Here is a 144,179-nt window from a genome sequence, read left to right on the forward strand (position 1 = left end):
CTCGAAGCATCACATTACACGGTGTAAGAACCTGAAGTTGACGGCAGAACTAGAATTGGAGCTGTTGTCAAAGCAGTCTTGAGCTTCTGGAAACTCTCCTCACACTCATCCGACCACCTGAATGGAGCACCCTTTTGGGTTAATTTGGTCAAGGGCGATGCAATAGATGAAAATCCCTCCACAAAGCGACGGTAATAGCCTGCCAAACCAAGGAAACTCCTAATCTCCGTGGCTGAGGACGGCCTGGGCCAAATCTGCACCACCTCTATCTTCTTCGAATCCACCTAAATACCCTCGCTGGACACCACGTGCCCCAAGAACGCCACTGAACCGAGCCAAAACTCACACTTGGAGAACTTTGCATAAAGCTTCTCCTCCCTCAATCTCTGTAACACAATTCTCAGGTGCTGGGCATGCTCCTCCTGGCTACGAGAGTACACCAGGATGTCATCAATTAATACAATAACGAATGAGTCCAAATAGGGCTGGAATACACTGTTCATCAAATGCATGAACGCTGCTGGGGCATTGGTCAGCCCAAAAGACATCACTAAGAACTCATAATGGCCATATCGGGTCCTGAAAGTTGTCTTAAGAATATCCGAATCCTGAATCTTCAGCTGGTGATACCCAGACCTCAAATCAATCTTGGAGAACACCCTCGCCCCCTGAAGCTGGTAAAATAGATCATCAATACGTGGAAAAGGATACTTGTTCTTGACCGTGACCTTGTTCAACTGCCTGTAGTCAATACACATCCTCATAGAACTATCTTTCTTCTTTACAAATAGAACAGGTGCACCCCAAGGTGACACGCTAGGCCGAATAAACCCCTTATCAAGGTGTTCCTTAAGTTGTCCCTTCAACTCCTTCAAATCCGTCGGTGCCATACAATATAGTGGAATAGAAATGGGTTGAGTGCCCGGCACCAAATCAATACCGAAGTCAATATCCCTGTCAGGAAGCATGCCCGGCATGTCTGCAGGAAACACATCCAGAAAATCATGCACCACATGAACAAAATCAATAGCAGGGACCTTTGCACTAACATCCCTCACAAAAGCCAAATAAGATAGACAACCATTCTCAACCATCCGTTGAGCCTTCAAGTATGAAATCACTCTACTGGGAACACAGTCTACAGAACCGCTCTACTCAACCCTCGACAACCCCGGCATTGCCAATATCACGGTCTTAGCATGACAATATAAAACAACGTGACATGGAGAAAACCAATCCATACCCAACATCACATCAAAAGCGACCATACTGAACAGAAAAAGATCCACTCTGGTCTCCAGACCCCCAATGGTCACCACACATGACCGATATATGCAGTCCACAGTAATAGTATCACCCACAGGAGTAGATATATGAACAGATAAAACTAAAGACCTATGGGGCATATCTAGAAAATGAGCGAAATATGAGGAAACATATGAATAAGTGGACCCAGGGTCAAATAATACCGAGGAATCTTAGTGGCAAACCGATACAATACCTGTAATCACAGCATCTGAAGCAATGGTATCTGGTCTGGCTGGGAGGGCATAGAAACGGGCTTGACTGCACCCTGATCGACCTCGCCCTCTCGGACGGCCCTTAGCTAACTGAGCTCCACCCCTAGCTGGCTGGGCGGGTGGTGGAGGAACTGGTGCTGAAGTCGAAGGCTGACTCCTCTGCTGAGATGAAACTCCCGTTAGGCAAGGACAAAACCTCTTGATATGACCCAAATCCCCACACTCAAAGAAACCTCTACTGGCCACTGGGGACTGAAGGGAACCCCTATGATAACAACTCGATAGGGGTCCAAGAATTACTAAAGAAAATCAAGAAACGTGCGGAAGCTAAAAGAAAATAAAGAAACAAAAAAAACAACAGAAAATTAAAGATAGATTGAATTCAAGAAAGAGTTTCTTGAATTCAAGAAGTCTATTCTTGAAGTTGAATCCTAACAACAACAATTAGCTAACAAAGAACTAATCGCCTTTGGTAGAGAATTAAAAACAAGAGATAGATTGTGAAACCCGACCCTTTAGAATAACAAGAACAACAATAAGCCTAAACTTATCACCTTTCTTGAATACGTAGAAGTAATCTAAGATTTCAAAAGAGTTTAATCTTACCACCTTAAGTTGAGTCTTGAAGGTTGAAGAATAAATCTAAGAGTAGCCACAAACAAGAGTGCAAGAAAAATCTCACATTTTTTATTGATATTGTCTATAATAATCTAAAATCTAAAAACAAAGAATACACCCCTTTATATAGAGAGGGGGTCACGAAATTCCTACCTAAAAACAAGAAAATAAAGTCCTAAACTACTTTGGACAACAAGTCCAAATACCTTAAGAAAAGAAAAAACACTAGGAAACAAAAACCAAGTCAATATTGGAAAGTAACTCCAACAATCTTAGGAAAAGGAAAACATAACCTTACCTACCTAGAAAAGCAATAAATCTAGTAACAAAATATATGGAAATAAGTTAAAACCAATCTTGGATAGAATCTTGAAAGTCGCAAACCAATCATGGATAGGATCTTGGAAATCTTGAAGGTAACTTGCAAGCAACTTGGAACCAACTTGTACCTAACTTCTATCACGCCTATTGAACCTTTCTTGGGCAGCAAGTAAGTCCTTTTTATGTTATAAAAATGTGGCTTCATGTAGGACTTATTGGGTTGCAAGTTTGGACACATTTTTAGGTGCCAAATAGGTCCAATAGTGGCCTTCGTTGGACCTTCTTCAGAGGATGTCTCTTGGGATCTAATCCACCTTTTTTTGGACATGAATTTGGACCATAAAATAATTATAATACCTAGACAACTCATATCCTTTATCCTTGAGCTCTCCATCCCAATTAACAACTTCTTTATTTGCACTTGAAGTTTATTTCAACTCTGTCATTACAGGTATTATTCTAGTCTGTCATAGAGATGTGTCGGTATTATTTGACCCAGGCTCTACCTATTCATATGTGTCCTCTTATTTTGCCCCACATTTGGGTGTATCTATAACGACCCGACTTGTCGTTTTAAGAATTAATGCCTCGTTCAGTGACTTAAGGTCTCGAGCAGCTACGCAATATGTATTATGACCCGCGGGTGTGGTCGAGTTTGAATTACTGAAGATTCAGAATTAAATTAAAAGAAAAATCCTTATTTAGAAGCTTAAATGTAAAGAGTGGACCGGAGATTTGACTTTTGAGCAAACGGCTCCGGAATGGAATTTTGATGATGTCAATAGCTTCGTATGATGTTATGGGACGTATTGGTATGTTTGGTTGAGGTCCCGAGGGCCTCGGGTGTGTTTCGAATCATTTTGGGCTACTTTGGATGTTGATTTTCTGATATCTGGTATTGTTCTTCGCGTTCGCTAGCAGCCTCTCGCGTTCGCGAAGAAGGATTTGGCTTCTGGAATTTTGTTCTTAGCATTCGCGAAGAAGGAAATCTCAGTTGTAATGGTCTGACTTTGGAGGCTCATCTCTCACAATCTATAAGGAATTTGGAGATGATACAAAAATAAAAGTTGTAGACCTTTGTGTTTAGTTTTCAGAAAGATAAACCATTTGTCATTTGGAGTTGTGTACCAAAAGTTATGGTAGATAAACTACAGGCTATTCGGAAAGAGTTTGGAAATCTCTGTTGCACAGGGCTGACTGTGGAAACTTATATCTCGTAATCTATAAGGAATGAGGAGATGAGCAACAAATGAAAGTTATAGCTCTTTGAGTCTAGTTTCCAGAAAGTTAAACTATTTATCATTTCAAATTTTGTATAAAGAGTTATCACCATTATACTAGAGGCTGTCTGAGAAGAGTTTGAAAATGGTTGTTGGAGAATTTGTTCATCGCGAACGCAAGGGAAGGGTCGCGAACGCGAAAAACAAATCCCTGGGCAGTAGAATAAAGTCCAAATTTGTTTCATTCTTCCATTTTTGGACCAAGAAAGTTCGGGTGAGGCGATTTTTTGAGAGTTTTTCAAGGAAAACATTGGGATAAGAATTCCTAACTTGATTTTGGTTAAATTACATGAATCTATTGTTGTTTTTATCACTAAATTAGTGAATTGGATTGAAAATGGTAGAAATCCTCTAGACTTTAATTTAAGATTTGAAAGGCGATCCGTTATCGGAATTTGATAATTTTGGTATGGTTGAACTCGTATCGGAAAATTTTGTCGGGTTACGAGGGGCGGGCCCCGCGCTGACTTTTTAGAATAAAATTTTAAGTTGGTGTTTTATTATCCGGAATTATTTTTGATAAATTTTAATGAAGTGGTACAATTAATTTGGATAGATTTGAGCTGTCCGGAGGTCAATTCAAGCAAGAAGGCGATTTTGGAATATCGGCATAACTTCAATAAGGTAAGTGTCTTGCTTAACCTCGAGTGGGGAAATTACCACTTATGCATCGAGTCTTATGTGCCATTTGTGAAATATGAAAAGCCGTGTACGCGAGGTGATGAGTACGTACTCGGGCTTATATGTGCAAATTTTATTGGTTTAAAGTTTTAGGCATTCTTAAATATTAATTAGATAATTGTTAGCATTAGTAAATCCTTGAATTATCACGCCTTGTTCCTTAATTGTCAAGTTTGTATTTTATATAATAATTTGGTGTTATTGTCACTTGGATTTTATGTGAATTCCGTGCGTTTGTTGACTTGATATTTTTCTTGTAATTAAATTCATGATGGAATCCTTATCTGCAAACATTTATTAAATAAGTTTAAATTGAGGAGTTAATATAATTATGAAGAATTTGGATTAATGAAGGCGTTGCCTTATAATGAGTATTTTTCACCTCTGTTGATTGTTTTGAGGTTTATTATATGTTGTGTGGTGCCTTGGGCTATTTGTTGAGAAATTTATTGATTCTGCTACATATTTGGAATTTGGTTGTGGTTAGTGGAAAATTGTGATATGAATTGTTGTATCGTGTTGTTGTTTAAAATACGCTCCTTGATATTATTTATGCTTCCTACCTTGCTTGTTAATGATATACATGTGCTTGGTAAGGAAGAGTGTAAAGCACGAAGGGTGATGTCGTGCCATTTGAGAGTGTAAAGCACGAAGGGTGATGCCGTGCCATTTGAGAGTGTAAAGCACGAAGGGTGATGCGTGCCATTGAGAGTGTAAAGTACGAAGGGTGATGTCGTGCTATTTCATTTATATTATCAGGTGAGGACGAGAGTAAAAGCACGAAAGGTGATGCCGTGTAATTATTTTTATATTATCATATATTTATGGCACGAAGGGTGTTTCCGTGCAGGCGAGGACGAGAAACATACATTACATTGTGATATCATTTTGTTTTGTATACATTCATGCCTTTATCTTGAGATGTTATCGTGTACCCATGTTTTCTATGTGACTTGTACTCGTTGTTGCTTCCTGTGTGCCTCCACTTTATTTCTTTTATTGTTATTGATATTTCTCCTACCTAGTTAGTACTGTTATATGTATGCACGGTGAGAAATATATAAATGCACGAAGGGTGATGCCGTGCGATTGATTTGATCTACATATATATATATATTGGGTGAGAATGAGACAAGTGCACGAAGGTATTGCCGTGCCATTTGATATGATATGTTGAATATATTTCTCACGCTAGGAAAGTTAAATGAGGTGTCACATGGTGACTTTTACTTGAAAGAATTATATATATTAGAAAGATATTTATTTGAAAGAATTATATTAGAAGAATATTTACTTGAAAGAATTATATATATTAGAAAGATATTTATTTGAAAGAATTATATTAGAAGAATATTTACTTAAAAGAATTATATATATTAGAAAGATATTTATTTGAAAGAATTATATTAGAAGAATATTTACTTGAAAGAATTATATATATTAGAAAGATATTTATTTGAAAGAATTATATTAGAAAGATATTTACTTGAAAGAATTATACTCGAAAGATATTTATGTGAAATAATTTTAATGGAAGGATATTTATTTGAAGAAAGTATATTCGAATTATATTCATTGAAAAGGATTATATTCTAGAGACTTTTATTGAAAAACTTATAGGTAAAAGATATATATTGAAGGGACTTGATTAATTGGTTGTACCTGTATTTATTATTCGTTTGAGTAATATTTATGGTGTTCCTATTGCTTTGCTATTTAAATCACTAGTTGATTGGTGTTGCTATTACTGCTATTTGTTTTTTATTATTTTGTATCTCATATTGCACAGGTTATTAGACTAGTAAGAGTCTTGACTGTACCTCATCACTACTCCACTGAGGTTAGTCTTGATACTTACTGGATACCGACCGTGGTGTACTCATACTATACTTCTACATATTTTTGTGCAGAGCCAGGTATTGGAGATATCAAACTTGGGCAGAGTAAAGCGGGATCGTAAGGATTCAAGGTAGAGCTACTTGGTCGTCGCAGTCCCTTGGAATTTTTTCATTTTATTGTACTGTTGATTTCTTATTCGATCAGTACTGTATATTCGATCCTCGAGATAATTCCATGTATTCAGTTAGAGTTCGTGACTCAGTACTACTAGTCTTGGGAGGTAGTTATATTCATATTTGTTCCGCTGTTAGTTTCTATTTTTTTAAAAATGGCTTTTATTGTAATTAAAATCGACTTACTTAGTCTTAGAGACTAAGTGCCATCACGACGCCTGAGGTGAGATTTTTGGTCGTGACAGTATCTCGGGATTCTTTGAGTTCCCCTATTTATGTGTCTACTCCTGTGGGAGTTTCTCTTGCTGTGGACCGCGTGTATCGGTCGTGTTTGATTGCTCTTAGTGGTTTTGAGACCAGAGCCGATTTATTATTACTCAGCATGGTAGATTTTGATGTTATCTTAGGCATGGACTAGTTGTCGCCCCATTATGCTATTCTTGATTGTCACGCTAAGACCGTGACGCTGGCTATGCCAGGTTTACCGCAATTAGAGTGGAGATGTACCTTAGAGTATACTCCCAGCCGAGTTATTTCATTTCTTAAAGCTCAACGAATGGTTGAGAAGGGGTGTGACGCGTATCTAGCTTATGTGAGAGATGTCAGTATTGATACCCCTACAGTTGAGTCAGTTCCAGTAGTGAGGGACTATCCAGATGTGTTCCAAGCTGATCTTACGGGTAGGCCGCCCGACAGAGATATTGATTTTGGCATTGATTTATTGTCGGGCACTCAGCCCATCTCTATTCCTCCATATCATATGGCTCCTCCTGAATTGAAGGAGTTGAAGGAGCACTTACAGGTGTTTCTTGATAAGGGTTTCATTCGGCTCAGTGTGTCACTTTGGGGTGCTCCTGTCTTGTTTATAAAGAAAAAGGATGGTTCTATGCGTATGTGTATTGATTATCGCCAGTTGAACAAAGTCACAGTGAAGAACATGTATCCCTTACCTCGTATTAATGACCTATTTGATCAGCTACAGGGTGCCCAAGTATTTTCCAAGATTGACTTGCGTTCAAGTTATCATCAGTTGAAGATTCGGGAGCCAGATATCTCGAAGACTGCTTTCATGACTCGGTATGGCCATTACAAGTTCCTTGTAATGTCATTTGGGCTGACCAATGCCCCAGCAGCCTTTATGCACTTGATGCACAATGTGTTCCGGCCCTATATTGATTCTTTCGTTATCGTATTCATTGATGACATTCTAGTATATTCCCGGACTTGGGAGGATCATGAGCAATACCTGAGGACAGTGCTTCAGACTTTGAGAGAAAAGAAGTTATATGCAAAATTCTCAAAATGTGTGTTCTAGTTAGATTCTGTGGCATTCTTGGGTCATATTGTGTCGAGTGAGGGGATCAAGGTGGATCCAAAGAAGGTGGAAGCAGTGCAGAGTTGGCCCAGACCGTCCTCAGCGACAGAGATCTGGAGTTTCCTTGGTTTGGCGGGGTATTACCGTCGATTTGTTGAGGGATTTTCTTCTATTGCAGCATCTATGACCAGGCTGACCCAGAAGGGTGCTCCGTTCGGGTGGATAGAGGAGTGTGAGGAGAGCTTTCAGAAGCTCAAGACAGCTTTGACTACAGCTCCAGTATTGGTATTGCCTTCAGGTTCGGGGTCTTATATATTTTATTGTGATGCGTCGCTAGTTGGCCTCATCGCGGTGTTGATGCAGGACTGTAGGGTGATTGCCTACGCCTCCAGACAGCTGAAGGTGCATGAAAAGAACTATCTTGTCCACGACCTTGAGCTAGCAGCTATTGTTCATGCCTTGAAGATTTGGAGGCACTATTTGTAAGGCGTTCCTTGTGAGATCTACACTGATCACCGGAGTTCGCAGCATCTGTTCAAGCAGAAGGATCTTAATTTGCGTCAGAGGAGGTGGTTAGAGCTGCTTACGGATTATGACATTACCATTTTGTACCATCCCGAGAAGGCCAATGTGGTGGCCGATGCTTTGAGTCATCGGGCAGAGAGTTTGGGGAGTTTAGCATATCTACCAGCAGCAAAGAGGCCTATGGCAATGTATGTTCAGGCCTTAGCCAGCCAGTTTGTGAGATTGGATATTTCTGAGCTGAGTCGAGTATTAGCTTGTGTGGTCTCTCCGTCTTCTCTTTATGATCGTATCAGGGAGCGTCAGTATGATGACCCCCATCTGCTTGTCCTTAAGGACACGGTCCAGTACGGTGATGCTAAGGAGGTCACTATTGGGGAAGATGGTGCATTGAGGATGCAGGGCAGGTTATGTGTGCCCAATGTAGATGGGTTGCGTAAGTTGATTCTCTAGGAGGCTCACAGATCGCGGTACTCCATTCATCCGGGTGCCGCGAAGATGTATCAGGACCTGAGGAAACATTATTGGTGGAGGAAGATGAAGAAGGACATAGTAGAGTATGTGGCTAGATGTCTAAATTGTCAGCAGGTGAAGTATGAGCATCAGCGACCAGGTGGGTTGCTTCAGAAGATAGAGATTCCGGAGTGGAAATAGGAGCGGATCACTATAGACTTCATTGTTGGACTCCCACGGACTCAGCGGAAGTTAGATGCAGTTTGGGTGATTGTGGACAGGCTGACCAAGTCAGCTCATTTCATTCATATGATGAATACCTATTCTTCCGAGCAGCTGGCTCGAATTTACATTCGTGAGATTGTCAGACTTCATGGCGCACCGGTATCTATCATCTCTGACTGGGGCACGCAGTTTACATCGCGGTTCTGGAGAGCTGTACAGTAGGAGTTGGATACTGGTGGAGTTAAGCATAGCTTTTCACCCTCAGACGGACGGGCAGTCCGAGCGCACTATTCAGATTCTTAAGGATATGCTTCGTGCGTGTGTGATGGAGTTTGGAGGTTCTTGGGATCAGTTCTTGCCACTTGCACAGTTTGCCTACAACAACAATTATCAGTCCAACATTCAGATGGCACCATATGAGGCTCTGTATGGTAGGCGGTGTCGGTCCCCAGTGGGTTGGTTCGAGCCAGGCGAGGCCAGATTATTGGGTACGGAATTGGTTTAGAATGCCTTGAAGAAGGTGAAGGTGATTCAGGACAGACTTCACACAGCCCAGTCCAGACAGAAGAGCTATGCTGATCGGAAGGTTCGTGATGTTGCATTCATGGTTGGAGAGCGGGTCCTGCTTCGGGTTTCACCTATGAAGGGCATTATGAGGTTCGGAAAGAGGGGCAAGTTGAGCCCAAGGTTTATTGGCCCCTTTGAGGTGTTGCGGCGAGTTGGGGAGATTGCTTATGAGCTTGCCTTACCTCCCAGCCTAGCAGGAGTTCATCTGGTATTTCATGTTTCGATGCTCTAGAGGTATCACGGCGATCTGTCTCATGTGTTGGATTTCAGCTCAGTCCAATTGGACAAGGATCTACCCTATGTTGAGGAGCCAGTGGCTATTTTGGACAGGCAGGTTCGGAAGCTGAGGTCAAAGAACATTGCATCAGTAAAGGTTCAGTGGCGGGGTCAGTTGGTCGAGGAGGCGACTTGGGAGACCGAGCAGGATATGTGCATTCGTTATCCTCATCTTTTCACCACTTCAGGTATGTCTCTATAATCGTTCGAGGATTAACAGTTGTTTTAAGAGGGGTAGGATGTAACGACCCGGCCGATCGTTTTAAGAGTTAGAGCCCTGATCCCCTATTAACTACTTCCCCCGTATCTTTCTCTGCTATTTTGACTTGCCGGGAGGTTTCATTTTGGCTTTTGGTAGTGTTTGGGACACTTAGTCCCTAAACGGAGGTTTAAGCCATAGGATTGGCACCGTAGTCGGAACTGTGTGAAAACGACTCCGGAATGAAATTCAGTCGATTTCTATTAGCTTTGTGGAGAGATTTTGGGCTTAGGGGTATGTCCGGATTGTGTTTTGGAGGTCCGTAGCTCATTTAGGCTTGAAATGGCGAAAGTCGAATTTTTTGAGTTTTGGGTTGGTAGTGGAATTTTTTATATCGGGGTCAGATTCTGATTCCGGAAGTTGGAATAGGTCCGTAATGTTGAATATGACTTGTGTGCAAAATTTGGGGTCAATCAGACATGGTTTGGTTGGTTTCGGCATTGATCGAATTTGGAAGTTTCAAGTTCTTTAGGTTTGAATTGGAGGATGATTTGTGATTTTAGCGTTGTTTGATGTGGTTTGAGGGCTCGACTGAGTTCGTATGGTGTTTTAGGATTGGTTGGTATGTTTGGTCGAGGTCCCGGGGGCCTCGGGTTAGTTTCGGATGCTTAACGGGTGAAAGCTTGGACTTAGAAGAATTTCTAACATGCTGGTTTCTAGTGTTTTTGCATCTGCGGTAGGGAGTACGTAGGTGCGGACCCGCAGAAGCGAGGCTGGGATCGCAGGTGCGCCTTTAGGCCTGAGAGTCAGTGGTCGCAGATGTGAAGAGTGAGCCGCAGGAGTGGAGCTGCATCTGCAGAAGGGCAGTCGCAGATGCGGAGATGAGAATGACCCAAGGTTCCGCAAAAGCGGACGAGTAGACGCAGAAGCGCATCCGCAAATGTGGACTTAGGCGTGCAGGTGCGGACTCTGGAGTTTTAATGAAAACTCGCAGGTGCGAAGTCTTAGTCGCAGAAGCGGCATCGCAGGTGCGATGAATAGGTCGCAGGAGCGAATTTACTGAGCAGTAAAGGAAAAACATTTGAGGGTTTGATTCATTTCTCCATTTTTGGACTTGGGAGCTCGGAAATTGGCGATTCTTCGACGGATATTCAGAGAGAGCTTTAGGGTAATGATTCCTAACTCCTTTTTGGTTATATTCCTCTAATCTATGGTTGATTTCTTCACCTAACTAAGAAATTTGGTTGAGAAATTTGGGAAAAAATGGTAGAAGTTCTTCAAGTAAGATTTTGCTCTTTGATTGGGATTTTGATATCGGATTTGGATGATTTTTTGTACGAGTGAACTCGTGAGTGAATGGGTATTCATATTTTTGTGGCTTTTGCCCGTTTCCGAGACGTGGGCCCGGGAAAGCTTTTTAGGGCGATTTTCCAATTTCTTGCTTTAGCTTTGATTTTGTTAATTAGATTAATTCTTATAGTTGTATTTATGGTATGTAATTGATTTTGGCTAGATTTGGGCCATTCGGAGCCAGATATTCGTGAAAAGAGCATTGTTACTGATTGATTGAGCTTGGTTTGAGGTAAGTGAATTGTCTAACCTTGTGTGGGCGAAATCCCCTAAGGAGTTGGTACTGATTTTTACTATGTGAGCGTCGTGTACGCGAGGTGACGAGTGCGTACACGGGCTATTTGTTGAAAAACCAGATTTTTACTGAGAACTTTCTTGTTTCCGCCTTATTTGAATATACTAGCATGCGTAGTTACCCTGTTAGCTTATAATAACATGTCTACGTGCCTTATTTGCTTAATTTAACTCTTTGCAGCATGCCTATTGAATTCATGCTTCTTTTCTGACTTGTACTTAGTCTAGACTGTAGATTTCTCTTATTGTACTTATCATTTGTAATTGATCGCGCTGTGTATTTACTTTGGGACTACGGGACGGTATCTCGGGAGATCCTCCTGCATATTTACTTTTGGGACTACGGGAAGGTATCCCGGTAGATCCCCCTGCATATTTACTTTTGGGACTACGGGATGGTATCCCGGGAGATCCCCCTGCACATTTACTTTGAGACTACGAGATTGCACCTCGGGAGTTCTCCCTGCATATTTACTTTTGGGACTACGAGATGGTATCTCGGGAGATCCCCTGTCGCTTAATTCCGTGCACTGTTATGTTATTTCACTGTGCTTTCCTTTGTTGAACTTTAGTCTCTTATTATACTGCTTATTCTACTGATTTTATTATTATATACCAGTGGGCATGACGTGACCTCGTCACTACTCGACCGAGGTTAGGCTCGGCACTTACTGGGTACCGTTGTGGTGTACTCATGCCCTTTCCTACACATTTTTTTTTCGTGTGTAGATCCAGGTTCATCGTACCAGCCTCATCACTAGTTGCAGTCGCTGCTGCTTATTGGAGACTTCAAGGTACATCTGCCCGCGCCCGCAAATCCTCAGAGTCCCCCTCTATCCCCCTATGTTCATTTTTTCCTCTTTCTGTAAAAATGATGTATAGAACATTTCAGACTTCTTAGTAGCTTGTGACTTGCGGGTTTCCGGGTTTTGGGAATTGTTTGGTACATTTCAAAGGTGATAATTGTATATGTCGAGTGGCATTGAGTTGTTTATTAGATATTTGTTACTGTTAGTAGTTTATGTTCAAGTTTTTATCTCATTTCTGCAAAGTGTTAGGCTTACCTAGTCGTAGAGACTAGGTGCCGTTACGACAACTCACGGAGAGATAAATTGGGTCGTGACAATTTAACTGGGTAATGTCAAATATCAAAATGGAGTCATACTACGGAAAAGAAATTCACTAGCTAAATAATTTTTTTAAAATTTTAGATAGTCGACTAAAATGAGTTTTGAATTAAGGATAAAAATTTCACTTACATTATTATAAAAATGATTATTATTGAAAAATAAAGTTTTAGAAACTGAAATTTTAAAATAGAAATATTTTTTGAAAGATATCAACACACTAAATAAGAGTTCAAGTAATAGTGAAAGAGATAAGTCGTATCCAAAGAGTTCTTCATAGTCTCAACCTTTGATTATTTTGCCATATTGTAATGACTCGAGTATCCCCACATGATGTATTATGTGATGAACCGATAGGTCATCTTATGTTTTAGAGCCTAATTCTATGTTTTGAAGCCTCAAATACCTCATCTTAGCCTTCTCGATTTGCATGCACAGTCCGGGTATTTTTTTTTCGGAAAGCTTTTATGTTAAAAAAACTGAAAAATATGAAGTCTTTGCCTTAAAACCCATTTTAGTTGAGTTTGGTCAATATTTTGAGCAAACAGACTTAGATCCGTATTTTGATGGTTCCGATGGGTTTGTATCGTGATTTGGGACTTGGGCGTATGCCCGGAATCGAATTCGAAAGACCCTAGCTCGAGTTATTGCATTTTGTTGAAATTTGAAAGTTTAAAGGCTTAATGAATCTAAAGGTTTGATCGATGTTTGAAATTGTTGATACCAGGTTCATATTTTGGTTCCGGAACCCGGTATAGGTTCATTTCTACATTTAAGACTTGTCTGTCAAATTTGGTGAGAAACGGAGTTGGTTTGACGTGATTCGGACGTCCGGTTGTTGAAATAGGAGTTTTGAAGTTTTCTTAAAAATTTCTTTTGATTTGGTGCTCAATTCGTAGTTTTAGGTGTTATCTTGGCAATTTGGTCACGCGAGCAAGTTCGTATAATATTTTTAGACTTGTGTGCATATTTGGTTTAGAGCCACGAGGGCTCGGGTGAGTTTCAGAATGATTTTTGAGTGCTGGTACTGGTGTCATCGCATTTGCGATGTTTTTATCGCAAATGCGACAGTCGCAATTGCGAAGCAGCCATCGCATTTGCGAAATTTGGGCTGATGGGGGAGATTCGCATTTGCGAAGAAACCCTTTGCATTTGCGATGTGGGGTTGTTTGCTCTTGCGATGGACCCTGCCGCTTTTGCGAGATATTGATCTTCGCATTTGCGAAGTTTTGGGTCGCAAATGCGACCTTGACAGGAAAACTTTTGGTACGCATTTGCAATGTTTTGTTCGCATTTGCGGAGGTCGCATTTGCAAACCCCCTGTAGCAAATGCGACATCTGCAGCCTGCTAAATGCTAAGAATTCTGAGACTTAGCTTCATTTTGTTTTATTTTGAACCCTAGCTTCGATTGGAGGCGATTTTGTGAAGGGATTTTCATACCAAATCATTGGGTAAGTACCTCTAATAAATTCTCAACTATATTTGAAGCTCGACCTCACACTGGCTGAGGTCGGCTCGAAACTTGCTAATGGCCTACACAGAAGGGAAAAAACACAAGTCAGGTTTAGAAAAGAACGAAGAAACCAAGCGCAGTAAAATCATTACCCGAGAAATGAAATGTCGGGCCTCTTCTAGGAGAAGAGAGGCGTCACTAATATCGGAGGCATCATCGACTCCAGTAAAACAATCCCGAAAAGGATCCCTTACACTAGAGCCTCCGCCCATATCGGGGGTCTTCAATTCTCGAGCTTCCTTTAACGCCTCCTCAGAAAAGGTCGGAGGAGAAGGCAAATGACCCACTATCATGGTCCTGAGCGAATCGCTCGGGACGCTCTGATCGAGACTCGAGGTATCGGAACCAGCCCCGACCGGTGTAGCCGTCATCGGCTCAAAAGGTCTGCCGACCTCGATAGCTTTCGCAGATCGGATCACCAAAGCCAAATCATCATCTTCTTCTTCTTCTTCTCTCAGTCGTTGGACCGAGTCCATCGAAAGAGCGATTGCCTTCCTCCTCACCCTTCGAGTTTTGGGCTTGAGATCCTCTGACCGAGAGACAGCTTTTCGCTTTTTATCTTTCCCCGGTTTCGGGACCGGGGACTTGGTTCCTTCCTCACCACTCGAAGGCCTCAAAACGGCATCCTTGGTTACGCCTGCATGAAAGGAAGTCAGTAACGAATGGAGCATAAAAAACATTTCGAAAAACATGAGAAGTGACCCTTATCGTGATTCTTGGCCTCCCACCTAACTTTCGTCAAATCACGCCAAGCGTGTTCGGCATAAGAGGAAGTCGAGGCTAACTTCCGAACCCAATCCTCGAGGTCGGGTACCGCTTGTGGCATCCAAGGGGCAACTGTATATCAGATAGAATCAGATAAAGATACGAAAAGCAACGCCTTATGAAAATCACTTACGGTCGAAATTCCATACCTCGGGGAACGACATCTTCTCTTCCGGGATAAGGTCACGGGTCCTCACCAGAATATAACGGCCCATCCAACCCCGATCCTTGTCTTCGTCGATGCTCGACATTAAAGCTTTCGATGCCCGACGCTGGAGCCTGATTAGTCCTCGAAAGATTTGAGGCCGATACAATCTTTTGAGGTTATTTAGGGTGAAATCCAGCCCCCCGACCTTGTTGGAGAAGAAGCGAAGTAAGATTAATATGCGCCATAGAGAAGGATGAATTTGACCGAGGATGACCTGATATCTTTTGCAAAAATCAATGATCACTGGGTCGACGGGACCCAACGTGAAGGCGTAAGTATAAACACTTAAAAACCCCTCTACATGAGTGATGATGCTCTCTTCGGAAGAGGGAATTTGCAACACAACCTCGGGACCCCAGTTGCAGTCTTTCCTCACAGCCTCGAGATGGCCCTTTGTTATCGAGCACATGTACATCGACACATGCTCACATCAACCCGGAACAGACGAAGGATTTTCAACCTTAAAATCGATCTTTAGAGTACACGGGCCAGGAACATACTCGTGGGGAGGCGGCTCCACCGGCGCCTTGTCGCCAGACGGCCATGAAGAGGAAGCTTTCTCCTTCTGAGGTACGGTTTTTGAAGTTTTTGCCATTGATATAAGAAAAAGAAAAGCAAAGGAAGATGAAAGGTTGATGGTGCCAAAAGCTGGTGAAAGTGGCTCTACAACCGGCGAAATAGAGGCAGAAAGAGTAAGACAATTTGGAAGATTGAAGATGTAAAAGTGGTAAATGATAAATGGAAGGGTTATTTATAGGTTTATACTGTGGCGGTTCAGTATCAGCGGTGGCCGACCACCGTCAGACATGCATTAAATACCTTGAAAGACTAAATCGACGGGACAGCTATCACGTACGTCATGATCGAGCCCAGTGAAAACGTCAGCTTATAACCCGATCGAGCCGTTGAAAATCATATCGCTTCTCACCACATTCTTCCTGAGAAACGAAGGGACTATCTGTATACGGTCGAAATAGATTTCGGCCTTCGTACATTTGATCGAGTTCGAATGGTAAACGACCGAAGTGAGACTTTGAGATGAGTTCCGAAGATAGTACAAACAAGCTTCGAGCTCCAAGACCGATCGAGAAATCGCCTCGGTATCATTATCGAGCCCATGACCAAATCGAACCGCAAGGCAACGTGAAGGTTGTCGGAGACGCACAGACCGATTGACACTCACCCCGAATGTCGAACTCGAACCAAGGCCGAGGGCTCGACCCAATACCGAGCTCGAGCCAGTATCGAGCTCGCAGACAAGAGCCGTTACAACCGCACTAGGTGAGAGAATCTTGGCGGGAATCGAGGAAGAGACAATTCATCATGGATTCTCCATTATATATTTTTTATAATAAATAAAGTAAGATCCCTCTACTATAAAAGGGGGAATCCTTGTAAGCACAGGGCAGGTTCACACATTGTAAGAAAAGACTACTTCTCTTATTGAAGAATAAATCTCTTGAGCTTGTTTTACTCAGCATACCCACTCTTCTTGTTCAATAATTTATCTCCCGTTTTTATAGCCAAGAATCTAAACATTTTTACTTCTACGTACGATTTATGTCAAGTTATATCACATATCGTTAGAACTACTTATAAATTCAACTATATCCGATTTTCCGGGTAAACAAGTACATAATCAAATAAAGTTGGGTTTGGCTCATTTTTATATTGTTATTATGTTATCTTCATTGGTAAAAACTTATCCGCACCCAGTGCTTACGCTAAAATATCCTGATATACCATGGTTAAATTATAAATTAAGGTGTCTATATATGATTTAGTGATAAGAGTATATTCGGATTATTGGTTTGGTATAAACACCGAATGTGGGTAAGTTTTTACCATTTTCATTTTTTTCTTGAGTTTTTTGGAAGTATTTAATAGCTTTGCTAACTTGGTGAAAATAGACTGGTTTTTCTGAATTTGCCTCTTTTTTTTTTATATTTCATTATGATGTTTTCTTTGCCATTTTGTTTTTAAATTTCTGTTTATGATTAATGCTAATCATAAATGCACTTCTGTCCATAGGAAAAGTACCTTGTTAAACCACTTATTCTATACCAATTTCAGGGAGATGGATGCTTTCAGAGGAAGGTATTTAGGCACCCTCCCTCTCTTTTGGCTTTGTACACAAAAGAACTAGAACAGCAATTGACATTTTCCAAACGAGGAAGTATAGTAAATTCAACTTTCAGTTTCTAAAATTAATGTAGTTCAAAATTCATTTCAGGAGTCAGACAACCAAGGGAATTTGGATAGCAAAGGCTGTTGGTATTGAGCCGTTGACCATTGTCATGGATTTGGAGGGTACTGATGGAAGAGAGAGGGGTGAGGTATTAAGAATTTTGTAATCGTTTCTTTTAGCATGTCAAACCAACCCGATGCTTTATTTTAGATCATAAAATGCCGCTAGCCACATTGTATCGACACCATACCATTAGATCACTTTGTACAATCCTGTGTGCATTCTTGTAACGAAAGGAATGGCACGTCCTGAACATGTCAAACTGAAATAAGTTACCTTATGTTAAGTTGCTCGGACACGGGTGCGGATCTAGAGGTCGGATCCTTCATGATATTTTAAGTTTCGGGGTATGGATAGGGGTGCGGGGTGCGAGAATTCTGCTAAAAATAATTCAAATATCTAAAAATAGAGTTATTAAAATGTCTAACTTATAAAACATTATGTGAAAAACTTACAAGGTATTCCGAAGAGAAAAATATTGATCAAGAGAAAAATCCAAGAAGGAAATAAAAGGAAAAGGACTGGACATAGAAATTTATATATACAAGGTATTTCATTTTATTCAATTCCACCCTAGCTTTTATTTTGATTTCAAAAATATTGTAATTGCCCAAAATTTCTCCGGTGATTTTGGTAAAGTACCCAAAACCGATTGACCAGATACGATACGGATCCACACCCACACCCTCACCCACGTCGTGTCGACACGGGTACGACAGCGAAAGTGAAGAGTCCGAGCAACTCAGACCTTATGTTGTTGAAGAAAGTAAAATAGAAAAAATATTATCGGACAACCGATATATACTTGCAATGAGTTATTTGGTCATTCAGCGTGTTGTTAGCTGGATAGGTCGCTAGAAGTAATTCTTATAACCTTATAAGCTTTGGCAAGATGTGCCTTAAGTCATTCAATCTGATCATCAGGACAAATCTTCTCTTTATCACTCTATACACCTATCAACAACCGATAATGTATTTTCCTGGAAATAGACGAACGAATTCCCAAGTATCAATCACAACTTGTCTCCAGTCGAAATGAGAAAAAGCTTCGCCTTTAGACTTAGGTAGAAATATAAGATAAAGATGACAAAAAAGCAGTAAGGGTGTGGTCCAGTGGTCAATGAAATGGGTTGAGAACCATGAGGTCTCAGTAAGCAAGTGTGATGGAGCGGTAGAAGGAGGTGTTTTTGAGGTAATGATAGGATCTCCAAAAGATAGTGTAGGTGAGACCACAGATATATGGAGATGGTCGAAGGAAGAAGGTGTAAATAAGGTTGACTTTCAAAGAAGGTATGTTGACATACATAATGTATCGATGAATTTTAAGTGATTAGCAATGACATCCCTTCTGAACTGACAATATGCAAAAAACGCTCACTCAAATGCATGAGAGACTAATTTATCTCTTTCAAGGGTTATGCTATGAATAAAAAATGTACTCCTAAAGATACGTGGAGAAAGCAAATATAGAGGTAAATGTAAAAAATAAAATAGAACGTGAAACCTGATTTTAGATAGTAACGTATGCGATTAATAAGATAACAAGATGTGAGAACGGTATCCTTGAAAAGACAAAGGAACATGAGATTGTACGAGTAGAGTGTGAGCAGTTCCAGTGAGATGACTGTTCTTCCTCTTAGCTACCCGATATTTTTGGGAGGTGTAAAAGAACATGCCCTTTAATGCATGGTCCCATGAGAGTTCATCAAATGCTGAAATGGAGAAGATAAATATCCTCGTGCATCATCACCATGAAAGTGCGGATACAAACCCCAAGTTTGATTTTGGATTTCAGTAGGGAATGTTTGAGAAATGGACAAGTGACAACAACGTGGATCTATTTTTCATCACTAATATCCAAGTGCACCTTGAATAATTATCAATGAAACCCGCAAAGCAGCGGAATCCCAAGGATTGCAGTCCATAAATGATGATAATATTTGTGGTGTTTGTCATTCAAATTTACCTTTCTTTTGGATATAGTTAGTATATGTCTGTGTGATCCATACCAACTCATGCACTCAGATTATCAATGAAGCGCCTTTCTGTAGAGGATGTAATTATTGCATTTATGAATGGATATAAATGTTTTATTAAGCTTGGCTTACAAATGCACATGCATCACATTTTGAAACATATGTGCTTGCAGATGATTGTTTTTCCCATCAGAATTAACTTACTGTGCCCTACATTATCTTACTTTGGTGGAAATTCTTGGTTGCAGGACGATACAACATTCAAGAAACAAAGTGCCTTGTTTGCTTTGGCTGTTGCAGATGTTGTACTAATAAACATGTGAGTTTGTTTGTAGCCTGATGTTTGATGACTGAGAACAGTGAAGTTAACTAGCTCATCTAAATCTTATTGTGGGGCGCTGGATTATTCAGTGTCTTTAGTTTGAATAGACATCCTTGACTGTCTTTTTTGGGCTCCTTGACATAACTTCTAGATTTTCTTAGAATAACATATGATTGACACCTTGATAGAACTGTAACTGGCTTTAGTCTTTCTGCCTCTCGAGAAATTGATGGCGCACTTACTGTAACGACCCGGCCAGTCGTTCCGAGAGTTATAGTCATGTTTCCCCATTTCTGCTTCTTTATGTGTTGTTCAGCTGTGTTGAGTTACATCGAGTTGGTAGGTTTGGGTCCGGAGTAGTTTTGGAGTGAAATGAACACTCCCTTAGTTAGAAAGCTAAGTTAGAAAAGTCAACCGGAAGTTGATTTATGAATAAACGAACTCATTGGGTGATTTTAGACTTAGGAGTGTGTCCGGAATGTAATTTGGAGGTTCGTGGTAGAATTAGGCTTGAATTGGCGAAAGTTGGAAGTTTAGAAAATCTTAGGCTTGAATCCGAGGTTGATTTGGTGTTTTGGTGTTGTTTTGGGTGTTCCGAAGGTTCGACTAAGTTCGAGTAGTGATATATGACTTGTTGGAATTATTGGTTGAGGTCTCGAGGGCCTCGGGTGAGTTTTGGATAGGTTTGGGTTGTGTTGCGCTCGTTTTTCTTATGTTTTGACACCGTTTCTTCAAGCATAAATGATATCATATTGAGCAAATGAGCTCCGATTTCTTTTTTGATTAAAGCATTAGATCCGTATCGTAATTACGGACCCGTAGCAAAAAGAATCGTCGAATTTGGACATCGTATGAGGATTTTATGGTCATTTTACTAAGAATTAGGTTGTCAGATTTTTCAGATTAATTACGAAATTGCCACTGACGGTGTATTTAAAAATCTGTACTATTTGCAAATATTGAAACAAACATATCTCCTTCATTATAAGGTCAAATTGAGTGATTCAAAAGCCTAACTTGACTAGAATTTCACAAGGAATCCATTGGAGTCATAAAAAGCAAGTTTCTGGATCGTTTGGCATGAGAAACGAGGTAGAATAGCTGGCAGAAAAATATATAAAACAAGGGTTTGTTCATTCGGTCATATTTTGAGTTGGGGAGCTCGGATTGGGGCGATTTTGGAGGCGATTTTCACCATAAGGATTGGGGTAAGTGTTCTCTACTCGGTTTTGGTTATTTTTCATGAATCCATCTTCGTTTTTGGGATTTGATTGATAATTTTACAGTGAAATTGAGGGAGTTAGAGTTTGAGTTTTGGAGAGTTTAAGTGAGGATTTGAGGGATCAAACAGAGTCCGATTTTGATGAATTTTATATAGTTATACTCGGGAGAGGACGATGTTTATTATTCTGCCATTTTTGACTTATTTCAAGACATGGGCCCGGGGGCCGGATTTTGGCCGGTTTCGGATTTTTGGCATATTTTGTAGTTTTTATTGTGGAATTTGATTCGTTAGCCTATGTTGATGGTATTAATCTGATTATGGTTAGATTTGGAGCTTTTGGAGACCGATTCCAGAGATGAGGGCATCCCGGAGTAGGATTTTACGCTGTTAAGGTAAGTAACATTTTTAACTCTAGCTTTGAGGGTATAAACCCGGAGATTTGATATCACGTGATTGTTTGGAGGTGATACCCACGCTAGGGGACGGGCGTGTGGGTTTGTACCGCGAGGGATTGAGACTTGGTCCGTCCCGTGAGGCCTCATGGCCATCATCTGTGTTTATGTAGTTACTTGTTATTGAACTTGTCTGCCTTCATGTTAGAGATCATGCTTATGCTTTATTCATGCTCACATTATTTGTACTCAGTAATAGAAATTATTGTACATGTTTACCTCAATCTCTATTATTTGCTAATATGTTGTGATACTTGGTGTGGGTTGTGTTCCCTTATTTGTTGATGATGGTGAGGCTAATGAGGTACATGATTGAGTGAGGTCGAGGGTCTGGTTGTTAGGATATTAATATCATAGCGCGTGAGCTGTCCGCGTAGCACATGAGATGACCGTGCGGGTCCAGGTATTGATACCATAGCGCGTGAGTTGTCCGCGTAGCACGTGAGCTGACCGTGCAGATCCAGGTATTGATATTATGGCACGTGAGCTGTCCGTGCTTAGCGCTTGGGCTTTGGGAGCCCCTCCGGAGTCTGTACACACCCCCAGTGAGCGCATAGTGTTGAGTGTTTTGAGTATTGAGTGCTGAGTGCGAGTGATGAGTGATGGAGTGACACTGCTGTGAGGTTGTATTTATTTGTGCTGTTGTTGCATTTATCTGTTAAACTTCTTTGTGGCATTTACTGAGTTATGGAAATTACCTGTTTATTTCTGTTTATTTTTAAATTGTGAAAATAAATAATTGGACTGTTTTACTTAGCTCGTCACTACTGCTCAGTTCCTTAGTTATTTCTGTTATTTGCTGAGGTGGTTGTACTTATACTACACCCTGCACTTTATGTGCAGATCCAAGTGAGTTAGAGCGCGACGATCGTTGAGTTCAGGCCGGCTATCTGTAGAGATTGCAAGGTAGCTGCTAGCGTCCGCATGACCTTGTTACTCCTTTTGTCATTTCTTCTTTTGGACAGTTAGACAGTTTATATATCTTAGTTTATAGTTTTAGACGCTCATGACTTAGTGACACCCCGATGTTTGGGGCTCGTTTCCGTATTTTCTATATTATATTTAGAGTTGATTTAGTTTATGAGAAATTTAAATGTTGGTATTATTTTATTAAATTCTTAGGGCGATTTTCCAATTTCTTGCTTTAGCTTTGATTTTGTTAATTAGATTAATTCTTATAGTTGTATTTATGGTATGTAATTGATTTTGGCTAGATTTGGGCCATTCGGAGCCAGATATTCGTGAAAAGAGCATTGTTACTGATTGATTGAGCTTGGTTTGAGGTAAGTGAATTGTCTAACCTTGTGTGGGCGAAATCCCCTAAGGAGTTGGTACTGATTTTTACTATGTGAGCGTCGTGTACGCGAGGTGACGAGTGCGTACACGGGCTATTTGTTGAAAAACCAGATTTTTACTGAGAACTTTCTTGTTTCCGCCTTATTTGAATATACTAGCATGCGTAGTTACCCTGTTAGCTTAGAATAACATGTCTACGTGCCTTATTTGCTTAATTTAACTCTTTGCAGCATGCCTATTGAATTCATGCTTCTTTTCTGACTTGTACTTAGTCTAGACTGTAGATTTCTCTTATTGTACTTATCATTTGTAATTGATCGCGCTGTGTATTTACTTTGGGACTACGGGACGGTATCTCGGGAGATCCTCCTGCATATTTACTTTTGGGACTACGGGAAGGTATCCCGGTAGATCCCCCTGCATATTTACTTTTGGGACTACGGGATGGTATCCCGGGAGATCCCCCTGCACATTTACTTTGAGACTACGAGATTGCACCTCGGGAGTTCTCCCTGCATATTTACTTTTGGGACTACGAGATGGTATCTCGGGAGATCCCCTGTCGCTTAATTCCGTGCACTGTTATGTTATTTCACTGTGCTTTCCTTTGTTGAACTTTAGTCTCTTATTATACTGCTTATTCTACTGATTTTATTATTATATACCAGTGGGCATGACGTGACCTCGTCACTACTCGACCGAGGTTAGGCTCGGCACTTACTGGGTACCGTTGTGGTGTACTCATGCCCTTTCCTACACATTTTTTTTTCGTGTGTAGATCCAGGTTCATCGTACCAGCCTCATCACTAGTTGCAGTCGCTGCTGCTTATTGGAGACTTCAAGGTACATCTGCCCGCGCCCGCAAATCCTCAGAGTCCCCCTCTATCCCCCTATGTTCATTTTTTCCTCTTTCTGTAAAAATGATGTATAGAACATTTCAGACTTCTTAGTAGCTTGTGACTTGCGGGTTTCCGGGTTTTGGGAATTGTTTGGTACATTTCAAAGGTGATAATTGTATATGTCGAGTGGCATTGAGTTGTTTATTAGATATTTGTTACTGTTAGTGGTTTATGTTCAAGTTTTTATCTCATTTCTGCAAAGTGTTAGGCTTACCTAGTCGTAGAGACTAGGTGCCGTTACGACAACTCACGGAGAGATAAATTGGGTCGTGACAATTTAACTGGGTAATGTCAAATATCAAAATGGAGTCATACTACGGAAAAGAAATTCACTAGCTAAATAATTTTTTTAAAATTTTAGATAGTCGACTAAAATGAGTTTTGAATTAAGGATAAAAATTTCACTTACATTATTATAAAAATGATTATTATTGAAAAATAAAGTTTTAGAAACTGAAATTTTAAAATAGAAATATTTTTTGAAAGATATCAACACACTAAATAAGAGTTCAAGTAATAGTGAAAGAGATAAGTCGTATCCAAAGAGTTCTTCATAGTCTCAACCTTTGATTATTTTGCCATATTGTAATGACTCGAGTATCCCCACATGATGTATTATGTGATGAACCGATAGGTCATCTTATGTTTTAGAGCCTAATTCTATGTTTTGAAGCCTCAAATACCTCATCTTAGCCTTCTCGATTTGCATGCACAGTCCGGGTATTTTTTTTTCGGAAAGCTTTTATGTTAAAAAAACTGAAAAATATGAAGTCTTTGCCTTAAAACCCATTTTAGTTGAGTTTGGTCAATATTTTGAGCAAACAGACTTAGATCCGTATTTTGATGGTTCCGATGGGTTTGTATCGTGATTTGGGACTTGGGCGTATGCCCGGAATCGAATTCGAAAGACCCTAGCTCGAGTTATTGCATTTTGTTGAAATTTGAAAGTTTAAAGGCTTAATGAATCTAAAGGTTTGATCGATGTTTGAAATTGATGATACCAGGTTCATATTTTGGTTCCGGAACCCGGTATAGGTTCATTTCTACATTTAAGACTTGTCTGTCAAATTTGGTGAGAAACGGAGTTGGTTTGACGTGATTCGGACGTCCGGTTGTTGAAATAGGAGTTTTGAAGTTTTCTTAAAAATTTCTTTTGATTTGGTGCTCAATTCGTAGTTTTAGGTGTTATCTTGGCAATTTGGTCACGCGAGCAAGTTCGTATAATATTTTTAGACTTGTGTGCATATTTGGTTTAGAGCCACGAGGGCTCGGGTGAGTTTCAGAATGATTTTTGAGTGCTGGTACTGGTGTCATCGCATTTGCGATGTTTTTATCGCAAATGCGACAGTCGCAATTGCGAAGCAGCCATCGCATTTGCGAAATTTGGGCTGATGGGGGAGATTCGCATTTGCGAAGAAACCCTTTGCATTTGCGATGTGGGGTTGTTTGCTCTTGCGATGGACCCTGCCGCTTTTGCGAGATATTGATCTTCGCATTTGCGAAGTTTTGGGTCGCAAATGCGACCTTGACAGGAAAACTTTTGGTACGCATTTGCAATGTTTTGTTCGCATTTGCGGAGGTCGCATTTGCAAACCCCCTGTAGCAAATGCGACATCTGCAGCCTGCTAAATGCTAAGAATTCTGAGACTTAGCTTCATTTTGTTTTATTTTGAACCCTAGCTTCGATTGGAGGCGATTTTGTGAAGGGATTTTCATACCAAATCATTGGGTAAGTACCTCTAATAAATTCTCAACTATATTTGAAGCTCGACCTCACACTGGCTGAGGTCGGCTCGAAACTTGCTAATGGCCTACACAGAAGGGAAAAAACACAAGTCAGGTTTAGAAAAGAACGAAGAAACCAAGCGCAGTAAAATCATTACCCGAGAAATGAAATGTCGGGCCTCTTCTAGGAGAAGAGAGGCGTCACTAATATCGGAGGCATCATCGACTCCAGTAAAACAATCCCGAAAAGGATCCCTTACACTAGAGCCTCCGCCCATATCGGGGGTCTTCAATTCTCGAGCTTCCTTTAACGCCTCCTCAGAAAAGGTCGGAGGAGAAGGCAAATGACCCACTATCATGGTCCTGAGCGAATCGCTCGGGACGCTCTGATCGAGACTCGAGGTATCGGAACCAGCCCCGACCGGTGTAGCCGTCATCGGCTCAAAAGGTCTGCCGACCTCGATAGCTTTCGCAGATCGGATCACCAAAGCCAAATCATCATCTTCTTCTTCTTCTTCTCTCAGTCGTTGGACCGAGTCCATCGAAAGAGCGATTGCCTTCCTCCTCACCCTTCGAGTTTTGGGCTTGAGATCCTCTGACCGAGAGACAGCTTTTCGCTTTTTATCTTTCCCCGGTTTCGGGACCGGGGACTTGGTTCCTTCCTCACCACTCGAAGGCCTCAAAACGGCATCCTTGGTTACGCCTGCATGAAAGGAAGTCAGTAACGAATGGAGCATAAAAAACATTTCGAAAAACATGAGAAGTGACCCTTATCGTGATTCTTGGCCTCCCACCTAACTTTCGTCAAATCACGCCAAGCGTGTTCGGCATAAGAGGAAGTCGAGGCTAACTTCCGAACCCAATCCTCGAGGTCGGGTACCGCTTGTGGCATCCAAGGGGCAACTGTATATCAGATAGAATCAGATAAAGATACGAAAAGCAACGCCTTATGAAAATCACTTACGGTCGAAATTCCATACCTCGGGGAACGACATCTTCTCTTCCGGGATAAGGTCACGGGTCCTCACCAGAATATAACGGCCCATCCAACCCCGATCCTTGTCTTCGTCGATGCTCGACATTAAAGCTTTCGATGCCCGACGCTGGAGCCTGATTAGTCCTCGAAAGATTTGAGGCCGATACAATCTTTTGAGGTTATTTAGGGTGAAATCCAGCCCCCCGACCTTGTTGGAGAAGAAGCGAAGTAAGATTAATATGCGCCATAGAGAAGGATGAATTTGACCGAGGATGACCTGATATCTTTTGCAAAAATCAATGATCACTGGGTCGACGGGACCCAACGTGAAGGCGTAAGTATAAACACTTAAAAACCCCTCTACATGAGTGATGATGCTCTCTTCGGAAGAGGGAATTTGCAACACAACCTCGGGACCCCAGTTGCAGTCTTTCCTCACAGCCTCGAGATGGCCCTTTGTTATCGAGCACATGTACATCGACACATGCTCACATCAACCCGGAACAGACGAAGGATTTTCAACCTTAAAATCGATCTTTAGAGTACACGGGCCAGGAACATACTCGTGGGGAGGCGGCTCCACCGGCGCCTTGTCGCCAGACGGCCATGAAGAGGAAGCTTTCTCCTTCTGAGGTACGGTTTTTGAAGTTTTTGCCATTGATATAAGAAAAAGAAAAGCAAAGGAAGATGAAAGGTTGATGGTGCCAAAAGCTGGTGAAAGTGGCTCTACAACCGGCGAAATAGAGGCAGAAAGAGTAAGACAATTTGGAAGATTGAAGATGTAAAAGTGGTAAATGATAAATGGAAGGGTTATTTATAGGTTTATACTGTGGCGGTTCAGTATCAGCGGTGGCCGACCACCGTCAGACATGCATTAAATACCTTGAAAGACTAAATCGACGGGACAGCTATCACGTACGTCATGATCGAGCCCAGTGAAAACGTCAGCTTATAACCCGATCGAGCCGTTGAAAATCATATCGCTTCTCACCACATTCTTCCTGAGAAACGAAGGGACTATCTGTATACGGTCGAAATAGATTTCGGCCTTCGTACATTTGATCGAGTTCGAATGGTAAACGACCGAAGTGAGACTTTGAGATGAGTTCCGAAGATAGTACAAACAAGCTTCGAGCTCCAAGACCGATCGAGAAATCGCCTCGGTATCATTATCGAGCCCATGACCAAATCGAACCGCAAGGCAACGTGAAGGTTGTCGGAGACGCACAGACCGATTGACACTCACCCCGAATGTCGAACTCGAACCAAGGCCGAGGGCTCGACCCAATACCGAGCTCGAGCCAGTATCGAGCTCGCAGACAAGAGCCGTTACAACCGCACTAGGTGAGAGAATCTTGGCGGGAATCGAGGAAGAGACAATTCATCATGGATTCTCCATTATATATTTTTTATAATAAATAAAGTAAGATCCCTCTACTATAAAAGGGGGAATCCTTGTAAGCACAGGGCAGGTTCACACATTGTAAGAAAAGACTACTTCTCTTATTGAAGAATAAATCTCTTGAGCTTGTTTTACTCAGCATACCCACTCTTCTTGTTCAATAATTTATCTCCCGTTTTTATAGCCAAGAATCTAAACATTTTCACTTCTACGTACGATTTATGTCAAGTTATATCACATATCGTTAGAACTACTTATAAATTCAACTATATCCGATTTTCCGGGTAAACAAGTACATAATCAAATAAAGTTGGGTTTGGCTCATTTTTATATTGTTATTATGTTATCTTCATTGGTAAAAACTTATCCGCACCCAGTGCTTACGCTAAAATATCCTGATATACCATGGTTAAATTATAAATTAAGGTGTCTATATATGATTTAGTGATAAGAGTATATTCGGATTATTGGTTTGGTATAAACACCGAATGTGGGTAAGTTTTTACCATTTTCATTTTTTTCTTGAGTTTTTTGGAAGTATTTAATAGCTTTGCTAACTTGGTGAAAATAGACTGGTTTTTCTGAATTTGCCTCTTTTTTTTTTATATTTCATTATGATGTTTTCTTTGCCATTTTGTTTTTAAATTTCTGTTTATGATTAATGCTAATCATAAATGCACTTCTGTCCATAGGAAAAGTACCTTGTTAAACCACTTATTCTATACCAATTTCAGGGAGATGGATGCTTTCAGAGGAAGGTATTTAGGCACCCTCCCTCTCTTTTGGCTTTGTACACAAAAGAACTAGAACAGCAATTGACATTTTCCAAACGAGGAAGTATAGTAAATTCAACTTTCAGTTTCTAAAATTAATGTAGTTCAAAATTCATTTCAGGAGTCAGACAACCAAGGGAATTTGGATAGCAAAGGCTGTTGGTATTGAGCCGTTGACCATTGTCATGGATTTGGAGGGTACTGATGGAAGAGAGAGGGGTGAGGTATTAAGAATTTTGTAATCGTTTCTTTTAGCATGTCAAACCAATCCGATGCTTTATTTTAGATCATAAAATGCCGCTAGCCACATTGTATCGACACCATACCATTAGATCACTTTGTACAATCCTGTGTGCATTCTTGTAACGAAAGGAATGGCACGTCCTGAACATGTCAAACTGAAATAAGTTACCTTATGTTAAGTTGCTCGGACACGGGTGCGGATCTAGAGGTCGGATCCTTCATGATATTTTAAGTTTCGGGGTATGGATAGGGGTGCGGGGTGCGAGAATTCTGCTAAAAATAATTCAAATATCTAAAAATAGAGTTATTAAAATGTCTAACTTATAAAACATTATGTGAAAAACTTACAAGGTATTCCGAAGAGAAAAATATTGATCAAGAGAAAAATCCAAGAAGGAAATAAAAGGAAAAGGACTGGACATAGAAATTTATATATACAAGGTATTTCATTTTATTCAATTCCACCCTAGCTTTTATTTTGATTTCAAAAATATTGTAATTGCCCAAAATTTCTCCGGTGATTTTGGTAAAGTACCCAAAACCGATTGACCAGATACGATACGGATCCACACCCACACCCTCACCCACGTCGTGTCGACACGGGTACGACAGCGAAAGTGAAGAGTCCGAGCAACTCAGACCTTATGTTGTTGAAGAAAGTAAAATAGAAAAAATATTATCGGACAACCGATATATACTTGCAATGAGTTATTTGGTCATTCAGCGTGTTGTTAGCTGGATAGGTCGCTAGAAGTAATTCTTATAACCTTATAAGCTTTGGCAAGATGTGCCTTAAGTCATTCAATCTGATCATCAGGACAAATCTTCTCTTTATCACTCTATACACCTATCAACAACCGATAATGTATTTTCCTGGAAATAGACGAACGAATTCCCAAGTATCAATCACAACTTGTCTCCAGTCGAAATGAGAAAAAGCTTCGCCTTTAGACTTAGGTAGAAATATAAGATAAAGATGACAAAAAAGCAGTAAGGGTGTGGTCCAGTGGTCAATGAAATGGGTTGAGAACCATGAGGTCTCAGTAAGCAAGTGTGATGGAGCGGTAGAAGGAGGTGTTTTTGAGGTAATGATAGGATCTCCAAAAGATAGTGTAGGTGAGACCACAGATATATGGAGATGGTCGAAGGAAGAAGGTGTAAATAAGGTTGACTTTCAAAGAAGGTATGTTGACATACATAATGTATCGATGAATTTTAAGTGATTAGCAATGACATCCCTTCTGAACTGACAATATGCAAAAAACGCTCACTCAAATGCATGAGAGACTAATTTATCTCTTTCAAGGGTTATGCTATGAATAAAAAATGTACTCCTAAAGATACGTGGAGAAAGCAAATATAGAGGTAAATGTAAAAAATAAAATAGAACGTGAAACCTGATTTTAGATAGTAACGTATGCGATTAATAAGATAACAAGATGTGAGAACGGTATCCTTGAAAAGACAAAGGAACATGAGATTGTACGAGTAGAGTGTGAGCAGTTCCAGTGAGATGACTGTTCTTCCTCTTAGCTACCCGATATTTTTGGGAGGTGTAAAAGAACATGCCCTTTAATGCATGGTCCCATGAGAGTTCATCAAATGCTGAAATGGAGAAGATAAATATCCTCGTGCATCATCACCATGAAAGTGCGGATACAAACCCCAAGTTTGATTTTGGATTTCAGTAGGGAATGTTTGAGAAATGGACAAGTGACAACAACGTGGATCTATTTTTCATCACTAATATCCAAGTGCACCTTGAATAATTATCAATGAAACCCGCAAAGCAGCGGAATCCCAAGGATTGCAGTCCATAAATGATGATAATATTTGTGGTGTTTGTCATTCAAATTTACCTTTCTTTTGGATATAGTTAGTATATGTCTGTGTGATCCATACCAACTCATGCACTCAGATTATCAATGAAGCGCCTTTCTGTAGAGGATGTAATTATTGCATTTATGAATGGATATAAATGTTTTATTAAGCTTGGCTTACAAATGCACATGCATCACATTTTGAAACATATGTGCTTGCAGATGATTGTTTTTCCCATCAGAATTAACTTACTGTGCCCTACATTATCTTACTTTGGTGGAAATTCTTGGTTGCAGGACGATACAACATTCAAGAAACAAAGTGCCTTGTTTGCTTTGGCTGTTGCAGATGTTGTACTAATAAACATGTGAGTTTGTTTGTAGCCTGATGTTTGATGACTGAGAACAGTGAAGTTAACTAGCTCATCTAAATCTTATTGTGGGGCGCTGGATTATTCAGTGTCTTTAGTTTGAATAGACATCCTTGACTGTCTTTTTTGGGCTCCTTGACATAACTTCTAGATTTTCTTAGAATAACATATGATTGACACCTTGATAGAACTGTAACTGGCTTTAGTCTTTCTGCCTCTCGAGAAATTGATGGCGCACTTACTGTAACGACCCGGCCAGTCGTTCCGAGAGTTATAGTCATGTTTCCCCATTTTTGCTTCTTTATGTGTTGTTCAGCTGTGTTGAGTTACATCGAGTTGGTAGGTTTGGGTCCGGAGTAGTTTTGGAGTGAAATGAACACTCCCTTAGTTAGAAAGCTAAGTTAGAAAAGTCAACCGGAAGTTGATTTATGAATAAACGAACTCATTGGGTGATTTTAGACTTAGGAGTGTGTCCGGAATGTAATTTGGAGGTTCGTGGTAGAATTAGGCTTGAATTGGCGAAAGTTGGAAGTTTAGAAAATCTTAGGCTTGAATCCGAGGTTGATTTGGTGTTTTGGTGTTGTTTTGGGTGTTCCGAAGGTTCGACTAAGTTCGAGTAGTGATATATGACTTGTTGGAATTATTGGTTGAGGTCTCGAGGGCCTCGGGTGAGTTTTGGATAGGTTTGGGTTGTGTTGCGCTCGTTTTTCTTATGTTTTGACACCGTTTCTTCAAGCATAAATGATATCATATTGAGCAAATGAGCTCCGATTTCTTTTTTGATTAAAGCATTAGATCCGTATCGTAATTACGGACCCGTAGCAAAAAGAATCGTCGAATTTGGACATCGTATGAGGATTTTATGGTCATTTTACTAAGAATTAGGTTGTCAGATTTTTCAGATTAATTACGAAATTGCCACTGACGGTGTATTTAAAAATCTGTACTATTTGCAAATATTGAAACAAACATATCTCCTTCATTATAAGGTCAAATTGAGTGATTCAAAAGCCTAACTTGACTAGAATTTCACAAGGAATCCATTGGAGTCATAAAAAGCAAGTTTCCGGATCGTTTGGCATGAGAAACGAGGTAGAATAGCTGGCAGAAAAATATATAAAACAAGGGTTTGTTCATTCGGTCATATTTTGAGTTGGGGAGCTCGGATTGGGGCGATTTTGGAGGCGATTTTCACCATAAGGATTGGGGTAAGTGTTCTCTACTCGGTTTTGGTTATTTTTCATGAATCCATCTTCGTTTTTGGGATTTGATTGATAATTTCACAGTGAAATCGAGGGAGTTAGAGTTTGAGTTTTGGAGAGTTTAAGTGAGGATTTGAGGGATCAAACAGAGTCCGATTTTGATGAATTTTATATAGTTATACTCGGGAGAGGACGATGTTTATTATTCTGCCATTTTTGACTTATTTCAAGACATGGGCCCGGGGGCCGGATTTTGGCCGGTTTCGGATTTTTGGCATATTTTGTAGTTTTTATTGTGGAATTTGATTCGTTAGCCTATGTTGATGGTATTAATCTGATTATGGTTAGATTTGGAGCTTTTGGAGACCGATTCCAGAGATGAGGGCATCCCGGAGTAGGATTTTACGCTGTTAAGGTAAGTAACATTTTTAACTCTAGCTTTGAGGGTATAAACCCGGAGATTTGATATCACGTGATTGTTTGGAGGTGATACCCACGCTAGGGGACGGGCGTGTGGGTTTGTACCGCGAGGGATTGAGACTTGGTCCGTCCCGTGAGGCCTCATGGCCATCATCTGTGTTTATGTAGTTACTTGTTATTGAACTTGTCTGCCTTCATGTTAGAGATCATGCTTATGCTTTATTCATGCTCACATTATTTGTACTCAGTAATAGAAATTATTGTACATGTTTACCTCAATCTCTATTATTTGCTAATATGTTGTGATACTTGGTGTGGGTTGTGTTCCCTTATTTGTTGATGATGGTGAGGCTAATGAGGTACATGATTGAGTGAGGTCGAGGGTCTGGTTGTTAGGATATTAATATCATAGCGCGTGAGCTGTCCGCGTAGCACATGAGATGACCGTGCGGGTCCAGGTATTGATACCATAGCGCGTGAGTTGTCCGCGTAGCACGTGAGCTGACCGTGCAGATCCAGGTATTGATATTATGGCACGTGAGCTGTCCGTGCTTAGCGCTTGGGCTTTGGGAGCCCCTCCGGAGTCTGTACACACCCCCAGTGAGCGCATAGTGTTGAGTGTTTTGAGTATTGAGTGCTGAGTGCGAGTGATGAGTGATGGAGTGACACTGCTGTGAGGTTGTATTTATTTGTGCTGTTGTTGCATTTATCTGTTAAACTTCTTTGTGGCATTTACTGAGTTATGGAAATTACCTGTTTATTTCTGTTTATTTTTAAATTGTGAAAATAAATAATTGGACTGTTTTACTTAGCTCGTCACTACTGCTCAGTTCCTTAGTTATTTCTGTTATTTGCTGAGGTGGTTGTACTTATACTACACCCTGCACTTTATGTGCAGATCCAAGTGAGTTAGAGCGCGACGATCGTTGAGTTCAGGCCGGCTATCTGTAGAGATTGCAAGGTAGCTGCTAGCGTCCGCATGACCTTGTTACTCCTTTTGTCATTTCTTCTTTTGGACAGTTAGACAGTTTATATATCTTAGTTTATAGTTTTAGACGCTCATGACTTAGTGACACCCCGATGTTTGGGGCTCGTTTCCGTATTTTCTATATTATATTTAGAGTTGATTTAGTTTATGAGAAATTTAAATGTTGGTATTATTTTATTAAATTCTTAGGGCGATTTTCCAATTTCTTGCTTTAGCTTTGATTTTGTTAATTAGATTAATTCTTATAGTTGTATTTATGGTATGTAATTGATTTTGGCTAGATTTGGGCCATTCGGAGCCAGATATTCGTGAAAAGAGCATTGTTACTGATTGATTGAGCTTGGTTTGAGGTAAGTGAATTGTCTAACCTTGTGTGGGCGAAATCCCCTAAGGAGTTGGTACTGATTTTTACTATGTGAGCGTCGTGTACGCGAGGTGACGAGTGCGTACACGGGCTATTTGTTGAAAAACCAGATTTTTACTGAGAACTTTCTTGTTTCCGCCTTATTTGAATATACTAGCATGCGTAGTTACCCTGTTAGCTTAGAATAACATGTCTACGTGCCTTATTTGCTTAATTTAACTCTTTGCAGCATGCCTATTGAATTCATGCTTCTTTTCTGACTTGTACTTAGTCTAGACTGTAGATTTCTCTTATTGTACTTATCATTTGTAATTGATCGCGCTGTGTATTTACTTTGGGACTACGGGACGGTATCTCGGGAGATCCTCCTGCATATTTACTTTTGGGACTACGGGAAGGTATCCCGGTAGATCCCCCTGCATATTTACTTTTGGGACTACGGGATGGTATCCCGGGAGATCCCCCTGCACATTTACTTTGAGACTACGAGATTGCACCTCGGGAGTTCTCCCTGCATATTTACTTTTGGGACTACGAGATGGTATCTCGGGAGATCCCCTGTCGCTTAATTCCGTGCACTGTTATGTTATTTCACTGTGCTTTCCTTTGTTGAACTTTAGTCTCTTATTATACTGCTTATTCTACTGATTTTATTATTATATACCAGTGGGCATGACGTGACCTCGTCACTACTCGACCGAGGTTAGGCTCGGCACTTACTGGGTACCGTTGTGGTGTACTCATGCCCTTTCCTACACATTTTTTTTTCGTGTGTAGATCCAGGTTCATCGTACCAGCCTCATCACTAGTTGCAGTCGCTGCTGCTTATTGGAGACTTCAAGGTACATCTGCCCGCGCCCGCAAATCCTCAGAGTCCCCCTCTATCCCCCTATGTTCATTTTTTCCTCTTTCTGTAAAAATGATGTATAGAACATTTCAGACTTCTTAGTAGCTTGTGACTTGCGGGTTTCCGGGTTTTGGGAATTGTTTGGTACATTTCAAAGGTGATAATTGTATATGTCGAGTGGCATTGAGTTGTTTATTAGATATTTGTTACTGTTAGTGGTTTATGTTCAAGTTTTTATCTCATTTCTGCAAAGTGTTAGGCTTACCTAGTCGTAGAGACTAGGTGCCGTTACGACAACTCACGGAGAGATAAATTGGGTCGTGACAATTTAACTGGGTAATGTCAAATATCAAAATGGAGTCATACTACGGAAAAGAAATTCACTAGCTAAATAATTTTTTTAAAATTTTAGATAGTCGACTAAAATGAGTTTTGAATTAAGGATAAAAATTTCACTTACATTATTATAAAAATGATTATTATTGAAAAATAAAGTTTTAGAAACTGAAATTTTAAAATAGAAATATTTTTTGAAAGATATCAACACACTAAATAAGAGTTCAAGTAATAGTGAAAGAGATAAGTCGTATCCAAAGAGTTCTTCATAGTCTCAACCTTTGATTATTTTGCCATATTGTAATGACTCGAGTATCCCCACATGATGTATTATGTGATGAACCGATAGGTCATCTTATGTTTTAGAGCCTAATTCTATGTTTTGAAGCCTCAAATACCTCATCTTAGCCTTCTCGATTTGCATGCACAGTCCGGGTATTTTTTTTTCGGAAAGCTTTTATGTTAAAAAAACTGAAAAATATGAAGTCTTTGCCTTAAAACCCATTTTAGTTGAGTTTGGTCAATATTTTGAGCAAACAGACTTAGATCCGTATTTTGATGGTTCCGATGGGTTTGTATCGTGATTTGGGACTTGGGCGTATGCCCGGAATCGAATTCGAAAGACCCTAGCTCGAGTTATTGCATTTTGTTGAAATTTGAAAGTTTAAAGGCTTAATGAATCTAAAGGTTTGATCGATGTTTGAAATTGATGATACCAGGTTCATATTTTGGTTCCGGAACCCGGTATAGGTTCATTTCTACATTTAAGACTTGTCTGTCAAATTTGGTGAGAAACGGAGTTGGTTTGACGTGATTCGGACGTCCGGTTGTTGAAATAGGAGTTTTGAAGTTTTCTTAAAAATTTCTTTTGATTTGGTGCTCAATTCGTAGTTTTAGGTGTTATCTTGGCAATTTGGTCACGCGAGCAAGTTCGTATAATATTTTTAGACTTGTGTGCATATTTGGTTTAGAGCCACGAGGGCTCGGGTGAGTTTCAGAATGATTTTTGAGTGCTGGTACTGGTGTCATCGCATTTGCGATGTTTTTATCGCAAATGCGACAGTCGCAATTGCGAAGCAGCCATCGCATTTGCAAAATTTGGGCTGATGGGGGAGATTCGCATTTGCGAAGAAACCCTTTGCATTTGCGATGTGGGGTTGTTTGCTCTTGCGATGGACCCTGCCGCTTTTGCGAGATATTGATCTTCGCATTTGCGAAGTTTTGGGTCGCAAATGCGACCTTGACAGGAAAACTTTTGGTACGCATTTGCAATGTTTTGTTCGCATTTGCGGAGGTCGCATTTGCAAACCCCCTGTAGCAAATGCGACATCTGCAGCCTGCTAAATGCTAAGAATTCTGAGACTTAGCTTCATTTTGTTTTATTTTGAACCCTAGCTTCGATTGGAGGCGATTTTGTGAAGGGATTTTCATACCAAATCATTGGGTAAGTACCTCTAATAAATTCTCAACTACATTTCATGATTTTTCATAAGATTTAACATCAAATTCATGAGAATCTAGGAAAACATTTGGAGATTTTGTCAAAACTTTTGAAAAAATTGAAAATTTAGGATTTGAGAGTTGAATATCACTCGGATTTGGAAACAAAATACGTATTTGGACTCGTGAGGCTATGGGTAGACAAGACCTACACTTGGACCCGGGTTTTGACTGGGCGGGCCTGGGGGTTGATTTTTGTTGACTTTTTAGAAATTATATAAAAATCACAGTTTTATTAATTGAAATTGTTTTCCCTTGCATTGTGTGATGTATTTAAGTCGTCTTTGGCTAGATTAAGCCGAGCGGATGTGAATTTGTAAAGGAAAAGCTAAATTGAGTATTGAGTTAGCCGAATTGAGGTAAGTGTTTTGCCTAACTTTGTTGAGGAAATTTTTCCTACTATTTGACATTGTTTGCTACATGCGGGGGTGATACATATATGAGGTGACGAGCATATATGCATGTGCCAGGGTTAACCATGCTCGGGGGTAAATTATGTTATAAATTGTGTCTTGTAGAATCACGTGACCTTCTTGCCTCATGCCTTACTTGACTCCTAGATACTAAGAACATAGTATTAAATGTTAGAAACTAAGACTTAGCTTATTATAACTTGATCAAATTTGATGGAATTCTGAGAATACATTGGTGTGTTTAATTCGGTCATCAATATGCATAATCATTAATACATTGCTACGGCCGATATCCTTGAGATACTAGATTCTATACTTGTGTTGTAGATCATTTGTGAGATTTGTTAGAATACTTGAGTAATAAGGTTCTTGCAGGTTTATTGAACTATTGTTGGCTTGGAAAGTTGTGACTGGATTCATTTGGAATATTCGTTTAAACACTCTCCTTGACGTTATTTATGCTTCCTGCCTTATTTGTCATTGATATACATATGCTTGGTAAGAAAGAGTATAAAGCACGAAGGGTGATGCCGTGCCTTTGTTTATACATTATTATGTGAGGGAGATTGTAAAGCACGAAGGGTGATGTCGTGCCATATTATTGAGAGTAAAAGTACGAAGGGTGATGCCGTGCCATATTATTGAGAGTAAAATCACGAAGGGTGATGCCATTCCATATCATTTATGAGTAAAAGCACGAAGGGTGATGCCGTGCCATGTTATGTGAGTGTAAAGCACGAAGGGTGATGCCGTTCCATTTCATTTATATTATCATGTTTTAAATTATCATGAGTTCATGGCACGATGGGTGTTTCCGTGCAGGTGAGGACGAGGGACATGCATTATGTTGTGATATCTTTCCTTTGTGTATACGTTCATGCCGTTACATTGAGCTGTTAATGTTGTATTTATGGTTCTTACGTGACTTGTCGTTAATGCCCCGTTCTTGTTCTTTATCTTATTTGTTATTGTGTCACTCATGCCTTCTACTTGCTAAACTTGAAAATACCATGCCTACTTCCTGCTGTCATAATTATATCTTTGTCGTATCTATTTTGGTTGCACTTAGTACATGCCTTCTACCGTGTTAGGTATTCATGCTTCTACTTGTTAACACATAAAGATCATGTGTTCCCCTCTTATTTGTTATATTTGTATTTATGCCTCCACCATGCTAATTAGTTAAAGTTACATTCCTTTTCCTGTTTGTTGTCATCACCTCTATGCTTTCTGCCTAGTCTGTTACTGATGCCCTTATGTACATTCTCGTTCATTATTGCTAATTGCGTATTTTCTACTTTGTCATTACTATTATCGGCATTTCTGCCAACCGGTTGGTACTGTTGTATGCATTTTTGGTGAGGATAAGATAAATGCACGAAGGGTATTGCCGTGCAATTGACTTGATATCAGAGTATATTCCTCACGTTATGAAAGTTATGGGGTGACTATTGTGGTTTATTGGTTTCGCTCTAAGGAAAAGATTGGTTGAGATATTGGAAACTGTTGAATTGTGATCTCTTCTAGTACTCTGTTATTTTTTTGTACATTTGTTTCGTGTACTCTATCCTGTTATACTGTAGTATAGTTCTATTGCTAGATTTCGGTACAGATTTTTATTAGTGAGCATCTTTTTACTAAAAAGCCTCGTTGCTACTTCGACGAGGTTAGACAAAATACTTATTGGGTACATGGGGTCGGTTGTACTCATACTACACTTCTGCACCTTGCATACAGACTTTTGGAGCGGAGTTGCTGGTAATGTCGGGAGCTGACCCTAAAGATGTTCGTGCATTCCGGATATGACTGCCACTTGTCCTTAGTGGCTTTAGATTTTGTTAATCTGTTATGTAGCTTTCAAACAGATCGTGTAATTATTTGTATCAGCTTTGTAAATTCTAAGTCTTAGAAGCTCATAATTTGTACTATCAGTTCTTGAGTTAATTTGTAAATGTCCAGATAATTCTTCACTATTTTCCTATAATTTCATTTGGATTGTATTGTCTGTTAGTTGGCTTACCTAACGGGTCGAGTTAGGTACTATCACGACTAGTGATTTTTGGGTCGTGACACATATATATGAGTTAATATTTTGCTTCGTGACTATTTTTAGGATCCAATGACACCGGCGAGAATGGTACCAAAAAAATAGAATTGTAACTAGGAGATTTGAGAAATAGTCAATCTTTTTCATGTAGTGTTTCTTAATTAATATCCAATGATTATCTATATTTATCGAGAAGTTTAAATTTTAAGATTATTTACATATAATCCAAATAACTCAAATATTTGATGTGGTTAATGTCCGCGCATTCGCGCAGGTGCTAGTACTAGTGAAGATGAAAAAGATCTTTATATAAATAGCTAACTCGATTCACTATTAATTATTTTAAGCAGTATACATAAATAATATTTCTATTATATAGAAAAGGGAAGATAGGGCGACCAAGGGCAAAATTGACATCTTACTCATTCATAAAAAAGCTTTTGTGACGTGGCTTCATCTTTTATCTCTTTTGTTCCAACTTCCAATGATGGAGAAACATCGCCACTCTTCCCAACTCTTTCGACTACTCTAAAGTATTTTTTGTGAGTTCTCTTTAAATTTCAAGTCAACTTTATTCCCAATCTTTCCTCCCCTAATTTCTTTCAGTTCTCTTCAGACTTCTGAATATCACGCCTGAAAATTATGGCTGATGTCGTTACTAATTTGTCTAATTCTCTCTTTAATTTCACGGTTGATGTGAAGGTTTTTCAATTGTCATTCTCGCATAACTGCAATCTTTCTTTTATAGTTTTAGATTTATTCTTCAAAAAGAAAATAAATTTGTGCCCTTCTCTCGGTTAGCTTCGCCCTTGTAGCCGTTCAATTTACCAGTGATTTTTCCTCTTTGTTCATTTCATTGTTCTGGTTATAATTTTTTTGCGTGAATATTAGTTACTATTATTTCGGATGGGTCATTTATGTGAAACAAGATTGTTTTGTGGCAGTTCAAAGTGTTGGAAAAGATTTGTTCTTGACAAAAATTCTTTCGTCTGTGTGTAATCTTTTTTTTTTTTTTTTTTTAATTTTAATGAGCATTTGCTCTTGTAATTCTATGTGGCTCCACTTATGTTAAACAAAATTGTTTTGGCAGTTCAAAAATTGAGGAAATTCAGCTCTTGAAGAGTGAAAATTCCTTTTCTATTTTATTTTTAATTTCAAAATTTGAAAGTTTATATGGGTTGATTTACGTGAAAGAAGAGTATTCTAGCAGCTTGGGTGGTGAGAAGATTCAGTTCTTCAAGAATAAAATATTTATTTGGCTTTTGCTCTTAGTTTTCGCGTGCATATTAGTTGCTGTGTTCGACATTATACAACTTTACTATATCTTTAGTTGTGTGTGAGTACATGTAGTAAAGTCAAGGAGTTTCTTTTCTATAGTATTGGATGTTGTCAAATTCTAACTTCATATCCAGATGAAAGAGAAATGGAATTGTTGTTTCTGGTTTGACATTCAGAGCAGAACATCCAATAAGCAAATAAAGTCGTGAATGATTTATGCTTGGTTGTACACTGAATGATTGTTATCTTGGATAATATAAGTGTATTAATCGTTGTACACTGAATGATTGTTATCTTGGATAATATAAGTATATTAATCGTAGTGTATCCATAATTTTTAAGTCTGTCATTGAAAAAATTGATGCGCTTTCTCCCGTTGTTGTTTTGTTAAGACCTAAAGAAGTATCAACTTCTAAAGTTTAATGTTAAGATAGAGATAGATATCTTGAGAATTCCTTTGTCGTGGAGGAGTTTTCGAATTTATAACTTGTGAGTTTCATCTCGAGGCCTTTGAAATCTTGATCAGTTACATCTTCTTTAGTAAACTCTTTTGTTACGTAAAATTAACTTCGAAGTGCACCTCTATATTTATCCAACTGGATTTTCTTGAATTATTTGCAATAATCAGTGCTAGAGAAGTTTTAAACATAAGAGGCATCCTAGCTTCAACACACATAATGTCATTATTCGTTATTTACATAAAGATAGTTACAACCTCCAATTATGATAAAAGTAACTCTTCTTGATTTTCTTGTGTCATAATTTTGGTTGATGGTATATTTGAAAAAATATAAGGATTTGTTTGATAACAAGAGGTGTAATTATGTTTCATCAAAAGTAGTTAGAAATGGTATATTATTATTCTTCATCTTCTTTGTTTCTGTTAGAGTTGAAAATTTTGAAAATTATGGAAGGTTGATAACTTTTATATTATGAAATTGAAACTACAATGGGCTAAGTAGGACAGATGATGTCAAGCTGATTTTAAAAATTTGCTTGAGAAGAACAATGGGATAAGGATAATATCAAGACAACCTAATATCTTGACAACTTTTTCTTCACTTAGATTCTATGGAGATATTATTTGAACCAAATCCTAATTTATTAAATTTTTCTTTTCAATAAATTAGTTCCCTTTGTTCATAGCAGAGTTACAACTATACATGGTAAGAAGGACAATGCCTTGAAAAAAGGTATGCAAATTACCAATAAAATTTACAATGATCTATCATAGTTACGTTAAATTCTTAAATTATTCAATCTCTTTCACAACCTTGAGTCTTCCAACAACCGTGAAAGCCAAATAGGAGCTTCTACAAATAACTCCACGAAAGCTATGAAAAATTTAACAATACCTACAGACACATTATTTTTGTGATTAATGCCTGATTTCTCAAGTAGTTAGATATCATTTCTAGATTGAACAACATGCTTTAAAAAGATAGGTTGGCAGTAATATTGTCATATTAATTAGTACATTATGTTATACAGGTTCTGAAACTTGATCTTTTTTTCATAATTCTTCAGATGTCAATATTTTTATCCAGATTGCAAAAACGAACAATCACAGAATGAAGGATGAATCACCGTTTGTAATGACTACGTAGAATTTTTCATCCTTTGTTAATATGTAAATAGTACTCTCATGGATATAAAGATTGTGTAGAGTGTGTTACCTTTGTCAATATATAAAAAATAGAGTATGCAAATAGTATTCTTATGTATGTAAAAACTGTGCAACTTTTTAATGATGTCTCAAAATCTCTTTTTCGCAATTTTATATCATAACAAAGTTAATTGTAAATGATAATTCCAAGTTTTACCATCTAGTATTAATCATACACGTATTGTCTATCTAAATTACTTGTTTTACAAAAATAAATAAAAATAAATCAAATCACTACTTTCGAGAAAATGAAAATAAAAAAAGACATTGCGTAAACCAAGGCTACGTAACACTCTCTCGAACAAGCCAGAAAAGGAAGGGAAAAAAAAGAAGCTTGAATATGTGCTTACCTTCTCTATTGCAATTCCTCTTCTCACAAACAATCTTCAGACAATTAAATATAGCAACTCCGTAATTCCTCTTCTCTTTTAAACTTCTACAGTAACACAATAACTTGAAAAATAATAAAGCTAAGCAAAAGCTTCAATGGCTGTTAAAAGCGAGGAGGGCTCTTGCTCAACGCAACTGATAGATGGAAACGGTGAATTCAACGCAAAGGGTCTCGACAATTTCACTAGCACTGTCAAACTTACTCGGTGCGGTCTCTCTTATGTTGTTGTTACTATTATGGGACCGCAGAGTAGCGGTATGCTTTGATTTTTCTCAATTCTTTATAGATTTTGCTTGCCAGTTTTGATAAACTAGAAAAAAAAGGGTTGCTTTCATCAATTTATTTTCCTGTCATGGCTTCTTTCACTGCCAAAAATGAAACCCCATATAATATTCCATTTCCAATATGGTTTTACCTTAATTAGTACTGTATACGGTTGAAATAGATTTCGGCCTTCGTACATTTGATCGAGTTCGAATGGTAAGCGACCGAAGTGAGACTTCGAGATTAGTTCCGAAGATAGTACAAACAAGCTTCGAGCTCCAAGACCGATTGAGCAATCGCCTCAGTATCATTATCGAGCTCATGACCAAGTCGAACCGCAAGGCAACATGAAGGTTGTCGGAGACGCACAGACCGATTGACACTCACCCCGAATGTCGAACTCGAACCAAGGCCGAGGGCTCGACCCAATACCGAGCTCGAGCCAGTATCAAGCTCGCAGACAAGAGCCGTTGCAACCGCACTAGGGGAGAGACTCTTGGTGGAAATCAAGGAAGAGACAATTCATCATGGATTCTCCACTATATATTTTTTATTATAAATAAAGTAAGATCCCTCTACTATATAAAAGGGAAAATCCTTGTAAGCACAGGGCAGGTTCACACATTGTAAGAAAAGACTACTTCTCTTATTGAAGAATAAATTTCTTGAGCTTGTTTTACTCAGCATACTCACTCTTCTTGTTCAATAATTTATCTCCCGTTTTTATAGCCAAGAATTTAAACATTTCCACTTCTACGTACGATTTATGTCAAGTTATATCACATATCCTTAGAACTACTTATAAATTCAACTATATTCGATTTTCCGGGTAAACAGTTTGGCGCCCACCATGGGGCTAAGGGTAACAGTGGTTGTTTGATACAAATCTGCAATACACACCAGTTTACAACTTCGAATCAGCAATGGCAAACCCTCGATTGATGGCTTTACCTATCGACCACGAAGCCGGCCTTCAAGATGAAACAAACAACTTGATACCCAGGGCCGGAAGGCCACTTAACGATGTCACTGAAGCTCGAGTCGAAGTACCTAAAATCCGAGTCAAAGTACCGCTAGATGTCAATTCACAAGTGGCTCTTGAGGCAAACCAACGTTCCGAACCGGAAAAAAGCATTCAAGGCGGTACTCGATCCGTAGTTCGAGACACCCATAACATGGAGGAGATCAGAGTCAGCTTACGGATGATCTTCGAGATGTTACAAGCCCAGCAAATAGCGATAGCTCAGTTGCAGAGCCAAACTCAGGTACAAAGCAGGCCGGAGCCCAATCCGCTTCGAGAAATCACCCACAGAACGGAGCCAGCCATAGTGAAGTCAAACGAGCAAGAATCAGGGACTACTCCCAAAATTACTAAATTGCTCGAGGAACTCACAAAACGAGTCGAAGTCAACGATAAAAAAGTAGAAACATATAATTCCAGGGTCGATCAGATCTCGGGAGCTCCACCAATGATAAAAGGGCTGTATTCGAAAAAATTCGTACAAAAGCCTTTTCCCTCGAGTGCAGCCCCAAAACCAATCCCCAAAAAATTCTGTATGCCCGAAATTCCCAAATATAACGGTGCGACTGATCCCAACGAACACGTCACCTCTTACATGTGTGCCATCAAGGATAACGATTTGGAAGACGATGAGATCGAATCCGTGTTATTGAAAAAATTTGGAGACACCCTCTCGAAGGGAGCGATGATTTGGTATCATAATCTGCCACCAAATTCCATCGATTCTTTTGCCATGTTAGCGGATTCGTTTGTAAAGGCACATGTTGGTGCCATAAAGGTTGCAACAAGGAAATCAGACACCTTCAAAGTAAAACAAAGGGGTAATGAAATGCTAATGGAGTTCGTGTCCCGATTTCAAATGGAACGCATGGAATTGCCACCGTTCACAGACGACTGGGCCGTTCAAGCTTTCACCCAAGGGTTGAACGAGCAAAGTTCAATAGCATCACGTCGGCTGAAGCAAAATTTGATTGAGTATCCAGCAATAACTTGGGCAGATGTACACAAACGATATCAGTCAAAAATTAGGGTCGAAGACGACCAGTTGGGAGCTCCTTCCGGATCCATGCATCAGAACAGGACAACTATTAAAAACCAGAGGGACATCGACAGAGAGCAAAGGTCGAACAGAGACCGATATCAACCGTACGTCGCAGATCGAATGAACAACGGTTCAACGCGCAATGCCGCTCGGAACAATCGAAGGAGTGATCGAGGACAAAATTCTCGGGGGCTTATGAGCAAGAGTGGCTTTGATAAATATGCCGATCCTATAGAGGCACATCGGCTATCGGAGTACAATTTCAGCATCGATGCATCGGGCATTGTATCGGCGATCGGAAGAATCAAAGATACTAGGTGGCCCAGACCCATGCAAACCGACCCTTCCCAAAGGAACCCGAATTCGATGTGCAAGTATCATGGTACGCATGGCCACAGGACCGAGGATTGCAGACAATTAAGAGAAGAGGTAGCCCGTCTATTCAATGAGGGCCACCTTCGGGAGTTCCTCAGTGACCGAGCCAAGAATCACTTCAGAGAAAGGGACGCCAGCAAAAAAGATAAACAAGAGGAACCTCTGCATATCATTCATATGATCATCGGTGGGGTCGATACTCCACAGGGACCCGTGCTCAAATACGGCAAGATACCGGCCATAGGGGAAAAACGAACTCGAGGTTATGTACTCGAGGGCACTTTATCATTCGGAATTGAAGAAGCCGAGGGCATCTCTCAACCTCACAACGACGCTCTGGTAATTTCTATCCTATTAAATAAAGTTCAAGTTAAGAGTGTCTTAGTGGATCCAGGTAGCTCTGTGAATATCATCCGATCTTGGGTAGTGGAGAAGCTCGGTTTACAGAATCAAGTCATGCCCGAAGCTCGGGTCTTAAACGGCTTCAATTTGGCCAGTGAAACAACTAAAGGGGAAATTATTCTGCCCGTAAATGTGGCTGGAACCATCCAAAACACCAAGTTCCACGTAATCGAAGGCGATATGAGGTACAATGCCTACTCGGAATACCATGGATCCACAATATGAGGGCAGTGCCTTCGACTCTACACCAAGTGATGAAATTCCCTACGTCGGACGGCGTGAAGACAGTATACGGGGAGCAACATGCTGCGAAGAAAATGTTTGCGGTCGATGAGATAACACCGATACCAATGTTATCGGCCTCAGAAAGGTCGAGCACAAAAGATAGGCGAGAAATCAAATAGCAATCACAGCAACCAGTCTCGACCGAATCGGTGAAACAGGAAATAGAAGATGGCAAGGAAGAGTTTCCGACACCTCGAGCTCTCATCGTCCCTGACGACTCCGACGCCACCAAGTCGACGATCGAAGAACTGGAGCAAGTTATATTAATCGAACGTCTGCCCGAGAGAAAGGTATACCTGGGAACGGGGTTGACCCCCGAACTCAGGAAAAAACTTATTCAATTTCTTATTGATAACATAGATTGTTTTGCTTCGTCCCATTTAGACGTGACAGGGATCCCACCATCGATAACAACGCACCACCTGAGTTTGGACCCTAGGTTCAAACCGGTGAAGCAAAAAGAAGACCTCAATCCGAGGTAAAACACGCATTTGTAAGAGATGAGGTAACTAAACTTCTCAAAATAGGGTCAATTCGGGAAAAATATCCCGAATGGTTAGTCAATGTGGTTGTAGTCCCCAAAAAAGGGAACAAACTTAGAATGTGTGTAGATTATAAAGATCTAAACAAAGCATGCCCCAAAGATTCTTTTCCGCTGCCTAGCATCGATCGCTTGATCGATGCCACAGTCGGCTACGAGATCCTCACTTTTCTCGATGCCTATTCCGGGTACAATCAAATTAGCATGAACCCGGAGGACCAAGAAAAAACTTCATTTGTCACTAAGTATGGAACCTATTGCTATAATGTAATGCCATTCGGGCTAAAAAACGCAGGGGCTACGTACCAACGCCTAGTGAATACAATGTTCGAAGAACAAATAGGTAAATCGATGGAAGTTTACATTGATGACATGCTAGTTAAGTCCCTGCACGCAGAGGACCATTTGACTCATTTGCAGGAAACGTTCAAAATTTTAAGGAAATACAACATGAAGCTCAACCCCGAGAAATGTGCTTTCGGGGTTGGATCGGGCAAGTTCCTCGGGTTCATGGTGTCGGATCGGGGGATCGAGATCAACCCCGACAAAATCAAAGCCATCGAAGACATTACCGTCGTGGATAGTGTGAAAGCAGTGCAAAGGCTAACCGGACGGATAACTGCCTTAGGCCGATTCATTTCAAGGTCGTCAGATCGAAGCCACAAATTCTTCTCTCTACTCAAAAAGAAGAGCGATTTCACCTGGACCCCAGAATGCCAACATGCACTAGAATAACTGAAGCGGTACCTATCGAGCCCACCATTACTTCACACTCCGAAAACAAATGAGAAGCTTTACTTATACTTTGCGGTATCGGAAATCGTGGTAAGTGGTGTCCTAGTTCGAGAAGAGTAAGGTACACAGTTTCCTGTTTATTATGTAAGTCGGACCTTAGGAGAGGCAGAGACTAGATACCCACACTTAGAGAAATTGGCGCTTGCATTGATAAGCGCCTCTAGAAAGTTAAGACCATACTTTCAATGTCACCCCGTATGCGTTTTAACAACTTGCCCACTTCGAAACATTTTGCACAAGCCCGAACTATCGGGCCGACTGGCCAAATGGGCCGTCGAACTCAGTGGGTACGATATTGAATATCAACCTCGAACGACCATCAAGTCCCAAATTTTAGCAGACTTCGTGGCCGATTTCACACCAACCCTCGTACCCGAAGTTGAAAAGGAACTCTTGTTAAAATCAGGTACATCGTCGGGGGTTTGGACCCTCTACACAGATGGTGCTTCAAATGTGAAGGGATCCGGGCTTGGCATCGTATTAAAACCTCCCACAGGTGGCATTATTAGGCAATCCATCAAAACTACTAGATTAACTAACAATGAGGCCGCGTACGAGGCCATGATTGCAGGTCTCGAGCTAGCTAAGAGCTTGGGAGCAGAAGTCATTGAAGCCAAATGTGACTCTTTACTAGTGGTGAACCAAGTGAACAAAACTTTCGAAGTTCGAGAAGATAGGATGTAGAGGTATTTGGACAAACTACAGGTAACTCTACACCGTTTCAAAGAATGGACCCTACAACATGTGCCTTGAGAACAAAACAGTGAGGCCGACGCACTCGCAAATCTGGGGTCGTCGGTCGAAGAAGATAAGATCGACTAGGGGGCTGTCGTTCAGATCTATAATCGAGGGAGGGAATGCCGAGATAAATTCCACAAGCTTAACCTGGGATTGGAGGAATAAGTATATTGAATACTTTAAGAATGGAAAACTCCCATCTAACTCTAAAGAATCGAGGGTTCTACTAACCAAGGCTGCTCGATTCACGTTGGTTGAAGATGGAGCATTGTACAGAAGGATGTTCAACGGACCACTGGCAGTATGCTTGGGACCAGGGGACACCGATTATGTTTTACGAGAGGTCCATGAAGGCACCTGTGGAAACCACTCCGGCGCCGAACCACTAATTCGCAAAATCATCAGAGCAGGATACTACTGGGATAACATGGAAAAGGACACTAAGGAGTTCGTTCGTAAATGCGATAAATGTCAAAGGTTTACGCCAATGATCCATCAACCCGGAGAGCAGCTTCATTCAGTCATTTCTCCATGGCCATTCATGAAATGGGGAATGGATATCGCCGGCCTTTTACCATCGGCCCCAGGTAACGCTAAATTCATTTTGTTTATGACTGACTATTTCTCTAAATGGGTTGAAGCACATGCGTTCGAAAAAGTAAGAGAGAAAGAGGTTATAGATTTCATCTGGGATCACATCGTGTGTAAATTTGGTATACCAGCAGAAATAACATGTGACAATGGTAAGCAATTTATCGGCGGTAAAGTGACAAAATTTCTCGAAGATCATGAAATAAAAAGGATACTGTCAACACCATATCATCCTAGTGGGAACGGACAGGCCGAATCAACGAACAAGATTATCATCCAAAACATAAAGAAAAGATTGAATGAAGCCAAAGGAAAGTGGAGAGAAATTTTTCCCCAAGTCCTTCAGGCATATCGGACAACATCTAAATCCAGTACATGAGTGACTCCATTTTCCTTAGTGTATGGCTCCGAAGTTTTAATTCCGATCGAAGTCGGGGAACCAAGCGCAAGGTTCCGACATACATCGGAAGAATCGAACTATAAGGCAATGAATACTAGCCTCGAATTATTAGATGAAAAACGAGAAGTGGCACTGGTTCGAATGGCAGCACAAAAACAACGAATCGAAAGGTACTACAACAGAAGAACCAACCTCCACCATTTCAATACCGGGGATTTGGTCCTAAGGAAGGTTACCGTCAACACTCGAGATCCTAATGAAGGGAAGCTCGACCCAAATTGGGAAGGACCCTATCAAGTCTTCGATATAGTCGGGAAAAGGTCTTATAAACTTAGAGCAATGGATGGAAAACCATTACCAAATAATTGGAACATATCGCTTCTCAAACGATATTATTGTTAAGGTATGATTTTCTCTTCTCTATCGTCTATATACGTATATTCGACACTAACTCATTGCAGGAATTCGACTAAAAACATCAAGACCTCTTGTTTCAAAGCACGCGTTGTACTCTTTTTTCCCTTAGTTCGGCTTTTATCCCAAATGGGTTTTTCCGGCAAGGTTTTTAACGAGGCAATAACTATGTGCTACCCGAGGACAAATCAATAGTATCCGAGGCTCCTTCGTAATCAACCTCGAATACTGGGGGGCTACCAATCGAATAAATCAAGTTCGGCACAAGAAAGTTGTTTTATATCAAATTCATGTCGAACAGGGTCTCGATAGAGAAAAGTGTAAGGGCCAAATGGTCAAAACGAACCATGCCCACGTAGTTTTGCTCGAACTCTGGCACAAGATAAAAACACATGTATAATGACTTATAAAGGAGAACTTCTTTTTTCAGATGTCTTACACTTTGAAAAGATCTTCCTGCTTCATGATTCAAACAGGCTTAAAGGCCAACCACCATCAAGAGACTTTTTGATACAAGCAGTCATAAAAAGCCTACGGGCTAAGATACTTTGAGTTCGAGTTCGAAACAATCACTCACTCAATTATTAAAGCCTAAGGGCTATCTTACTTCGAGTTCGAGCAATCACTCACTCGATCATAAAAAGCCTACGGGCTAGGATACTTTGAGTTCGAGTTCGAAACAATCACTCACTCAATTATTAAAGCCTAAGGGCTATCTTACTTCGAGTTCGAGCAATTACTCACTCGATCATAAAAAGCCTACGGGCTAAAATACTTTGAGTTCGAGTTCGAAACAATCACTCACTAAATTAGTAAAGCCTAAGGGCTATCTTACTTCGAGTTCGAGCAATCACTCACTCGATCATAAAAGGCCTACGGGCTAAGATACTTTGAGTTTGAGTTCGAAACAATCACTCACTCAATTATTAAAGCCTAAGGGCTATCTTACTTCGAGTTCGAGCAATCACTCACTCGATCATAAAAAGCCTACAGGCTAAGATACTTCGAGTTCGAGTTCGAAGCAATCACTCATTCAATTATTAAAGCCTAAGGGCTATCTTACTTCGAGTTCGAGCAATCACTTACTCGATCTTAAAAAGCCTACGGGCTACGTTACTTTAAGTTCGAGTTCGAAGCACCCACTCGACTACTAAGCCTACGGGCCACTTTCATTTCGAGTTCGAGCAAGCACCCACTCGACCATTACGCCTACGGGCTACTTTACTTCGAGTTCGAAACGTTCACTCGACTACTAAGCCTGTGGGCTACTTTTATTTCGAGTTCGAGCAAACAATCACTCGGCCATAAAGGCTACGAAGGCCGAAATCGCCTAAATCCTTATGAAAACATTCGCAAGGCATGAATGAAATCTTCACAAGGCAAGAAAGCAGAAGCAAACCAGTAAAAGAAAAAGATATTTGTATAAATATACAAAGATTGTTTACATGAATAAATGCAACCTAGAAGCTAAGGGCTAAGCTTCTAGGTTATCATCAAGATCGGTCTCTCCCCCCCCCCCCCCGGGTATCGGACCTGCTCTTGCTACCATCATCATCGTCATCGCTATCAGAAGCCAAGGCTTCAACATCAGCTTCGAGTTCTTTTGGCCCTTTTTATCTCTTCAGCAAGATCGAAACCTCGAGCGTGTATCTCCTCGAGCGTCTCCTCCGAGATCAACACTTAGTAAGTTCGGCAACCCAATGTGCTCGAGTGTCGGCAGTATCCGCTGCCTCTCTTGCCTCCATTTGAGCAGCCTCGACATCGACCCGATACACAGCAATAGACTTGCCCGCCATGACTTTCGATGACTCAATCTCCGCCTTGGCCTCAGCAAGCCTTGTTTCAAGCTCCTCGATCCTCTTGGCCTGAGCCGAACCTTTTTGCTTGACGCTTCGAAGCTGAACATCGGCCGATGATAATTTGGCCAAGATAGTTTCTTTTTCTGCAGCCAGGCAGTCGATAGTCTCCTTCCACCGATCACATTCGGCCTTGATTTGATCGACTTCTTCCCGAAGCAACCCGATCTTTTTAACCTTTGCTGCAGCTGAGATAACGAAGGGTTAGCTTCCACATTTGGGTCAAACCCATACTCTAATAGAACGAGGCTCACTTGCTTATCTAGTTCGGCCTCTTCTTCACGAGCCTTAGTCAAATCTGCTTGGAGGTCCTTTATAACCTCGTCCTTTTGGCCGCAAAGAAGCCGCAGAGCATCTCTCTCCCCCGAGACCTTCTGAAGCTCGACCTCACACTGGCTGAGGTCGGCTCGAAACTTGCTAATGGCCTACACAGAAGGGAAAAAACACAAGTCAGGTTTAGAAAAGAACGAAGAAACCAAGCGCAGTAAAATCATTACCCGAGAAATGAAATGTCGGGCCTCTTCTAGGAGAAGAGAGGCGTCACTAATATCGGAGGCATCATCGACTCCAGTAAAACAATCCCGAAAAGGATCCCTTACACTAGAGCCTCCGCCCATATCGGGGGTCTTCAATTCTCGAGCTTCCTTTAACGCCTCCTCAGAAAAGGTCGGAGGAGAAGGCAAATGACCCACTATCATGGTCCTGAGCGAATCGCTCGGGACGCTCTGATCGAGACTCGGGGTATCGGAACCAGCCCCGACCGGTGTAGCCGTCATCGGTTCAAAAGGTCTGCCGACCTCGATAGCTTTCGCAGATCGGATCACCAAAGCCAAATCATCATCTTCTTCTTCTTCTCTCAGTCGTTGGACCGAGTTCATCGAAAGAGCGATTGCCTTCCTCCTCACCCTTCGAGTTTTGGGCTTGAGATCCTCTGACCGAGAGACAGCTTTTCGCTTTTTATCTTTCCCCGGTTTCGGGACTGGGGACTTGGTTCCTTCCTCACCACTCGAAGGCCTCAAAACGGCATCCTTGGTTACGCCTGCATGAAAGGAAGTCAGTAACGAATGGAGCATAAAAAACATTTCGAAAAACATGAGAAGTGACCCTTACCGTGATTCTTGGCCTCCCACCTAACTTTCGTCAAATCACGCCAAGCGTGTTCGGCATAAGAGGAAGTCGAGGCTAACTTCTGAACCCAATCCTCGAGGTCGGGTACCGCTTGTGGCATCCAAGGGGCAACTGTATATCAGATAGAATCAGATAAAGATACGAAAAGCAACGCCTTATGAAAATCACTTACGGTCGAAATTCCATACCTCGGGGAACGACATCTTCTCTTCCGGGATAAGGTCACGGGTCCTCACCAGAATATAACGGCCCATCCAACCCCGATCCTTGTCTTCGTCGATGCTCGACATTAAAGCTTTCGATGCCCGACGCTGGAGCCTGATTAGTCCTCGAAAGATTTGAGGCCGATACAATCTTTTGAGGTTATTTAGGGTGAAATCCAGCCCCCCGACCTTGTTGGAGAAGAAGCGAAGTAAGATTAATATGCGCCATAGAGAAGGATGAATTTGACCGAGGATGACCTGATATCTTTTGCAAAAATCAATGATCACTGGGTCGACGGGACCCAACGTGAAGGCGTAAGTATAAACACTTAAAAACCCCTCTACATGAGTGATGATGCTCTCTTCGGAAGAGGGAATTTGCAACACAACCTCGGGACCCCAGTTGCAGTCTTTCCTCACAGCCTCGAGATGGCCCTTTGTTATCGAGCACATGTACATCGACACATGCTCACATCAACCCAGAACAGACGAAGGATTTTCAACCTTAAAATCGATCTTTAGAGTACACGGGCCAGGAACATACTCGTGGGGAGGCGGCTCCACCGGCGCCTTGTCGCCAGACGGCCATGAAGAGGAAGCTTTCTCCTTCTGAGGTACGGTTTTTGAAGTTTTTGCCATTGATATAAGAAAAAGAAAAGCAAAGGAAGATGAAAGGTTGATGGTGCCAAAAGCTGGTGAAAGTGGCTCTACAACCGGCGAAATAGAGGCAGAAAGAGTAAGACAATTTGGAAGATTGAAGATGTAAAAGTGGTAAATGATAAATGGAAGGGTTATTTATAGGTTTATACTGTGGCGGTTCAGTATCAGCGGTGGCCGACCACCGTCAGACATGCATTAAATACCTTGAAAGACTAAATCGACGGGACAGCTATCACGTACGTCATGATCGAGCCCAGTGAAAACGTCAGCTTATAACCCGATCGAGCCGTTGAAAATCATATCGCTTCTCACCACATTCTTCCTGAGAAACGAAGGGACTATCTGTATACGGTCGAAATAGATTTCGGCCTTCGTACATTTGATCGAGTTCGAATGGTAAACGACCGAAGTGAGACTTTGAGATGAGTTCCGAAGATAGTACAAACAAGCTTCGAGCTCCAAGACCGATCGAGAAATCGCCTCGGTATCATTATCGAGCCCATGACCAAATCGAACCGCAAGGCAACGTGAAGGTTGTCGGAGACGCACAGACCGATTGACACTCACCCCGAATGTCGAACTCGAACCAAGGCCGAGGGCTCGACCCAATACCGAGCTCGAGCCAGTATCGAGCTCGCAGACAAGAGCCGTTACAACCGCACTAGGTGAGAGAATCTTGGCGGGAATCGAGGAAGAGACAATTCATCATGGATTCTCCATTATATATTTTTTATAATAAATAAAGTAAGATCCCTCTACTATAAAAGGGGGAATCCTTGTAAGCACAGGGCAGGTTCACACATTGTAAGAAAAGACTACTTCTCTTATTGAAGAATAAATCTCTTGAGCTTGTTTTACTCAGCATACCCACTCTTCTTGTTCAATAATTTATCTCCCGTTTTTATAGCCAAGAATCTAAACATTTTCACTTCTACGTACGATTTATGTCAAGTTATATCACATATCGTTAGAACTACTTATAAATTCAACTATATCCGATTTTCCGGGTAAACAAGTACATAATCAAATAAAGTTGGGTTTGGCTCATTTTTATATTGTTATTATGTTATCTTCATTGGTAAAAACTTATCCGCACCCAGTGCTTACGCTAAAATATCCTGATATACCATGGTTAAATTATAAATTAAGGTGTCTATATATGATTTAGTGATAAGAGTATATTCGGATTATTGGTTTGGTATAAACACCGAATGTGGGTAAGTTTTTACCATTTTCATTTTTTTCTTGAGTTTTTTGGAAGTATTTAATAGCTTTGCTAACTTGGTGAAAATAGACTGGTTTTTCTGAATTTGCCTCTTTTTTTTTTATATTTCATTATGATGTTTTCTTTGCCATTTTGTTTTTAAATTTCTGTTTATGATTAATGCTAATCATAAATGCACTTCTGTCCATAGGAAAAGTACCTTGTTAAACCACTTATTCTATACCAATTTCAGGGAGATGGATGCTTTCAGAGGAAGGTATTTAGGCACCCTCCCTCTCTTTTGGCTTTGTACACAAAAGAACTAGAACAGCAATTGACATTTTCCAAACGAGGAAGTATAGTAAATTCAACTTTCAGTTTCTAAAATTAATGTAGTTCAAAATTCATTTCAGGAGTCAGACAACCAAGGGAATTTGGATAGCAAAGGCTGTTGGTATTGAGCCGTTGACCATTGTCATGGATTTGGAGGGTACTGATGGAAGAGAGAGGGGTGAGGTATTAAGAATTTTGTAATCGTTTCTTTTAGCATGTCAAACCAACCCGATGCTTTATTTTAGATCATAAAATGCCGCTAGCCACATTGTATCGACACCATACCATTAGATCACTTTGTACAATCCTGTGTGCATTCTTGTAACGAAAGGAATGGCACGTCCTGAACATGTCAAACTGAAATAAGTTACCTTATGTTAAGTTGCTCGGACACGGGTGCGGATCTAGAGGTCGGATCCTTCATGATATTTTAAGTTTCGGGGTATGGATAGGGGTGCGGGGTGCGAGAATTCTGCTAAAAATAATTCAAATATCTAAAAATAGAGTTACTAAAATGTCTAACTTATAAAACATTATGTGAAAAACTTACAAGGTATTCCGAAGAGAAAAATATTGATCAAGAGAAAAATCCAAGAAGGAAATAAAAGGAAAAGGACTGGACATAGAAATTTATATATACAAGGTATTTCATTTTCTTCAATTCCACCCTAGCTTTTATTTTGATTTCAAAAATATTGTAATTGCCCAAAATTTCTCCGGTGATTTTGGTAAAGTACCCAAAACCGATTGACCAGATACGATACGGATCCACACCCACACTCTCACCCACGTCGTGTCGACACGGGTACGACAGCGAAAGTGAAGAGTCCGAGCAACTCAGACCTTATGTTGTTGAAGAAAGTAAAATAGAAAAAATATTATCGGACAACCGATATATACTTGCAATGAGTTATTTGGTCATTCAGCGTGTTGTTAGCTGGATAGGTCGCTAGAAGTAATTCTTATAACCTTATAAGCTTTGGCAAGATGTGCCTTAAGTCATTCAATCTGATCATCAGGACAAATCTTCTCTTTATCACTCTATACACCTATCAACAACCGATAATGTATTTTCCTGGAAATAGACGAACGAATTCCCAAGTATCAATCACAACTTGTCTCCAGTCGAAATGAGAAAAAGCTTCGCCTTTAGACTTAGGTAGAAATATAAGATAAAGATGACAAAAAAGCAGTAAGGGTGTGGTCCAGTGGTCAATGAAATGGGTTGAGAACCATGAGGTCTCAGTAAGCAAGTGTGATGGAGCGGTAGAAGGAGGTGTTTTTGAGGTAATGATAGGATCTCCAAAAGATAGTGTAGGTGAGACCACAGATATATGGAGATGGTCGAAGGAAGAAGGTGTAAATAAGGTTGACTTTCAAAGAAGGTATGTTGACATACATAATGTATCGATGAATTTTAGGTGATTAGCAATGACATCCCTTCTGAACTGACAATATGCAAAAAACGCTCACTCAAATGCATGAGAGACTAATTTATCTCTTTCAAGGGTTATGCTATGAATAAAAAATGTACTCCTAAAGATACGTGGAGAAAGCAAATATAGAGGTAAATGTAAAAAATAAAATAGAACGTGAAACCTGATTTTAGATAGTAACGTATGCGATTAATAAGATAACAAGATGTGAGAACGGTATCCTTGAAAAGACAAAGGAACATGAGATTGTACGAGTAGAGTGTGAGCAGTTCCAGTGAGATGACTGTTCTTCCTCTTAGCTACCCGATATTTTTGGGAGGTGTAAAAGAACATGCCCTTTAATGCATGGTCCCATGAGAGTTCATCAAATGCTGAAATGGAGAAGATAAATATCCTCGTGCATCATCACCATGAAAGTGCGGATACAAACCCCAAGTTTGATTTTGGATTTCAGTAGGGAATGTTTGAGAAATGGACAAGTGACAACAACGTGGATCTATTTTTCATCACTAATATCCAAGTGCACCTTGAATAATTATCAATGAAACCCGCAAAGCAGCGGAATCCCAAGGATTGCAGTCCATAAATGATGATAATATTTGTGGTGTTTGTCATTCAAATTTACCTTTCTTTTGGATATAGTTAGTATATGTCTGTGTGATCCATACCAACTCATGCACTCAGATTATCAATGAAGCGCCTTTCTGTAGAGGATGTAATTATTGCATTTATGAATGGATATAAATGTTTTATTAAGCTTGGCTTACAAATGCACATGCATCACATTTTGAAACATATGTGCTTGCAGATGATTGTTTTTCCCATCAGAATTAACTTACTGTGCCCTACATTATCTTACTTTGGTGGAAATTCTTGGTTGCAGGACGATACAACATTCAAGAAACAAAGTGCCTTGTTTGCTTTGGCTGTTGCAGATGTTGTACTAATAAACATGTGAGTTTGTTTGTAGCCTGATGTTTGATGACTGAGAACAGTGAAGTTAACTAGCTCATCTAAATCTTATTGTGGGGCGCTGGATTATTCAGTGTCTTTAGTTTGAATAGACATCCTTGACTGTCTTTTTTGGGCTCCTTGACATAACTTCTAGATTTTCTTAGAATAACATATGATTGACACCTTGATAGAACTGTAACTGGCTTTAGTCTTTCTGCCTCTCGAGAAATTGATGGCGCACTTACTGTAACGACCCGGCCAGTCGTTCCGAGAGTTATAGTCATGTTTCCCCATTTCTGCTTCTTTATGTGTTGTTCAGCTGTGTTGAGTTACATCGAGTTGGTAGGTTTGGGTCCGGAGTAGTTTTGGAGTGAAATGAACACTCCCTTAGTTAGAAAGCTAAGTTAGAAAAGTCAACCGGAAGTTGATTTATGAATAAACGAACTCATTGGGTGATTTTAGACTTAGGAGTGTGTCCGGAATGTAATTTGGAGGTTCGTGGTAGAATTAGGCTTGAATTGGCGAAAGTTGGAAGTTTAGAAAATCTTAGGCTTGAATCCGAGGTTGATTTGGTGTTTTGGTGTTGTTTTGGGTGTTCCGAAGGTTCGACTAAGTTCGAGTAGTGATATATGACTTGTTGGAATTATTGGTTGAGGTCTCGAGGGCCTCGGGTGAGTTTTGGATAGGTTTGGGTTGTGTTGCGCTCGTTTTTCTTATGTTTTGACACCGTTTCTTCAAGCATAAATGATATCATATTGAGCAAATGAGCTCCGATTTCTTTTTTGATTAAAGCATTAGATCCGTATCGTAATTACGGACCCGTAGCAAAAAGAATCGTCGAATTTGGACATCGTATGAGGATTTTATGGTCATTTTACTAAGAATTAGGTTGTCAGATTTTTCAGATTAATTACGAAATTGCCACTGACGGTGTATTTAAAAATCTGTACTATTTGCAAATATTGAAACAAACATATCTCCTTCATTATAAGGTCAAATTGAGTGATTCAAAAGCCTAACTTGACTAGAATTTCACAAGGAATCCATTGGAGTCATAAAAAGCAAGTTTCCGGATCGTTTGGCATGAGAAACGAGGTAGAATAGCTGGCAGAAAAATATATAAAACAAGGGTTTGTTCATTCGGTCATATTTTGAGTTGGGGAGCTCGGATTGGGGCGATTTTGGAGGCGATTTTCACCATAAGGATTGGGGTAAGTGTTCTCTACTCGGTTTTGGTTATTTTTCATGAATCCATCTTCGTTTTTGGGATTTGATTGATAATTTCACAGTGAAATTGAGGGAGTTAGAGTTTGAGTTTTGGAGAGTTTAAGTGAGGATTTGAGGGATCAAACAGAGTCCGATTTTGATGAATTTTATATAGTTATACTCGGGAGAGGACGATGTTTATTATTCTGCCATTTTTGACTTATTTCAAGACATGGGCCCGGGGGCCGGATTTTGGCCGGTTTCGGATTTTTGGCATATTTTGTAGTTTTTATTGTGGAATTCGATTCGTTAGCCTATGTTGATGGTATTAATCTGATTATGGTTAGATTTGGAGCTTTTGGAGACCGATTCCAGAGATGAGGGCATCCCGGAGTAGGATTTTACGCTGTTAAGGTAAGTAACATTTTTAACTCTAGCTTTGAGGGTATAAACCCGGAGATTTGATATCACGTGATTGTTTGGAGGTGATACCCACGCTAGGGGACGGGCGTGTGGGTTTGTACCGCGAGGGATTGAGACTTGGTCCGTCCCGTGAGGCCTCATGGCCATCATCTGTGTTTATGTAGTTACTTGTTATTGAACTTGTCTGCCTTCATGTTAGAGATCATGCTTATGCTTTATTCATGCTCACATTATTTGTACTCAGTAATAGAAATTATTGTACATGTTTACCTCAATCTCTATTATTTGCTAATATGTTGTGATACTTGGTGTGGGTTGTGTTCCCTTATTTGTTGATGATGGTGAGGCTAATGAGGTACATGATTGAGTGAGGTCGAGGGTCTGGTTGTTAGGATATTAATATCATAGCGCGTGAGCTGTCCGCGTAGCACATGAGATGACCGTGCGGGTCCAGGTATTGATACCATAGCGCGTGAGTTGTCCGCGTAGCACGTGAGCTGACCGTGCAGATCCAGGTATTGATATTATGGCACGTGAGCTGTCCGTGCTTAGCGCTTGGGCTTTGGGAGCCCCTCCGGAGTCTGTACACACCCCCAGTGAGCGCATAGTGTTGAGTGTTTTGAGTGTTGAGTGCTGAGTGCGAGTGATGAGTGATGGAGTGACACTGCTGTGAGGTTGTATTTATTTGTGCTGTTGTTGCATTTATCTGTTAAACTTCTTTGTGGCATTTACTGAGTTATGGAAATTACCTGTTTATTTCTGTTTATTTTTAAATTGTGAAAATAAATAATTGGACTGTTTTACTTAGCTCGTCACTACTGCTCAGTTCCTTAGTTATTTCTGTTATTTGCTGAGGTGGTTGTACTTATACTACACCCTGCACTTTATGTGCAGATCCAAGTGAGTTAAGAGCGCGACGATCGTTGAGTTCAGGCCGGCTATCTGTAGAGATTGCAAGGTAGCTGCTAGCGTCCGCATGACCTTGTTACTCCTTTTGTCATTTCTTCTTTTGGACAGTTAGACAGTTTATATATCTTAGTTTATAGTTTTAGACGCTCATGACTTAGTGACACCCCGATGTTTGGGGCTCGTTTCCGTATTTTCTATATTATATTTAGAGTTGATTTAGTTTATGAGAAATTTAAATGTTGGTATTATTTTATTAAATTCTTATAATCAGTTTAGTAGTAATATTTTAGGAAGTAGGCTTGCCTTGTAACATGATAGGCGCCATCACGACCATGGTTAGATTTTGGGTCGTGACCTTACCTTTAACAACTTGTTTATATTCAGAAGATGTGGCAGCTGTGAAGATGACATGATTGGCTATTTGGACCTGAGTGCATTGTTAGAGGGTCCTTTATTGCTTAACTTCTAGTTACCTGCCTCTTGTAAGTGGCGGCATAGGAAATTAAACTTTATTCCTTAGTGTGCTATTTTTAAAAGTCTTTTTCATATTCATGATATGAGAATTTCCCTAAAAAAGAACAAATTTACTGGTTTGGGGTTTGTGTTCCTCTTAAAATTTTGCATGTACCATCGGTTAAATCACCCTTAAGGGAATCATTATTTGAATGGGATTTTCCTCCTATGGTATTTCAGGTGGTGCCATGATATTGGTAGGGAGCAGATTGCCAATAAACCTCTTCTCAAAACAGTATTTCAGGTAAATTCTAGTTTATTTGGCTACTTAGAAGTGGTTAATTCTTCAATTAACTAAATCTATTTTCTTATTTGGTAGGTCATGATGCATTTGTTTAGTCCTCACAAAACTACCCTTTTTTTTGTTATTGTAATATGGCCAAATTTTCATGACATTTGCCATGACATAATATCCATTATAACAAATTTGTGGTTCATGACATTTGCCATGACATAATATCCATTATAACAAATTTGTGGATCATGACATTTGCCATGACATAATATCCATTATTAGGCCAAGGATTTCTTGCTATAAATAGAGGATTTTCTCCTCATTTGTAAACACACCAATTCAAGAGCTTTTCACTCTTGTCTTTCTTTCTCCTCATTTATTTCATTATAGAGTATTTTGTAAGAGAGTGAGTGTTGGGAAACACTTGTGTCAACCCTTTCTTTGGAGTGATCTTGTGAGGTTATTCTCTTGGGGTATTTGGGATGAATTAGAGTATTTACTCTAATTTTGTACTCTTTTTTGTACTCTTGTTGGTATAGTGAAATTGCTCCTCTCCGCTTGTGGACATAGGTCACCTTGACCGAACCACGTTAAATTTGTGTCTTCTTTATATTCTTTAATTGCCGTTATTATTAACTTCCATTGTCTTTGTTATTGTCATTATACCGTTGTTTGGCTAAATTCCGCACTACCTTGGTTCCCAATCCTAACAAATTGGTATCAAAGCCAGATCTAACCGGGTTAGTTTAAATAGCCAAAATGACTCTAACAAAGTCTTATGTTGAGAAATTTGACCGAAGTGCAAACTTCAGAATGTGGCAATTAAAGATGGAAGCTATCCTAATTCATGATGGCTTAGATTTGGCACTGCAAGGAAAGGAGAAGATGCCGGATAAAATGACGGACGAGGAGTTTGCCGTCATAGACAAAAAGGCAAAAACAGGTATTATTTTAAATCTTTCAAATGAGGTTTTGCGTGAAGTTGCAGCAGAAAGCTCAGCCAAAGGCATATGGGAAAAGTTTAAAACCTTATATATGAAAAGAACAGTAGAAAACAGGCTTTACCTAAAGTAAAAACTCTACACTTTTCGTATGGCTGAAGGTACCTCTATACTTACTCATCTTGATACTTTTGATTCTCTTCTTATGGATTTAAGTAACATAGATGCTGAAATCAAAGATGAGGATCAAGCTGTGTTATTACTTGTTTCCTTACCCCAGTCGTTTAAACATATAAGAGATATTATGCTTTATGGAAAGGATAATATCTCTTATAAAGATATCAAATCTATTTTGAAATCAAAAGAACAAGTAGATAGAGATATTACTGGGAAAACTAGTGGGAACCAAGGGGAAGGCTTATTCATAAGAGGTAGATCCAATAAGAAAGATTCAAGTAGTGAGAAACTTAAATCAAGGTCAAAATCCAGATACAGAAATGTCATGAACCACAAATTTGTTATAATGGATATTATGTCATGGCAAATGTCATGAAAATTTGGCCATATTACAAATCTCCACCTTGGCCTAATTTCGGCCTATATATAGTAAATTTGCTCCACCTTCTCCGCAAAAACCCCAATGGGCAAAATCATTCTTCATAAATGCCAATCAAGTTCAGGCAAAGCTTGAACTTGGACACTGGAAGAGGTTTTGTGAACATGTCAGCAGGATTGTCTCTAGTGTTGATCTTCTGAACAAAGACTTTTCTTTCAGCAATGGTTTCTCGGATGAAATGATACTTTATATTAATGTGCTTCGTCCTCTCATGATACATTTGATCTTTAGTCAAGTGAATGGCACTTTGACTATCACAGAAAATGGTAATACCACTTTGGTGTAAACTGAGTTCCGCAAATAGACCCTTCAACCATAAAGCTTCTTTGGTCGCCTCGGTCACTGCCATATATTCTTAAAATGATACCTGCTTTTGCCCTTTTGTTGGTATAGTGAAATTGCTCCTCTCCGCTTGTGGACGTAGGTCACCTTGACCGAATCACGTTAAATTTGTTCTTCTTTATATTCTTTAATTGCCGTTATTATCAACTTATATTATCTTTGTTATTGTCATTATACCGTTGTTTGGCTAAATTCCGCACTACCCGGGTTCCCGATCCTAACAGTTATACGTGATAAAACGAAGGTTTGCATATCTTTTTCTTCAAGATGCTTTAAGATTCACTTTGCCTTACTGTTTACGTTCCAGAAGGGTATTGACTAGCGGTTTATTTCAACTTTCCTTGCAGACTCCACTAGAATATCTTGAGCCTATTCTGAGGGAGGATATCCAGAAGGTAACTGAATTTGCTGGCGCTTTGAAACGGTCGTTGTTCAAACTAAATTTGTCTATTCCTCTCTACTCCTATGAAAAATAATCTGGAAAAAGAATGATATATTGTGTTCAGCTTTATCAGAAGTAACTAATTTTGCAGATATGGGATGGAGTTCGAAAGCCTCAAGCACACAAGGACACCCCCTAAGTGAATTTTTCAATGTGAGCATTTTTTCGCCCTTCTTATGTTATCAGCACAGCTATCCATATTAGAATTTTCTTATTTGTCTTTCTCTATGATGTGGGATCATACTGAGTTTGTTGTTGTTGTCGTCTTTCTCTGATGTCAAGGTAGAAGTCACTGCCCTACCCAGTTACGAGGAGAAGGAAGAGCAGTTTAAAGATCAGGTAGTTCCTCTTAGCTGCACAATATCTGCTGTTTTGAGTACCAGATTATTTCTTTTTGTGAATCAAATGGTTACCTATCTTGGGTGAGTTTTACGTCTCTTGGCTTTGTATGTTATTCGTTTAGGTTGCCCAACTTAGGCAGCAATTTTTACACTCTATCTCTCCAGGAGGCCTGGCTGGTGATAGGCGAGGTGTTGTTCCTGCCTCTGGGTTTTCTTACTGCACAGCAAATATGGAAAGTTATCAAAGAAAACAAGGACCTCGACTTGCCTGCTCACAAGGTGAAGCATGCTTGGTAATGAGAAGACAACTTATTTTTTCAATAATATAATGACCAAATTACTTGCCTTTTGTAGGCCATGGTGGCAACTGTGCGTTGTGAAGAAATTGCAAATGAGAAGTTCGGTAGCTTGATGATAAATGAGGTCTCGCGACTGCTTTATAACTTTTCCTGTTTCGATCAGAAATATAAAGTGCTCAATCCTTGCTTCAATATAGGATTGTCGAGCTCTTGAGCATGAAGTGCATGAGGATGCTGTTCGAAATTTTGGAAGATGACTAAGCTCCATCTTAGATGACTTTCTGTCAGAGTAAGTGGATAGGTGTTTAACCGTTAAATGTGTGACCATCTCATCTAAAGGCTTAAGCTATTAGAAAGAGCACACTTTTATTTGCTTAATTATGTCTTCAACATGCCTCCTCACGGGCGGGTTTGATTCTTTTTTATGAGCCAAGCACGTGAAAATTCTTTTTGATATTGGGTGGTGGTGAGACTCGAACCCAGGACCTCTGCCTACTCTGATACCATGTTAAATGGATGTTGGGTCTAACTCAACTCCAAAAGCTAGCTCATGAGGTGAGGATTATCCAAGCCATATTAAGGAGACTCCATCCTGAGCAACTTGTCACGACCCAAAATCCTAACCTGTCGTGATGGCGCCTATCGTGGTACTAGGCAAGCCGACATTTACGAAATAACTCCAACACTTAACAGAAAACGGATTTAAAATAGTTTAAATGATAACAACTTCCCATAAACAGGATAGAAATCCAAAATACAACGCGGAAATTCCCAACATCGGGGTGTCGCTGAGTACATGAGCACATCACAAGTCTGGAAAAAACTGTCTAATATAGTTTGAATCTAAATACAATAAGCGGAAATGTAGGGAAGGAGAGACAAGGTCTGCGAAACGCCGACAACTACCTCAAAACCTCCAGAAGATCAACTGTGCTTGGAAATCAACACCCACTATGTCCGGGAACACCTGGATCTGCACACGAAGTGCAGGGTGTAGTATGAGTACAACCAACTCAGCAAGTAACAATACTAAATAAAGAACTGAAATTAGTGACGAGCGTCACAGTTATAGCTCAATTACAGTGATTTCAACATAAGAAAGTAGGCATGCTCTCAAGTTCGATAAATTAGGTTAACAGTTATTCCATGATCAGTTCAAGTGAAACAGAATGCAATATCTTTCAGAAATTTGAAACAATGATACATGGCAGTTAAGTGCAACAATAATGAAATCAAATACATCCTCTCAGGGCCACAGTCACTCATCTTTCCCATTCGCTCCGCACTCAGCATTCGGCACTTGCACTCAGTAGGTACTTGCGCTCACTGGGTGTGTGTGCAGACTCCGGAGGGGCTTCTTCAGCCCAAGCGCTATAATCCGCACGGACAACTCACGTGCTGCACGGATAACTCACGTGCTATAATGTAATATCTGGATCCGCACGGACAACTCACGTGCTGCACGGATAACTCACGTGCTATAGTATAATATCTGGATCCGCACGGACAACTCACGTGCTATAGTATAATATCTCACAACCAGGCCCTCGGTCTCACTCAGTCATCAACCTCTCCAGTCTCTCGGGCTTTCAGAAATCATAATAAGCAGCCCGGACAGCAATGATATGATGAATTAAAAATGAACAATAGAAGCTCAGATGTAATATACAAATAAACTGTGACCGAGTACAAACAACAATTAGCAGATAATTCAACATGTACACGACCTCTGTGGGTCCCTACAATGCGCACATATAGTCTAAACATGATTTGCGGTTCAATTTCTCTAATACATGGAGAATAAACAGATAACAACAGATTATTCACTACACAGTCCCATGGAATTTGACCCTGTCACAATTCCTACGGTGCACACTCACATGCCCGTCACCTAGAATGCGCGTCACCTCAAAACCAAATACATGACACGTAATACGGGCTTTCGTACCCTCAGAACCAAATTTAGAACTGTTACTTACCTCAATACGAGCAATTCATTACTCCAACACACCCTTGCCTCGCGAAACGGCCTCTGAATGCCTCGAATCTAGCCATAAACAATGCGATATAATCAATACGGGCTAAAGGAATCAACTCCATAAGAAAATGCTAAGTTATTAATCAAAATCAAAAATCGGCTCAAAAGCCGGCCCCTGGGACCATGTCTTGAAATTCGATAAAAGTCACAAAACCCGAAAGCCCTTTCAACCACGAGACTAGCCATACCAAATCTATCAAAATTCGACAGCCAATCGCCCCCCAAATCCCCAAATCAAACTCTCCAAATCCCTAGCCCTAAACTCCCAATTTACACCTTAAATACACACCAACTAGGTGGGAAAATCAATGGGGAAGCAATATTATTGATCAAAAGTAAGCACAAGGGACTTGCCTCAAGAATCCCCTCGAAATCCCTCTAAAAAAATCGCCTAAACTGTGCTTGAAATATTTGAAATGAAGCCAAAATTGCGAACCCTTGTTTTAATAATTTACCCAGCCTTTTTGCACCTACGGCCATATAACCGCACCTGCGGAACCGCTTTTGCGGTCAATTCCCCGCTTCTACGGAAGCCACTTAAATTCCTCAGGCCCGCATCTGCGCTCCATATTCTGCGCCTGTGGAGCCGCTTCTGCGGAAACAAGTCTCTTCCTCAACTCCGCATCTGCGGAGCCTCGCTCGCACCTGCGGGCTCGCAGATACGGTTAACCCCTCGCACCTGCGCCCTGCCCAGGCCAGCACAGCTCCGCTTCTGTGTAAACCCAGCCGCATCTGTGGTATCGCAGGTGCGGAAATGACCTCGCACCTGCGATCTCTGCTCACCTCCTCCCTGGCTGCTTCTGCGGTTCACCTCTCGCTTCTGCGAGATCGCACATGCGATCCCCACTCCGCAGGTGCGATTACACCAGAAGCTGGTGAGTTTCAGCAGTTCCCTCAAACTTCAAATCGATCTGTTAACCATCCGAAATCAACCCGAGGCCCCCGGGACCTCAACCAAACATACCAACGGGTCCTAAAACACGATACGAACTTAGTCGAGCCTTCAAATCACCTCGAACAACATAAAAACATGAATTACACATAGATTCAATCCTAATGAACTTTAAACTCCCAATTTCTACAAACGATGCCGAGACCTATCAAATCACATCTGATTGACTCCAAATTTTGCACACAAGTCACAAATGACATTACGGACCTACTCTAACTTCCGGAATCGGAATCCGACCCCGATATCAAAAAGTCCACTTCCGGTCAAACTTTTCAAAAAATTCCAACTTTGCCATTTCAAGTCTAATTTCACTACGGACTTCTAAATCACCATCCGGACACGCTCCTAAGTCCAAAATCACCTAACGGAGCTAACAGAACCATCAAAACTCCGTTCCGGAGTTGTTTACTCAAAGATCAACATCCGGTCACTCATTTCAACTTAAGCTTTCAACCTTGAGACTAAGTGTCTTATTTCATTCTGAGATCACGCCGGACCCGAACCGACTACCTCGTCAAGTCACATAACAGCTATAAAGTACAAAATGAGCAGTAAATGGGGGGAACGAGGCTACAACTCTCAAAACGACCGGCCGGTTCGTTACATCCTCCCCCTCTTAAACAAACGTTCATCCTCGAACGAGTCTAGAAATATACCTGGAGTCTCAAATAGGTGTGGATATCTACTTTGTATCTCCCGCTCGGTCTCCCAAGTAGCCTTCCCAACTGGAATGAAGTGCGCGTACTTGGTCAGCCGATCCACAATCACCCAAATAGCATCGAACTTCCTCGAAGTCCGTGGGAGACTAACTACAAAATCCATGGTGATCCGCTCCCATTCCCACTCTGGAATCTCTAACCTCTGAAGCAATCAGCCCGCTCTCTGATGCTCATACTTTACCTGCTGACAGTTGAGGCACCGAGCTACAAACCCCACTATATCCTTCTTCATTCTTCTCCACCAATAATGCTGCCTCAAGTCCTGGTATATCTTCGCGGCACCCGGATGAATGGAATACCGCGAATTGTGGGCCTACTCAAGAATCAACTCACGTAGCCTATCCACATTAGGCACACAAATCCGACCTTGCATCTTCAATACCCCCATCATCCCCAATAGTAACATCTCTGGCATCACCGTGCTGAACCGTGTCCGTAAGGACAAGAAAATGAGGGTCATCATACTGGCGCTCTCTGATGCGATCATATAAAGAAGACCGAGAAACCACACAAGTCAAAACTCTGCTCGGCTCGAAAACATCCAATCTGACGAACTGGTTGGCCAAGGCCTAAACATCCAAGGCTAAAGGCCTCTCTGCTAGTGGTAGATATGCTAAACTCCCCAAACTCTCCGCCTTGCGACTCAAGGCATCAGCCACCACATTGGCCTTTCCGGGATGATAGAGGATAGTGATGTCATAATCCTTAAGCAGCTCCAACCATCTCCGCTGCCGCAAGTTAATATTGAGGGAATCTTCATTAACTATAATAGTTGGATCACTAACACTAACAACAAAAAAGAGGATGGGCATAACTATTCTTTTCGCCATGAGTGTTGTTGAATGAGTGTGTGGCCTGCATCTACTAAGAGAATTCTGATGTGGGGTGCGATAGCATTGTAGTTTTGTAGCAATACGTGGTGAGTTACTGAAAAGTAAATGTCTGATATAAAAACATGACTATCTGAAGTGACACCACACGTCTGGTATAAAGACGAGTTCTCGGAGGGGTTTGAGGAGTTTCTCTAATTTAAACTGTCTTATTTTTAGATTCTTCCTACTGATCAAAAGTAGTTGAAAGTTGGATTTATGGTCCGCTTATTTATAATAACCTTTTCTCCGCCTTCAAAACAGTAAAGCATAGGCATTTCACTAGTGTTACATTTATATGGAAGGACTATCTCCGTTTTATGGAGAAATTTATATAGAATCCTTGAAAACGATTTTCTTCCAAAAGAGCAAATTAACTTTTTTTATAACCGAGAAATCCTCGGGGGACAATGGGTCTGCCTCTCTATTCTTCTCCACTTCAATACCAAGCTTTTGTCATCGGTAAGGTTGAAAAAGTGATGCGCTGTGTACGGTCAAAACCGATTCTCAGTCATAAAGACCGATCGAGACAATAACGTTTCAATCGAAGGGTATCCGCATGGCGAGCTCGGACGAATTCCGAAGTAGAGACGTCGAGCTTCAAGCCATAAGACCAATCAACCGCAAAACTCGATATCATTATCGAACCCGCGTCCGGAGCAGACTACGGGGTAACGACGACCGACACAGGCCCCGAATATCGATGCTCCAAGGCAGAACCGAGCTCGAACTAAGATTGAGGATTCGATCTAGCACCAAGCTCGAGTCAGTGCCAAGCTCGCAAGACAAGAGCCGTTACAACCGCACCAAGGGAGAGAATCTTGGCGAGAATCAAGGGAGAGACAAACCATCATGGGTTCTCCACTATATGTATTATTTTATGTTGTTACAAATAAAGTAGTGACCCTCTACTATAAAAGGGAAGATAGACTGCAATAGGGAGGGCAGATCAAGATTTCATTGTGCCTGTTCTTCTAATATTTTTCAGTCTTCCCTTCCATCATTTTCCATTTTCACAGCAAAAATACCTGTATTGTCATTTTATATCAAAGAAATTTGCATACCCTTAGAACCATATCTAAATTTAACGTTATCCGATTTTTCGGGTAAACAGTTTGGGGCCCACCGTGGGGCTAAGGGTAACGGTGATTGTGTGATATAAATCTACAGTACACTCCAGCTTACAACTTCGAATCAGCCATGGCTCTACCTATCGACCTCGAAGCCGGCCTTCAAGATGAAACCAACAACTAGGTGCCCGGGGCCGGAAGGCTACCTAACAACGGTAACGAGGCTCGAATCGAAGAACCCGAAATTCGAGCCGAAGTACCACTGGATATCAATTCGCAAATAGCTCTAGAAGCGAATCAGCGTTCTGAACCAGAGAGGAGCGTTCAGGGCGGTGCTCGATCTATAGCCCGAGACACCTACAGCACGGGGGAAATCGGGATCAGCTTGCGTATGATTTTCGAAATGTTGCAAGCCCAACAAGCAGCAATAGCTCAGTTGCAGAGCCGAACCCATACGCAAAGCGGGCCGAACTCCAATCCGCTTCTTCGAGAAGTCACACCCAGAACGGAACCCGCCGTAGTGAAATCAAACGAGCGGGAATCGGGGATTGCTCCTGAAATTGCTAAATTGCTCGAGGAACTCACGAAGCGAGTCGAAGCCAACGACAAAAAAGTGGAAACGTATAACGCTAGGGTCGATCAAATTCCGGGGGCTCCGCCAATGATAAAAGGGCTCGATTCGAAAAAATTCATACAAAAGCCTTTTCCCTCGAGCGCGGCTCCAAAACCAATCCCCAAAAAATTCCGTATGCCCGAAATTCCCAAATATAACGGTACGACCGATCCTAACGAACACGTCACCTCCTACACATGCGCCATCAAAGGCAACGATTTGGAGGATGATGAAATCGAATCCGTATTGTTGAAAAAGTTCGGAGAGACCTTCGCAAAAGGAGCGATGATCTGGTATCACAACTTACCGCCGAATTCCATTGATTCTTTCGCCATGTTAGCGGACTCGTTCGTAAAAGCACATGCGGGTGCCATAAAGGTTGCAACAAGAAAATCGAACCTCTTCAAAGTAAAGCAAAGGGGTAACGAGATGCTGAGGGAATTCGTATCCCGATTTCAAATAGAGCGTATGGACTTGCCACCGGTCACAGACGATTGGGCCGTACAAGCTTTCACCCAAGGACTGAACGGGCTAAGCTCGACAGCGTCACGTCGGCTGAAACAAAATTTGATCGAGTACCCTATAATAACTTGGGCAGATGTACACAACCGGTACCAATCAAAAATCAGGATCGAAGATGATCAATTGGGAGTTCCATATGGGCCCGTACGACAGAACCACACAACCACTAAAAATCAAAGGGAAGCATGAACAACAGTTCAGCACGTGACACGGTTCGGAACAACCGAAGGATTGATCGGGGGCAAAATTCTCGGGGACTTATGAGCAAGAGCGGCTTTGATAAATATACGGGTCCTATAGAAATCCCTCGACTATCGGAGTATAATTTAAACATTGGTACATCCGCCATCGTATCGGCCATCAGACGCATAAAGACACCAGATGGCCTCGACCCATGCAAACCGATCCTGCCCAAAGGAATCCCAATCAAATGTGCGAATATCATGGCACCCATGGTCACAAAATGGAAGATTGCAGGCAACTAAGAGAGGAAGTGGCTCGCTTATTTAATAAAGGGCACCTTCGGGAATTTCTGAGCGATAGGGCGAAGAACCATTTTAGAGACAAGGAATTCGGTAAGCGAAACGAGCCAGAAGAACCGCAACACGTCATTCACATGATCGTCGGCGGCGTCGATGCCCCCCCAGAGACCGATGCTTAAACACGCTAAAACGTTGATTGTGACGCGATCTCGAACCCAAGATCATGCACCCGCAGTGACTTTATCCTTCAGCGATGAAGATACAGAGGGAATCATCCAACCCCATAACGACACGCTGGTAATATCCGTACTCATGAATAAAACTAAGATTAAGCGTGTGTCAATTGATCCAGGTAGCTCGGCCAATATCATCAGATCGAGGGTAATAGAACAGCTCGGCCTGCAGGATCAGGTCGTACCCGCAACTCTGGTTCTAAACGGATTTAATATGGCATGTGAAATCACTAAAGGCGAGATCACCCGTAGCCGGAACCATCCAGCAAACAAAGTTTCACGTAATCGAAGGTGATATGAGATATAACGCCCTCTTCGGAAGGCCGTGGATCCACAGCATGAGAGCAGTACCCTCGACCCTACACCAGGTCCTCAAATTCCCAACATCGGAAGGTATCAAAATAGCGTACGGGGAACAACCGGCCGCAAAGAAAATGTTCTCCGTCGAAGAAGCAAAATCAATATCCTCACCTTCACCAATGAAAGGATCAGGTTCAAAGCTGAGCGCCAAATAGCAATCACAAACATCGGCTTCGACCCGACCAGGTAAGCAAAACGTTGAAGAGGACGATGATATCGATGTATCCCTCGATCCTTCGTAACCCCCGATGATTTCGATGCCACCAAGTCAACAATTGAGGAACTGGAGCAAATCGTACTGATCGAACACTGGCCCGAACAAAAGGTATACCTGGGAACGGGTTTGAGCCCCGAACTCAGGAAGAAACTCATTCGACTTCTTATCAATAATATCGATTGTTTTGCCTGGTCCCATCTAGATATAATAGGGATCACGCCGGACATAACGGCGCACCAGCTAAGCTTGAACCCTATGTTCAGACCGGTGAAGCAAAAAAGAAAGCCCCAGTCCGAGGAAAAGCACGCATTCATAAAGGACGAGGTAACCAAACTTCTCAAGATAGGGTCCATTCGGGAAGTAAAATACCCCGAATGGTTAGCCAATGTGGTTGTTGTACCTAAAAAAGGAAACAAACTTAGAATGTGTGTGGACTATAAGGATTTGAACAAAGCATGCCCCAAAGATTCCTTCCCACTGCCCAACATCGATCGTATGATCGATGCCACGGCCGGCCACGAGATTCTCACCTTTCTCGACGCCTATTCCGGGTATAATCAAATTCAGATGAATCCGGACGATCGGGAAAAGACTTCATTTGTGACCCGATATGGAACATATTGTTATAACGTAATGCCCTTCGGGCTAAAAAATGCAGGAGCTACTTATCAACGCGCCTAGTAAACAGAATGTTCGAAGAACAAATAGGTAAAACGATGGAAGTTTATATTGATGACATGCTAGTTAAGTCCCTGCGCGCAGAGGACCATTTGGCCCATTTGCAGGAAACGTTCAAGATTCTGAGGAAATTCAACATGAAGCTCAACCTCGAAAAATGTGCTTTCGGGGTCGGTTCGGGCAAGTTCCTCGGCTTCATGGTCTCAAATCGGGGAATTGAAATCAACCCCGACAAAATCAAGGCCATCGAAGACATCACCATCGTGGACAGCGTGAAAGCTGTACAAAGGTTAACGGGAAGAATTGCAGCCTTAGGCCGGTTCATTTCAAGATCATCGGATCGAAGTCACAAATTTTTCTCCCTACTCAAAAAGAAGAACGACTTCGCCTGGACGCCGGAATGCCAACAAGCGTTACAGGAATTGAAACGATACCTCTCGAGCCCTCCACTGCTCCATACTCCGAAAGCGGACGAGCAGCTCTACCTGTACTTGGCGGTATCGGAAGTCGCCGTAAGCAGCGTCCTAGTTCGAGAAGAGCAAGGTACGCAATTTCCCGTTTATTACGTGAGTCGGACCTTAGGAGAAGCGGAAACTAGGTATCCGCACTTAGAAAAATTGGCACTTGCCCTGGTAAGCGCGTCTAGAAAGTTAAGGTCGTATTTCCAATGTCACCCCATAAGCGTATTAATCACCTACCCACTCCGAAATATCTTACATAGGCCCGAACTATCAGGCCGATTGGCCAAATGGGCCATCGAACTCAGTGGATACGATATCGAATATCAATCCCGCACGGCCATCAAGTCTCAAATTTTGGCAGACTTCGTGGCCGACTTCACGCCAACCCTCATACCCGAAGTCGAAAGGGAACTCCTTTTGAAATCAGATATATCGTCCGGGGTATGGATCCTTTTTACGGACGGTGCTTCGAATATAAAGGGGTCCGGGTTAGGCATAGTTTTAAAACCCCCCATGGGTAACATTATTAGGCAAGCTATTAAAACTATCATGTTAACTAACAACGAGGCCGAGTATGAAGCCATGATTGCAGGTCTCGAACTGGCTAGAAACTTGGGAGCAGAAGTCATTGAGGCGCACTGTGACTCTTTGCTGGTGGTGAGTCAAGTAAACAAAACCTTCGAAGTCGGAGAAGGTAGGATGCAAAGGTATTTGGACAAACTACTTATCACCTTACACCATTTCAAACAATGGACCTTACAGCATGTTCCCCGAGAACAGAATAATGAGGCCGATGCTCTAGCAAATTTGGGATCGTTGGTTGAGGTAGGTGATTTGAGCTCGGGGACTGTCGTCCAACTTTCAAGATCGGTAATCGAAGAAGGGCACGCTGAAATAAATTCTACTAGCTTAACCTGGGATTGGAGAAACAAGTATACTGAGTACTTAAAAAACGGAAAGCTCCCTTCAAACCCTAAAGATTCCAGGGTCCTACGGACTAAAGCTGCTCGATTTACGTTGGCTGCGGACGGAACACTATATCGAAGAACATTCGATGGACCGATGGCGGTGTGTGTGGGTCCGGGAGATACCAATTATATCCTCCGGGAAGTACACAAGGGCACTTGTGGCAATCACTCCGGCGCCGACACATTAGTCCGAAAAGTGATCAGAGAGGGGTATTATTGGATCGATATGGGCAAAGATGCGAAAGAATTTGTTCGTAAATGTGATAAATGTCAGAGGTTTGCGCCAATGATCCATCAAGCCGGGGAGCAACTTCACTCGGTCCTATCCCCGTGGCCATTCATGAAATGGGGGATGGACATCGTCGGCCCTCTGCCGTCGACCCCAGGTAAAGCCAAATTTATTTTATTTATGACTGACTATTTTTCTAAGTGGGTTGAAGCGCAGGCGTTCGAGAAAATAAGAGAGAAAGAAATAGACTTTATTTGGGATCATATCATATGCCGATTCGGGATATCCGCCGAAATAGTATGCGACAATGGGAAGCAATTCATTGGCAGCAAAATCACAAAATTCCTCGAAGATCACAAAATAAAAAGGATATTATCAACACCATACCACCCCAGTGGGAACGGTCAAGCCGAATCAACGAACAAGACTATTTTTCAAAACCTGAAGAAGAGATTGAACGTCGCGAAAGGAAAATGGAGAGAAATCCTGCCCGAAATCCTTTGGGCATACCGAACAACGTCAAAATCCAGTATGGAGGCGACCCCGTTCTCCTTAGTATATGGTTCCGAAGCATTGATGCCAGTCGAAGTCGGTGAACCTAGTCCCAAATTTCGATTCATGATAGAAGAATCAAATAACGAGGCCATGAACACCAGCCTTGAATTATCGGACGAAGGACGAGAAGCTGCCCTCATCCGACTGGCCGCCCAAAAGCAACGAATCGAAAGGTACTATAATCGAAGAACTAAACTCCGCCATTTCAAGCCCTGGGACTTATTGTTAAGAAAGGTCACCATCAATACTCGGAATCCAAACGAAAGAAAATTGGGACCAAATTGGGAATGACCATACCAGGTGCTCGAGAACGTTGGAAAAAGGATCATACAGGCTCGGCATCATAAACGGCAAACAGCTATCAAGCAGTTGGAATGTATCACATTTAAAACGGTACTACTGCTAAGGCACGACCTTTCCATATTCATCTAACTAACCCATGCAGAAGTCTGAACGAGAGCTGAAGAAGATCTTCCAATCAAGAGCACGCGTTGCACTCTTTTTCCCTTAGACCGGTTTTCTCCCAAATGGGTTTTTCGGCAAGGTTTTTAATGAGGCAACCATCGATTGTGCTGCACTTTCAACAATATCCGAGGCCTCTTTCCGGTAGACCTCGAATACCGGGGGGGCATCAGGGCCCTCAAATACATCGAGTTCAGATACAAGAAAGTCATCTCACAACAATAGGGTTCCAACAGGAAAAATTGTAAGAGCCAAATGGTCAAAATGAACCATGCTCATATAGATTGGCCCAAACATAAACACATGTGCAATGACTTGAGATTTATTGTTCAACCAGAATTAAGATTCACTCAACTATTAAGCTTACGGGCTACTTATATTCCGAGTTCGAAACATTCACTCGAATATTAAGCCTACGGGCTACTGTTATTCCGAGTTCGAGCAAGCACTCACTCGACCATTAAGCCTACGGGCTACTTATATTCCGAGTTCGAAACATTCACTCGAATATTAAGCTTACGGGCTACTGTTATTCCGAGTTCGAGCAAGCACTCACTCGACCATTAAGCCTACGGGCCACATTATCTCGAGTTCGAAACATTCACTCGACCATTAAGCCTACGAGCTACTGTCATTCCGAGTTCGAGCAAGCTCTCACTCGACCATTAAGCCTACGGGCTACTTTCATTCTCAAGTTCGAAACATTCGCTCGATTATTAAGCCTACTGGCTACTGTTATTCCGAGTTCGAGCAAGCACTCACTCGACCATTACGCCTACGGGCTACAATATTTTAAGTTCAAAACATTCACTCGACGGCTAATAAGCTACTTTTACTCTGAGTTTACATTAACTCAACCATTACATTACACCTACGGATTATGTTCCTTTAAAGTTTGAATCATCGACTCAACAAGCAAACCCAGGTGCTACAAATCTGATCGATTAGAGAAACTACAAGGTCAACATTCGATTAAAAGTCTTCACAAAACAAAAACAAGTCGACCTGATTACACATGTATATACAAAATTTGCCTACGAGATTAATGTACAAACATCAAGAATTAGAAACTAAGCTTCCTGGTCGAGCTCTTCCCTGTCCTCGGATCTGCTTTTGCTACCATCATCATCATCATCGACAGAAGCCAAGGCTTCAGCTTCCGCTTCGAGCTCTTTTGCCTTTTTTACCTCTTCGGCAAGGTCGAAACCTCGAGCGTGTATCTCCTCGAGGGTCTCCCTCCGAGACCTACACTTAGCAAGTTCGGCAACCCAATGAGCTCGAGTATCGGCGGTCTTCGCCGTTTCCCGGGCCTCCATCTGAGCAGCCTTAGCATCAGCCCGATATACAGCAATGGACTTATCCGCCAAGACTTTCGACGACTCAACCTCAATATTAAGGGCATTATATTAACAAGAGTGATATCTGGACATGAGATGCACATATTTAAATCATAGCACATATAAAGTGCCTTTCGATTCACAATCATTTATCTATATAACTAGAGAATTGTATAGTATATATAGATGATATATTACTATATTCAAGAACACAAGATGAACATATAAAATTATTAGAAAAATTCATATATATTATAGAAAACTCTGGTATAAGCTTAAGCAAAACCAAAGCAGAAATTATGAAAAATCAGATAGAATTTTTAGGAATACAAATAGATAAAAATGGAATAAAAATGCAAACACACATAGTACAAAAAATAATCAATCTTGATGAGAACATAGATACAAAAAAAAAATTACAATCATTTTTAGGATTAGTAAACCAAGTAAGAGAATATATACCTAAATTAGCAGAAAACCTAAAACCTTTACAAAAGAAACTAGTGTGATACTTTGTTGAGATGTGGATGTGTTGTTAGGAGTTCTTTTGGTGGTCCTCTGGCAGGTGGTTAGGCCCAATTGCAGAGGAGACTCTGCCGAAATTTATGAAAACAAAATTTGGGAATTAGTCAAATTTGGGAGCTTAAGATGTGTGGAAGAAGAAACGAGTTATGTTAAGTGTTTGGGGCAAGCAATTTTTTTTTTAAAAAATTGATTTTCGTTTTTTTTTTTTAACTTTTTTTTCGCTCTTAGTATTCAAGAAATCTCCAGAATTATTAAGAACGAAACCTTGATAGAACGCTCTGATACCACTTGATAACGACAAGGTCGGGAATCCAAACTAGAGTAAGAATTTGAAAAGTAAATGCGAAAGCAATAACAATAAGGAATTGAACAACTAGCACTTAAGGGCAGAAAATAAAGGATATGGGAAAATTCAAGGAAAGAATTCCAAGAACTTCCAAGAACGCAAGTTCTATAGCCTTGACAAGATCAAAGCAACAACGTCTTGATTTATTGAAGAAATCAAACGCCTTTACTTAAAAGCAAATCAAAACAATAGATTCGGATTTTGACCGCTTTACGAGTAACTTGATAACGACAAGGTCGGGAATCCAAACTAGAGTTTTGTTAAGATGGTTTCTTTTTCCGCTGCCAGGCGGTCGAGGGTCTCCTTCCACCGATTGCATTCAGCTCGGATTTGATCGAATTCTTCTCGAAGTAACCCGATCTTTTCGATCTTTTGCTGCAACTGAGACAACGAAGGGTTAACTTCCATGGTTGAGTCAGACCCATACTTTAACAGAACGAGGCTCACCTGCTTATCAAGCTCGACCCCTTCTTCACGGACCTTAGCCAAATCCGCTTGGAGGTCCTTTATAGCCTCGTCCTTTTGGCTGCAAAGAAGCCGCGGGGCATCTCTATCACGTGAGACCTTCCGGAGCTTGGCCTCACAATGGCTAAAATCGACTCGAAACCTACCAATGGCCTGCACAGTAAGAAAACGAAGTCAAGTATGGAAAAGAACAAATAAACGAAGTATGGAAGAATCATTACCCGAGTAATAAAACGCTAAGCCTCCTCCAATAAAAGAGAAGCGTCACCGATATCGGAACCGTCGTCGACTCCAGTAAAACAATCCCCGAAAGGATCCCTTGCACCAGAGCCTGCGCCGATATCAGGATTCTTCAATTCTCGAGCTTCCTTCAGCGCCTCCTCAGAAAAAGATGGAAGAGAAGGCGAATCACCCATTCTCGAGCAAATCGCTCGGAGTACTCCGGTCGAGATTCTGGTCTTCGGGAACAACCCCGACAGGTATAGCCGCCATCGGCTCGGGAGCTCTGGCAACCTCGATGGCCTCCGTAGACCGAACTACCAAAGCCGAGGAGCTATTTTCTTCTTCTTCTTCTCTCCGTCGTTGGACCGAGTCAATCGAAAGGGCAATTGTTTTTCTCTTCACCCTGCGAGTTTTGGGCTTGGGGGTCCTCTGACCGAGAGGAAGCTTTTCGCTTCTTATCTTCCCCCTGTTTAGGGACCAGGGACTTGTTTCTTTCCTCGCCGCTCGAAGGCCTCAAAACGGCATCCCTGGTTACATCTGCACAAGAGGAAATCGGTAACGAATAGAACGCAAAGAATACTTCGAAGGAAACAAGAAGCAAACCTCACCATGGTTCTTGGCCTCCCATCTGCCTTTTGCCAAATCACGCCAAGCGCGCTCGGCGTAAGAGGAGGTCGAGGCCAACTTCCGAACCCAGTCCTCGAGGTCGGGCACCGCTTGTGGCCTCCAAGGGGCAGCTGAACATCAGGGAAGGACATCAGAAAAAATCGGAAAAGCACCTGAAAGGTGGAAAAAAATTACTTACGGTCAAAATTCCATTCCTCAGGGAACGGCATCTTCTCCTCCGGAATGATATCACGGGTCCTCACTCGGATATAACGACCCATCCAACCTCGATCCTTGTCTTCATCGATGCTCGACATCAATGCCTTCGATACCCGACGATGAAGTCTGATTAGTCCTCGAAAGATCTGAGGCCGATATAGTCGGATGAGGTGGTTCAGAGAAAAATCCAACCCTCCGGCTTTGGTAGAGAAGAAGCGCAATAAGATCACTATACGCCATAAAGAGGGATGGATTTGGCCAAGGGTGACTTGATACCTTTTGCAGAAATCAATAATCACCGGGTCGACGGGTCCCAGTGTGAAGGGATAAGTGTAAATACTTAAAAACCCCTCCACGTAAGTGGTAACATCCTCGTCGGAAGACGGAATTTGCAGCACGACCTCGGAACCCCAGTTGCAGTCTTTTCGGACGGCCTCGAGGTGATCTTCCGTTATAGAGCATGTATACATCGATACGTTTTCATATCGACCCGGAATGGAAGAAGGGTTCTCCACCTTAAAATCGGTTTTCAAAATGCACGGGCCAGGAACATAGTCATGAACTGACGGCTCCACCGGCGCCTTATCATCAGACAACCGTGAGGAAGGGGCTTTTTCCTTCTGAGGTACAGTTTTGGAAGTTTTCGCCATTGATTTGAAAGGAAAGAGTGCAAGGGAAGAAATAGACAGCACCAAAATTCTGGTATGAACGGCCCCGTAGCAGCAAAGTAGAGAGGATAAATAGGAAAGTCTGGAGGAAGAGAAGGCGCAAAAATGGTAAAAGTTGCGTGGAAAGATTATTTATAGACTAAGGCCTGACGGTTCGGTATCAGCGGTGGCCGACCACCGTCTGACACACATTAAATGCCTTGGTAAAACCGAGCCGATGGGACAGCCATCACATACGTCGAGATCGGGTTCGATAGAAACGTCGGCATAAATTTGATCGAGCCGCAGGGAAATCATATCGTTCCTCGCCACATCCTTTCCGAGAAACGAGGGGGCTATCTGTGTACGGTCAAAACCGATTCTCAGTCATAAAGACCGGTCGAGACAATAACGTTTCAATCAAAGGGTATCCGCATGGCGAGCTCGGACGAATTCCGAAGTAGAGACGTCGAGCTTCGAGCCATAAGACCAATCAACCGCAAAACTCGATATCATTATCGAACCCGCGTCCGGATCGGACTACGGGGTAACGACGACCGACACAGGCCCCGAATATCGATGTTCCAAGGCAGAACCGAGCTCGAACTAAGACTGGGGATTCGATCTAGCACCAAGCTCGAGTCAGTGCCAAGCTCGCAAGACAAGAGCCGTTACAACCGCACCAAGGGAGAGAATCTTGGCGAGAATTAAGGGAGAGACAAACCATCATGGGTTCTCCACTATATGTTTTATTTTATGTTGTTACAAATAAAGTAGTGACCCTCTACTATAAAAGGGAAGATAGACTGCAATAGGGAGGGCAGATCAAGATTTCATTGTGCTTGTTCTTCTAATATTTTTCAGTCTTCCCTTCCATCATTTTCCATTTTCACATCAAAAATACCTGTATTGTCATTTTATATCAAAGAAATTTGCATACCCTTAGAACCATATCTAAATTTAACGTTATTCGATTTTTCGGGTAAACATGCGCGTCTAACCCACACATCACGTACTGCTCTCTTACTGCTAGACCAAACCCCTGGTAGCTCCAAAAGGAAAAGGTACTGGAATAACATTTACCCAGAAAAGGAGGAAACTTCTGACGGGTACACTGAAAAATGCCATTCCCCCTCTTTGAATTTATTGTAGTTTTGGGCATGACCAGCTTCCACAGCGTGAGAAGCAGTGTGAAAAAAAGCTGGGGAATGATCTTCTTTCCTTTTTCTTCCATTTGAAACGAGACAAGGAAAGAGAAAAGTTTCAAACTTCTACTTCCTTTCTCTAGGTTCTAAACATAGGATAAGCATTGTGATGGGTTACATTGACATAAGAACTTAACTGAACCATTTCCTATGTGCTCCCATATGAAATATGCATGTGATGCCTTTGAACTTCCGAATTTGATGTTAAGCTGGAGGTAAAATTCTTGTTTTGCCTCCAATGTGAGCTGTAGCTCTGATGCTTTGAATGATCTTTTTTCTCTTTTAACAGATATGATGCTGAATCTGTCTTCTTTGAAGAAAATGTGAGAAGTTTAAAACGTCAACAGTTTCTATCGAAAGCTTTGCACATGAGTTCTGGTTAACGTTGTGTTGCATTTGTTGTACTGTTTCATGGACAAATTATCTCATGAATTTGCATGGGATCTATTTCTGATCTTTGACTGTCTTCTTTGGTAATTTGATCAGTAATTTTGTATGAATACCCAAGAGGAACTTCTGTTACCGGTTCTCGGGAAAATCATTTTCTTATACTGCATAATTTTATTTTTGCTAGTTCCTCATCTTGTTCACTTGTCTCTTTTTGCGAAAACTAGTTTCTTCTTTGTTTTCTTGGTTCCATTTTTACCCCCAATAAGTAGGTAGTTGTTTTTATCTCCTCCAGAGGGTTCTTTGTAAATTATATCTTTGCCTATACTCTTCTTGCACTTCTTGCAAGTTTTTTCAGATCACTGGATAGAATGAGCATGGTTCACCACTTGTATACCAGAATAATACTCTAGAAGAATTTTCTTGACCAAGATCTAAGTGTTAGCCAGGAATTTCCAAATTTACGTAATGTGAGCCTCCACACTGTCTTACCACTCAGGAAGTGTGGAAAGGGTCCATATATTCTTAAACATGTTAGATTGTGCATTGGAAGAGAAAGGATAATCTTTTACAGCTAAAGGAAACTAAGTAGCTTTATCTCCATGTCATTTGGTTAAGAGAAGGTGAAGCAAAAGGGCTCTTAGTGTTTTACTTACTCCTTTAAGAACATAAAGATTGTACTCTTTATATCTTATACTTTTGGAATTAAATAAATATTTTGTGTGATACTTCTTCATGCCACTCTGTCTTTTACCTCTCCTTCCCATATACCGTTTCAACCAAACAATGTAAACAGTTCATTCCCCTGAATGTCTACTTTCCTGGGCATTCTCTGATCCGTTTACATTTTCCTCTGACTAGAGTGTACGTTTTGTCTGTACGCATAAATGTCTCATTATAGGGCAACGCTATTTCTAGTGTCTCGGTTTGTCTTCTTCTATTTGTGCACGGTAGTAAGGTAAGAGTTAGAATTTTATTGCATTTAAGTGCTGATATAAAAGAGGAATATATTGTAATGTTTTATGATATTCACCATTATTTTACATGCTCATCATGCAAAGCTTTCTGCAGTTGGTCCATCCTGCTTTAATTTCACAGTTGGGGCATCTACGTTATAAATCACTTGAAGCATTTAAGACTCAGCTGGAACAATCATTACGCAGAGGAGAAGCATTTGCTGCATATGTTCGTAAATGTGCCGACTCTACTATAATTGAATTTGATAAAGGATGTTCAGGTACTTCTACATCAGATTTGAAATGCTAAGACTCCAATTTTGCCAATTTCAACTTCTTTCTATTCAATTCAACCTTAAAAGGAAAACAAGATGTATGAAGTATGAAGAAGGTCAAACATAGAAACTAACCATGTTCTGAATGACAAAGCACCTTACTGACTTTGGTGCTTTTTCCTTAGCCAGCCTTTATCTAATTGATGCTTCACCATGTAAATATTGTTCTTTACTGGACGGCTGTTTAGCTCGCATAGAGTCAGTTTCAAGATGTTGAGGTGTTAGTGAGATAGTTTTCCCAGTTACTCCTCATTTCTTTCCCCCATTCAGTAATCCTTGCTTATCCAATATAATGGAAATCTATTTTAACTTTTTCTGCGAGCTACACTTCATCAAAGGGTATTTAAAGAAGTATCTTTATGCCGGACGAGACTAAAATCCATCAGAGGTAAGAGAGGATAGCTCAATATCTTTATGCCGGACGAGACTAAAATCCATAATGCATTGTGAAAAGAGAGAAAAATCTTGTAGAAGCACACTTAAAGAAAATGCACTAAAACTACTCTATATTTACAATGAAAAGGACTTAGTCTTCTACAAGGTAGAAACAGGTCCGTTGGCAGCAACTTTGTCTTTAGCATCAGGGTCTGCGCGCGCGGCACTGTTGGCGTCTGCCTGTAGCTGGGCGCTGGCGATGGCTAGCGGTGGGGCGACAGGACGCCACGGGGCACGTCCAAGGATTCATGGGGCATGGCTGGAAAGCCGCCCATGACATTACTTTTGCTCTGTGCATTTTATCTATTTCCATATGTTGCATGTCACTCTAAATGTGTATCTTTCTTATTGTTCTTATTCTTTTAATGAGTGTACTAATTAACAAAGTTTTACTGCTTCTCAATTTCCTCTGTTCACCTATTGAAGGACTAGTGCGATATGATATTTTTCAAGTGCTAGGACTTTTGATGCGTCAATTTTTTTTCCCCTTCAGGAAGCATACAGGCAAAACAGTAATTGGTTACCTCCTACCTGGGCTATAATGGCTATGATTATACTCGGTTTCAACAGATTCATGCTTCTCTTAAGGTTTTTATTTCTATTGCACTTTCTTTATTTATTCTGTACGTTCTCCTCAAGCTAATTCAGTTTCTGTTGTCACAGAAATCTGCTCTACCTCTTGATGCTTTTTGTTGTATATTTGTTGGGAAAAGCTCTGTGGGTACAGATGGACATTCCTGGGGAGTTCCGAAATGGCATTGTGAGTAAAATAGTTGTTCCTTGTTTTCATTTATGGCTTTACTCTTTTCCTGAGCTTAATATAGGTTGTTTGAACTAACTGATTCCTTGTCTGAACATCTGCTGTCTGTGCTTCCTTCGCTTGAAAGATAAAACATCTGAAACATAAAAGTTTTTTAAAGATAGTGTCCCAACGCTGCTGCCTGTGGTCACACATAAATGGTTTTTCAAGATAGAAGTCACTATTGCACTATGACTTGTTTTCAGCTTTGTCTAAAGCACATCAAGAAATAAAATAAGTTGCAAGTGTAATTTTTCCACTGTGGGATTCAAGATTGAATTAATGATTTCTTAACTATAGAAGAATGGGTCCCAATTGAGCCGCAAGATTTGGTAGTGGTAAGAGCATAGCAAATGGTACGTGGGTTAGGCGCACACCACGATTCGAACACTTCCGCAGACAAAAGCACGGTATTTAAATGGAGAAAGGGGTCCATTATTCACCGAGTTTCGAACTGTATGCCACTGACCCTTGGGATATTTTAGTTATCAAAAAAAAAAGGTCCTAACAGAGAAAGAGGAAAGAGGAAAGGAAGAGCGAGAGAGCATCGAGTGCATTGAGCTACAATGCTATCTACTTGAAATTATGTATTAAATATTAACATGTCTATATAATTTGTTTGTGCTGCCTTATCTGGAAATATGTGAGACCATAAAATTTTATTTTGGTCCCTGAAGGCAGTTCTCTAAAAAGAAGACAACAACAACATACCCAGTGTTATCCCACGGTTGGGGTCAGGGGAGGGTAGTGAGTACACAGACCTTACTCCTACCTTGTGAGGATAGAGAAGCTGTTTCCAATAGACCCTCAGCTTAGGAAAGTATAAGTACCACATCAATGAAAATATAGACAAGAAGAGATAGCACCAAAAAGCCATATAAAAGCAGAATGAAAACAACAAGATCGTAAGATTCTCTAAAAAGAAGAATGAAAAATATTTTCAGAAGTTATGCCCCTTGTGTCTCCTAATACATTTACTTGCGAGCTGAATGATGGAGACGTGTGTGGGATTAGAAGAATGATAACAGGAACACTTCGACATTTATATGGCAGATGTCCAATTTTCAACATGTGTGATTGTTATAGGTGAGCAAGAAATTGGTGTAGGTGCCTTTTAGCCATGTGACTAAGGGAGGGAGGGAAGTTGGTCATTTTGGGAGAGGGACAGTTTAGTTCATAGCACAGGGAGGGTGTAGCGGCCTTAAGCATTGGGAATGCAAAAATTCTTATTTTTGCTTTTGTTTTTTCTTCAAGTTTGTTCCCTATAATCGCAATGTGCTTTGGTGCAAGTGGAAACTCAAAGAGCTTAGATTTTGTTAAGTGGTCATGCATGGTGGAAAAATTGATAATGTTGCAGATTGTTTTTCCATTGGACCTGCAAGTGTAAAATATCTTATTCTCTTGCTATTCATTTTTGGATGACTAGTACACTGCTGTCCTGAACCCAAAACCTTTAACTGCTCTAATATCATGGCTTTGCCTCATTTAGAAACTTGGGTGCGTATAAGAAAAAGACAGTAAGATGTTTGTCTGATTAACATATAAAATTCTATTCTTCAAGTAATAAAACAAAATATTTCTAAAAGATCAAAAAATATTTGTCGGCTGGAGACCAGAAGTGACCCTATTCCATCAAAAGATTGAATCTTATCACTGTACCATCCTCTCTCTCTCTCTCTCTCTCTCTCTCTCTCTCTCTCTCTCTCTCTCTCTTTGGATAATCGTGGTGTACGTCAGCTTGCGTCCACCTCGACTAGTTTCACCAGGTACCTGCTATCTCCCACCATCACTAATACCAGGTAACTCTGTCCATCAAGGCTAGGGCAAAATGGGAAAAATGACTTAGTGTTTTGCCTCCGTCTGGATTTTAACCTGAGACCTCATGATTCTCAAATACCGTACCATCCCTTTCTCATTGTTTTTCCTTTTAGATCTCCACCTATTCCCTACCTACTGTTGTGTTGAACTTCTTTTCTTCATATTTCCTTCAATGTTATGCTAATAATTTTTAATGTTACTGTGGACTGTGTGGTACATGCTTATGATTACTCGAAAGCGGTTAGCAAGGTGAAGGGTTGCCAATTATAGTTGTGTTATGAAAAACATCCAATCCAAATACAAATTTTCTTCCACAGTTTCTCTTCAAATATAATCTTCCAAACACAAGTTATGTTCTAAAGAACTTAGGAATTCTTTTCCACCAAAATGCTGTACAGAGTGCCATAGTTATTTATTTTGTACTTTGTCTTCAACTCACTTATCAACGCCTAGCCCCTTTGAAACAGATTCTTGAGCTTAAGAAGACAAACTCTCTTAGGTTCAGAATGGTAAGATGTGGGTAAAATACCTTTTTTCACATGTCACGACCCCAATTTCCCTCCGTAGGATGTCGTCATGGCACCTAGTTTCTAAGACTAAGTAAGCCTAATACTTACTGACTTAAATGACAGAATTTAACCAAAATAACTATTAAACATAAACCGTATATTTCTATATAAAGCCAACAATCCCAACATGATCCAATATCCCAAAATCGGTAGTACAAGTCATAAGCTTTTTTAAGAGTAATTAGGAATAACAAGTACATCACTGTCCCGGAATAATAGCAAACAGTGAAAATAAAATACAACAGAGGATGACTTCGGGGCCTGCGAATGTCGAGCAGATATACCTTGAAGTCTCCAGCAGCGCAGACATAAGTCTCAAACCTACTCGATCAAAAGTATCTGGATCTCCACAAAAATGTGCATAAGCGTAGCATGAGTACACCACAGCGGTACCCAATAAGTATCAAGCATAACCTCGGTAGAGTAGTGAGGAGGCCAGGTCAAGACACCTACTACACATGTAAACCTAACAATGGAAAGAACATCTGATAAATGGACTTTGGACCTAATTCAACCCCAAAAGCTAGATTATGAGGTGAGGATTACCCAAGACCATATAATCTACAAAGGACCTCAAATTCCTCCGATGTGGGACAACTCAACAACCCCTCTCACGCCAATGGGGGCCCAACATCGGTAATAATAATTGGGATGAGCTTGGCTCTGATACCATGATAAATGGACCTTGGGCCTCAACCCCAAAAGCTACCTTATGAGGTGAGGTGAGAATCAATTAACAATATGACCCGATTCTTGCATTTATGTACCGTATAACTCTGAACAAGCTGTATCAATCCATAACCATATCTCAAGACATAATCACATGATATACTACATAACTCAAATAGTCATAGCAATAACTTCCGACCGCAGTAGCTGCTCGATACCCGACACCGATAACAAACCTCATATCAACTAAAACCTTGTTCTGAACTTTCGTACACTGCCAATGATGAAAGAAACATACAAAAACTCATAACCATCCATCAGATCAACAAGTCGTGGAGCTCTCTTACCCGATAAGAACCATAGCTAAAATCTAAGCCGACTAATGACGCTATTCTTCCAAACATACCTTAATCAAATTCGATGGCACTAATTTCAAGCTCAATAACCTCACCTCATCCAGTTTAAGCTACTCGACCGACCTGTCACACAAATCCTACTTAGAGCCACATACCATACAATTCGTGCGCTTACGAACAATAACTCTGATATACCAATGATGGAAAGAGAATGGAAATGAAGGAACCGTCCCGCCAGCTCAACAGATACCACCACTAAGCGCTATGCTATTAACCCACCACACAAGGGGAAACATAACACACGAAATAAGCATAAAGGATCATATCGTAACATAACGCCACTGCGATGCATGACCCAATCTGATACTCGTCCATCTGGAATACGTCGAGCCATGATACTCACAATCAACAACCATAAGCATATCAACAACAAACATACGAAGCATGTGATCCTAACCATGGAGATACATATATCACTATATACAAGAAACAGGAAGACCATAACCAAGGCACAATCACCCATTCACCACCCCAAGAGCAATCTCGCTCGAATTTCGCTACAAAGCCCAAACATAACCGCATCATATGTAAATAATTAACAGTCTCACAACCCGTCGTGGCATAGAAGAGTAACATATAGAATATATCAGAACACGAATAAGGTCAACTCTAACTGTTGACACCACCCGCTACAATAACTGTGCTGAGTAAACAAGTCTGACCCGATGTAGAATATACATTCTCATTAGGCCTACCAGCGACCTCAAAATCAATTCTAATCCTTCCGAAATAGGTGGATAACCTCCGAAAAGCCCACAATAGCATATCTATAGCACATATCATCAGTCGCTAACCTCTTAGCATACATTTACCGTCCGCAACCATGGAATAAGCTGCCTCTGAGAAACTTCTTAGTCTTCTGATCCTTAGAATGCCAGAATTTCCATATCCGATCCCAACTGCACTACTCAAATGACTGGCACCTTCCTCATACACGATCATCTCATGATAAATACTTCTATAATTCCTTCATGCCATATAGCAAAATCTGAACATCAGTGGTCGATCAATCAGGCGATTACCGTGATACTAGTCAGACATCCATAAGTCGAAGCACAATGCGCCTTCTGGAGTGCGCACCCTTCCCAGGTGGTACCAAATGATGCTAGCATTCTTCTAAACATCTGAAATCGTCCACGCTGTCTAAAACTTGTGACCCCATCCAAGCAAAAATTGTAACACGCAACATGTTCCTTATGCCGGTAGCAGACATCTAGTTCAAGCCGTGGTCGACACTATCAAGAACTCTTCGCAACCCGTCTGCCAGCACCAAGCCATCAGAACTGAACTTCCCCAACTCAACCAAGTCACGCAAGCCGTCAAACCCAGGAGTAGTGCCACAAAAATGCTGGTAAGGCATTACTATACCAAAAGAACCAATTACCTTTATTATCATGCTGACCCAACACCACCAAGCTGATACACTTCCTTGAATCTTCCTCGACTTGTCTTCAAGTTAACACTTCTCCACGTTGGTACATAATGATTCCAAATCAAAGCTTGCTGCGGGAGATCCTAGCACGAACCACGTCGTCTGAAGGCCCATAAACCGATGTATTTCCTTTGAAGCACCCAACAATGCTGCAACCGAGATAGCCACTCTAAAGAGACTTGTGAATTTGAAGATGCTTCTCTAACCTCTCTGATATTGAAATATAGATTTAGCAGTAATACTGTCACGACCCAATTTTTCCCTCCGTGAACCGTCGTGACAGCACCTAGTCTCTACGACTAGGTAAGCCTAGCACTTTTGCGGAAGTGGCACTAAAGCATGAACATTAACTACTAACAGTAACAAATATCTTATAAGCAATTGAATGCCACTCGGCATATACAATTATCACCTCTGAAAATGTACAAAACAATTTCCCAAAACCCGGAATACCGTAAGTCACAAGCTACTAAGAAGTCTTAACCGTTCTATACATCATTTCTACAGAAAGAAGGAAAAATGAACATAGGGGGATAGATGGGGACTCCGAGGATCTGCGGGCGCGAGCAGAAGTACCTTGAAGTCTCCAATAAGCAGCAGCGACTGCAACTAGTGATGAGGCTGGTAAGATGAACCTGGATCTACACACGAAAAACATGTGCAGGAAAGGGCGTGAGTACACCACAACGGTATCCAGTAAGTGCCAAGCCTAACCTCGGTCGAGTAGTGACGAGATCAGGTCATGGCCCTACTGGTATAAATATAATGAAATAAGACAGAATGAAATATCGCAGTAAAATAAATGCGAAAATCTAACAGGAATAGAATCAATGAAAGACAACAGCTCAGAACACAGTGATAATAACAGGGGATCTCCCGAGATACCTTCTCGTAGTCCCAAACGTAAATGTGCAGGGAGATCTCCCGGAATACCGTTCCGTAGTCCGAAAATAAATATGCAAAACAGGGGGATCTCTCGGAATACCGTTCCGTAGTCCCAAAGTAAATATGCAGTACAGGGGGATCTCCCGGAATACTGTTTCGTAGTCCCAAAGTAAATATGCAGCGCAACCAACTAAAATAACAATTACAGCAAGAAATCCTACAGTTTAGACTAAGTTTAAGTCAAGGAAAGAAGGTAATTTCACTAAACATGCTGCACAGAGTTCAAATAGGCAGTTAAACAAGTAGGCATGCTATTCTAGTCTAAACAGGATAGTTACATATGCTGGTGTGTTTCAAATAAGGAGAAAACAAGTAACGACTTAGTGAAAAACGGAGTTTTACAATAAATAGCCCGTGTACGTACTCGTCACCTCACGTACACGATGCTCACATATCAAACAGTACCAAATCTTAAGGGGAGTTCCCCCACACAAGGTTAGACAAGCCACTTACCTCGAACCAAGCTCAAATCAATTCGTCACATTGCTCTTTCCACGAATATCCGACTCTGAATGGCTCAAATCTAGCCAAAACCAATTACATAACATAAATATAGCTACAAGAAACTAATCTAGCTAATGAAATCAAAACTAAGGCAAGAAATTAGAAAAACGCCCAAAAAGGTCTCCCCGGGCCCACGTCTCGGAATCGGGTAAAAGTTACTAAATATGAACACTCATTCACTCACGAGATCACTCGTACCAAAATTATCCAAATCCGATGTCTAAATCCCACTCAAAACTCAGAAATTCGGTTGGGGAACTTTTTCCCCATTCTCCCAATTTTCTCACTCAAATTCCTGAATTAAATGAAGAAAACAACAATAGATTAATGAAATATGATCAAAATCAAGTTAGGAATCGTTACTCCAAAGCTCTCTCTGAATATCTCTCAAAGAATCGCCAATTTCCGAGCTCCTAAGTCCAAAAATAGAGAAATGAATCAAACCCTCGAATTTTTCCCTTTTCTGCGCAGCAAATTCGCTCCTGCGACCTATTCATCGCACCTGCGGCATCACACCTGCGAAAATTCCATCGCAGGTGCGGAAATGACTTAAGGGACCTGGGACCGCTTCTGCGAGAAAGTGGCCGCACCTGCGGAAACTGGTCCGCTTCCGCGGTCTCTCTTCGCACCCGCGCTCCAGGGTCGCATCTGCGGAATATCACCTCGCACCTGCGATCCCTGAGCTCCTCCTTCCAAACCGCTTTTTCGCCTGGTCTTCCGCACGTGCGAGGCCGCACATGCGGTTCCCGAACCGCAGATGCGAAAACACCAGCAACCAGAAATCTTCAGAAATTGCATAAGTCCAAATTTCAACCCGTTGAGCATCCGAAACACACCCGAGGCCCCCGGGACCACAACCAAACATACCAACCAATACTAAAACACCATACGAACTTAGTCGAGCCTTCAAACTACATCAAACAACGCTAAAATAATGAATCATTCTTCGATTCAAACTTAAAGAACTTAGAATTTTTCCAAATTCGACAACCGATACCGAAACTTATCAAACCACGCCCGATTGACCCCGAACTTTGCACACAAGTCATATTCAACCCTACAGACCTATTCCAACTTCCGAAATCGGAATCCGACCCCGATATCAAAAATTCCACTACCGGTCCAAAACTCCAAAAATTTGACTTTCGCCATTTCAAGCCTAAATGAGTTACAGACCTCCAAAACACAATCTGGACATGCTCCGAAGCCCAAAATCACCCAACGGAGCTAACGGAATCGACGAAACTCTATTCCGGAGTCGTCTTCACACAGTTCCGACTACGGTCCGAATCCTAAAACTTAAGCTTTCCGTTTAAGGACTAAGTGCCCCAAACACTCCAAAAACCAAAACGAAACCTCCTGGCAAGTCATAATAGCAGAAAACGATACGGGGAAATCAGTTAATAGGGGATCGGGGCTATAACTCTCAAGACGACCGGCCGGGTCGTCACAAATACAGATATACCACATATATACCTCAGAACCAAAGCTGATATAACACATGACCCTGTAACCTGATCGTCGATAGTGGACCTCCCCCCCCACCCCACTTGGCGCGAAGCCATAAGACACAACATCCGATGATCAACAATACTAACCTTCATAGCTCGTACAACACCAATCATGAGATACCTCAAATCTTCTACTAAGCGCATGTCCATCCTCGTGATAGTCAAACTCGCTTCTTCCAGTTCCTTGAATGAGTAGAAATCCCATTCGAACCACATAGTCTCTAATACCACCGACTGTCCTCAAATCCACATCCACCTCATGACCCTACCACGATCGCGACGATTAGGCAACCAATTAAATCTTCCCAAGCTCGTACTTATCAACCAGATGGCAGAACCAGCTGCACCCCACGTGAACAACTGAATGATCTCTTAATACATCCGCATCCCAAGTCTGGACGACACATTGAGACAATGTTTGAGCATCCCTGGCTCCCTTATAGTACATCCACAGCATCACGAACCGTCGGCGCATAGCTAATACCGAGTGCGCAATATCATACACGAGTGGATGCAAATGAATATAAGATATATGCTTCAAGATGAATCAATGCCGCATGATAAGGAATGAAAGAAGTGGAATTTCCTAATAGTTCCATAGCCTCTCGAAGATAAGTACAGACGTCTCCGTACCGATCCGCAAGACTCTACTAAACCTGCTTATGACCAGTAGCACCTATGAACCTAGAGCTCTGATACCAACTTGTCACGATCCCAATTTTCCTCCGTAGGATGTTGTGATGGCACCTAGTCTCTAAGATTAGGTAAGCCTAACACTTACTGACTTAAATGACTTAATTTAACCAAAACAACTATTAAACATAAACTGTATATTTCTATATAAAGCCAACAATCCCAACATGATATAATATTTCAAAACCGGTAGTACAAGTCATAAGCTTTTCTAAGAGTAACTAGGAATAACAAGTACATTACTGTTCCAGAATAATAGAAAATAGTGGAAATAAAATACAACAGAGGGTGACTTCGGGGCCTGCGAATGTCGAGAAGGTATACCTTGAAGTCTCCAGCCGCACAGACATAAGTCTCAAACCAACTCGATCAGAAGTAGCTGGATCTGCACAAAAATGTGCAGAAGCGTAGCATGAGTACACCACAACGATACCTAGTAAGTATCAAGCCTAACCTCGGTAGAGTAGTGACGAGGCCAAGTCAAGACACCTACCGAACATGTAAACCTGTGCAGGATATATCATAAAGCTAACAGTGGAAAGAACATCAATGTAAGACCAACAACAGAAGGATCACAAATTTACAATCAACAGTGAAAGTAATAGAAGCACGAATGGCAACAAGAAATAACCAGGTAATAAAGCAACAACATAGTTAGAATATAGATGAAATATGAATGAATTCAAGTAAGGAGAACCGATGACAACTCAACCAATCAAATCATTCCTAATGCATGAATTATAACAAGAATTAACCGAAGTACTACTCGTAATCACAAATCTTGAGTTACAACTTCCAAATCTTACACGTATGGCACCTCGTGCTCACATTAGCAATCACCCTCGCACGGCAAAGTCCCCGTGCTACCATTTACATCGTATTCGTATCAATATCAACTAAGATGATCGATGGAAAATTTAAACACAATAAAATACAATTTCAAACTTGAATAAAGTAAAGCGTCAAATGAGATGTTAAGATTAATTTAGGATTCAAATAAAGTAAAATAAAGGAGAGGTTGTGCAAATAGAGTATCGGATGTGCTTAGTTTAGAAATTTATGAGATGAAGTAAAAATATCGTATTTAAACAAAGTAAAACATCAGTTAAATTTAATGAGTTAAATATAGAATTTGTTAAAAATAAAACAAGATAACAATTTTTAAGTAATGTACACAAAAATAAGGTGACGAGTAAAATTTTAGAATCCAATTAAAGTAAAAATGTGATAACATTTAAATTAGTAAAACGCCGAGTGAAATGCGAGTCTTATTTTGAAAGACTCTTAACACCTTAAGAGTTCTTTCGTTTAAAACCGCTAAATTACCAACAACTCAATCGGATATGAGATAATGACCCTATGCACATAAATTCACCTTGACAATCAATTTGTCAAGAAATAACGGAGGCACAAATTGGCATGTTAAAGCAACATAACAATATCCATTGCGTCGTGCCACCCGATCCCACACAATAATAACAATATCCGTTGCGGTGTGCAACACGATCCCACACAATAATTACAATATCTGTTGCGCCGTGCAACCCGATCCCACACAATAATAACAATATCCGTTGGGGTGTGCAACCCGGTCCCACACAATAATAACAATATCCGTTGCGGCATGCAACCCGATCCCACCTATATTATATTGTCCGTCCTTATCGCTCCATATCACATCTTTTCATATTATTTCAATACTGTTGCGGCGTGCAACCCGATCCCCAAACAATAGGCATTATACAAACAACTACAACCAACTGCGGCGTATCACAAAACCAAACGCAATAATGAAGCTACACAAGAAGTCACAAACGGGGGATAAAGTTACATGATAACTCGCAAAATCAAATAGCAAGTAGTGACAATTTATAAATAAAGAACGGTTACCAAGAATCAATTAACAATTAAGGCATGTAACAGATAAGGCATGAATTCAACAAGTAATTACAATTAACAAATAAGACATATAAGCCCTACTTGTGGGATTACACTAGGTTGCTGCTGTTGTAAATAAGACATATAAGAGTGAACTTGATAATAAAAGATAGAACATGTACTAACAACTTCAAGTAAGGCACGTACGAGCAAATTCAACAATGAAAGATATAACATGTTGTGACAAATACAATTAAATGTATGGAAGAAGTCTAGAAGTCTACATCGGTCAAATACCACATATAAACTCGTGTACACACTCGTCACCTCGTGTACACGTCTTCTACATAACTCAAATAGTACCATTACCCAAAACCTAGGGGTAATTTCCCCCCCTCCCCCCTCCCCCCACAAAGTTAGGTAAGATACTTACCTCAATTAGGCCGATTCATCACTCAAAATAGCTTTTCTTTAAAAATTAACCTACGCTCGGCTCAAATCTAACCAAAAATAACTTAATATTAGCAAATAATGCAAGAAAAATCAATTACAATAAATAAAGCTATGATCTCTATATTTTTCCCAAAAAGTCAACAAAAGTCAACGCCGAGCGAAGCCCGAACCAATACAAGCTCACACGAACGAAAACCGACTCAATCGGAGTTCGATAACTCAACCAATTCGCCAAAATATCGCTCTTAGGTGTTCATAACCCAAGATTCCAACCCACACTAGTTGGGTCCCATATCTCCCGAGATACTCCATGGAAGAAAATTGAAGAACATCCTTGAATCCTCTCAATCACAAACTTTCAAGATGAGAAAAACTCGAACAACATTAATAGCCAAAAACGCTCAGATGTTCTGCCTCGTTTCTTGTGGCAAATGATCCCGAAACTCGCTTTTGATGCCTCCAATGGATTCCTCGTGAAATTCCAGTCAAGTTAGGCTTTTGAATCACTCCATTTGACCTTATAATGAAGGAGATATGTTGGTTTCAATATTTAGAAATAGTGCAGATTTTTAAATACGAATTCAGTGGTAATTTCGTAATTAATCTGAAAAAAATATGGCAACCCAATTCTTAGTAAAATGACCATAAATTCCTCATACGATGTCGAAACTTGATGATTTCAGTTGCTATGGTTCTAAAATTACAATATGGATATAATGGTTTGGTTGAAACACGAATCAAAGCCTTTTGTGTAACGACCCGGCCGGTCGTTTTGAGAGTTATAAGCCTGATCCCCTATTAATTGCTTCTCCCATATTTATTTCTGCTATTGTGACTTGCCGGGAGGTTTCGTTTTGATTTTTGGAGTATTTTGGGACACTTAGTCCCTAAATGGAGGTTTAAGTCTTAGGAATTAGACCATAGTCGGAACTATGTGAAGACGACTCCGGAATGGAGTTCTGTCGGTTTTGTTAGTTCCGTTAGGTGATTTTGGACTTTGGGGCGTGTCCGGATAGTGTTTTGGAGGTCTGTAGCTCATTTAGGCTTGAAATGGCGAAAGTCGAAGTTTTGGAGATTTTAACCGGTAATGGACTTTTTGATATCGGGATCGGATTTCGATTTCGGAAGTTGGAGTAGGTCCGTAGGGTTGAATATGACCTGTGTGCAAAATTTGGGGTCAATCGGACGTGGTTTGGTTGGTTTCGGCATCAGTTGTGGGATTTGGAAGTTTCAAGTTCTTTAAGTTTCGACTATGTTCATATGGTATTTTAGGATTGGTTGGTATGTTTGGTTGAGGTCCCGGGGGCCTCGGGTGAGTTTCGGGTGCTTAACGGATCAAAAGTTGGATTGATGTTGTTGCTGAAGTCTTCAGGCATCTGGTTGCAGGTGCGGGATTGCACGTGCGGCGCACAAAGCACAGAAGCAGAGATTGGAGGCATGGCCAGGGATCGCAGGTGCGAGGGAATTTCCGCATCTGCGATGCCCGCAGATGCGTTATAGGAACCGCACGCGCGATGAATGACCGCAGAAGCGGACAGTGCTCCGCAGGCGCGCACACGCAGGTGCGGCCCCCTTGCCGCAGATACGGTCCCAACCCCTTTAGTGATTTTCGCACCTGCGATGGATTTCCTACAGGTGCGGAACCGCAGATGCGGTTGAAGGCCTGCAGAAGCGGTTTGACTGGCAGAAAAAGGGCTAAGTGCGAGGGTTTGATTTCATTCTTCATTTTTGGACTTGAGAGCTCAGAATTTGGCGATTTTTAGAGGAATTTTCAAAGGAAGCTTTGGGGTAATGATTCCTAACTCTTTTTTGGTTGTATTCCATTAATATATAGTTATTTTCTCCATTTAATTTCGGATTTGGGGTTAAATATTTGGGGAAAAGTTGAGAAAAGTTCTTAGGCCGAATTTTGGGATTTTGATCGAGATTTTGGTATCGGATTTGAGTAATTTTGGTATGAGTGAATTCGTGAGTGAATGGGTGTTCATATTTTGTGACTTTTAAATTCGGGATTTTGATCGAGATTTTGGTATCGGATTTGAGTAATTTTGGTATGAGTGAATTCGTGAGTGAATGGGTGTTCATATTTTGTGACTTTTACTCTATTTTGAGACGTGGGCCTGGGGAGGCTGTTTAGGGCGATTTTTCAATTTCTTGCTTTAGCTTTTATTTCATTAGCTAGATTAGTTCCTTGTAGTTACATTTATGTTATGTAATTGATTTTGGCTAGATTTGGGCCATTCAGAGTCGGATATTAGTGGAAAAGGCATTGTCACCGATTGATTGAGTTTGGTTCGAGGTAAGCTGCTTGCCTAACCTTGTGTGGGGGAAATCCCCTTAGGATTTGGTAATGTTGTGATATGTGAGCGTCGTGTACGTGAGGTGACGAGTACGTACACGGGCTATTTGTTGTAAAACCCCGATTTATTTTACTGAGTAGTAATCTGCCTTTCCTTTAATTTCAGTTATACCGTTGAAATGAGTATTAGTCTGTGTTCATTCTTAATTAAGCTATTCCAACATGTGTAGCTATCCTGTTCCGTCTAATATCCCATGTCTACGTGCTTTAACTGCTTATTTGAACTCTATGCAACATGCCTAATTGATTTCCTGTTTTTCCCTTGATAATTATCAGTCTTAACTGTAAAATTCTTGCTGTTAATTGTTGTATCTATCAGTTTGAGCTGTGTGTTTACTTTTGAGTCTACGAGGCGGTTCCTCGGCAGTTCTCCCTGCACATTTACTTTTGAGACTACGAGACGGTTCCTCGGGAGTTCTCCCTGAACATTTACTTTTGAGACTACGAGGCGGTTCCTCGGGAGTTTTCCTTGCACATTTACTTTTGAGACTACGAGGCGATTCCTCGGGAGTTCTCCCTGCATATTTACACCTGAGGTACCGGTAGCTTCAGCAGGAGGGCAGACACCTGAGGTACCGGTTGCTGCACCAGCCCTCCAAGAGACTCTAGCCCAGGTTCTGAGCATGTTCAGCACCTTAGCTCAGGATGGATTGATTCCACTTGCTCCTGCCACGTCTCAGGCCGGGGGAGGAGCACATACTCCCGTCGCTGGTACTCCAGAGCAGCGGGCTCAGGTCGACCATGCCCCAGAGTTCATCCCTATGCAGTCGGTAGCTCCGGTTCAGCACGAGACTAGGACAGCCGCTTCTGAGGCAGAGCAGCTCAGACTTGAGAGGTACAAGAAGTACCACCCACCTACCTTCAGCGGATTGGCCACAGATGATGCTCAGGGTTTTCTGGAGGAGTGTCATCGTATTCTCTGCACTATGGGCGTAGCGGAGACGAGTGGGGTTTCTTTTACCACCTTCCAGCTTAGAGGAGTAGCCTATCAGTGATGGAGTGCTTATGAGTTGAGTAGTCCGGATGAGGCAGCTTCACTTACATGGACTCAGTTCTCGGACATGTTTTTGAGAGAGTATGTCCCTCAGAGCCTCAGGGACTCATGGCGCGCGGAGTTTGAGCGGCTGCGCCAGGGTGCTATGACTGTGTCAGAGTATGCAGTCCGCTTCAGTGATTTGGCACGACATGCACCGGCCTTGGTTGCCACAATTTGAGAGAGAGTTCGATGGTTTTTTGAGGGACTCCACCCTAGTATCCAGATTAGTATGGCCAGGGAGTTGGAGATGGATATTTCTTATGAGCAGGTTGTGAGTATCGCCAGGAGGTTGGAGGGCATGCTTGCCCGGGATAGAGATGAGAGAGAGAGGCCAAGAGGTCTCGAGAGACTGGTTCTTATTTTGGTGCTCGTGCCCTAGCAGCTCGCCATGGTAGGGGTTATAAGAGTCGCCCCGTCCATTCAGCTCTTCCAGCCGCCAGTGGTATTCCGGTCCCTTCTAGGCCCCAGGAGCCTTATTATGCACCGCCAGTATCTAGTGTGCCTCCTGCTAGGGGTGCTTTTAGTGGCCAGTCCAGCAGACCTGGCCCAAGCCAGTCACAACAGTCACGCTCTCCGAGAGCTTGTTTTGAGTGTGGCGACACTCGCCATATGGTGAGGTTTTACCCCATATTTAGGAGGGGTGCACCTCCACAGACTTCTCAGCCACCACGTGCTCCACCGGGTCCTCAGGCTATGATATCAGCACCAGCTACCACCCCACCTGCTCAGCCAGCTCGAGATGGAGGCCGGGGAGGTCGAGGTCGCCCTAGAGGGGGAGGCCAGGCCAGGTATTATGCTCTTCTGGCTCGTACAGAGGCAGTTGCTTCCGACTTTGTCATTACAGGTATTGTTCCAGTCTGTCATAGAGATTCATTGGTATTATTTGACCCAGGCTCTACGTATTCCTATGTGTCCTCTTATTTGGGTGTATCTCGGGATTCCTTGAGTTCCTCTATTTATGTGTCTACTCCTGTGGGAGATTTTCTTGTTGTGGACCACATGTATCGGTCATGTTTGATTGCTCTTGGTGATTTTGAGACCAGAGCCGATTTATTATTTCTCAGCATGGTAGACTTTGATGTTATCTTGGGCATGGACTGGTTGTCTCCCCATTATGTTATTCTTGATTGTCACGCTAAGACCGTGACGCTGGCTATGCCGGAATTACCGTGATTAGAGTGGAGAGGTACCTTAGAGTATACTCCCAACCGAGTTATTTCATTTCTTAAAGCTCAACGAATGGTTGAGAAAGGGTGTGAGCGTATCTAGCTTATGTGAGAGATGTCAGTATTGATACCCCTACAGTTGAGTCAGTTCCAGTAGTGAGGGACTATCCAGATGTGTTTCCAGCTGATCTTTCGGGCATGCCGCCCGATAGAGATATTAATTTTGGCATTGATTTGTTACCGGGCACTCAGCCCATCTCTATTCCTCCATATCGTATCGCTCCTCCTGAGTTGAAGGAGTTGAAGGAACAGTTACAGGAGTTGCTTGATAAGGGCTTCATTCGGCCCAGTGTGTCACCTTGGGGTGCTCCTGTCTTGTTTGTGAAGAAAAAGGATGGTTCTATGCATATGTGCATTGATTCTCGCCAGTTGAACAAAGTTATAGTGAAGAACTTGTATCTTTTGCCTCGTATTGATGACCTATTTGATCAGTTACAGGGTGCTAGAGTGTTTTCCAAGATTGACTTACGTTCAGGCTATCATCAATTGAAGATTCGGGAGCCAGATATCCCGAAGACTGCCTTCATGACTCGGTATGGTCACTACGAGTTCCTTGTGATGTCCTTTGGGCTGACCAATGCCCCAACAACTTTTATGCACTTGATGCACAGTGTGTTTTGGCCTTATCTTGACATCTTCGTCATTGTGTTTATTGACGACATTCTGGTATACTCCCGGACTCGGGAGGATTATGAGCAGCACCTGAGGACTGTGCTGAGAGAAAAGAGGTTATATGCAAAATTTTAAAAGTGTGAGTTCTGGCTAGACTCAGTGGCATTCTTGGGTCATGTAGTATCGAGTGATGGGATCCAGGTGGATCCAAAGAAGGTGAAAGCAGTGCAGACTTGGCCTAGACCGTCATCAGCTACGGAGATCCGGAGTTTTCTTGGTTTGGCGGGGTATTACCGTCATTTTGTAGAGGGATTCTCATCTATTGCAGCACCTATGACCAGGCTGACCCAGAAGGGTGCTCCGTTCAGGTGGACAGAGGAGTGTGAGGAGAGCTTTCAGAAGCTCAAGACAGCTTTGACTACAACCCCAATTTTGGTATTGCATACAGGTTCGGGGTCTTATACTGTATATTGTGATGCATCGCGGATTGGGCTCGGTGCGGTGTTGATGCAGGATGGTAGGGTGATTGCCTACGCGTCCAGACAGTTGAAGGTGCATGAAAAGAACTAGCATGTCCACGACCTTGAGTTAGCAGCTATTGTTCATTCCCTGAAGATTTGGCGCCACTATTTGTACGGTGTTCCTTGTGAGATTTTCACCGATCATCGGAGTTTGCAGCATCTGTTCAAGCAAAAGGATCTTAACTTGCGTCAGCGGAGGTGGTTGGAGCTACTTAAGGATTATAATATCACCATTTTGTACCACCCGGGAAAGGCCAATGTGGTAGCCGATGCTTTGAGTCACCGGGCGGAGAGTTTGGGGAGTTTAGCATATCTTCCAGCAGCAAAGAGACCCTTAGCATTGGATGTTCAGGCCTTCGCCAGCCAGTTTGTTAGATTGGATATTTTTGAGCCGAGTCGAGTATTGGCTTATGTGGTCTCTCGGTCTTCTCTTTATGATCGAATCAGGGAGCGTCAGTATGATGACCTCCATCTGCTTGTCCTTAAGGACACGGCTCAGCACAGTGATGCTAAAGAGGTCACTATTGGGGATGATGGCGTATTGAGGATGCAGGGCAGGCTATGTGTGCCTAATGTAGATGGTTTGCGTGAGTTGATTCTTCAGGAGGCTCATAGCTCGCGGTACTCTATTCATCCAGGTGCCGCGAAGATGTATCGGGACTTGAGGCAGCATTACTGGTGGAGGAGGATGAAGAAGGACATAGTGGAGTATGTGGCTCGGTGCCTAAATTGCCAGCAGGTGAAGTATGAGCATCAAAGGCCGGGTGGGTTGCTTCAGAAGTTAGATATTCCGGAGTGAAAATGGGAGCGAATCACTATGGATTTCGTTGTTGGACTCCCACGAACTCAGCGGAGGTTTGATGCAGTTTGGGTGATTGTGGATAGGCTGACCAAGTCAGCTCATTTCATTTCTGTGATGACTACTTATTCTTCCGAGCAGCTGGCTCGAATTTACATCTGCGAGATCGTCAAGCTTCATGGCGTACCGGTATCTATCATCTCTGATCGGGATATGCAATTTACATCACGGTTCTGGAGGGATGTACAGCAGGAGTTAGGTACTTGGATTGAGTTAAGCACAACATTTCACCTTCAGACGGACGGGCAGTTCGAGCGCACTATTCAGATACTAGAGGATATGCTCCGCGCTTGTGTGATAGATTTTGGGGGTGCTTGGGATCAGTTCTTGCCACTTGCGGAGTTTGCCTACAACAACAGTTATCAGTCGAGCATTCAGATGGCACCGTATGAGGCTTTGTATGCTAGGCGGTGTCGGTCTCCAGTGGGTTGGTTCGAGCCGGGCGAGGCTAGATTATTGGGTACAGACTTGGTTCAGGATGCCCTGGATAAGGTGAAGGTGATTCCGGATCGACTACGCACAACCCAATCCAGAAAGAAGAGTTATGCGGATCGAAAGGTTCACGATATTGCATTTATGGTTGGAGAGAGAGTCTTGCTCCAGGTTTCGCCTATGAAGGGCATTATGACGTTCGGGAAGAAGGGCAAGCTGAGCCCACGGTTTATCGGCCCATTTGAGGTGTTGCGACGCATTGTGGAGGTTGCTTATGAGCTTGCCTTGCCTCCCAGTCTTACAGGGGTCCATCCAGTATTTCATATTTCTATGCGTCGGAAGTATCACGACGATCCGGCTCATGTGTTGGATTTTAGCTCAGTCCAGTTGGACAAGGATCTATATTATGTCGAGGAGCCAGTGGCTATTTTGGACAGGCAGGTTCCAAAGCTGAGGTCAAAGAACATTGCTTCCGTAAAGGTTCAGTGGAGGGGTCAGCCGGTCGAGGAGGCGACTTGGGAGACTGAGCATGGTATGCGCAGCCGTTATCCTCAGCTTTTCACCACTCCAGGTATGTCTTTATGCTCGTTCGAGGACGAACGATTGTTTTAAGAGGGGAAGGATGTAACGACCCGGCCGGTCGTTTTGAGAGTTATAGCCTCTATCCCCTATAAACTGCTTCTCCCATATCTATTTCTGCTATTGTTACTTGCCGGGAGGTTTCGTTTTGGTTTTTGGAGTGTTTTGGGACACTTAGTCCCTAAATGGAGGTTTAAGCTTTAGGAATTGGACCGTAGTCGGAACTGTATATAGACGACTCCGGAATGGAGTTCCGTCGGTTTCGTTAGCTCAGTTAGGTGATTTTGAACTTAGGGGCGTGTTCGGATAGTGTTTTGGAGGTCTGGAGCTCATTTAGGCTTGAAATGACGAAAGTCGAAGTTTTGGAGATTTTGATCGGTAGTGGACTTTTTGATATCGGGGTCGGATTTCAATTCCGGAAGTTGGAGTAGGTCCGTAAGGTTGAATATGACCTGTGTGCAAAATTTGGGGTCAATCGGTCGTGGCTTGGTTGGTTTCAGCATCGGCTGTCGGATTTGGAAGTTTCAAGTTCTTTTAGTTTGAATCGGAGGATGATTCGTGATTTTTGCGTTGTTTGATGTGGTTTGAGGGCTCGACTATGTTCGTATGGTATTTTAGGATTGGTCGGTATGTTTGGTTGATGTCCCGTGGCCTCGGGTGAGTTTCGGGTGCTTAACAGATCAAAAGTTGGATTGGTGTTGTTGCTGAAGTCTTCAGGCATCTGGTGTTTTTGACCTGCGGCGGGGAGACCACAGGTGCGGGATCGCACGTGTGGCGCACAAAGCGCAGAAGCGGAGATTGGAGGCGTGGCCAGGAATCGCAGGCGCGAGGGAATTTCCGCAGAAGCGGACAGTGCTCCGCAGGCACGCACATGCAGGTGCGGCCCCCTTGTCGCAGATGCGGTCCCTGCCCCTTTAGTGATTTTCGCACCTGCGATGGATTTCCCGCAGGTGCGGAACCACAGATACGGTTGAAGACCCGCAGAAGCGGTTTGACTGGCAGAAAAAGGGCTAAGTGCAAGGGTTTGATTTCATTCCTCATTTTTGGACTTAGGAGCTCGAAATTTGGCGCTTTTTCGAGGGATTTTCAGAGGAAGCTTTGGGGTAATAATTCCTAACTCGTTTTTGGTTGTATTCCATTAATCTATAGTTCTTTTCTCCATTTAATTTGGGGTAATCATTTTGGGAAAAAGTTGAGAAAAGTTCTTAGGCCGAATTTTGGGATTTTGATCGAGATTTTTGTATCGGATTTGAGTAATTTTGGTATGAGTGAATTCGTGAGTGAATGGGTGTTCATATTTTGTGACTTTTACCCGATTCCGAGATGTGGGCCCGGGGAGGCTTTTTAGGGCGATATTTCAATTTCTTGCTTTAGCTTTTATTTCATTAGCTATATTTATGTTATGTAATTGATTTTGGCTAGATTTGGGCCATTTGGAGTCGAATATTCATGGAAAAGGCATTGTCACCGATTGATTGAGCTTGGTTCGAGGTAAGTGGCTGCCCTAACCTTGTGTAGGGGAAATCCTGTCACGCCCCAAAATCGAGGAGCGCGACCGGCGCTCAACCGAGTGAACCCGACTGAGCAAGCCTGTTAGATTCCTTCTACCCAAACTCATTCATGAATAAAAAGAATATATGTTTTCCTTAATTAAACAATAAAGTGGTCATGTCTGCAATTACCAATTTCTTACCATAAGTTTCACCATTTTTAAAGTCTCAAATGGACAAGTAATACAACCACAACATAACATAGTTTGTATTTCCCAGCACCAATACACAACCCATACTATGTCTACGGAGCCTCTATAGATAAATAAGAGTACAATGATAATGCCGGCAACAAGGCCTCGGCTATACCTCAAACAGAATACACAAAGTACAAAAGATTCATGACCCTGGAATGAAGTGGGGCTCATCAAGTCAGCTAGGAAGAAGGTGCACTGCTATCACTGACCAATATCTCCTGTTGTGGAACCACATGCATCAATTGAAAGATGCAGCGTCCCCGGCAAAAGGGACGTTAGTACTGTCGAATAGCACTAGTATGTAAAACTAAATACCCTCTCAATAGAATAACAAATAATACAAACAAGATTATCATAATATCAATGAAAGCCTTAATTAACATCAAACCTCAATTTAGGATCAAGAGAGTGTTCAAATTAATTTCCATATCTCACATTGGGAGATTTTTAGTATCGATATACCATTGTCCACAATACCAGTACCACCGTATTCTCAGTACGGAGTCCGATCACGACCCGATCGGCTAGGCTATCTCATTAGAGACATCAACCACAATTACTCTTAATATCAATACCACCGTCTTTAACACGGAGTCCGATCACGACCCGATCGGCTAGGTTATCCATTAGGGACATCGACCACAATCACAATTTCAATTACAATTTCCAGCACAATCACCACCTTGTGTGCGGCATGGTGCCCGATCACGACCCGATCGGCTAGGCTGTCTTATTTGAGACATCAACCTTTTATATCAATCATCGCATTTCATAATACTTTCACATCTTTTCATTTCATTGGCACTAGTTGCCATAATTATAAGATCATTCTTGGCATGTTGGCCATATTCAGTATTTCATGTTCACCTTATCAATTTCAAATATCATCCTCATCATCAACAAACACAATTCAAATCAAAGTGTGTTAGTACACATGTGAGTAATTTAGAGTCTAATGCACATAGAGATATTTCACAAAATTTGGCATAATAGCCTTCATTTGAACTTGACTTAAAGTCGAAACATTATTAATGCACAACCCATATTTTAACACATCCTCAATTGGTAACATAACATGAATAGAGCATTTGGGATGCTTGTTGAACATATATCTTTCAACCCAATCTTACTCGGAATAGCCAATTTCATAATGAATCACTCGGGACTTACATAATTTACATAAATATCATGGGATTCAATTCTAAGAGAAGAGTTTATCCAACATACCTCAATTGAGCTTCCTTAAACTCTAAAACATTCCGGAATTCTTAGCAATTTCAATCTATTATAGAAATATAAAAAATTGAATCAAAATTAGGAAGATGATCATGGTTCTAGCTCATTTGAGAATTTTATCAAACACTAGGTGTGCACAAGTTTTCAAGGTCCTTTTATGGAGGATTTCATCATCCCATAACCCAGTCTTTACCATGCTTAGTTCAACAATCTTCCTATACCCCTTGATATCACATGCATGTAAAATAATCAACTCTCATGCCCAAAAAATTATCTTTCTAATTACCCATTTTCAGATGATTTCGAAATTAGGGTTTAGGGCGTAGAATCTTACCTCTAGGATGAAGACCTAGTGAGCTTTCCTTCTTAATCTTCCAAAACTTGAGCAATAATTAAAGAACAATTATTGAAGAATCACCTTCTCACTCTAGGGCACTCTCTCTCACTCTAAAATGTCAGATTATATCTCAACAATGGCCCAAAACGTGTATTTAACGAAGTAGGGTCTGGTTTTAAAAACCCAAAAATGAAGCTCCGGAACAGGTCTCGCATAATGGTTATGCGGACCACATATCGGTCGCATAGTTTGTGTGCAAAATGATCAAATATTTGCCCGAGTCTGCGGTCACTATGCGGTTCGCATAACTGTTCTGCGGTCGCATAGTGCACCGCATAACAGTTATGCGGTCACATAGTCGACCACATAATTGCTTCCAACTGACCCAATTAACTGCCTCACTCTGCGGCCATTATGCGGTCCGCAGAGTGATTCTGTGGTCACATAGTGGACCGCAGAAATGCACTTTTCCGCCAAAAATTTTCCTTTACTTTCCGGTGCATTGTTTAACCCAAAAAGTCCGAGCCGCGGCGAGCAATCTCGCCGCAAAGAATTTCTATAATACTCAACACGTAAAACCAATTCGGCACCACGAAACATTATTTTCTTTTGCAAAAATTTTACGGGGCCTTACAAATCCCCTTAGGATTTGGCACTGTTGTGATATGTGAGCGCCGTGTACGTGAGGTGACGAGTACGTACACGGACTATTTGTTGTAAAAACCCGATTTATTTTACTGAGTAGTAATTTGTCTTTCCTTTAATTTGAGTTATACCGTTTAAATGAGTATTAGTCTGTTCTCATTCTTAATTGAGTTATTCCAATATGTGTAGCTATCCTGTTCAGTCTAATATCCCATGTCTACATGCTTTAACTGCTTATTTGAACTCTGTGCAGCATGCCTAATTGATTTCCTATTTTTTCCTTGATAATTATCAGTCTTAACCTTAAAATTCTTGCTGTTAATTGTTGTATCTATCGGTTTGAGCTGTGTGTTTACTTTTGAGACTACGAGGCGGTTCCTCGGGGGTTCTCCCTGCACATTTACTTTTGAGACTACGAGGCGGGTACTCGGGAGTTCTCCCAGCACATTTACTTTTGAGACTACGAGGCGGTTCCTCGGGAGTTCTCCTGCATATTTACTTTTGAGACTACGAGGCGGTACCTTGGGAGTTCTCCCTGCATATTTACTTTTGGGACTACGAGACGGTATCTCGAGAGCGTCCCTGTTGCTATATCATTATGCGGTGTTGTTATTGCTTTGTAAATACTTGCTGTTGTCTTCTCCGTTTCACTTCATTTTTATTATAGCATCTGTGTTATTATTATATCCCAGTAGGGCCCGGACCTGACCTCGTCACTACTTTACTGAGGTTAGGCTTGGGACTTACTGGGTACCGTTGTGGTGTACTCATGCTACTCTTCTGTACATGTTTTTGTGTGCAGATCCAGGTACTACTTATCAGCCTCGCTATTAGCTGAGAGTGATTGCTGTTGTACGGAGACTTCAAGGTACATCTGCCGCGTCCGCAGACCTCAGAGTCCCCCTCTATTCTCTTATATGACATTTGTCTTCCGTACTTTTTGTTAGACTCTGGTGTATAGAGATACTAGTTTCCTTCTGCACTTGTGACTTACGATGTTCCGGGTTTTGGGAAAACTGTGTATTATAGAGTATTGGTTATTGTACATGCCGAGCGACATTGTTATTAGTTATTCAGTTATCCACTGTTGTTAGTTGCCAAGTTTTACTTTCATTTTTGTTATATTTTCGCAATTTGTTAGGCTTACCTAGTCATAGAGATTAGGTGCCGTCACGACGTTATACGGAGGGAGTTTGGGTCGTGACATTTTGCTCAATATAGTAACCTTTATTCTCAAATCGATGTCGAAACCGAAACAGAAAACAATCACCTTACTGTACGGCCTCGGAAAATTTCTCTAATGATTTAATATCTTAAAGTACGCTAACGGTATTTGGGAATAACGTGTTAGAGTATTAAATGAGACCCATGGGATAGAACCACATTATTTCGAAATGAAAAGTATATTTTTAAGGTGTGTTGAAACATATTAAGGAGTTTTATGAATGGAAAGAATTCGTGTGGAACAAGTAGGATATATTAAGTGGAAAGAATGTCTCAATTCGCACACGATCCTACTTCAAACGCATGCTTCTACCAAACTATAATGACTTATGAGGTGATCTACCTATCAAATTAAAGCTCTTTGAGTCTAGTTTCTAACGCTTCAAACCGTTCATCATTTAGACATTCCTACAAAAAGTTATGTTTAAATACCCAAAGATTGGCCTATAGCTCGCTACAGAGCTCGCAAGGCCAGGTTTGTAACACGCTAGACCAGGCTATATCCCTCGCGAGGCCAGGTCTGTATCTCACTACAGAGCTCGCGAGGCCAGGTCTGTAGCCGGATCCAGAATTTCGGAGTATCCATTTTCCTATATTTTAAACCCGACCCTATTCCGTTAAAACATCTACCTTGGACCATTTTGAACATATTTTCTGATATTTTGAGAGAGAGAGAGAGAGAGAGAGAGAGAGTGCTAGAGGGAGAAGTGAATATTCATCAAAATTGCTTTTCAACTCTCACTTAAAACCTTGAAGATTATCAAGAGAGACACCTAGGTCTTCTTCTTAAGAGGTAAGATTCTAGAATTGGGTAATTAGCAAGATAATTTTTGGGCATGAGAGTTGTTTATTTTACATGCATGTGTTATCAAAGGGTGTAGGAAGATTGTTGAGCTAAAAATGGTAAAGATTGGGTTGTGGGATGATGGAATCCTCCATAAAAGGCTCTTGAAACCTTGATGCACACCTAGTGTTTGATAATATGCTCAAATGAGCTAAAACCATGTTGATCTTCTTCCTAATTATGGTTTACTTTTGTTATGTTTCTAAATAGATTGAAGCTGCTAGAATTTTCGGAACGTCGTAGTAATTTAAGGAAAGCTCAAAACAAGGTATGTTGGCTAAACTTTCTCTCTTGGAATTGAATTCCATGATGTTCCCGTAAGTTCCAAGTATGGTTAGCTTAAGATTCTTAACTTTTATATTCTGGGTTATTCCCTATAAACTTGTTTATTCTGAATGAGCCTTATGTCAAAAGATAGATGTTCAAAGTATGGTTTGCGTATTAAATGTTGTGGCTTTGAGTCGTGTTTTAAATGAGAATTAGTATACCAATTGGGTGAGAAAAACTCGATATGCTTAGGACTTATAATTGCTCATATGTATACCTAAAGTCTTGATTGGAAATTTTTTATTGTTGATGATCTATAAAGATGGTTGGAAGTGAAATAAGTGAATTGGGGATGTAGAGTGTGGCCAACGTGCCAAAAATTTAAGTTATGATTGAGTCTAGTAGTGCAAATGATTTGAGAGGATGCGATAAAGAATATGAAATGAGCCTCAACTCAATTGTTTAAAAACGATTTCGAAAATATAATTGCCTAAAAGTTTTTGTACTCAATTCATGCCGATAAGTGGTTGCTCTTTGCTTTATAAATATATCCAGTGTGATTCGAGTTCTACATAGTCATGTGTTGAAATTATACATTGTCATTTCTGGGGAAGAGTATTGCAAGAGTAAATGGTGTATTGATTGTTTATGATTTTTCACGTGTGTTTCTATTATTGGTTGGTATGCCTCATTCTTTGGGAAGAAACCATTTGTGTTTGAAGTTCCCATTTCAAATGGATGATTTCTGAAATTTTCTATATGTTGATATTTTCTTTGAAATTGAAAGGGGTGAAAGTGTGGAATATGAAATACGGCCATCGTGCCAGGAATAAAGAATCTTGTGAATTGCCCAATATGCCAAGAAAATATTGTCGTTGTGAATGACTGGAAATACTAATGAGAATTTATACAATGTGAAAATACTGAGGTGAGTACAATTGTATTTATGTTACATTTGTGTGCAAATCAAATCAAAAAATATTTTTGGGAGCATCATTAGCAAAACCGAGGAAGGGTGGGTCATAAGGCCCACACCTGAAACTACACAGGATTGTGATTATTCCCCTTATTTGGGATGAAATTGTGATATTATTCCCCTTAATTGAGATGAAACTGGAAAACATTTGTGGATTGGAAAAGTCAACCCACACGACATATGTGGGAAGGCGGCCTAGCTGATCGGGTGGAGATCGGACTCCATGTTGCGCACATGGTGGTACTACTCTTGGTAACAACTTTCTTTCGCATCACCTGTCAAACCACATTGTCCGTGGGGAGATGGCCTAGCCGATCGGGCGTGATCGAACTCCGTGCTAACAAAAACGGTGGAATATCGGTGCTAATGATCTCCCAACCAAAAATTGTATATGAAGTTCGTATTTTGAAAAATATTATGTTTTAAATGAACATTTGGATATTGTTGATTGTGACTTGCCATTTCTATGTGTTGTCTTTTCTTACATGGTCATTCTATTTTGAAAGAGGACTTTTAGCTATATATACTAGTGCTATTCGACGGTACTAACGTCCCTTTTGCCGGGGGCGCTGCATCTTTAATGGATGCAGGTAGTTCTACAGCAGGTGGCACTGATTAGTGATAGCAGTACACTCTTTTCAGCTGATTTGGTGAGCCCCACTTCATTTCGGGGTTATGTATTTATTTCTCATGTACTGTGTTTTGAGGTATAGTCGGGGCCTTGTTGCCGGCATTTTCATATTACTCTTCTACTGTACTTAGAGCTCCGTAGACAGGTTGTGGGTTGTGGTTGATGTTGGGGAATTGAACTAGAAATGTTGGTATTTGAAAATCATGTTTTTCATTAATTCTATAAACTCGTAATATTTTGGAAATTATGAATGAAGCTGCTAATGGGAATGAAAAGAAAGTTGTTAATAAAATCTTTTCAGTGTTTCATTAATGGAGTACATCCCCTCTTTATTCATGGATGAGTTTGGGTAGAAGGAAATCTAACAGGCTTGCTCGGCCGGGTTCTCTCGGTTGAGTGTCGGTCGCTCCTCGGTTTTGGGGCGTGATACTTACAATCCAAACTTATCGGAATTTAACCAAACTTTGTGGACGTGTCCAAAATTATCATACAAACTTATTGAAATAATTAAAACCCGATTCCGAATCTTTTTACCCAAAAGTCAAATCTTGGTCAACTCTTCCAACTTAAAACTTCTAAAACGTGAATCATTCTTCCAAATCAATCCCGAACCGCTTTAAAACCGAAATCAATCATACACACAAGTCATAATACATAATATGAAACTACTCAAAGTCTCAAACCACCGAATGGAACGTTAAAGCTCAAAACGACCGGTCGGGTCGTTACACCACAAGTCAATAATTTCGATAAAGTGCAGGATAACCGTTGCTCAGACAACCTTGAGAAGCAGGTTCTCAAATTAGAGAATATTGAGATGAAAAGAATTATAGTAAGATTTGTAATTGATGTTGAAGAAGCATTGACTAATTATGACTACTACTGCAGTCTGATGTAATTTAAGGATGCCTTTTTTGTGAACCTTCCCTTTATAGTACTGCATAATGTTGTATTTTTGGTTCTTCTCTAAATGGGGCACTTTTTTGCTTATTTCCCACCTCCATTTAGAAGGCAAGAGATACTAGTTTGTGTAAGTTCTCTGAAGTTAAGCTTTCCTTTTCTGCAGCTTGTTGGACTTATTTCCATCTCATCAAGGTTCCTCCCAACTGTTGCAGATCTTCTTCGACGACTAGCTGCTGAAGCTCATGGAAATCCTGCTCCTGAAGCATCCATGACGACCCACCATGTTGCTTCTCAGAGCTTTAGAAGTCAAGTAAATAGTCCTAATCTGGTGTCGAGTTCAGTTTCCAGTTCATCCAATATCTCAACTGAAAATGATTTCGAATACATGAGCCTTCAGCTGACACACAGAAGAGTTACTCAAATGGAACAGGAAGAATCTTCTTGATTTAGTAGAACAGACTTATACATATACATCTCTGCTAGAACCTAGAGAAGCTACTCTTGTGGTGGAAGAGGGAGATTGTCCCTCCTTGGTGGTACTTGAGGCATATGTTGGGGAGGTGAATTCATTGGTGGTCTAGGTTGGGTCATTTGGCAAGGTGGTAGGTGAGGTACTTATGGTGGTTGACGTGTGGTTGGGGGTTGTAGTTGGTGTTTGTAATACGTAGGTGGTCGATAGTTTGGTGGAGGAAAATAAGGTCCCTTTGGTGATTGTGGTCGCTTTGGTACGTTTTGTGGTATATGGATATATTGGTTATGTTGCGGTTTCCCTCTTTGAAGCATTTGTCGCACTTGTGAAGGAGAGGGTGTAGTAGAGGAATTAGTAAGCATCATACTACGCTCCCTTCCTTGTTGCCTCAAGTAAGATTCCTCTATCAAGGAATTCAACCTTGCATCCGTTTGGTGTTGCCATATGGCAATATTTTTAACCTTCTCACTTATGTCTATAAAGTATAGATACAATTTCATGCATCGGAGTCTCACTCCTTGGATCACAATTAGGACTAGAATAAATGATGTTTGTGTATTTATTCCTAGGAAGATATTAGTGCTAAACGTGAAACCTTTGGGGATTTTGAGAGGCGCTGGTACACATTTATGGATGGACAAAGTTCACTTTATACTTGCTAAAATGACATTTACTTGAATCAAGTTTGATGAATCCATCTTGTCATGTTCGCTTTTTGTTTTATTTCTGCTTTCTTGGCTTTATTTGAATTCTCTCTTGCATTTGAGTAAATTTTAGGCAACTATCATATGGCATCTAAAATATGACGTTGCTATTAAGTTGTTATGTCAATTGTTTGGTGTGGTACTAATAACAGCTGTCTTCATGAAAATCAACTTTTTACAAAGTAAGTCAAAATAGCTACTACTTATTATTAGGGAATTTGGAGAATTATAGACGTGGAAGATCACAAGAGGGAAAAAGGAGAGCTTGCCCCAATAGAAGGAAACAACTATAATCACAACTCTAAACTTTCGACCATTTTATTTCTCCTATTTTGGTTTCTTCTTTGGAGTCTTTTCGCACTTGTTTTAGATCAAGCAACTGGATCATGGACATGGTGGAGGTGGTCCCGGAGGCCCGAGTGGGCCCATTGGGGGTCCAAAACAATATTGTAATAACCAGCAGCATCAAAACATGCTCAGGCTTTACAATATTAAACATCAAGTTTAAGACAAATGTCATAACAACTGAATCAAACTTAAATAATAAAATGGGAAAGAAATAATAATTTAGTGGCAAAATTAATCTACCTAAAATTTCTGTTTTCCTTTTTTTTTTTCGCGCTCATAACTAATAGATATCAGAAGAAGTCTAAAACTAAAGTGAAAAACAGAGTTCATCGAACATTTTACCAAGAGCCTATAAAGTTCCAAAAACTACTTGTCACGCCCCAAAATCGAAGAGCGCGACCGACGCTCAACCGAGTGAACCCGACCGAGCAAGCCTGTTAGATTTCTTCTACCCAAACTCATTCATGAATAAAGAGAATATAGGTTTTCCTTAATTAAACAATAAAGTGGTTATGTCTGAAATTATCAATTTTTTACTATAAGTTTCATCATTTTTAAAGTCTCAAATGGACAAGTAATACAACCACAATATAGCATAATTTGTCTTTTCCCGGCACCAATACACAACCCACACTATGTCTACGGAGCCTCTATAGATAAAAATGAGTACAATGATAATGCCGGCAACAAGGACCCGGCCATATCTCAAACAGAATACACAAAGAACAAAAGATACATGACGCCGGGATGAAGTGGGGCTCACCAAGTCAGCTGGGAAGAAGGTGTACTGCTATCACTGATCAATATCTCCTACTGTGGAACCACCTGCATCCATTTAAAGATGCAGCGCCCCGGCAAAAGGGACGTTAGTACCGTCGAATAGTACTAGTATGAAAACTAAACACCAATTTAAGAATTCTGAAATACAAGATGAATATGATGAACCAGTGCGGCAATAGAATAATATAGATAACCGTTTAAACCATAGCAAGCTTATTAAAAGTTATCAATAACATTTATAAGATTTAATATGAGATCCCCTATAACCATTTTCACACAAAGCGGCTCTGCCGCCTCACCCGATGTATGCAGGTGGAGGTGTACGTACAATACCATAACTCTAATCAAGCGGCCCTACCGCCTCACCCCAATGTATGCGGGTGGATGTATAACCAAAGTACCAAGAACCTACGCCAAGCGGCTATGCCGCCTCACCCCAATGTATGCAGGTGGAAATGAATCAACGATACCAATACCAACACAAAGCTGCTATGCCGCCTCACCCCAATGTATGCGGGTGGTGGTGCCACAACAATACCAAAACCATACACAAAGCGGTCGTACTGCCTCACCCCAATGTAAGCGGGTGGAGGTGCATGTCACGCCCCAAAATTGTGGAGCGCGATTTGCGCTCAATCTAGTGAACCCGACCGAGCAAGCCTGTTAGATTTCTTCTACCCAAACTCATTCATGAATAAAGAGAATATATATTTTTCTTAATTAAACAATAAAGTGGTCGTGTCTGCAGTTACTAATTTCTTACCATAAGTTTCACCATTTTTAAAGTCTCAAATGGACAAGTAATACAACCACAACATAGCATACTTTGTCTTTCCCAGTACCAATACACAACCCACATTATGTCGACGGAGTCTCTATAGATAAAGAAGAGTACAATCATAATGCCGGCAACAAGGCCCCGGCTATACCTCAACCATAATACATAAAGATCAAAAGATACATGACCACGGGATAAAGTGGGGCTCACCAAGTAAGCTAGGAAGAAGGTGTACTGCTATCATTAATCAATGTCTCCTGCTGTGGAACCACCTGCATCTATTTAAAGATGCAGCGCCCCCGGCAAAAGGGACGTTAGTACCGTTGAATAGAACTAGTATGAAAACTAAATACCAATTTAAGAATTTAGAAATACAAGATAATTATGATGAACCAGTGCGGCAATAGAATTATATAGATAACTGTCTCAACCATAGCAAGCTTATTAAAAGCTATCAACAACATTTAGAGGATTTAAGATGAGATCCTATATAACCATCTTCACACAAAGTGGCCCCGCCGCCTCACCCGATGTATGCAGGTGGAGGTGTACGTACAATACCACAACTCTAATCAAGCGGCCCTGCCGCCTCACCTCAATGTATGCGAGTGGATGTATAACTACAGTACCAAGAACCTACACAAAGCGGCTATGCCGCCTCACCCCAATGTATGCGGGTGAAAATGCATCAACGATACTAATACCAACATAAAGTGGCTATGCCGCCTCACCCCAATGTATGCGGGTGGTGGTTCCACAACAATACCAAAACCATACACAGAGAGATCGTACCGCCTCACCCCAATGTAAGCGGGTGGAGGTGCAGTCCCACAATATCATAATCCCTACACAAAGCGGTTATGCCGCCTCACCCCAATATATATGTGGGTGGAGGTGTATCACAATCACAATCTCTATACCATAACCCCCACACAAAGCGGTCATGCCGGCTCACCCCAAGGTATGCGGGTGGAGGTGTATCACAATCACAATCTCTACATAGCTTGGCATAAAAACTTTCACATAAATCACGACTTGAAATTATAACATGTGAATACGTAATCCATAATTTGGGACACATCCTTAATTTATAATGCAATATGATAAGAGCATTTGAAACACGAATTGAACATATATCTTCATCACAAAACTTATCGGAATACTCGATTTATAATCAACATCTTGGAACTTATAAGGATAATGGGAACTCCAATTCTTAAAGAAGACTTTAGCCAACATACCTCAATTGAGCTTCCTTAAACTTTAAAACGTTCCGAAATTCTTGGCAACTTCAATCTATTTTAGAAATATAACAAATTGAACCACAATTAGGAAGATGGTTATGGTTCTAACTTATTTGAGCATTTTATCAAACACTAGGTGTGCATTAAGGTTTCAAGGCCCTTTTTATGGAGGATTCCATCATCCCACAACCCAATCTTTAACATTCTTAGCTCAACAATCTTCCTACACCCTTTGATAACACATGCATGTATTATAAACAACTCTCATGCCCAAAACTTATCTTGCTAATTACCCATTTTTAGATGATTTCGATATTAGGGTTTAGGTTATAGAATCTTACCTCTAGGATGAAGACCTAATGAGCTTGCCTTCTTAATCTTCCAAATCTTGAGCAAGAATTGAAGAACAATTATTGAAGAATCACCTTCTCACTCTAGGGCACTCTCTCTCACTCTAAAATGTCAGATTATAGTTCAAAAATGACCCAAAGAGTGTATTTAACGAAGTAGGGTCGGGTTTTAAAAACCCAAAAATGGAGCTCCGGAACAAGGTATGCGATCGCATAGCCGATATGCGGACCGCATATTGATCGCATAATTGGTTACAAAATAGCCAAAAGAACTGTCTGTGTATGCGGTCAGTATGCGGTTCGCATAACTATTATGTGGTCGCATAATGCACCGCATAACAGTTATGCGGTCGCATAGTTGACCGTATAGTTGCTTCCAACTGACCCAATTAACTGCCTCACTCTGCGTCTATTATGCGGTCAGCAGAGTGGTTTTGCGGTCGCATAATGGACTGCAAAAATGCACTTTTCCGCCAAAATTTTTCCTTTACTTTTCGGTGCATTGTTCAACCCAAAAAGTCCGAGCCGCGGCGAGCTTGCTCGCCGCGAAGAATTTCTATGATCCTCAAACACGTAATCCTAGTCCGGCACCATGAAACATTATTTTCTTTGCAAATTTTACCGCGCTTTATACTTAAGTACTTCAAAATTTTTCGGGGTATTACATTCTCCCCCGCTTAGGATCATTCATCCTCAAATGAGGGTAAAAATCCATCATTAGCATCTTATGCAACTCAGTTTGTTTCATACCACATTCGAGCAGCCCCAAATTTGACTAACTCTCAAAATTCCTAAAAATTTCGCTACAGTTTTCCTTGTAACTAGGCCTATCCACCTGTCAGAGAGCCCCAGAAACACATCCTAACAACATATATGTATTCCAACGACGTAACATAATACAAAACAACACCAAATGTGGTCTCATAAGCAATATATATCCAGAAATGAACACCCTTAATGCCAATTGTTCACATGATACAAAATTCATAAAAAAGTAAGTCTTATAAATACATGGTCATTCAAACAAATAAGGACACTTTTTCTTCATTTCTTCCTCGGCCTCCCAAGTAGCCTCTGCAACCTGTTGGTTTTGCCACAACACTTTCACGGAGGCAATTTCTTTATTTCTCAATTTTTGGACTTGCCGATCAATAATAGAAATCGAAATCTCTTCGTAAGTCAATTTCTCATTTACCTCAATAGTCTCAACCGAAACAATGAGTGTCGGATCTCCAACTACTTTCTTTAACATAGACACATGAAACACCGGGTGTACTAATGACATCTCAGGTGGTAGCTCAAGCTTGTACGCCACCTCACCGATCCTCTGAATGATTTTGTACGGTCCGACATACCTCTGACTCAATTTCCCTTTTTTACCAAATAGCATTACACCCTTCATAGGGGATACTTTCAAGAATACCCAATCATCTTCTTTGAACTCTAAATCCCTATGACGAACATCCGAATAGGATTTCTGACGACTCTGAGCAGTCTTTAACCGCTCCTTAATGATTTTAACTTTTTTCATGGCCTGATGCACGAGGTCTGGCCCTATCAACTCTGCTTCCCTAATTTCGAACCACCCAATGGGAGATCTACATCTCCTACCATATAAAGCCTCGAACGGTGCCATTTGAATGCTAGCATGACAGCTATTGTTATATGCAAATTCTATGAGTGGTAAATGATCATCCCAGCTACCTCTGAAGTCTATAACACAAGCGCGCAACATATCCTCAAGCGTCTGAATAGTCCGCTCTGCCTGCCCATCAGTCTGCGGGTGAAAGGTTGTATTAAGATTCACTTGAGTACCCAAACCTTGCTGAAATTTCTTCCAAAAATTAGCAATGAATTGTGCCCCTCGATCAGAAATGATGAAAACTGGGGTGCCATGCAACCTGACCATTTCTTTGATATACAACTGAGCATACTGCTCCACTGTGTCGGTAGACTTAACCGGCAAAAAGTGTGCTGATTTCGTGAGTCAATCCACAATCACCCAAATTGAGTCAAACTTGCGCGGAGTGCGCGGTAATCCTACCACAAAGTTCATATTAATCATTTCCCACTTCCACATTGGAATTTTTATGTTCTGTGCCAACCCACCGGGCCTTTGGTGTTCGGCCTTCACTTGCTGACAATTTGGATATCTTGCCATAAAATCCGCCACATTCCTCTTCATATCATTCCACCAATAGACTTCCTTAATATCATGATATATTTTTGTAGAACCTGGATGCACGGAATACCTAGAAGTATGAGCTTTAGTCATAATTCTTTCCCGGAGACCATCAACATTTGGAACACAGAGTCGCCCTTGGTACCTTAGTGTACCATCATCCATGCCAAGAGAAAAGGCCACAGTCTTATGTTTATGAATCCCCTCTTTCAACTGCACCACCAATGGATCGTTGTATTGTTTCTCTTTGACTTTCACAACAAGCGATGATTCAGCCCTATTTTGCACAATTACCCCTCCTTCACTAGAGTCCGCAAGACGAACTCCCAAACTAGCCAATCGGTGAACTTCCTTGGCCAATGTACTTTGATATGCCTCCAAGTGTGCTAAGCTACCTATAGATTTTCGGCTAAGAGCATCCGCCACAACATTAGCCTTCCCCGGATGGTATAAAATATCAATGTCATAATCCTTGAGTAATTCAAGCCATCTTCTCTGCCTCACATTCAATTCCTTCTGTTTGAAAATATATTGAAGGCTCTTATGGTCCGTGAATATATCCACATGGACCCTATATAAATAATGACGCTAAATTTTCAAGGCAAATACCACCGCCGCAAGTTCTAAATCATGTGTTGGATAGTTCTTTTCATGATTCTTTAGTTGCCTAGAAGCATAAGCTATCACCTTCCCATGTTGCATTAATACACACCCAAGCCCGATTCTTGAAGTATCACAATATACCACAAATCTATTTATACCCTCTGGTAGAGTCAACACCGGCGCCGTAGTCAATCTTGCTTTCAATTCCTGAAAACTCTTTTTACAAGCATCTGACCATTGGAACTTAATTGCGTACTGAGTCAATTTAGTCAATGGAGAGGCAAGAGTAGAAAACCCCTCCACAAACTTTATGGAATATCCAGCTAAGCCTAAGAAACTGCGAATCTCTATTGGAGTTGTAGGCCTCGGCCAATTCTTCACAGCCGCAATTTTCTGAGGATCAACCTTAATCCCCTCACTAGAGACAACATGACCCAAGAATGTGATAGACTCGAGTCAAAATTCACATTTCAAAAATTTCGCATACAACTGGTGTTGATACAGAGTCTGCAACACTGCCCTAAGGTGACTGGCATGGTCTTCTCGATTGCATGAATATACAAGAATATCCTCAATAAACACTATCACAAAAGAATCGAGGAATGGCTTGAAAACGCGATTCAAAAGATCCATGAAGGCTGCTGGAGCATTTGTTAGCCCAAAAGATATTACTAGAAACTCAAATGCCCATACCGAGTTCTAAAAGCTGTTTTGGAAATATCCCGCTCCCTGATCTTCAATTGGTGATACCCGGATCGTAAATCAATTTTGGAGAAGTACCTGGCACCTTGCAATTGATCAAACAAGTCATCTATCCTTGGCAGTGGGTACTTATTTTTGACTGTTACCTTATTAAGCTGCCGATAGTCAATACACATTCTCAGTGACCCATCTTTCTTTCTTACAAAAAGGACCGGTGCGCCCCAAGGCGACACACTTGGCCGGATAAAACCCTTTTCTAACAAATCTCTCAATTGTTCCTTTAGCTCCTTCAATTCTGCCGGTGCTATTCTATAGGGTGGTATAGATATAGGATGTGTGTCTCGCATCACATCAATCCCAAAATCAATCTCCCTGTCTGGTGGGATCCCAAGGAGTTCATCCGGAAAGACTCCCAAAATTTCATTCACAACAGGCACAAACTCAAGTGTAGGTGCCTCAGCATCGGTGTCCGTAACCCGGACCAAATGGTAATTACATCCCTTGTTGATCATTTTCGTGGCATTAAGGTAAGAAATAAACCTACCCTTCGGCACTACATCATCACCCGTCCACTCAATAACTGGCTCATTTGGAAATTTGAACCTAACAGTTCTGGTTTGGCAATCAAGCTTGGCAAAACAAGAATAAAGCCAATCCATCCCCATTATCAAATCAAAATCGACCATTCTCAATTCAATAAGATCGGCCACGGTGCCCCGACCACGCAACATGACAACACAATCCCTATAAATCCGCGCGGCCAAAATAGATTCACCAACCGGAGTAGATACAGAGAACGTCTTATGAAGCTGTTCTGGTTCTATCCTGAATTCCATAGCAACATAAGGAGTGACATATGACAGAGTGGAACCAGGATCTATAAGAGCATATACATCATGAGATTGGACGACCAATATACCTGTGACAACATCTGGAGAAGCCTCTGATTCCCGACGTCTCCGTATATCATAAAATCTACTGGGTCCTCCCAAATTTTGTACATCACCCCTAGCTGCACGGGTGCTGGGGTGCCTCAAGCTGGAGGTGTTATGGATGTTGTAGCTGTAGAATTAGCTGGTTGTGCCGCAGCTCTGCCTATATTTCGGCGGGATGAGAGGCAATCTCTCTGAATGTGACCCCTCAAACCACACCCATAGCATACTGGTAGGTCCATGAAACAGGACCCAAAGTGTATCCTCCCACACTTAGGGCATGGAAGCCTCCACTGCTGAAACCTTCTGTCGGGCCGACCCTGCTAGTAGGGTCCCCTGTTGCCCTGACTGGGTCCAGATGACTGTACACCCATCGAAGACTTAGCGAATGATTGGGATGGTCCCGATGACGCTCCCCTGAATGCCGACCTACCACCACCACCACCGGAAGAACCACCAAAGTTGCCCGCGGACCGGGCCTTGCTGCTACTCTGACGATCCATTCTGTTATTCAATTTGCGAGGCTCTGTGGCTTGAGCAAATGCCACCATCATACCATAGTTCATATCGGAATTCAAGGCAGTTGTAGAGGCCTCATTGATAACTAAGGGGCTAAGGCCCTGTACAAACCGGCGCACTCTAGCCTCCATAGTGAGCAACATGTGAATAGCATACTTGGACAGGCGCGCAAACTCCATATGGTACTCCTACACATTCATACTGTGATGACCCAAAATGTCATATTTAAATTTAATAATTAATTCTCTATTCTAAGACCTCGAAAAAGAACTATTTATCATTACTCTACTTACATGTGCAGTCCCTAAAATTGTTCGAAAAGTTTTTATGCTAAAAATGAATTAAAATGTGAATTAGAGCTTTAAAACTCAACCGAGTTGACCTTGGTCAATATTTTTAGCAAACGGACTTGGATCAGTGTTTTGATAGTTTTGGTAGGTCCGTATTGTGATTTGGGACTTGGGCGTATGCCCGAAATCAAATTCTGAGGTCCCTAGCCCGAGATATAGAATTTTGAAGAAAAATAAAAAATTTAAATTCAAATAGTGACCGGATGTCGAATTATGTGCAAACGACCCCGGAATAGAATTTTGATAATTCCAACAGCTCCGTATGGTGATTTTGGACTTAGGAGCGTGATCGGAATTTTTTTTGAAAGTCCGTAGTGGAATTAGGCTTGAAATGCCGAAAGTTGAATTTTTGGGAAGTTTGACCGAGGGGTTGACTTTTTGATATCGGGGTCGAAATCTGATTCCGAAAATTTGAGTACCTCCGTTATGTCATTTATGACTTGTGCACAAAATACGAGGTAAATTGGACGTGATCTGATAGGTTCCAGAGTCATTTGTACAAATTAAAAATTTCAAAGTTCATTAGGCTTGAATCTATGTGTGATTCGAGTTTAATTGTTGTTGGATGTGATTTGAAGGCTCGACTAAGTTCGTATGATGTTTTAGTACTTGTTGGTACATTTTGTTGAGTTCCCGAAGGCCTCGGGTGAGTTTCAGATGGTTAACGGATCAAATTCGAACTTAGAAGAAATAGCTAAAGTTTCTGCCCTCTGCTGCATTCGCACCTACGGAAATTCTATCGCAGGTGCGAGCTCGCATAAGGGAGCCTGGCAAGCGCAGATGCGCAAATGGACTATGGGGCAATGGTCGCAGGTGCGAGGGAAATTTCGCACCTGCGTGAGCACAGATGCGGAGGGACGCGCGCAGAAGCGGCCTGCGCAGGAGCGCAAACAGGTGCGCAGATGCGGGCAAAGGCGCAGATGCGGGCAAAGGCGCAGATGCGGGACTTTTTCCGCACATGCGGCTGGCACAGAAATGGCAAAGTTGCCACAGATGCGAAAATCCCTGGATAGTACAAAAACAGAGGGGCTCCGAGCTTTTGCCTTTTTTTGGGCATTTCAAGCTCGGGTTGGGCGATTTTGAGCAAGGTTTTCACGGGAAAACTTGAGGTAAGTCCCTTGTGATCATTTCTACTCTATAATATTGAATTATCATCAAATAATCCGACTAGATTACATGTTTTTGAGGTGTAAATCGGGGGTTGGAACTTAGGGATTTGAAAATAAGATTTGAAGCTTTGAGGGTCGAGTTGGGGTCGGATTTTGATAAAATTAGTATGGTTAGACTCGTGGTTGAATGGGCTTTCGGATTTTGTAACTTTTGTCGAGTTCCGAGACGTGGGCCCCATGGGCCATTTTTGAGTTAATTTTGGATTTTATTGAAAAGTATAGTATTTTCTTATGGAATTGATTCTATAATTTTTGTTGACTGTATCGAATTAATTATGACTAAATACGAGTAGATCGGAATCGAAAAATCGAGAAAAAATCATACTACTTGGTTAAATTGGAGCAAGTCGAGGTAAGTGACTTGTCTAACCTTGTGTGGGGGAAATTTCCCCTAGAATTGATATTAATGTGATTATTGAAACATGTTGAAAGTCGTATACACGGGCTAAATATGAAAGATTATATTTTTAAATTGTGTAGATCATTGTTGCGTATTTATTAAATTATTTTATCTTGTTATATTCTTTATCATTGATTTGAGATATATACCTTAAATTTGTTTGACCTTTTCCTGCTAATTGTTATATCTGTTTAGTTAAAACTTGGTTTCTTTTATTCTGTGCATTACTTGAAGGGTGATTTTCTTTAAATTAAACAATTTTAATATGAAGTATTTGACATTTTAAATTTGATATTGAAGCAACGTATTAAAGATTTTGAAATATTATTTTCTTGAATTATTTATTCTTGAATATTTTGTAAGATTTTTGTACTCATTGTGATGGAGCCGTGAGCTCTTTATTGTGAAAAAATATTATTGATGATTTATTTTGGCATGAGCCGTGAGCCCTTTATTGTGGAAAAATATTATTGATGATTTATTTTGGCATGAGCCGTGAGCTCTTTATTGTGAAAAAATATTATTGTTGAATTATTTTGGCAAGTTACATTATTTGAGCACTTGAGGTGCAAATTGTGATATATTATGATATTGATACGCATACGGTGGTATAATGTCTGATTATTGAAATGCATGCAGTGAGATAAGGGTGGCTTGATACGCGTGGCTAGTAGGGGGAACTACTAGAAGTCATGCGGTGTGATAAGGATGGCTAAAACGCGGGATGCTATTTCGGAAAAAATATTTTCTTTTAAATAAATTGTGAAGGCTCCCGCGGTGAGATAAGAAAATGAGATATTGTGAATTTATTTATGATTTGGGACTACGAGGCGGTACCCCGAGAGTGCCCTTATTGATATTGATTTATGGCCGCAATTGCCTTGATTATTTGTTGTGATTTTCTTAAAGTTGAAAGGAAATTCGGTTTTGTTTCCACGAGATATTATTTGAAATTCTGTTTTGTTTCCACGAGATATTATTTGAAATTCTGTTTTGTTTCCACGAGATATTATTTGCCATTATTTTGCTTAATTAAATGGTGACACACTACTTGATTCATTTCCAATGTCATTTTATTTTACTATATTGTTAAACATTTTACCATGCCATTATTATATTCCAGTAGGGCCTCACCTGACCTCGTCACTACTCTAACGAGGTTAGGCTTGGCACTTACTGGGTACCGCTGTGGTGTACTCATACTACGCTTCTGCATATCTTTTTGTGCAGATTCAGGTACATCTTACCAGCCTAGACGTCAGTGAGTTACCTGCGCACGGAGACTTCGAGGTATATATGTCCACTTCCGCAGACTCCGGAGTCCCCTTCTATCATTTTTATGTTGCTTCCTTATTTTTCTTTAGACCTTGATATAAATAGATATTGAGAATAAATTTTTAGAAGCTTGTGACTTATTTCTATCGGGTTTTGGGAGTTGGAATTGTTTGAATTGTAGTTTATTTATTTCATATATTTATTATTATTGCGCATTGATAGGCTTACCTAGTCTTAGAAACTAGGTGCCATCACGATATCCTACGGAGGGAATTTGGGGTCGTGACACATACTACCCTGCTTTAGGCTTTCAAACTCAGCGGCACGAGCTGCCTTAGTTTTGGCAAGCAAGAAATGATCCATAAAGGCATATGTGAACTCACCCCACCTTGCCGGAGGGCTTCCCTCCTCACGGTATTCTTCCCACAACTCAAACCAAGAATAGGCCACCCCTTTCAGGCGGTAAGAGGCCAACTCTACTCCCTCTGTCTCTGTAGCATGCATAACCTGGAGAGTTTTGTGCATCTCATCAATGAAGTCCTGGGGGTCCTCCTCGGGATCAGTACCCGTAAACACTAGAGGATCTAACTGAAGAAACTTGTTCACCCTGGAACTAGCAGATTCCCCTGGATGACTGGAAGAAGTAGGCCCAACCCTCGATCGCTGGGCCTGAGAAGCCATTATCTGTGTCAACATTTGTATGGCTCCCCTAATATCAACATCAGGCACACCAGAATCGGAAGTTGGAGCTGGAGGTGGAACTAGAATATCAGTTGGAGAAACCGTTGCACCTTCTGTAGGTGTAGGGAAAGGTGCGGTCTGATCAGTTGTAGTAGAGTCAGGCAGTGTAGTAACTGGAGGAATATTCTCACTCCTCGGGTGCTCACCCGCATCATCAATTATAGGTTCAATTGTCACTCCTGGGGTGACATTGGCTCTTTGGCCAGTTCTTGCCTTCTTCTTAGGTGCCATGTATTGAAAATTAGAGCAACGCAGGAGTTAAAGGAGGAATAATCTTACAACCAGCTTTATCGCACGATCAAGAATATGAAAGAAGGGTATTATTCCTAAATGCCCATGTAGCATCCTAATTATAGATGTGGTCGATAATACACCGATAATAAGGACTCTACTAAACACGACTCCTAGACACCCTAGGACACTTTAAAACCTTAGGCTTTGATACCAAGTTTGTCACGCCCCAAAACCGAGGAGCGCGACCGGCGCTCAACCGAGTGAACCCGACCGAGTAAGTCTGTTAGATACCTTCTACCCAAACTCGTTCATAAATAAATAGAATATAGGTTTTCCTTAATTAAACAATAAAGTGGTCATGTCTGAAATTACCAATTTCTTACAATAAGTTTCATTATTTTTAAAGTCTCAAATGGACAAGTAATACAACTACAATATAGCATAATTTGTCTTTTCCCAGCACCAATACACAACCCACACTATGTCTACGGAGTCTCTATAGATAAAGATGAGTACAATGATAATACCGGCAACAAGGCCCCGGCTATACCTCAAACAGAATACACAAAGAACAAAAGATACATGAGACTAAGATGAAGTGGGACTCACCAAGTTAGCTGAGAAGAAGGTGTACTGCTATCACTGATCAATATCTCCTGCTGTGGAACCACCTGCATCCATTTAAAGATGCAGCGCCCCCGGCAAAAGGGACGTTAGTACTGTCGAATAGTACTAGTATGAAAACTAAACACCAATTTAAGAATTCCGAAATACAAGATGAATATGATGAACTAGTGCGGCAATAGAATACTATACATAACTGTTTAAACCATAGCAAGCTTATTAAAAGTTATCAATAACATTTATAGGATTTAAGATGAGATCCTCTGTAACCATTTTCACACAAAGCGGCCCTGCTACCTCACCCTATGTATGCAGGTGGAGGTGTACGTACAATACTACAACTCTAATCAAGCGTCCCTGCCACCTCACCCCAATGTATGCGGGTGGATGTATAACCACAGTATCAAGAACCTACGCCAAGCGGCTATGCCGTCTCACCCCAATGTATGCTGGTAGAAATGCATCAACGATACCAATTCTAACACAAAGCGGCTATGCCGCCTCACCCCAATGTATGTGGGTAGTGGTGCCACAACAATACCAAAACTATACACAAAGCGGTCGTACCGCCTCACCCCAATGTAAGCGGGTGGAGGTGCAGTCCCACAATATTATAATCCCTACACAAAGCGGTCATGCCGCCTCACCCCAATATATATGCGTGTGGAGGTGTATCACAATCACAATCTCTATACCATAATCCCCATACAAAGCGGTCATGCCGTCTCACCCCAATATATACGGGTGGAGGATTATCACAATCACAATCTCTACACAGCTTGGCATAATAACTTTCACATAAATCACGACTTGAAATTATAACATGTGAATACGTAATCCATAGTTTGGGTCACATCCTCAATTTATAATGCAATATGATAAGAGTATTTGAAACACAAATTGAACATATATCTTCATCACAAAACATATCGAAATACTCGATTTATAATCAACATCTTGGAACTTACAAGGATAATGGGAATTCCAATTCTTAAAGAAGAGTTTAGCCAACATACCTCAATTGAGCTTCCTTAAACTCTAAAATGTTCCGGAATTCTTAGTAATTTCAATCTATTTTAGAAATATAACAAATTGAACTACAATTAGGAAGATGGTTATGGTTCTAGCTCATTTGAGCATTTTATCAAACACTAGGTGTGCATTAAGGTTTCAAGGCCCTTTTAATGGAGGATTCCATCATCCCACAACCCAATCTTTACCATTCTTAGCTCAACAATCTTCCTACACCCTTTGATAACACATGCATGTAAGATAAACAACTCTCATGCCCACAAATTATCTTGCTAATTACCCATTTTCAGATGATTTTGGAACTAGGGTTTAGGGTGTAGAATCTTACCTTTAGGATGAAGACCTAGTGAGCTTCCCTTCTTAATCTTCCAAATCTTGAGCAAGAATTGAAGAACAATTATTGAAGAATCACCTTCTTACTCTAGGGCACTCTCTCTCACTCTAAAATGTCAGATTATAGTTCAAAAATACCCAAAGAGTGTATTTAACGAAGTAAGGTCGGCTTTTAAAAACCCAAAAATGGAGCTTCGGAACAAGGTATGCGATCGCATAACCGATATGCAGACCGCATATCGGTCGCATAATTGGTTACAAAATAGCCAAAAGAACTGTCTGTGTATGCGGTCACTATGCGGTCTGAAGAGTGGTTCTGCGATCGCATAATGGAGCGCAGAAATGCACTTTTCCGCCAAAAATGTTTCTTTACTTTCCGGTGCATTGTTCAACCCAAAAAGTCTGAGCCGCGGCGAGCTCTTTCCGGTGCATTGTTCAACCTAAAAAGTCTGAGCCGCGGCGAGCTAGCTCGCCGCAAAGAATTTCTACGATCCTCAAACGCGTAAGCCTCGTCCGACACCATGAAACATTATTTTCTTTTCAAATTTTACCGCGCTTTACACTTAAGTAATTCAAAATTTTTTGGGGTGTTATACTACCAGTGAAACCAGCAGGTCCTGCTGGATCTTGAGGGAGACCCATTCCAAACGGTCCTCCAGGTGCAGGCATCAGTTGGGCTCCCGGACCTTGAGGTGGGCCCCACCCATGCGGCCCTCCAAGTCCAGGCATCAGTTGGCCTCCTGGACCTTGAGGTGGTCCCCACCCTAGCGGCCCTCCAAGTTTAGGTCCTCCTGGTCCCATTCTCACTAAGGCGAAACACAACACTGCTAAGGCAGCAAAGCCACATCGCCGGTGCTAATAGCTTGTTTGGCCAAACTTCTCCAAGCCAAAAGCACTTTTTTTTTTCAAAGTTGAAGTGTTTGGCCAAAGCTTTTTAGACGAAAAAAGGTACTTTTGAGGAGACGTAGAAGCAGTTTTGGAGAAGCATAAAAAAATAGTTTCTCTCTAAAAGCACTTTTTTGAAAGCATTTTTTGAGAAAAATACACTTAAAATCAGTTTTTAAAAGTTTGGCCCACTAATTGCTACTCATAAGTGATTTTAAAATAAATTAGCCAAACACAAACCGCTTCTCACCAAAAGAACTTTTGAAAAAAATACTTTTAAGAAAAAGCACTTCTCAAAATAAGCAGATTTTTGCAGCTTGGCCAGATATGCTATAATAGCCACTATTTATATTTTGGAACCAACTTCTGCTTGATATAAAGTATATAGAGATTAAAGCCTATTTGGCCAAGCTTCTTTTGAGGCAAAAGCGTTTTTTTTTGGTCAAAAATGCTTTTTTCTAAAATTAAGGTATTTGGCCAGCTTTTGAAAGGAAAAAAGTGTTTTTTAGGAGAAGCAGAAGCAATTTTGGAGAATCAGAAAAAAGTAACTTCTCTCCAAAAATATTTTTTTGAAAAACACTTTTGAGAAAAATACACTCAGAAGCAGTTTTTTAAAACTTGGCCAAATACTAATTGTTGCTCAGAAGTGCTTTTCAAATTAATTAGTCAAACACAAACTGCTTCTCACCAAAAATACTTTTGAGAAAAAGCACTTATCAAAATAAGCTGATTTTTGCAGCTTGGCCAAACGAGTTATTAAAGTGTACCGGAGGGAGTACTTGATAAAGCATAGAATTAGCTACAGGTGGTTATTATATAAGATATGGTCCTTTTTAGATATATGCTGCATTATATTTGAAATATCCTTTACTTTTTAGGGTATAATTATCAAGAAATCTATTGAAGGACCACTAACTTAAAAGTAAAACTTGAAACACATAATAGCCAAAATCTGAATATTGGTTGTACTTTTTAAAATCCTTTAAGGTGTCTTTTTCTCAAAATTTTGAAATGCTAGTCTGGGACACTTATTGGAAAAAAATTTGGGAAACTTCGAAATAGACGATTATCAACTATAAGATCATGTCACTAGAATAATAGATACAGTTCCATTCCACAAATTAATTAAAGACCGAAAAGATCATATTCCCCTTTCAAGAAACATCCCAAAAAATACTTTTCCAGCATCAGCTTTATTAGATATGAAGGAACCAAAAGCTATATGCTGGTCCTTTTTATTTATTATTTGACCACAAACTGAAATAGTCTTGACTAACTCATTAGTTAACAATTCTCAATTACGGGTGTACAAAAAAATAATAGATAAACCGTACCAATAATCTAAGTCAAACCGACAACAAAAATCCGATTATGGTTTGATTTGATTTGATTTGGTATTGGAAAAAGAAAGCGGACCATAATTGGTTTGAAAAGTTTTAACTAAAAAAAGACAAACAGAAACTAAACCAACCCGACATTACATTTATACAATTTTAAAAAATATTTTATACATATAAATATTTATTGTAATATAATTTATAAATATTTCTTAAACTTTTTCACAGTTTTATCTTTAAAACATATTATTTCAAATTTGGATTTAACATTCTTGAATGGTCCAATAAATTTTATAGCCCATAAATGTAGTAATTCAAATAAACTTCATATCAGTAATAATGCTAACAAAGAAAATTCAATTCAACGCTAGAAATGACAATAGTGTTGGATATTTATTTTTTTAGTTTTACATTGGTTTATAATGAAAATGCATAACTTAGTTTATCTTTTTCTTTAGTGCTTAGTTGTATAATTAATAGTACTTATTATTAGTTGTACTTATTTTAGCATGACCTATATAATACTTTTAGATTATGTTAATTTTTATTATGCTTATTAGTTAGTAATATTCTCTTTATGGATTTTATTATCTTTATTATTGAATATTTTAGTACAATGCTATAACTCATTTCATATTATTGTGTTATTTTCTTGAAAAATACATTATATAATTGTATCCTATTAGGACTAAAGAAATATTTGGAGTACAAATTATATATTTTATGCTTTAAAGACTTACCGAAAAAAATCCGAAAGCTCGAAAAAAATCGAAAAACTCGAGAAAAACTGAGATTGAAAAACCTAACTTTATTGGTTTGATTTATAGATTTAAAAATTCGATATCATTGATTTAATTTGGTAATTGAAAAATCCGATCTAACACAACCTATGTACACCCCTATTCTCCGTACATAAAGTGCATAGTTAAGCTTTTTAAAATTTTTTGTCATCTCGAAGACCTTACCTCAATATTGCTAATATGTTAATCGTACAAGTTGTTCTTAGGAAATGTTAGAATTAGAGTAATAAAATATAGGAGTAGTTTATTTTGCGTGTTCACAAATGAGATCAAAACTAAAATTTATAGCATTTACATTCCGTACAAAAATGGTTTTCATACTTAAAAATCCAAAACAAATCATATAACTGAAAATGCTAAAGCTGAGAGGAAGAGAGTTGAGCCAAGGACGTGATATTTAAAAACTAAATGAAGAGAATTTTGTGAGTGAATTTCCCGAAATAAACCTTAACAGCATTACCGTTTTATAAAAAATAAAGAAACTCAACTAGCTATTCACTATCACAAAATCTCTTTATTTTACTCTCAAATCAGCAAATTTAAAACTTTAAACAATGAGCATCGAATTTTGAAAGTCAAACTGCTCGGTAGACAATATTACAATTTCAGCCTATTAAATTACATTCTTAATGCTGTTGTTAATCATTCAAATAGTTAATACAATTAATCCAATATGTGGATTTCGCACAGGAAAACATAGATGAAAAAATCAAGTATTAGAAATTATTACACAATAAAACTATACATTGTTTTGACATGTTCACGTATGCATAAACTGATGAAAACTCAATAGAAAAAAGGTGAGGAGATCAATTCTAAACTCGAAATGTTAGAAGCCAAGAATTAACGGGTGCAAGAGCTACTGTAATGGCTTCAACAAGAGATGTTGGTGTTGGGCAACATTCTTAGTTCCTCAGATTTATTCTGTGGCGCAAAATTCATCACTGGCAATACAAACAATGATAGGTCAAATTAAACATACCGTGCTCACGTGCAAGTTTATAGTACATCATACAACACGAGAGAGGCTATAATTTGTAGACAAAGCAATGCATGCAACAGAAGGAAATGATAATTCGGAGCATGAAATAAAACTCTAAAGCCATCATACTCCTTTATCCAAACCCGCCTGACACCGCTTCCGCAAAATCCTGCCTACTGAATGATAATTACCTGAATTTAAAAGTGCAAGTGTGCAAGTCTAGATAACATATGAGATTAACACATCATAATCACATAACAAAAAATAAAAACAAAAAGGATTAGCGGAGTGAGGTGGAACCAATGGTGATGGCCGAGGCAATTTTAGAGCGACTTTTAATTTGGTGGTGGATTCAATTAAATCTAGTTCTTTTGATTCGAACTATATATACACATGTTAAAACAAAACTCAAATGTATATGTATGATGATGAGATTACACTAATTAATTTGAAGAATATCACTAACTCTTAATTCTGAGTCGATCTCTAGACTATTTGAGAAAATCAAAGAAAATGAAAGATTAAAGATAGGGAGAAGAGGCACCGGCTGTTTACATCTGGTGTTCATTAGTTTTTACCGGAGGAGAAATAAGAGAGAAGGATGGATATAAGAATATAATGTGGTATGCTTGGCTCCTCGCACGCCACCCACTGATCAGCCAATCAAAGAACCCGCGGATTGGTGAAAGCGTGTGGCATGCAGGGAGCCAGGCACAAAACTTCTTTGTCACAGCAGTCTAGCTATGCTTCATCAATACTTTTTCCACAGTTCCGGCTATAACCAAGATTTCTTCTTTTCTCCTCGTTACTCTTTGGAGACTTATAGCTAGGGAGAGGGAATGGGGAAGTGAAATACTTAGATACTTGGAAAAGAGTTGGAAATGAGAATATATAAAGGTCAGGGTTAGGCTGGTTTATTACCATGTATATAAATGTACCGTTAGTCTACTTTCCTTACAAGACAAAAAAGTTCAAAATTTTGAAATCACGAAAGAAAAGGAAATACCATAATCTAATTAGCTAAAATAACTACTATGACCATCATCATCATCATAGGATGTTCTGAATAGGATTTCTTCATCTTTAATCAAAATTAGTCACGATTGAGCCTTGAGAATAAACAACAACAATCCAGTATAATCTCACTAGTGGGGTCTGGGGAGGGTAGTGTGTACGCAGATCTTACCCCTACCCTGGGGCAGAGAGGCTGTTTCCAATAGAAACTCGGCATTCTTCCCTCCAAGAACTCCCACCTTGCTCTTGGGGTGACTCGAACTCACAACCTCTTAGTTAGAAGTGGAGGACGCTTACCATCGTAGCAACCCACTTTGTCAGCCTTGAGAATGAAGAATTTTATAGTAAAAATCATTCTTTCCGCCTAAGTGACACTACTCCGCATATAATCGAATTTCGAATTAACGAATTTTAAATTAAATACCGTGTACTTAAAGAAAAAAAAAACTATCATTAAATCCTCCACCAATCTTTTTCTATCAAGTCCAAAATCCCTGTTTAACTTTTCCTAAACCAACAAGAACAGCTTCCACCAAAGTTTTGATTAGGTAAAGCAAGGAAAATAGATTGTTTAGACCTACATCATGATTCTTCCTCATATCATGCGTTAATTTATTTGCAACTTTTCTAACAAAGTTGGGTGGAGGTCTCTTCTTCTGTTTTTTCATGAGTATGATTCATTGATAAAGTTGGTCACCTTTGTCAAAGAAAAAAAATGTATTTTTCCATTAAGATCAATGCATAAAGTTAAGGGTATGAATCTCGATAAAAGCAATTTTATAACTTATTTGTTAGTACAAAATAAACTAATTAATGCTGCACGTTAAGTTTTAGATAATGAATACCCATATACGACTTTAGTTCTATTGATGAATACCCATATACGAGAGTTTAATTCTACTGATAGTTAAAAAGCATGTCATATTATCAAATCAATTAAAAGAGTATTATATATATTCGTTCATAATAAGTGAATATAATTTAGTAACATGAGAAATAAGTACTGCAAATAATTTGTTATGATACAAATTAAACTAACTGATAATGTAAATTACACCGTGAATGAATATAAGTGAATTTCATATACATAATAATTAGTCATCAAAGCAAAGGAAACCCACTTTTTTCTCACTCCCCTCTCCACTTCTCTCTCTATTCATTTCCTTGACCAAAATTTTCTCTAGCATGCATTGTTGAATGCCTTTCCAACTTTTGCCTTTCTGCCTTTATCTTTCACTATCTGAATTATTTTTTAAAAAAGGAGACTACTTTGTATTTCTAGAGGAAAGCTTTTGTCTGTATGGTTTTAAATTTGAGGACCTTTAATTGTTGCCTTTATTTTTATTTTATTTTTTGCCTTTTTCTTTTTCTGTTAGCCACGACCCCAATTATATATTTTTTTTAGCATAATCCAAGCCATTAATGTTTTACCTAAACCAGTGCTGAAGGAATAAAAAGTTTATCTTTGTGAGAGTTTGCTACACCACTCAAAAATAAACAGGGAAGAAAGATTGATGGGTATAGGATCATTAAGTGATTAACTTGTTATTAAAACCAAAGATTCAAAAATTTGAGTTTTGAATTCCAAAACTTTTTATAGTTATTTTACTTAAGGTTTTTACTCAAATTTACAGCATCTGTTCAAGATAACTAGATCTAAGTACTCTATACTATACATAGAGGTTGTAATTACTCCTGTGAGTAGTTCAAATAGAAAATAAGTTGCGCTTATTGCCCAAATCAACGGGAAATTCTTTTTCCCAAAGCTTTAATACCACAGCACCAACATATATTGGATTAACACAATAATAATGTCTCAATACAACATAAAAAGAGAACACAAAAACCTTTGTTTTAGTTCTTTTATTGGTGATGTGTACAAATCAATTCTTTCTAACAAATCAATTTAATAGCTTTTTGAATTTTACAAGACGTGTTGGTGTTAACTCAATATTCCTTCTATCTTAATTGTTTCCTTTCAATTTAAAGAGTTAAATAATGTTCATTTTTGTTATATATATATATATATATATATATATATATATATATATATATATATATATATATATATATATATATATATATATATATATCAAGCTATAAAATTGATTAAACTATACCATCAACGAGCAAAAGAATAAAAAATGGACTTGTAACTGTTATTCCCGCAAATATTGCTGTATTTGTAAATAATATTTCTGCAAAATATAAGTTATCGTAATGAAACAGTAATTAATTCGAGCCCACTGAATTCACAGTATTTTCTTAAAGAATTTAATCCCCTCCTAGTACCCAAGGTAATGGATTATTTTCTCCCAGGATAGAACGAATCACACACTGGTGTAGCGGTACTTCAAACCCCAGTGTTTCAGCGAACACAAAGTTCGGTAGCAAATCACACTTACAGTTGCTTTGTTTGAAGTTAAAACAATGCAGAACGAAAGAGTAGAAACTCAGAAAATCGTATGGAAATGCTGAGAGGAAGGAGTGCAATGTATAACCAAAGTTGAGCGTTTTCAGTTTTTGTGTTGTGTTTTCCGTTTTTCGTTCGTATCTTTCTTCAACTGCTGCTGCACATATATATAGCAGCCAGCTTTGAAGATGAACGACCCTCCATCCTCCATGGTGGAGTATGCACTAGCTTGTTTGTGGAGCAAGTACTTGGCCATGGTAGGAAGAGCATTAGGCGGCTGCTATTGCAGCTGGTGGTCAATATACGGATTGGAAAATATCCGTTACAAATGCGGATAATCTTACGTTAATATTTACTATTAACAAATAAATTTGGTCCAAAAAATTAATCAATCAATCGATCATTTGACCAAATCCGAATCTGAATCCGAAGCCGAAGCCGTAGCCGTAGCCGTAGCCGAAGCCGAGCCGAGCGAGCGATGACGATGACGGCGCGAGGCTTGCTTTCTTCTTAACTCTTTAAGAGCTACAAGAAGAGCAATTATATATATATACCCACCAAAAATCTTTTCTTCTTCCAATATGGGACAATGTCTCGTTGTCAAGAGGGGGAAACTTAAAATTTTACTCAAAAATTTTATTTTTCCTCCATTTCCCATTCACCTTCATTTTAAGACTATTTTATTTTAAATAACAAAAAACCTCAACAATCCCCCACATGAATGGGGAATGGCTATATCGCGGAAGTATGCATGAAAAAACTGTGTGATTTACAAGCAAGGATTAATCGCATCTGGATAAGTAAGTTTCCCTTTGAACTTTCCGTAGTAAACTTATATCGGATATACTCGGTCAATCGGTAGATTTGATATCTTTGAACCGTCGATCTTTGGTGTATACCTAGACAACCATAAGTCACACAATCAACCCTTAACCGTCTTAGGTTCTCATTGTTGTGTTCGTTTCAGCCATGAACACCGCCTGATTTCATAAGTGCGTAGAGAACTGGCCTTACAAAGTTCTCCTTGAAGCGGCTAACACTTCACACTTACATAGGTGATTCCTAAACGTGTTGTCCTATAGATACACTATTTAATATACCCCGTATTAAATTTAGAAATCATTAAAAGGCCTTAATGCTTTATCCTTGATACTGAACATTGTCTAATCACGAGAACGGACTAAAATTTTATTTGACAATGTTGAACCGTCATTAATGACTTTGTTTGATCTCCTTGAACCTAGATCTTGGGATCTCCAGTCTTCTAGGTAGAGTTACCACCACAATGACTTGTTCTCGGCCATAGCCCCATTCCCCTTGATGATTTCTTAACTACCTCTCTAGTTAGGCCTTTTGTAAGTGGATCCGGCACATTATCACTTGACTTTACATAGTCAATCGTGATAATTCCTCTAGAGAGTAATTGCCTAACGGTTTTATGTCTTCGTCGTATATGACGAGATTTACCGTTGCCGCTTGACTATCACAATGTATGCATATTGGTGCCAATGGTTTGGGCCAAAATGGAATGTCTTCTAAGAAATTCCGGAGCCATTCAGCTTCTTCACCGGCTTTATCTAAGGCTATGAATTCAGCTTCCATTGTAGAGCGGGCAATACATGTTTGTTTGGACGACTTTCAAGATACCGCTCCTCCACCAATAGTGAATACATATCCACTTGTGGACTTAGAATCAGTTGAACCGGTGATCCAATTTGTATCACAGTATCCCTCAATCACCGCAGAGAATTTACTGTAGTGCAAGTCAAAGTTCTGGGTATGTTCTAAATATCCCAAAACTCGTTTCATTGCCATCCAATGAGATTGGCCTGGATTGCTCGTATATCGACTCAGTTTACTTATAGCACAAGCTATATCTGATCGTGTACAATTCATGATATACATTAAGCATCCCAACACACCAGCATAATCCAATTGTGATATGCTTTGGCCTTTATTCTTTGCTAATGCAAGATTCACATCAATTGGAGTCTTTGCAACTTTAAAGCCCAAGTGCTTGAATTTGTCAAGTACTGTCTTAATATAATGAGATTGTGATAATGCCAGACCTTGAGGAGTCTTATGGATCTTAATTCCCAGAATTAAATCAGCAACTCCCAAGTCTTTCATATCAAACTTACTATTGAGCATACGCTTAGTAGCATTTATGTTGGCAATGTCATTACTCATTATCATCATATCATCCACATATAGGCAAACAATGACTATGTGATTTGGAACATTTTTAATGTACACACATTTATCATATTCATTTATCTTAAAACCATTTGACAACATTGTTTGGTCAAATTTCGCATGCCATTGTTTGGGTGCTTGTTTTAGTCCGTAAAAGACTTAACAAGTTTACATACTTTCTTTTCTTTACCTGGAACCACAAACCCTTCAGGTTGTTCCATGTAAATTTCTTCCTCCAACTCTCCATTTAAGAAGGCCGTCTTAACATCCATTTGATGAATTTCAAGACCATACACTGCAGCTAATGCTACTAACATCCGTATGGACGTAATTCTTGTAACTGGAGAGTATGTATCAAAGTAGTCTAGACCTTCTCGTTGTCTATACCCTTTGACTACGAGTCTTGCCTTGAATTTATCAATAGTGCCATCATCTTTGATTTTTCTCTTAAAAATCCATTTAGAACCCAAAGGTTTATTTCCAGGAGGAAGATCAACCAATTCCCATGTATGGTTGTTCAATATGGATTCTATTTCACTATTGACTGCCTCTTTCCAAAACAATGATTCCGAAGAAGTCATAGCTTCTTTAAATGTTTGAGGCTCATTCTCCAATAAGAAAGTCACAAAATCTGGTCCAAATGAAGTAGACGTTCTTTGACGTTTACTACGTCTTGGATTCTCCTGATTACATGTACTTTCTTTTGTTTCTTCCCGAGGTCGTTTAGATCCTTCACCAAACGACTCACATTCCTTTTTATACGGATATATATTTTCAAAAAACTCAGCATTATCTGATTCTATAACCGTATTATTATGAATGTCGGGATTTTCTGATTTATGAACCAGAAATCGATATGCTTTACTATTTGTCGCATATCCTATGAAAACACAATCAACGGTTTTCGGTCCTATCTTTACCCTTTTGGGTTTAGGAACTTGTACTTTTGCCAAACACCCCCACACTTTAAAATAATTAAAGTTGGGCTTCTTTCCTTTCCATTTTTCATATGGAATGGATTGTGTTTTGCTATGGGGCATTCGATTTAATATTCTATTAGCCGTAAGAATGGCTTCCCCCCACAAGTTCTGTGGTAAACCAGAACTTATCATCAACGCGTCCATAGTTATTTTACTTAAGGTTTTTACTCAAATTTACAGCATCTGTTCAAGATAACTAGATCTAAGTACTCTATACTATACATAGAGGTTGTAATTATTCCTGTGAGTAGTTCAAATAGAAAATAAGTTGCGCTTATTGCCCAAATCAACGGGAAATTCTTTTTCCCAAAGCTTTAATACCACAGCACCAACATATATTGGATTAACACAATAATAATGTCTCAATACAACATAAAAAGAGAACACAAAAACCTTTGTTTTAGTTCTTTTATTGGTGATGTGTACAAATCAATTCTTTCTAACAAATCAATTTAATAGCTTTTTGAATTTTACAAGACGTGTTGGTGTTAACTCAATATTCCTTATATCTTAATTGTTTCCTTTCACTTTAAAGAGTTAAATAATGTTCATTTTATATATATATATATATATCAAGCTATAAAATTGATTAAACTATACCATCAACGAGCAAAAGAATAAAAAATGGACTTCTAACTGTTATTCCCGCAAATATTGCTGTATTTATAAATAATAATTCTGCAAAATATAAGTTATCGTAATGAAACAGTAATTAATTCGAACCCACTGAATTCACAGTGTTTTCTTAAGGAATTTAATCCCCTCCTAGTACCCAAGGTAATGGATTATTTCCTCCCAGGATAGAACGAATCACACACTGGTGTAGCGGTACTTCAAACCCCAGTGTTTCAGCGAACACAAAGTTCGGTAGCAAATCACACTTACAGTTGCTTTGTTTGAAGTTAAAACAATGTAGAGCGAAGGAGTAGAAACTCAGAAAATTGTATGGAAATGCTGAGAGGAAGGAGTTCAATGTATAGCCAAAGTTGAGCATTTTCAATTTTTGTGTTGTGTTTTCCGTTTTTCGTTCGTATCTTTCTTCAACAGCTGCTGCACATATATATAGCAGCCAGCTTTGAAGATGAACGACCCTCCATCCTCCATGGTGGAGAAGCTTGTTTGTGGAGCAAGCACTTGGCCATGGTGGGAAGAACATTAGGCGGCTGCTATTGCAGCTGGTGGTCAATACACGGATTGAAAAATATCCGTTACAAATACGGATAATCTTACGTTAATATTTACTATTAACAAATAAATTTGGTCAAAAAAATTAATCAATCAATCATTTAACCGAATCCGAATCCGAATCCGAATCCAAATCTGCCGAAGCCGAAGCCGTAGCCGTAGCCGAAGCCGAGTCGAGCGAGCGATGACGACGACAGCGCGAGGCTTGCTTTCTTCTTAACTCTTTAAGTGTTACAAGAAGAGAAATTATATATATACCCACCAAAAATCTTTTCTTCTTCCAATATGGGACAATGTCTCATTGTCAAGAGGGGGAAACTTAAAATTTTACTCAAAAATTTCATTTTCTCTCCATTTCTCATTCGCCCTCATTTTAATACTATTTCATCTTAAATAATAAAAAATCTCAACAGTAACAATTTATAATAATTTGAGTAGTTTTACGCCTACTGTCACTTTATAATTATAATTTTTAATCTGAACTTGCGATTAACAATAGGAACAAGCATACATACATCGAAGATAAGATGGAATACAAGTGAAAAACATTAAAAAAGAAGTAAAGAATATTGTTTGCAACAAATTATATGTGATACAAAAATAAATTGCAACCACAATATAAATATATGAAAAAACATAATTTTTTTGATAAAATGATGCGGGTACAATTCTGTTTCTCCCTTGATTCTTCACTCCGATTTGTTATCCGTAATTCGAGGGCCTTAGCGGCGTATTTCTCGAACGTATAATGATATGCATCCTCCTTGATGTATTTGATGATTAAGAAGCATGTAGCAACACTCCATTTGGATCTTGAATGTTGCTAGAACTTTGAACAATACATATTAGACATATCTTTGATCTCTTAACGAATATTTCAAGAGTTTTATGGAATTTTGTAGATCATATATTTGATCTCTTTGTGCATATTTTGAGAGTTTATGGAATTGCTGAGATGATCTCAATTTTTGAGATGCCTTTTCAAAGGGAATATGTGACCCTTTTTATAGATTTGATTTATGATTAGGATAGAGTAGCCTTCAAGCAACCCTAACGGACTTTTTGGGCTTGAAGACCATGGACTCAGCTTGTCTTGTAGAGGCCCGGCCTAAATCGAATAAAATTTTAATGTCTACAAATGACTCCCTACTTCAAGGTTTGTGGAGAGGAAGCTTGTCAGACCTCAAAGACGAGACTTGAAGTAATACTTTTTTTCTTGCCTTTAAATAAAGAACTTAAATTCTTTGGGCAACCGTTCCAGCAAAGCATGTAATCAAAGCCATCGTACAAGGCTACATTTATTTGAAAAATATAAGCCAATTCCGTGTAGATCAAGTCTACTTTTCCTGAATTAGGAATTTAGAGTCCATTTAAAAGTCAATATACCAAAGTCATGGAAGACTAATGCATGAAGTCTCTCCTTGACTTGCACGTCTCAAAGCTTTGGCTTCTAACGAATTTTTACCATTTAAAAGAAATTTCAATCAAACAAGAAGTCCCTTTTGTACCTCAAGAACGTTTTCCATTGAAAAGTCTGTGTAGATATTAAGATTTTATCCGATTTAGGTCGGGCCTCTACAAGACAAGCCGAGTCTATGGTCTTCAAGCCCAAAAAGTTCGTTAGGGTTGCTTGAAGGCTACTTTACCCTAACCCTAAATCAAAGCTATAAAAAGGGTCACATATTCCCTTTGAAAAAGCATCTTAAAAATTGAGATCATCTCAGCAATTTCATAAATTCTCGGAATATGCACAAAGAGATCAAATATATGACCTCCAATATTCCCTAAAACTCTTGGAATATTCGTTAAAAGATCAAAGATATGTCAAATATGCCTTGTTCAAAGTTCTAGCAACATTCAAGATCCAAATGGAGTGCTGTTACATGCTTCTTGATCATCAAATACATCAAGGAGATACATATCATTCTATGTTCGAGAAATACGCCGCTAAGGCCCTCGAATTATGGATAACAAATCAGAGTGAAGAATCAAGGGAGAAACAGAATTGTACCCGCATCATTTCATCAATAATATTATATTTTTTTATATTTATATTGTGATTGTAATTTATTTTTGTATCACATATAATTTGTTGCAAATAAATTGGCACGCCCAGTGGGACCAGTTCTGCCCTTCATCTCTTCCTCTTGCAAATCAAAAACTACAAGTTTCAATATTATCTGTTGTGATGTTCGGGTACTTCAAGTCTCGTCTTCAAGTTTCAGCAAGCCTACACTTCGACAAACCTTGAAGTAGGGGGCATTTGTAGACACTGAAATTTTAACAGGTCAAGATAAATCCTAAATTCAAGACGACTCTTGATATATTAGAAGTTTATTAGGGTTACTTGGTGGCTACTCCACCCAAACCCTAATTCATGCCTATAAATAAGGCTACATATGTCCTTCAAAGACGATCTCAACAATTTCATAAACTCTCAGAATATGCACAAAGAGATCAAATAAGAGATCTCCGAAATTCCATGAAACTCTTGGAATATTCATTAAGAGACCAAAGACATGTCAAATATGTTTTGCTCAAAGTCCTACGTTCGAGAAATACACCGCTAAGGCCCTCGAATTACGTAGAACAAATTGGAGGAAAGAATCAAGGAATAAACAGAGTTGTAACTCGCAATGTTTATCAATAAAATCCTTTTTTCTTTATTGTTGCTTGTGACTGTAGTTTTATTTTTCTACAAAATATTATTGCAAACAGTCCGACTGCCTTAAACAATCTAGTTAAGGGGCCTTGTTTGCTTTGCTTTGGCATGTGATATAGTCGTGAACTCAGGATTCCTTTGGATTTGGATATTGCTGAATGTCGCTATTTTTCCGCCAGTGAATATCTACTTCAAGATTCTTCCTTTTACAGTTTCAGACTTCGGTGGTTGGATCAATTTGTTCGTTAATCCTTGTAGTATTATAGCGGAACCACTCAGCGCATCCTTCTTGCGATATATGGCTTTGACAAGAAATCACTTGAATAGAGAATAAGGTATGTTGCCCCCAAATATACAGTCATCATATGAGATTTGCTCTTTTTTGCAATATATAAGAAAGTAAATTATTCGGATCCATCCAAGCAACTGGTCTTGAACATGCGTCGAGTGATCGGACCAACATAATAGAGATCAGTAGATGTGGCTGTAATAACATCCTTACTTAGAACACCATTGCTCTTTCTAAAGGCCATCACAATAGTTGATTTTGAATCTTGTAGTTTCCGATTTACAGAAGAAAGAGATGAAGGGCAGAACTGGTCCCACTAGGGCTGGGCATATATCGGGTAAAATCGATAACCCGAACCGTTAATTATTTATTGGGTTATCGGTATTGGGTTATTGGGTTAACGGTTCGATAACTGTTTAGAATATTTTCCCTATTGGGTTATCGGTTCGGGCTTCGGTTTGTCAATTTTGTTAATGGGTTAACCGATAACCCAATAAAAATTAATGAAATTACTACTTTACCCTTAAGTATATGCATATGCTAGGGCTTTCTTTCCTATTCTTTCTCAGCCACATTCTTCAGTCTTCGGTTGCTTCATCTTCATTCTTCATAGACCTTACTAGTTACTCCTAGTGTAATTTAGTCTTATACATTAGGCTTTTAATTTCTATAATAAAATTCATCTTCATATAGGGATTTTTGATTGTTAAAGATTCTTTATTTTTTTTTATTTTCGTTTCTTAATTTTGTGAGCTCACGTTGTGCAGCTTATACCTACTACCAGTTTCTTTTTTCAGGTTAAGCATTTGACAAATAATATCCAGTTTATCTTGGACAATTTATCTTGGACTGTTTGGAGGTAATAATATTGGACTAATTATTTATTATGTCAGTTAAATCTTTCTATTTGTGAAATTTTTAAGTGAATGTTCAAGTTCTTGCTTAAATTCATTCACTTTCATATTTTTGTGTGACTAATTTATGTTGTGCTTCACTTTTAGTTGTAAAAAGTTGTAATTTTTACTGTGTTTTGGTTAATTTTAGTTTATATGGGAGGTAATAATGTTTAATTTAACTGTTTGTTTACTGTTTCTTTATGAGTTTGCTTTTGTGCTTTGATTAGTTTTAGCAATTATGACACTTAAATATTTTTATTTTTGGAATTTTTAAGTGGGTGTTCAAGTTCTTGTTTAGATTCAATAAATTTCGTGTATTTATGTGTCCGATTGAAGTTGTAATCTTTAAGGTAATAATATCGAAATTAATTGTTTGTTTAGTGTTTCTTTGTGACTTTTCTTATGTGATTTGATAAAATTTAATATTTTAAAAATCTTGTAGGGTTGACTAGTAAGATTGGCTTTGGAGTGATCCACTACTAGTAAGTGTTGAGGAAGATATAGATGTTCTCGAGCAACTAGAATAAGGTGATAATATTCTAATTTGTTTGGTTGTATATTAGTTTTATAACTAGTTTGTTTAATATTTTTGTTGTTTGACTTGTTAATATATATTATTCTCTTTAGATTTTGCCAAACTTGGAAAAGAACCTTGCGATGATGATGTGTAGAATCTTAGATAGCTATGAGTTGAAACTTTGGTAAGTTCATTATTCAACTTCTATAGTATGCATTGCTAAGAATTTATTTAACTTAATATTTTTTTCTTTTTATGTTTAATAGGTGTAATCGTGCCTCCACTTCGTGGTCACAAAACTACCTCACCCATTTGGAGTTACTATGAAAGGAATGAAGAAGGTGATGATGGATGGTGGAAAGTAAGATGTAGTCATTGTCATCTTGTTTTTCGTTACAATGCACAACAAAGTGGTACTAAGTCCTTAATGAGGCATGTTGGGCGTTGTTTGGAGCGCAATTTGGTGAAGCCTATAAGGATTGAGTAGTTGTTGTCTTGTTAACTTGAATTTGAACTGTTAGTACTATATGTTTGGACTTGTTAATTTCAAGGTGAAATTGCTACTGATTTGTATTATTATTAAAATATATTTGGGCAATTGTTGTTGAAGAATTAGTACTGTTTCAGTTGTGGCCACTGGACAGAACGCATAAATGGGTAGTATACTATATGTGAATTCTTCTCTTTTTTACTTAACTCCGGTGAATTGTCTTCTCTTTTTTGCTTAACTCTAGATTGAGTTATCTTATCGGGTAAACCGATAACCGAACCGATAATGATCAATAATCGATTAACCGATACCCGATAATCGATATCTTATCGGTTCGGTTATCGGTTTATCAAATTTATAAATCGATAACCGATATACTAAACTGATAATATTCATAACCGAACCGAACTGACCGATGCCCATCCCTAGGTCCCACTAGGCATGCCAGAATTTGTAGACAATAAATTTGCGTCAAGAAAATAAAATCAAGACCGAAAAATATTGCAACAATCGTAGTATTTGATTTCAAATATTTGAGTGTCACAATCTCTATGATCCCTCTGATTCTACTTTTTCAATATAAATTCAAGGGCCTTTGAGCTTGATCTTGAATTTGAATTTGATTTATCCGTCACGAAAACTTTGATTTTGCCACGAATTTTATCACGAACAAGTAGCCTTGATCTTGAACGCCTTGTATTTGATTTGACTTCGTTCTTGATCTTGAATACTTGAAATTTGTGTTGAAGTGTTTGAATGCTTGAACACTTGCAGTTTGTAGAGAATTGTGGCCTTTGATCCATAAGCTCCCTTGTGTCTTCTTGTTATAACTTCTGGTGTCTTTTCTGGATTATGAAGATCCCTATTTATAGTTGTGTGAGGGAAGAGTTATGATAAGAATAAACTTTTTCCGACCAATCAAATTGAAGTATGACAAGGCCGCATTTGATTGGCTAGAACATGTCACTTACACACGTGGCGCGGTTTCATAGGCCTTTTGATGTGACTTGGCATGCCTTGTCATTTTGACACGTGGTATGATCCTATTGGCTCTTCCGTTTGACTTGGCGTATCATGTCATTTGACACGTGGCACCAAACTGAGCCTCTAGGAAGATGATATATTGGGCCTAATGAAGTGAGTTCATCATTTGCAGTCCAACTAAATAGACTAGCCCAATCAATATTTAATAGA

The 144,179-nt window shown here is 40.3% G+C and overlaps 1 protein-coding gene, 1 long non-coding RNA gene and 1 pseudogene across 3 annotated transcripts; all 3 read left to right on the forward strand.

Moving 5' to 3' along the window:
• The first annotated feature begins 17,182 nt into the window (after positions 1 to 17,182).
• LOC104108782 (protein ROOT HAIR DEFECTIVE 3-like) lies at positions 17,183 to 22,483 on the forward strand. Of its 2 annotated transcripts, none has more exons than XM_070194089.1 (5): positions 17,183 to 17,344; positions 17,481 to 17,578; positions 19,720 to 19,790; positions 21,344 to 21,410; positions 22,314 to 22,483. In XM_070194089.1, the coding sequence occupies exons 1-4, from the start codon at positions 17,241 to 17,243 to the stop codon at positions 21,407 to 21,409; spliced, it is 339 nt and encodes a 112-aa protein (XP_070050190.1). In that variant the 5' UTR covers positions 17,183 to 17,240; the 3' UTR covers position 21,410; positions 22,314 to 22,483. The 2 variants fall into 2 exon arrangements, with proteins under 2 accessions (XP_070050190.1, XP_070050191.1); XM_070194090.1 differs by having other exon boundaries at positions 17,187 to 17,344; positions 17,481 to 17,583; positions 22,314 to 22,473.
• A 17,086-nt stretch (positions 22,484 to 39,569) lies between these two features.
• On the forward strand, positions 39,570 to 111,744 carry LOC104110587 (protein ROOT HAIR DEFECTIVE 3 homolog 2-like; annotated as a pseudogene).
• LOC138906738 (uncharacterized) lies at positions 96,015 to 106,826 on the forward strand. Its single transcript, XR_011414348.1, has 2 exons — positions 96,015 to 96,435; positions 106,528 to 106,826. It is a non-coding gene; the product is annotated as an uncharacterized lncRNA (long non-coding RNA).
• Positions 111,745 to 144,179: the final 32,435 nt, after the last annotated feature.

The sequence above is a fragment of the Nicotiana tomentosiformis genome, chromosome 2, assembly GCF_000390325.3.
Source record: "Nicotiana tomentosiformis chromosome 2, ASM39032v3, whole genome shotgun sequence".
NCBI classification, from domain to species: domain Eukaryota; kingdom Viridiplantae; phylum Streptophyta; class Magnoliopsida; order Solanales; family Solanaceae; genus Nicotiana; species Nicotiana tomentosiformis.

Coding starts and splice junctions, on each gene's coding strand:
- LOC104108782 (XM_070194089.1), top strand. CDS start 17,241: ATGATTAATGCTAATCATAAATGCACTTCTGTCCATAGGAAAAGTACC. Junction 17,579..19,719: donor TACTGATGGAAGAGAGAGGG/GTGAGGTATTAA, acceptor TCTTGGTTGCAG/GACGATACAACATTCAAGAA. Junction 19,791..21,343: donor GATGTTGTACTAATAAACAT/GTGAGTTTGTTT, acceptor GATTATGGTTAG/ATTTGGAGCTTTTGGAGACC.